The following is a 143561-nucleotide window of genomic DNA, read 5'->3' as shown; positions in this document are numbered from 1 at the left end:
GAGCCATTTGGATATAACCTTCAAGAATATTGATGCTTTCTATTTTCAACATTTTAATTTCTATCCTTAAAAGGAGATGTCAACAGGCAAAAAGTGCACTTTAATGCCTTATTATGCAGCTCAGCTCCATCTCTAATACTAAGAATATTTGTCATTTATTCAAAATTAAAGAATTCATGCCATAAATATACCTCATGGTATTTTTTTGTGACAAATGATACAAACAATAAATTTTTCACTCTCGAAGATGTAAATACAGTTTAGTTTGGATCAGCACATAGCTAGTATAGGTATATAATTTTTTTCAATGCTTCCACTTTTTTCTTCACGATGTCTGGAACTGTCTTGTTCCAGTTTGCACAGGACTCAATACAAAATGACAAGTTAATAGAAAGCAACTGGTTGCCTCTAGGCAGCAAAACATCAGCTTTTCCTGACATCAAAATATTTGCTTGTCATATGAGTCGCAGAGAAAGGAACCATTTGGCTTGGCTCTTGTTTCAGCTCCCATTTCTCTGAGCTGTTCAGCAAGGCACACAGAGTTCCTCTCTGTCCCCCAGTTGCACTGCCTTATGTTCCGAGTTGCTACAAATATCATGGCATAGATCACTGCCGCACTGAGCAGTGGCCTAGCTGTGTGGCTTTGGCTTTGTTCATCTTGAAAGTGGGGCCCTGAAGAATAACTGTGGGCAGTTTTGACAGGACAGGTTTTCTACCGTTGCTCTTCAGATGTTACCTGTGCCAGTGCCAGACCACTGTGTGCCAGGAGGGGCCACCCTCGGGTCCTGCGCTGCAGCTGCGTGGCTCTGACGAACAGTAAGTCAGTACCTCCTTGCTGAGGAGAGTCAGCCAAGTAAGGCCAAGAAGTCCAAAGGAAATCGGCCAGTGCAACAGGATTAGTTGTATCTGTGAAATCAAGCACTTGTGACGGTGGTTCCTTTTGAACCCAATTCTCATCCTTAAAAGGATTCTGAGATGCAGTTGCTTGTTGACTGGTCCTATGTTCCCACTTGCAGCCCAAACCGCAAGGGCTAGCACCAGAAATGGCTCCATGGCCCATAGCCTAAAGCCCACCTGTATCCGAGTCCTGTTAAAAATACATGAATGTATGCAACTTCTCTGTAGTTGCAATCGCTTTCCTGCCTCTGGGTGACTAGCAGCGAAGAGCAGCTTCTCTTTCAGGAGTTGTGTGGTCTGCTGCTGCAGCTGACGAAAGCTGGGGGGGGTGGCAGCAAATCGTATCAGAATTCACAGCAGGCCCCCAAAGACATGGGGAGGCCCTCAAGTACACCAGGAGATCAGAAAGCCTAGAGAGGGATTAAGAGGCACAACAGCAATGTCTGTGTTGAGAGGGCAGGAGAAGCATGAGGAGAGAGTGTGCGTTTCCATCCGAGAGGGTTCAGGAAAGATGGGTGACTTTGTGGTTCTTTTCCCATCTCTTTCCATCCCCTGCTATGTGCATGTTCCCCCCACATTACACTGGAACAGCATGAACCTCAGTTGGAAGCAGGAACTTCAGACATGGCGAAAAAATGGAAATGCAAACTTATGCCATTTAGAAACATCTGCATTTCCTTCCGCCACATAGTCTGTCTCCTTTTTCTGATGGCAGCATCCCATTGACACCTCCCTGGGCTGTTTAACTTTCTAAAAGCAGTACTGAATGTGTATCCCAGTGGATTGCATGTGGAGAGTATCCTAAAAAGTCACAACTTACAGGCCTGTCGATGCAATATAGTGCTTAGGCAGGTTGTTCCATTTCTTAGAGGTGCAGGCGGTGTCTAGTGCTAGCAACTGAAAGCTGCTCTTTGATGCTTTAAATTTCAAAGGTCAACACAATAGCTGAGAATTGCACAGGACATCTGTGAGAGCCTGCAGAGTACTGTCCAGAGCTCTTCACGTACAAATGGAGGAAAAAATGTGGAGGACTCTAAACCAAGCTCAAAGCAGTGATGAAACCCTCTGCACCCCTCAGTTTGAAGTCAGAGGTTTGATCTCAGAGCATTCTCTCTGCTAGCATGTGTTCTCTGAAGTTTTCCACTGGCAACATCTATAGCTAAATTGAGATTTCTGTCTGTTTTTTACACTGGAGGGATTTCTGGGAAAATTACTGGTTTAATACCAGAGAATGACAATAGAGCTACATTAGAGTTTTTAACTAAGGGTTATGGATTACCCAAATTGCTATTTCCCTCGGAAGTGATGGTGTCTACAAGAGACAGCAGTCTGCCACAGCTTTTAGATGACTGACTTCCGTGTTTAATGGAAGCCAACAATAAGACTCATCTTGTTGCAGAAGTGTTCACCTGTAATTATTATGGATAAGTCATAAGAAAGTATTTCCGGCAGCACATAAATCTTAGTCAGATGGGAATAAATTGTAGTTACCTGGAAGCCAGACTCAATTTCCAGTTTCAGTGAAACTGGAAAATTTTCAACTAAACTTCTCAGCTGAGAGATTTTCATGCCCCTAAAATGTTTCCCTTTGGGGTTTGTGGGGTTTTCATTGTTTTTCTTTTTCCTCTTTTCTGTCAGCCACCTCTTAGGCATAGTCCGTTATTCTTCTAGAGATTTTTTTTTCTAAGACAATGCACTGAGGAATTAGTTCATGCAAGTCATCCCTTAGTAAAACCAAAAAGCCTTGAAAGTGATGAAATGGGTTTGTGTCATCTGTGAATGCATTGATATTTATCCCTATTATCCTTCACATTTTCAATTCAAGCAGCACATAATTTATCAGCTCTGTTGTCAAATGCTGCATGTAACTGTGTTTAGTAAAAAGCTTGGTGGGAGGGAGAGGAGAAGAACGGAAGGGGAGATAACCATTCACTTCCTCCCAGGAGAAGTGCAGAGCAGCACTTGCTTTGAATTTGGTGGCTGTCTACTGTTTTCAAGTACTCCCACAGCACCACATTGTAAAAGTGGAGCAGCATATCAAATCTAACAATGTGGTTCAGCAGGGGCAACGCAGGTAAATGTCTTATTGGAACAATGCAGATCATGAGACTGGAAACATGTTGAGGGATTGCCAAGCTGAACAGTTGCATGGCAACCCCACTGCTCATTGCCATCGCTCTGAAAGTGAAGTCACTTGGGTATAGGATGTCAGTGCACTGCAGTGGTCTCCTTCCAGTATCAATATTACTCTACTTTTGAAATGGTTTAGTCCTTTTAGCCTCCTTCAAGAGATCATGGATGTGACACAGTTAACAGATGGCACCACCTAGACAGGGGACGTCAGCTGCAAATGATGCTGGAAAAAAGCTACTGATGTGCTTTAACTTTTCTAGGAGAACATGGATTTGTCTATGTTCCCTGGCTGTACTGCATTCAACAGCCATGGAGTCACAGCAGATGACCTGACAATCAGATCCCTTAATGTGTACTTCACACAGTTGCTAATTCAGTCACACAGTTACTACGTGTCCAGGGAACACACCTATAAAGCATGGCTATGAAGGTAAGAAAATGCAAAGGGGGCAACCTGTGGTGGGATGAGGGGCTCCATTTTATTCCCCAAGTTAAAGTTATTGCGGTCTGTGTGATAGCTTGTTCTTCTGTGGCTTCTCCCTTTCTCCTTTTCTCATCACGACCTGTGGTGTGTTGACTTCTACTGACAGAACAGTCCTTTGGAAAGTTTTCTTGCCTACATCTTTGTCAAGACACCCGGGTAGACTCTCATCTAGCTCCTCTGCATCTCTTAGGCCTGAAAAATGGCATTGAAAGCATCTAGATCTTCCTGCTAGCTGTTATCTTGCATTCTGGAGGAGCCGTAATGCAGGGACTGTGTTGTGAAGTGACAGACACCTAGGTAGGTTTCACTGCATCTGGTAAACCTGGTTAGGGGATGGCACTTCTGTAACTCTTTTTGGCCTGTTTAATTGGAACAGCACTGAAGAAGTACACTGCTGTTGGGAGGAACAAGCTCAGTGCCTGCAGTGTGGGGCAGTCTAAGTGTAATAGGGAAAGAAACCCTTATTCTTTCCCTTTCTGTTCTTGTGATCAGCAAAGGAGATCTGTGAATTGCAATAAAACTGTGTGTGTTCTCCCAAGGTGCTTAGCTCATGGGGAAAATGAACGTTGTGACCTGGAACCTCGGCACCTTATGAACTTTCATGTTAAGCCTAGACTTTCAGCGTGATGTGTTTAAAGGGAGGAGTTTTCTTTAGTTTGGTGTGGTCTCCCCATGGAAAGAATGCTGGTCCTTCTATACAGAGAAGTGCTGTGGTATCACTCCATTGGCAGAAACTTGTAGAGCTTTGCCGTTTTCCCTGCTGAATGTTGAGTCTGTGCTGTGAAGCTTTGTTGGCATTGCCTACTTGAATAGGATGAAACAAGGCAACTACCAAGTGGGTCATAGGTAGAGGAAGGCTGGACAAGAGAGCCCTGTCAAGGTAAATCTAGCAATAAGCACCAACTCCTACCAACAACATAGCTCTTCCATGCCCTTTCTCACCCAGCCTGGTAGGGAAAAGCTTCTCCTGCTGTGATGAAACCATGCCCCATGCACTGACTGACTGCAAAGGAGAAGTCTTGTGCTGTAGCTCCAACTCAAGAAAGAAAAAAGGGAAATAGGACATGCTCTGCTCTGGTGTGTCAGCCGTTTGGGAGTGGTAACAGTGAGGAGTGCCTGCCTTAGGAAGAACAGGGGATGTGAGGGATTTGAGCAAAAAGTGTTGCCAGACTGGTAGTTTGATGTGAACCCTCACTGTGCCAGAATAGCAGCTTGTCCCCTGATGATAGATTAGCAGAAATTTCTATGCCTCTCTAGCATATTAACAGCAGTTTGCCTCTGCTTTGTTACATAAATAGATTAAGCTTTAGCCGTGCTCCTATCAGACAGATTTCCTTTGTTGTTGTTTTTTTTTTAAATAATCATCAGACATTCTCATCAGTTTTGTCCTACAAGCAAGGCTTTGGGAAAAAAAAAACCCGAAGAGCTGACTGAACAGTTGCTGTTCTTTCAGCATCTGTAGCTGTTTAATATTTTGCTTGTCTGTCTCTTCAGGTGCACAGGGGAGACAGAGTTGCTCTCTCCAGTCTGTATCAAGACAAGCAGAACTTGAGCAACTGGGGAGAGAGGACGAACTGCCGCAGTAATGCCAACATTTCTGGCTCACGTTCTTAAGCTCTGCTGTTCGTGTGTCAAAAATTGAAAGTGTAACTGGGTGAATAAACCTCAGGCCATAAAATTCACAACTGTTTGGGTTTCAGCCAGCTCTTCACTGGGGATTTTGTGGATCCAGTTTTAATTCTTCCTTCCATTTGACATGGTAATCATGTAATTCACACAGTCCTGGTAGCATGGAACCAGGCAGCTTGTTTGATTATTGCTATTTTATTTATTAATTTATTTAAGTGCTATACTGACCTGTTGCCCTCCTTACAGGATCAGAATTTTAGAAATACTTAAACTGACATGTGAAGGAGCTTGCTATATATTGCTGGAGGCTTCATACTTACTATCTAAAAGCTAAATGGACTTACCTTTTGTTAAAACAAAAAAATCTTGATACTATCTGTTGCCATATGAACACCTGCTGTGGTGAGGTCAAACACAGATGACCTCACTGACAGAGCTTTCTTTAAGCAACTTTGTAAATAATGGCTGTTTCATGGACAAATTGCTTTTTCTGTTAAGTTTCTGCCTCATCTAAAGTCAGACTGCTACAGTGCCACTACAGTACTTGCCTCACAAGCTGAATCCTATGTTGGATTTAGCATCTGCTATTACTTTTAGCCTAATACTTACCTCTTGGCAAACTCTTCAGGTATAGCCACTAATGGATTCAAGAGATATTTCATGCCTGTGCCAGGAACTTATTTATCTCACTTCAGTGGATCCATAGAGTGGAAAGATGGGGAAGGAAGCTGTAGTACAGGGTACTGACAGCAAGTCTTGCTGGTATGCACTGAGAATTATATTAAAACCATATCCCTAACTATTTATACATCTGAATCCTGTGTGAGAACTTACTCTTTAATTTGCTCAAAATATGGCTGTCCTTCTGTGGTGAAACTCTATATCAGGATGAAAATGAATCTTCCTTGGGCAGTGGTGAAAGGAGTTACCTGAGCTTGGAATTTTTTATTTTTTTTTTTTTGACACAGGCTTGCATACCTGAATTGAGGTCATGGTGCCGCCATAGGCTTTTTTTGTGTGATGTTGCAGAAATATCTTAATATTCATGACCTACCAGTAGCATGTCATTAATGTAAGTTTTGCTCTCCCACATTCTGCTTACAGTGTGAACACATAGAAAACTGTCATTAATTGTTCAGGGCCAGCATCCTGGATTTAGCCTTGCAGAAGTTGCTGTGATACATGGTGATAAAGCATGAGAATGATATCTGGCTATGGTCTTCTTAAGTACAAAAGCATTACCAGCTCTTGAAGTCTGAGCTACAAGTTATTTCCCTACGAGGTGGAAAATGCTGCCTACTTTTATTTCTCTTTGTATAGAAAGGAGTAAGAAGAACAAAGGATTGAGGGTAGCAGGTGAAGTCTCTTGGAAATTTTTTTCATGTTAATCAGATGACTTCTCTGCAGCAGTCAGATGTTGCTCAGTTGCTTTTTTTTTATTATAGAAGTGTAGTGGCTTTTTTTTTTTAATTACAGCTGTCAGCCCCACTTCCACACCCCTTTCTCCCAGTAGTGGGTCAGAATTTACTGTAGTGCGTCCTGATAGCCTTAGTGCCTTTTCCTTTAAGTTCTGTGGCTAAACGGAGACTTTGAAAAAGATGGCAGACTCCAAAAAGGATGAAAAATCAGCCCAGTTTTCCCTAGGGAAGTATCTCTAATATTCTTGATATAGCGGGTGTGTTACTTAGTTTTACTCCTGTATTATTTTTGTGCTCTCTTACGTTCCCCTTCTCAAAAAGACACGAGGATCTCACCAGGCACAATATCAGCACATGAACCACAAAGGACTCTAAAATGCATCCCCCTACGTGTCAGGACAGCAGAGTAAAATATTGCAGCATTCTGTGAGAGTCCGGTTTGTACCACTGGATTACAAGAAAGTGTCACATATAAAATTTACTCCTATTTTCTGACCTAGAAAGGCAGATAAATAATGTAAGATTGCCATGAAAAAGAAAACTAGCTCAAGATTTATTCTTTAAAAGAAATAAACGCTATTAATTCCTTCCTCTCTTTCTAGTTTCTTCTTCTTGCCCAGCTCCTTAGCAATCGCTTCTAAATTTTAAATTTGCATTTCTGCCAACTTGGCACACTATATAGAAACAAAGCTTTTCAATAATTTATGTGCTGTGCCTGCTCTGAAAGCATATTTTGGCAAGGGCTTTTCTAACTCAAACCGGTATCCACTTTCAGAGATTACTTTTTTATTACTATTTAATTTCAACACAGCCTGAGAGAAGCTGCTGTCCAAGGTCCTGGAGAGCAGCGTTACGTGGGCAACTGCTTCCTGCAAGAATTTAGAGCCCATCGAGGAGCCAAAGCAGCAGTCAAATCCTGCCTGCAGTGGGCAAAGCTGCTGTCTTTACTGTGCTCCCAGTGAGGTTCAGTGCTGTTGCTCCTCAGGGACTTCTCCTGGGGATTCATGAACTTGTTACATCCCAGACCTAGCTCAGTGTTTATTGTCTCTACTGATGCAGATTACCACTAAAGGCAGGTTTTGACACTGAGGGCTGTTAGGAGCTAGACTGAGAATATTTCCTTCTGTGTGGAGGTTTTTTTAAGAGACAACAGGTTCCTACTGACTTCTGCCAAGCCAAAAACAGAGTGTGGGCCAAAACTGTTGGTAGCTGACAATTCTGTAACTACAGCATCCTTGGTTTACTTTTACAAGGGGCATATTTACAGATATAAGTCTGCGGGGGGGTGGGGGGTGGGGGGCTTAATATTTTTTCTGATCTATTGAAATATAGAAGATGGACATGATACAGTTTTCTTGGGTTTAAGTAATCTGAAATTATTATGCACTCACTAGTTCTAACTGGAACGAATACAAAATGTCCCTGAATTTAGTCCACCCTTAAAAGCTTACCATACACAACATGCTTTAGGATATTCAATTACTAGATCATATATGCTAACAACAATACACTGCAACCTTCTTAGTCATGCCAAAGCAGCACTTTTAGTATTGGTCATGGGTATAAAGCTGTAAGAACATATTTTAGAAATTTATTTTAGAAAATGTTTGTGTCACAAACATAAAATTAAGATCCTTTATGTATTGATATTTGTGCCCATGTAATTCTGTGAGTAATTTTATAGAAAGCCATGTGACAGGGTGATTACTTTTCAGGAATTTGATACTAAGAGACACAACAGACTGCATTTTTAAAAGTAAAACAGAAATGAAAGTCTGTTCTTCCTTCATTTCTCATGGTTTTGTTTAAGAAAGCCAACCAAAGTTAAGAACTGCTGATGTGTGAAAAGCTGGCAGTTTAAATGCATATTTTTCATCTATTTTGGAGAAATAAAGTAAAGAGAAACTACAAAAAGGTGGGGTTTCTTTTAGTAAAACTTACTTTAGAATTCTTTCTTATTTTTAGATTTTTTTTTTTCAGTTTTATGGATTGCTTTTTCTAGTTCATGACGCTGTGTACTAACACAAACTGATGATATGTCAAATGACGCATTTTTATTTATGAAGCATTATGGATAGATGCTAGTAAAATACTTCCCATTTTCCAAATAAATTGTTTTCTTTGTATGCTGGCAAAGCCGCTTGATATTTCATAAGATAGATTTTTCAATTTTTCAGTATTTTTATATAAAGTGATACAAGCTGCATCACAAAATCACTTCCCATAGAAAATTTAGAAAAAGTGGTGGAGAACAGTGCAATGTTTAAACTTCAGATTAAAAGCCAGCATTTTTATCATTAGGAAAACAACAATAAAAATGTATGACCACCACCAGTTCTTGGTATCAGGAATGACTGTGGGTCAGTTTTTTGATTGTATGTTTCTTGATGTCCTTTATCAAATTGTACCATTTGAATATTTAGCTCTGCTCCTTTGATTTCCTTCCTCTGCTCAGCTCACATGCCTGTCTGCACTTCCTAACATTGACACATAATGAGGAATTCTTTATAGATAGTAAGATCTCTCAGTTTTGTAGCCACTGTAAGCCTGTTATATTGCATACATTTGTCAATAAACTAGAACAATGATTTATTTCAATGCACCTAAAGCCATCTTCACAAATGGAATTTACTTACAAAACTATGTTGGTCTGTTTTGCAGAATTGTTCCTGTTGGGCACTGTTCTCATTTTCATAAGTTTGAAGAACAAAACCAAAGCTAACAAAGTAGTTGTAGCAGTCCCTCCATGTGTGACTATCCTCGGAAAATATCAGTGATTCATTTTCTCACTGCTGTGTTTTAGCTCCTCCACGGATGTTTTGTCTTGTTGTATACGTGCCTCAAAAATCCTTTGTTTTTCCATTTTCTCACCAAATTTTTGGATGGTATTCACAATATGCTTAGTGCATTTTAAGCTGCAAGAGTGTGTCTGTAATCTATGGGCAATAAAATGGGATAAGCTCACTGCACATTTGAAAGGTGCCTTGTGGAGCAACTGAGTATGGCTGGAACACATACAAAGTGCACATGGAAGAATGTGACAAGTGTACAGGAAACCAAATGCACCAAAAATTAATTTTGATATCTTGCTTATTTTCCCTAAGCGCACTGACATCTATCTTTATGATAATGTTGGCCCCACTTACAATGGATTCTGTTGTTAACTGTACCATCACACAGTGAGTCTCCTGCTTATCACAGCTGTCGCATTACTGAAGTTTTTTGGCATATGAAGCCATAACCTTGCTGTATGGAGCCAGCTGCATGTCAAGCAGCTGCCACCCCATATTCATAACCTATCTTCTATCAATCTGAAGGCTACTTGCCTAAAGGGACACTCAGAAACTCCTTAAGTAGCCAGCTCTTCTTATCTAGCAAGGAGGTTTTGTTGCTTATAGGTAGCACCTTGGTACGTGTGTTTTAGGGCCTTTTTTTAAGAGGCAAAGGTCTTCCTTTCTTTTCTAACATATCTCAAGTTTGCAGCAAAACGTGTATTTCACCAGGCGTGCATACGCAGTGCACATCCAATCTTTGTTCATCTGTGTGGATGCTGTTAACATTATACATTACCAAACATGGGCTGGAAGCAACGAGATAAAAGTTGTATTTTGTGAGTGCTCCCAGAAGCACTACCCTCAGTTGCATAATAACCTGTGGCATCTGCTTGGAGACGTGTGTTATGAAACGGTGTGAGCTATTAACATGCATACACCCATTACTCTGTTTTCCTTCTTTTGTCAACTGACCATGGCACGCTAGACAGTCTCTTCCTCATCTAGAGGAGGGTGTTACAACCCTGCTTTCTTCTGAATCAGGGCATCAAATAAATAGTATCTGTTGTGAAAGGACAGGAAGCAGATGGAGGGGTCCCAGGGGTTATAACTACGTGTTTGTATGCGTGCATGAGGATGCATATGCATAAGAGAGCCCGTACAGCAACACCTGGTATGTGTCTGTATGTGCTAGAGAGAGGGAGAAATGGGTTGGTTGTACGCTGCAGGCCTCCTGTTGGCCTCCTGCAGTATTAGGAAGAATTGTACCTATTCAATCAAGCATATAACTCTAATTAATATTGAGGAAGGGCATCCTGCCTAATTAGGGTTTCCCTGCTGACCCTGCAGGATGTTACTTATGCTCCTCATCAAATCTGCATTCATTTACTCTACAAAATATCACTCATGAAAAACCTTTTTTTTTTCTTGATGCTTCAGCTGCCTTCCCTTCTTTTCCCAACACCGCTTTTTCTTGCCTCTTACCATAAGTGCAGTGCCAGCCAACACCTCTTCCTTCCAATCTTCTAAAGAAAGCATTAGTCCAAACTGGACACACTTAGTATGTACATCCTCATTTTTACAGCAGACAGGAACGAGATTCAGATTAGAGAGGAGGAAACACCTTTTGACAGTGAGGACGCTGAGAGAGACTTCTCTCACCAGGTCTGAAGGGCATTAAGAACAGTTTGGATTAATTTTCACCAAAATACTATAAGATGTAGTTAAGCCTGTCTGGGGGCAGGAACTTAAACCTAGTGATCTTTCAAGATCCTTTGCATCATCATTATTCTTCAATTCTAGCACTATAAATACTGCAGGTTCAACTCACTGCCCGCCACTGTCTCCAGTTAGGACTTTGGGGGACATGGGGGGAGTAAATATAAAAGGAATTAAGATAGCTGGTGAATTTGTAGTGACACCTGTTGGTACCTCCAGGCAGCAGATAAGGAGCAGCTACACCTCAGCTTGAGAACCTACCTCTGCTTCTCTGAAAGCCCTTCAGTGATCAGGGTCCTCCACGTCTGAGATTTCATGACTCCTATTAAGGAGCTGTTTCACTAGTGGCTTTGCAATGGGAGTGCCAGGGAGCAGACTGAGGGCACACAGCTCTCGTACCATCTCAACTGCTCTTCAGGTAAGGGTTTGAGGCCCCTAGTGTTCCTCCCATGCCCCTCAAATAATTAAGGATTTCAAGTGTGCTAAGTTGTGTTAATTACAAACCAGCCTTCCTGCTGCAGGAATCTCTTCAGAACAGGTAGCAATTTCAGGCTCTAGCCCTTTAGACTGCTTGCTGTATATGCTGTGTGCAGAACTCCACTCAGAGCAGCTGAATGTTATCATACAATAAGAAAGTGTGATACATTCCCCATGTCAAATTGCAGCTCAGATAATTAAATTCTTTCCACCCACATACCCCTTCCCCTTTCAACTGAGAGAGGTATCCTGCAATTACTTTTCTAAAGATTTATGTAGAGTTAAAGGGGAACTATTAAATGTTTCTTGCAGTCCATTCCTCAGCTGGTTACAGCTAAGCAGTGCGAGCCATCTGTATCACTTCATTTGAATGGCAAAGTGCTTTGAGATCTTTTGGAGATGAAAAGCATTTCATACCAAATCATACCCTCAAAGCGTTTCATTAACTTCTAAAATAAAGTCTGCTCTTAATCTTAGTGAAGGAACTTGGAGATCTCTATTATATGCTATATGCAGGTAATAAAAGGTAAGCCTGGGCCATCAAGGCCAGCAACTGATCAAAACTTGTACAATGCCTGTGTCTCTCCAGGTTCACATTTTTGCTTTTGTTTGTTTCTGGATAACTTTTAATTGAATTAGGAGGGTTTTCCTGAGTTTCTTCCAACCCATTTCAAAAGCCACTGCTGTTATGAATGAGCAGAAAATCCTTTTGGCACTTACTTTTCTTTCTATTTCACCTTTTTTCTTTTTTTTTATTTAAATGGGCCCAAGTATTTACAAAGGGAGTAGCAGTCAAAATTAAACCTCACATCCAAAGGAATTACAAGAGAGGGATTACAAGCATATAGTTAAGGGAAGTATATAAGCAGATTTGATTTAGTGGAGAGCAGTCAGCTGGGATGCCAGCAGCTTTGCCCCTACAGACTGCATCGGTTGGCACCGCAGGGGACACAGCGGTGATGGCAGGGACAGGCTGCTGACCTGCCTGTGCCTGCAGTCCCTCTGTGCCACTGGCTGCTCTGTGCGTCGATGTCTGCTTAAAACTCTGCTCAACACTTCAATGTTTCCTCGGCTGGTGAGTCTCAGGGTAAGTGCTGCAGAGTTTCTAGAGTTGAATCGATAGTTGCTATTGCTGCTTTCTGCCAAGACTTTAACCTTTTTTTAAGCAGTTTTGCACAACGTTAATGGGTCTTTGCAAATAGACATCTATATTAAATTGGCACTGGAATTTGTGCCCTGGAGTTTGTTCAGACACTAAACGCAGCTGAAGGGAAACTGAGTTTTATTCTAAAATGTTAAGTATCCAGAGTTTCCTCTCTTCTTCAGCAGGTGTCACAGCAAGTCATACCTCCTAAATGACCCTGTTAGGTTGAGTTCGAGGCGTTTAGTGTTATGACTCAGCCGTTACAAGCTGTATCTTGATAATTCCTATCTCATCTTCCCTTCCATTCTGAGGCCAGCGGATGGATGCAGCGATGGGGCAGAATGAAATGCTGAAAGCAGCTCTCAGCATGCCGTGAGCTCTACAGGAACTAGCCTTTTATCTGCCAGGATTGCAAGCTAAACTAATAGGTCAGTTACATATTCACTGTAGTGTACACACACTTCACACATATAAACTTGTTATTTTCAGTATCCCAGTCTTTATGGTATTTGTGAGAATAGGCTCAAGTTACTGAACAAGGTAGCTAATATGATGCTTTCCTTTGAGCATTCTTCATACAAAAGGTTTGCTGTTTAATAAGCACTTACACCTCAAGTCTTGAATAGCATTTCAAGCCTTTCTTGCCATGTCATCTGATTATAGCTCTGTTTCCTTCACAGCCAGAATATGCAAATACCCATGACATGTCTTTACAATGAAATGGGAAATTACTAGAATTTTATTGCTGGTTTTCTCCTCTGCTCCCTCCAAGACAAAAATCCACCCTCAAATCATTTCTCTCATCTGGATGGTATCAGCTGGGCTGACAAAGTGAAACCATCGAGATCAGAAATAATTATGAAAGCTTAAGGGAAATCTGAAATGTGCATGTTCTCTGGAAGAAAGACAAAGCACGTTTTCCAGATCACTGACACAACTGAGCATATTCCATATAGGTTTTGTTAAAAGATATATTTAAGAAAAAGAACCCTTCATCTTGTCAATTTGATGGGAGGAATCGGAAGGATTCAAGTCTGAAAGTGGGGCACAAGACAGGGGTGTGGATTATTAAAATGCAGAACAATTTAAAAGACTTTGCAGGATGGAAAAAAAAAATTGTGACAGGCTTGATCCTCTCTTGCCCTCTGGCTTCTGAAGGCACTCGTGGTCGTGTGGGAAGTGTCACAACAGAGTACTGAGAGAACAGGCTCTGCTGGGCGAAGTGGAATGGGGTAAATGTTTCCGAGGGTAGAGCACAGGGAGACATGGGTCTTCCAGCCTCGGGCTGGAGGTGGAAGGACCTGCTTCTGCTTCCTGGACCTCTGAGACTTGTTCAGTACTGCCTCCTTGCACACTGGGGTCTTTCTGGTGGGAAGCTGCCAGCTCTTGGCTTCTCCCACCTTCCCTAGCAAGACAAAGGGGGAGGAACAGGATAATACTGGGAGTAGAGGTGCTGGGAAGGTAGGGACTCCATTGTCCCGCATTGTGCCAGCAGGGAGTGGAGTTGCTGAAGATGGAGCCAGCATGTTGGCCATTACCCTTGGGACTTCTTGGGCTACAGGTTTGGGACCCATCTAGCAGATAGCTTTCCTCTGTAATTGGCACACACCTTCTCTACAAGGTGTGCTGTATCAGGCTGGGAGAGGGGGCCGGAGACCCAGGGTGACTTTCAGATGCCTGATTTCTGACTGCTGAGGGGACCCCCTGAATGAGCCAGAGGTGTGGGGTCAGCTCAGGCTTCTCCTGGTTTGCCAGGCTGGGCCTGAGCTGAGTAGCACCTCTGTCCCATGTCTTTTGTGAATGTCTGCATGTGTACCTGCGTGGAGAGGGCACTAGTCTTGCAGCAGAACACTAACAGGTTTGAGTGTTTGCTCAGTGTGTCCACGTCACTGGCTGGGTGATGAGCAAGTGTTGCTTTCATTTCTTCCAAGGACACAGGAGACTTTTGAGTTTGTGAAAACACAGGATCATAAAACCATCAGTGTAAAACAGGACAGTTTAATTTTCTGAAACGCAACTAGATAGGTGGAGAAATTAAATTATGGTCCATTTATTCTCTCACCACCTAAGTCCCAGTATTTTAAAATATCTCTCGGTGACATAAAAGTGGGTCTAGACTTTCAGTAAATTATTGATACAATTTTTCACTTAGTGCTGTTTAAAGATTTCCACATCAACAGGTTGGGTTGGGTTTTTTGTAGTGTATGCAGACTAAAACTAGAGCTTGGATTTGTTATCTAAGACTTATTCCAACTGAAGAGGATTTGGCAGTAGTATGTGTTTGAACTTACTTGGGTTTCAAATATTTATTATTTTTTTACTTTGCACTTCTCTGAGGTTAAGCTGCCAAATGGCACAGTCCGGGCTCTTTCATTGGTTCTGGCAAGACAGTAAAGAGTTTCCCCTGAACACCGTTAGAGGTTTGATCTCTTCCCCCAGATTTTGATTTGCTCAATTCCACTTGTACGGAAGGCAGGAGCTTTACCACACTTGGCAGACAATGGTATTTCCCTTAACAGCTCAAAATAAGCAGTTATCTGATAACACTGATAAATGACTGCCTTCTGAGAAGGGAGTGTGTATTATTTAAGAGGCACTACCTGAACTGAATTATAAGGTGGGTGAGAACACCCCTCCTTTCATGTGAGCGGAACAGAAGGGCACGCTGCATCTCAAGTTTGCTGTATGGGATTCACCCTGCAAAGGACTTGCCTTCACTATAGTGTGTTACAATAATCACAAGAATATTTCCATGCTTCTCGCAAACTGTTGTAAGGGGTATGCATGGGAAGGGAAAAAGGATGCACATTAGTAATGTTTCTATCACGTGTTTATTATTTTGTATATTTAGAAGTATGATTTTTTTAGAAGCTCAGTAAGGAAGGCTGTTGCAAGAGAAATTGCAAGCAGAACTGCATTTTGGTAATTTCTCAAAGCAATCACCATACCAATCCCAGGCTAAGTTTAGCTTTGGTGGGATGTTGGCACAGAGTCACTTCTGAGTCCAAATACAGGTTTGGAACTTCCCCAAAGTTCAGAGACAGTTATATCTGAAATTTGCTTTTCATCACTCCTCACTATTTACATTGGAGCTATACTGCCAAGAGACCATGGCTAGTAGAGCGGCAGGATGGACCATTGGTCTGACTCCATGTGGCAGTTGCTAGATCTGAGCATAAAGAGCACTAACATTTAAAATTAACTCTGAAATTTGTCCTCTCCTGCTGATAGCAGACGTTGACTAAACCCCAAATTCTAGAGTCTGGTGAAATTCAGATCTACACCTCAATTGTGTGATGAGACAGGCTATGCAATCAGGTTTAGACTGCTCTTACATTTATGGCACATTCTAGATAAGTATTTTTTATGGAATCACAACTTGGCAACCAGTGCTATCTGACAGTCTGTATAAGAATGGGATTCAAAGCTTTTTCATTATTTATATGTTTACAAGAGCAGTTATTCTTCTTTACTAAGATAAAAGGTTCTATATTGCTTCTGGCTTCACCTCTACAGACATTGTGACCCAGCAGGTTAGTAAAACAGTCTGGGGGAAGGTGGGGTTATTTAATTTCATGGTGGCATATTACATAGTTTTCTGTTTCTGAGGTCACTGGGGATGATGTATAAAAATGGCATCTGTCAGAACATCAGGCACTCTTTCTCCCACTCTAATGCCTCATTTGTATTGTAGGGGTTTTTTCTGGCTTTGCTAAGAATTAGTCATCCAGTTGAGAAAGTTCATTTAAAAGCTCAGACCTTTCCAGCAGAGTATTCAGCCTCTCAGATGCACAAAATCCTGCTTCTCTTTTGTCATTAAATAACTTGTAGTATTATCAGCCAGAGTAGGATGATGGTCCTTGTGGTCTGGACAAAACCCAGATCAGACATCCGGAACTCCTCAAGGAATTCAAACAGTTAATGGGCTTTCTTTTTGTATTTCACCCTACAGAGAGTTTTGTTATCAGCAGAGACAAGCATAATTCTTGTGCAGTACTCGTCCCTGATTCTGAGAGGGCTTACGCATATGATTAGATTTCAGTGGAGCAGCTTATGTATAAATTTAAGCAAGAATATGTTACAGGACTGGAACTATTGTGAATAAGATGCATAGTACCCCTGGGATCTTTCAATGAAAGGTGGTGTTATCTGTATCACTCATATCAGATACATTGCTTTTACATGAATCCTGTGGTTGCAGTCAATTCATTTTCTAATGTTTAAGAAAAAAAGATACAAACCCTGGATGGCCTGAAAACAGGATCAACATATCACAGGCACTGCATGTAGATTCTTCCCTAGCACAGCTGGCTGACAGGTATTTCATGGAGTTAAAGGTTATACGTTTTTTGTGTGTCAGGCTACAGTTTGCATGTAGATCAGATATCTTTGACGTTCATATTCACACACACCACTTAAAAGTTCTTCCCGCTGACTGTTGCAGAGCTCAGAATTAGCTGGCTAGGTAAAATCACACGACCTGATTTTTCTTTTGTGCTGCCCACCACTGCTGGCTATTATTAGATTCCGACAGAATTGTCCAAATGTTGATAAGCAGTGACTGATTTCTCGCCAAAGCAGGAACACTGTGAAGTGGATAGTCTTGAACAATGTAGTCTAAATAAAAAAGCATCTACTGCTTTCCTTGGGAGGTAGTACAAAAATAACTATTTGTTTTCTCTCTGTGCATTACAGAGATAGAAGGGGGAGCTGTTTGCTGCTCTTTTCTCACTGGAACATTCAAACTCATCATCCTTCTGAGAGCCCAAGACTGAGTCCAGTCCTGGGATAGCTCATTTGCCTCAACACGTGATCCCTGTTATATTTTGAATCAAGCTCATCAAGGTAGGCTTAAGCTTCTTAACATTCCTTGAAAAGCATCCCAGAGTTTTTTCTTTTATGGTAGTTGTATTAGAAATGTGCCATTTCTTCAGACAAAGGCTGAAGTCCTGAGTCTGCTCAGGATTGCATGTTTTGCATTTGATTTCAGTTGAATCAAGATTTCACTCAAATTGGTCTACACATGTGGTCTCTTTGTACACCATTTTCCCTGCAAATTAACTGAAGTACCCACTACCTGGATGATGTAAAGTGTGTCATCTTTCTGGAGCATGTGTTGCATTTTGTATAGATTTGTCTGGTTTCCTCCTCATTTGTACTCAGATACCACCTAGCTGCTTTCATACTCAGTAGTTTTATATAGGGCTAAAGAGAAGCTGCATTTAGCATGAGCTAGAAAGAGCAGTGGCTGGGTGCCACCAATTTCTAGGTGATGAAGAACTCAGCTAGAGACTGAGGGCTGGATGCATCTCTCAGAGCTAGTGGTCTATGCTCTCGCATAGTCAAGGGATAAATGTAGCTATTTCTACAGTGTAACCCATCTGTGCTTGTTCAATTTCTACCTTAGGAGGAGATAAATCTAGAAATGTTTATTTCTCTCCTTGACTGAAAAGGGAGCCCAGCCAGAGTTCAGGTGCAGGTATTTGTTTTGTAGACCTGTAATTTGGATAGACAAATCCCAGCTCGTGTGCTGGGCAGGAATAAAGCCCCTTCTATCAGTCAGTGTCAGCTTTGAAAATGCTCTTCAATTTTTCCCCTCTTGCATTCATGCTAGTGTATCATGATGTCTCAATATTGGGCTGTAGTGGCAAATAGGATAAGCAGTGCAAAATCTCATAACCCTACAAACTTGAACAATTTTATGGACAGAACATCTGTATAAATGTATTAAAATAGTTACTACTATACATGTTAATGACCTAGTTTTTCTTAATTTACCCTCTAGTGTAACTGTATATATAACTGAAACAGTAAACGCTAGGAATTTTATCTGTAGTTTTAGTACAGGATATGTCAGAGTTTGGTGCTATGAACTCAGACCACTTATTATACAGCTCAATAAAAGCCAATAAAATATCTTTCAGATCTAAGTTACAAAAAAAAAAAGTGTATCTTTGTAGTGCAATGTGCTCTGTCTGTAAAAGTGTGTCAGGATAGTTTTGACTGCAACAATGAGATTTTAAAAAAAATTCTGAAGTAAAAATCAACTTCTTACCCGCACACACTGTATTTTAAGGGTCAAAAGTGAACTCCGAGAGCAACAGAAGTCTGCCTTTGTGCTGCACTGCAATCAGTACGTGTCCTCATTAGAAGGAAAAGTGATCCACCTGAAGTAGGATGTCAACTTAACAGCTTTCCTCTTTCCCACATGCTCTTCTTTGAACAGAGTAGGTTTTTTTTTATTGTCAAAGTCCCTTGGGATCATAGTTTATGAGAAACTTCATGCAAGTTTAAAACCTATTTGAGTCTTTTCTTGCTGCTGATACTTACACAAGGCAGGTTTCTTCAATTATTTAATCTCTACTCTCTACCAGAAATGACTGGCTTCATTTTTTCTTCAGCTGTTTGGTTTTGTTGCCCCACTAAAACCCTGGTAATGCAGTGCTTTGGGTTTTTTTCCTGAGGGTCACACTAAGGATAGCTCAGCAATTTGAAAAAACAACATACTTAACAGCTCACCTTCCCCCTCAGATACTGAATAAATAAAAGCATGAATATAAAGACATTTAATTCATGCCAGACACACACTACATACCTCATAAAGCTAACAGCCATGATAGGGTGAAGGGGAAGGGTCTCAAGAAATGAAGGTTCTTTTAATATTCTTGTTGCAGAACATCACAAAATAATAATAGGGACCAATAAAGAAACTGTCTCATTTTTATCAGGAAAATGAAAATTGAGTTCATTGTACAGTCACATGACTCCCATTGAGGGCTTAATAAAGACTCCCTTTACTGTTGGATCTTGGAATAGATAAGCAGATGGTGGTGATTTGGGGACCAAATTGTTGGGTTTTACATGCAAAATGTCTTTGGATAGCAGGAGGAAAGGTTGAACAGCTTTAAATTAAACAATAAAAGCATGCTGTATTTAAAAAAGGAAAAAAAAAAGACGGAGGCAAGAGCAACAACACTATCAGTATGAAAAGCCTCGAAGCCTGAAGTTCTGGCAATGTTTTAAAACTAAGTAAGATAATACATAGTTAAGATTACTCAAATACAGTAAATTGGAAAATTGGTGGAGTCTTCCTGATTTATAGCAATAGAGTTTTGCTCCTATGATTTTATTTTCAAGTTAAGACTTCAAATACATGAATTTTTTAAAAAATATACTAAGGTCTAGCCATAAGCCTAGTTTTATAGTTTTAATATTTACTTTTAGCCTACTTTTCAATCAAGCTGATGAAGCCTACCTTGATTTACACCTGCCCTGGTTTCAGCTGGGATAGAGTTAATTTTCTTTCCAGTAGCTGTTATAGTGTTACGTTTTGGATTCAGTATGAGAAGAATGTTGGTAACAACTGAAAACACCAGCATGTTGCTAAGTAGCGTTTATACTAAGTCAACGATTTTTTAGCTTCTCATGCCCAGCCAGCAAGAAGGCTGGAGGGGCACAAGAAGTTGGGAGGGGACACAGCCAGGGCAGCTGATCCAAACTGGCCAAAGGAATATTCCATACCATGTCACATCATGCCCAGTATATAAACTGGGGGGAGTTGGGCTGGGGGGGGGCGGATCACAGCTCAGGAACTAACTGGGCATCGGTCGGTGAGTGGTGAGCAATTGCTTTGTTCATCACTTGTTTTGTATATTCCAATTCTTTTATTATTATGTCATTTTTTAATTATTATTATCATTATGATTCTCTTCCTTTCTGTCCTATTAAACTGTCTTTATCTAAACTTATGAGTTTTACTTTCCTCCCCGCCCTGATTCTCTCCCCCATCCCACTGCGGGGAGGGGGCAGGAGTGAGTGAGTGGGTGGCTGCGTGGTGCTTAGTTACCGGCTGGGGTTAAACCATGACAACACCCTCAGAAGGATTTGTGCCATAAGATCACTAGTGCTTTGTGTTGTAATACGATCCCTTTTTAACCCCCTCTCCCTTATAACACCTAAAAGCATGCATGTACAATTGGAAAAGCTCACGACAATGATGCTCAACTGATTGACTTCAGTCCTGAGCAGCAGTGACTGCACAAGAAGGGCTTCGTGCCAATGAAAAATCATGTTATATTTAAGCCTTTTGCTTCTCTGGATTAATAGTATCTAGCGTAGATGCCTCCTAGATGTTTTTACTTCCAGATACTGCGTTTTCTAGAAGCATTCAATATGCAGTATTTGAGAGAAGCGTAGCCAATAGCACATGGAGCATTTGCCCTGGAGCTCCAGCTAGTCTCCTTGTCACAAGTGTAAACCCAACAGCTGTACCATGACCCCTGTCAGTGCCTCTGTCAAACCATTCCAAGAAGGAGTTGGACTTTCCCCTCTCCGTGTGATGCCAAAGGCAGACTTGTTCTCCTGGTTCCAGGAGGCTCCGATCCGGAGCCTTTCCTGGGCAACTGCCAGGCTTTCTTACAGGCTCTGCAGTCAACAAAACTATTATATATAAATGGTCCTGGTGGGAACCAGCCACAGCAACGCACACCGGTGTCTGGCCCCTGCTGCTCTGGGGTCACTCAGCCCAGCCTACCTGTTATATCCTAATAGCAGCTACTCATCTCAGCGCTGCTCTTGTATCTTCTCAGACTCACAATACTAAACTTCAATGTGCTGAGTTTAGGTACAATTAAGACCATCAACAAGGTCACTTTGTAAACTAAATCCAGAAATGTGCCCAAGTTAGCTTCATTTCTAGCCTCATGTACAGCCTGTTTGAATTTGTCTGTTGGAGGGGTAGCTCTGTGCATATTCCATGAATACTGAAGGCTGAGCAGGACTGAGCTCACGGCCCCGATCAGTTGCCCTGGGAGGACAAACTGACCCTCCAAGAGGGACGAGATAGGGGGAAGACAGCTGCCTGACTGGGACAGGGTAACTCTGCCCCAACATCCGTCTGCAGTCTGTGGCTAAATACCACATGTTGTAGAGGAAGGCTGCTTGTATCCTCGGACAGAGGATAAAACTACTTTGCTTGACAAAAAAGTCCTCCCAAGCGTGAGCCTTGTGACCTCTTGAGAAGGGACAGTGTTCCCCACAGCTGTTGTTTTCATTTGGGTAGTTAAAATTCCAAATGAAAGTAAACTACCGGAGGGGAGCAGAAAAGCTGGAGTTTGTCCAGGTAAATATTGGCATGTAATAATTGCAAGTGAGCTTGTGTTTCCGTCTCTGGGAACGGTTCACAAATTTCATGTGCAGGCTTTGCCTTACCCACAGCTTAAGTGCAGCTGTCTCCAGGGAAATATGGAGGTTATTTAATAGTGCCCAGCAATGACACAAAACAACTTAGGGCAGGAAGAGAAGAGCACCATATTAAATTAAAACTGCACAAAGCAAAATTTAGGGAGACAGAATGTAATTACCTAACCTGGATCGTGGCCAAGGCACTTTATTATTTTAAAAAAAAAAAAAAAAGGAAAAAATGCTGTAAGAGCCATCAAAATCACAAAGAGACGAGACCTTGTTTTCAGCCTCTCTTCTGAAAGATGGCACCTCAAGTAGCACAGTGCCCATTAGCACTATGCCAGGGTATTGATTCAGTACCTACTAAGAAGGAAGAAGGCCACCTACTGAAGAATATGCATAATTAAAGCTAAAAAATGAGCTGCTTTCATTGTGAAATATAGAGTTCTCATAGCAGTCTTTCCCAAGGAATACACAATTGAAAAAATATAGTTTGCACTTCACCTCCAAGGAATTTTGCAAAGGTCAACTACTAGAGCCAGTTGAATCCATTATTTAGTAAATTGACCATTTTATAACTGAATATTTCATTGGGTTTGTTTTTACAATCAACTATTTCTGTTCATGCTGAAAGGAAGTATCACTAAATCCTCATTTTTACTGTGGTAGACAGTGAGACAGAGGCAGCCAAAGGAAGCAGATATAGCCAGTTGTCCTTGATTTTTAGCAGCTTCTAATTCCTTTGGGTTCCTTTGGTAATTCCCACCCTTGAGTGAGTTTCTCAGTGTTACTCTATAAGACTGTAATAGAAATCAAGATCCTTGTTGCTGCCCCAAAAATTTCAGCAGCTTTCTGCAGAACTACTCTATGTTACACCATGAGGTCCTGAAGATACAGCATCAAGTACTTAGAAGGTTCCTTGGGCAAACGGGAATAGGGAAAGAGAGTCGAAGGCAGAGGTGCTCTGGTGGGAGCATGGCTTTTGCATCCCCTGTGCAAACTAGAGACATGCAGACTGGAAATGACCCATACATTTTTCATCGTTATGATTTTAGCCACAGAACCAGATTCAACCTTCATGTAGTCTCCTGCCCTTTACAGAATGGGTGTCTTCCTAAAGGAAAATCCTGAGATTTCACCTCGATCACAAGTTCCATAGTTGATGCAGAAATCATTTGAGACCTTAGGGCCTGTGCTGTGCACAAGTTCTTTCCGGGCTAAAATTCAGTAAACCTGTATAACATGGTTACCCAAATATGCTTTTGACCTTTGCCTTTTGTCGAGGTTTAAGCCCAGCCAGTAACAAAGCACCATGAAGCCACTCGCTCACTCCTCCCGCCAGCCATCGTGGGATGAGGAGAAAATACAACGAAAGGCTCATGGGTCGAGACAAGGACAGGGAGGGATCACTCACCACTTATGGTCAGGAGCAGGAGACGGACTCAACTTGGGGGAAAAAACTACCTCCTCGCCCCCAGCAGTGCAGCAGGACAAGGAATAGGGGTTGGGGTCAATGCGTCACGCGTTGTCTCTGCCGCTCCTTCCTCCTCAGGGGAAGAACTCCTTGCTTGTCCCCTGCTCCAGCGTGGGTCCCTCCCACAGGCTGCAGTCCTTCAGGCACAGCCTGCTCCAGCGCGGGCTTTCCCATGGAGTCACGGCCATCTTGGGGGGCATCCATCCCCCCGCTCCGGCATGGGCTCCTCTCTCCCCGGGCTGCAGGTGTCGTCTGGTCCCCCGCTCCCCTCCGTGGGCTGGGGGGACAGCCTGCCGTCTGGTCTCCCCACGGGCTGCAGGGGCAGCCCCTCCTGCGGCGCACCTCCTCCCCCTCCTGCACTGACCTCGGTATCTGCACAGGGGTTCCTTTCGCGTTCTGATCCACTACTCACTGCAGGCTCCCTTCTTACAGACGTTATCCCGGAGGTGATACCACCGTCACCGACGGGCTCGGCATTGGCCAGCGGCGGGTCTGACTTGGAGCTGGGGAAGCTTCTAGCAGCTTCTCACAGGAGCCACCCCTGCAGCCCTTCCCCTGCTACCAAAAAAACCCGCCTCACAAACCCATAACACCAGTCTATTGTGGCGTTTTGCTGAAAGGGTAGATCAAGGGTTTAGGAAAACAGATTTGTTTTATAGAACAAATGCAGAAGGTATAGATAGCTTATGTAGAAGTTGTGTGTTGGCATTTACTTCATGTTCGAAAATATGGGCACTGTATCTCAATTTTTTGTGTGTTTATTTTTTACTAGGACATCTCAGCTATCCTGGGTGCATGCTGAATGATTTGTAAGATCTAAATTGCAGAGCAGAGTTTGCCTTTTACAAATAAATACTATTAAGCACTTGTAAAATTATCTAGTTACATTACATCTTCGTGGGCAGCAGCTTCTACTGCTTTTCTATATAATATGCCCTTCAGACCCTGTGCATTCACCAATATGATTTTACGGGTATCTGTAGTAAGTTGGAACATTTTAGATTAATAAATTACATAGCAGCATTATTATGTGGAGGTTTTGTTTGCTCCACAGTTACGGCTGAGACTTACTTTCCATCATAAACCCAATAAATATAGGCCCCTCTATAGAATCAAAAAAGCTCTTTCCGCTTCAAGTTATGTGTAAGTGGTCTCTGACCAGTTAAAACTTTTTTGCCAAATTGTAATGATTTCTGGCAAAGTGCTTTTCAACAGGTAGGACTCAAAAATCATTTATGTTTTCAAATGCTCTTCCCATGGTTTTTTCCTTGTATCTTAATCTAAAACGGAGTTCTAAAAACTTCTGTGGGGCTAACTTAGAGGTTTATTTTGGAACAACTCTGAAAGAAGATAAGGCCATCAAATGACTGTGAGAACTCTGCACTGTTGTTGCTGAAGGAAGGCTGGCATTCCAGCCTGTCCTTTGAGGAGTGCTAGGAAAGATGTAAATAATGACTACAGCTGAAAATACACAGAAGACATTTTCCAGACTCCTCTTTCTGAGGGTGTGCATCTGCCAGGCTGTGCTATTAAACACTGTCTCTTCCTTATCACTCCTCACCACCAAGGCAAAATTTTTATACCCAGTAGACTTGAAGAAGGGTAAAAAGTCATAGGACTTGGGACAGGAGAATAAGGGTCTCTGTCTCCCCTGGGCCTTATTTTATACGCAGAAGTTTGCAGTGAGTTGAAAGAACTTCAGAATATAACAAGTACAGCCAGCATATACCTACAATGTCTGAGGAGAAAATTCTGCAATTAAAAGCGTTTTCCTTCACACACAGATTTGCATGGGTCCTGCATAAGCAGACACCATTAAGAACTCTTCTTTGAACAACTAGTGCAAGTTTTCAATATTTATGATTTATCATGGATTAAAGGTTTTTCTCTCTGCAAGACAATGATTTCTTGACTTTCAGTAGCTCTCATTTTGATCAGTGCTGAGTACTTTTTGGAGTCCTTACCTATGGTCTCTCTATGAAAAGAAACATAAACTTTTAATCGATCTTGCTCGACATACAGATAGTCTTCCATTATTAATGAGTAAAAAATGCTAAAATGCCTTTCTCTTAATCATATAGTAATTTCACTAATTCCAGCCTTCTTAGTGATCATACTACAAACCACAACAAGATGTACTTTAAATTTCTTATTAGACAAACAGCATACTGCATGTAGTCTTCATTAAGATCCCATATGCCACCAATTATGCAAGCATCATTAAAAAATGAGCGAATACATCTACATTTGTAACTGTCCTTGGCCAATATCACGCAATTACAGCATGTGTATAAAAAGAAAAATAACAATCTGATGCTGTAGCATCACCGTCAGTACTGGAGACATGCATATGCAAAGTGAGTCAAGATCTATTTTGCATGTTGTCATTGCTCCATTTGGAGCTTGGATGTGCAGGGAGGGGTTTTCTGACAGCCAAAGACAAAAAGGAAGCATTGGTTCATGGCTCTGAGTTGGGATAACTTAGCTGGCTTGTCATCCACAGTGGGGACCCATCCCAGTCCTCCACGGTGCCTCTACTATGGAGCCATTCTGCCATGCCTTAAGAGGATGTGGTAAGCTCCACAGCTATCAGCCTTTTTCATCCTGCATTAGCACATGAAAGGTTGCTAGGCCCAAATGATCCTTGTCATTGTTTTAGCAGAAAGCTGTTGTACAGCAGGTTCTATCAAAGACATCCAGAAGGGACCAAGCTTTGAACCATTGCTATCCCTTCATGCTGGTATGCAGGGTGGCCGCAACATGGCCCCTGAACTACTGAGGCAATACTTTTATAAAGCTCCTATATGAAAAGATGGTGACAAAAAATGATCTAAAATTGGTATATTGGGATTGCTGTAGAGGATTTTTCACATTTAAGATTTTATTTTTTTTAATCAAGTTCTTTCACAAAAGTACTTAATGCAAAAATGCCACATTTTATCAAACAGCTACATCATGGAAAAGAGAAATGAGGGTACAGCTATTTTCATACTTATTAATGATTGGGTTGGTTTTAAATGTAACTTTAGCAATTAATTTTGTGATTCATCTCAAAACTAAAAGAATTTTTCCAATATATCTAACTATGCCACAGAAATACTTTGAAATTTTTAACTCTTAAATTAGAGATCATCTAGCCTCAATATCCTTTTTTCTTAGTATGTCTGGGTCTGAAATATCTTTGAACAAAAGTGAAAAAAACAGGTTGAAGCATGAGAATGAAGGCAAGAAGTGTTTTCTATTGACCACCTTTCAGAAGAGATCAGACAGATCACCTCCCAGCTTCTTGATGAAACATGCCAAAGCCTAACCCTTGGAGAACACCTTTCCATCAGAAAGGGTGTTACAGTACCATGTCTTCACTATTTACTTATCCTCACCATTCTCATCACTACCGCAGGATTACCAACATTACTCCCTACTCAAAAAATAACCCTGAATCATCTAAAATCCTCACTCCCATAAAGAGGAAAACACTAGCTGTTATCTGAGGCTTGGGATTTCGCTATTACTATTGATTTAATACATCACATTTTCAGATACTGTGGTGACAAGAAAAAAACAACAAAGAAGCTAGATACTAGGTAGTATCCAGACCAGTATTTTATCTGTTTTTTTCAGTCTGTTGTGGGAGTGATACAGCAAGATAACAGTACTGACTTCAGCTCAACCTGCTGTAATGGGGTAGAGAATTAGAGCCAGTAGCCTTCTCAAGAAAGTCCTATCAGCTGTAGTAAGTACTCCAATATTCACCATGAGAAGAAATCCCTCCTAATCTACTTTCTGATATTTTGTTTCTTTTTATAATCAGCAAAAATGTAAAGGGCTTCAGTCGTCTTATTTTCCCAAAATGAATGATTCTAAAGAAAACACCCATTTACTGCTTACTCTTTAACTGGATGCTATTCCCAAGTGCTGTGTAATCATTAAGTGAGCTTTAATTTAACAAGTGTGCTGCTCTTAGCACATTTTTACTTATGTAGTAGTAAATTAACTATAACAGATTATAACTGTTCTCCATCATTTAGCAATAAGTGAGACTTCCCATAAATATCTTTAAAACTAAACCAAAGTGTTTTTATGGCACTTGCTCACCACTCATTCTCATTTATGATCACAGGTGAAACAGTATCCATTTCAAAGAAAAGAAGATTATTTTTCATGCTGAGATTCAAAATTGCAGTTCATTTGCTTTTTGGCTACTGGGAAGGAAACTGCACCACCTGAGGTATGTCTCACCTGGCCACCTCTGGTATATGAGCAATGCTTCGATAACGGGGATAGGAACACTTCAGTGGCCTAAGTGAATTTGCTGGATCAATGAAGCATCGCGGCATTTTCAAAGTGATTTCTTTCAGTGTTTCATAGTTTCACGCATTTATGTCACAGATTTTGCTTTGGTAGTAATCAGCAGCTGGTTTCTGAATTACTACAATGCGAAGGGCTAAATCCCAGACATACAGTAACCAAACCTGGTATTTAGAGGAGCTCCCACCTTTTTTATCTGCGGCCTGATGAGTTCTTGTATTAACCCAGGCCTCTATGCTTGCGTCTAAAGGAGAGAAACTCCTTCTGAAAGACTGTCCTTACATGACACTTCTTTTCTCCATCTGCTGTCTATATAGAAAGGGAATGACCATGATTAATTAGAATAGCTGCTAAAGTAATTTCTCAAGAACAATGATGATATTTAACTTGAATATTGTTTTCTCCAGGGCTTTACCATGATCCTTTAAGATTGTGCACTTCAAAGGAAAAAAAATGGATCTGGCACTTACATTTATGCTAGGCTGACATTGTTGGTTTGCTGCCAAAGAGGCATATCACAGAGGCAACAGCTGAGGCATCTCAGCCATTGAACCTTGGTGCTAGCCTTACAAGAAATCACTTCAATGGTGACATGGAATATTTCTGTCCATTTTGTCCTTAAAGTTGGAGAAATGCCATTCCAAGTTAAGTTAAATCAGAGCTTTCTCATATAAGCATATAACCCTTCAGAATCAAATTGATGCCATCAGCTTGTTTCACATTTAACAGCCTGAATTTAGCAGTCTTACAGAATGAAAATTGTTGGTATAAAAAGCCTGATCTGGCCTCACCCTCTTATTGCCCACAGCATATCACAGACCTCTTCATATAGCTTATTCTTCCTCTGAAGTTTTCTATAGTGTTGGTTTGGGCTTTTTTTTTAAGGGCAAAAATAAATGTGACATGAAAAATAACGGTTATTCTCCTGTACTCAGCAAAAAGAACTTGTGCTTGCGTTTTCATAGTTAAATTTGCATTTGAAAACTGTTTAACCATAATGGCCTCTTGTCAGTATTCTCACTCATAAATGTTCTGATTTCTTGGCTTCTCCTTCCCTCCCAGTTCATGGGGATTTTGTAAACCAGCAGAGAACAAACTAGCTAAAAGAGGTAAGAGCTAAAAGAGCCAAGAGTAGTTACAGGTATCCTGGTGATAGCCTGTGTTATGACTCTGATTGTAAAAATATTTGAAATTTTCATCAGATATGTAACATTAAAAGCCGGATAAATTATGATAAGAAAAATGGAAAGTGGCTGACTTGTTTAACACCTTAACTAAAAGGAGAAAAAAGTCAGTGCCTCAAAAAAGCCTAAAAAGCAAATCTGTTTGTTGTTTTTTCATCAAATATTAACTGGATCCTAAGGGGTTTTCATTCTCCAGATGAGAATATTGGGCTTGCTTATCAGACTGCAGAGGCTTACATTGAAGTGATAGTCTTGTATGCAATCATCATGGAATGGTATACATCAGAGACACTGAAACTGGTGAACTGATTGAAGCCTTACATTTGGCTGTGATCCTAGAAGCCCTGGTAGCACGTGTTCAACCCTTCATACTGTGTTTCTGCAGCACTTTGTTGAGAACAGGGCCTTTAACTGTAAACTCATTTTGCCAGGGTCTTTGATTCCTTGTCTGCACCATGTGGCTGCTATCAGTTTACAAATAAAGAAAAATTAAAAGTGTTTTATGAACTGTTATTATTATAACTGAGTTCTGCTATAAGCTAGGTCTAAATGTTTTCATATATTCCACACCCCTGTTGCCCTCTGAGATTTTTAACTGTTGTTTTCTTGTACATTAATAATTTCCTTGTGTAATTGTTCCCAAGAGAATGAGCTGAAAGAATTATGAATTAATTTGCATCTTTTAATGTACTAATAAACTTCCCAAGAAGAAAATTTCACTCCATCCAGGTGGAAACCAATCACTTTAAATCAAAGCTTACTGAATTTCAAAGAGGTGGGGTTTTTTTTTCCAAGATGCTGCAGAAAAACAGTGCCCAGCATGTTAAGAGTAATTAGAGAGCATAAACAGCAATTTTAGAAAAAGCCCCAGGTCATTTTTTGCTGCAGTAGAGTTCACAGGCATTTAGGAAAATTAGTATTTGTTGTATTTAAACAAAATGAATAGCAATTTCTTGGAGGTTGAGAGGTCTCATGCTGTAAATGTAGATTTCACCCTTTAATCGAAAAATACTTCTAAACCGTTTTACTTTTTTTTTTATCAGCTGATATAAATAAGTAATTCATGTTATAGACCCTAAAACATTGATCAGGAAAAAGAAATATCCTTTTATGTACAATTTATTCAAACAGAATCTTCAGTGAACAAAATGTTCTACCTTATGTATTCATTTATAACCGCACAATGTCAGGTCCTTGTTCACCAAAGAACTCATTTTCATGTATCTCTGAGCACTTGAGTAACAAAAGCACTACTCCTGAGTAACTAACGCAACGGTTCTGAGCATGTGCGTTCAGTTAAATACATTTGAGCGCTGTTCCAAGTAGTATCAGTGTTACTTACAAGCTTAAGCAATTTACTGAGCTGGGAATTTGACATCTGAATTTATATACCTTCATGTATTTTAACCTTGGTTAAATTTAGGAATAGAAATGAATGCTTTAGCCCTCATTTTCCAAACGACATGTAAAATACATAATTAACAGAAAATATAAGACTTGATATAAAACTTCTGATTTTTGAAGTTTATTTTAGTAGTTGATAAAGTTTAGCATTAACATTAGGCAGGGCAAAAAGATTTGTTTAAATGGCTACAGCCTGTCTAGGCCAGAATGAATCCCACAATATGTTTTGAAAGAAAATGCTCTTTAGTATCAAAATCCCTGTTTAGTGTCCTAAAAAAGTAAGCGGACTTGTTGTTAAGAAAATAAAGGGAGGGATTGCAACTGCCCTTAACCAAGAGTTGATTACATTGCGCAGCTGGTATGGGAGAGGGAAGAGAAGGGGGAAGGGACTGATGAAGGTCAGGGAGAAAGCAAGGATAAAACATAGCAGGCTTGGAAGCAGACTGAAAAGTGTTAGAATTGTGAGCAAGGGGGAAGCCTGGGTGAATGTCAGGAGCAGCGAGAAAAGGCCCAGGCACTTGCAGTGACCAGGGAAAGACCCAGAGTAAGAAAGAGGAAACAGCTGTGCTAGGTCAAACAAGGGGGTACTGCTAAGAATGTTGTAGCGAAGGTAGCTGTGCCTCTTCCCTAAGCAAACAGATGCAGATTAGAGATAGGAGTTCATCAGGATTATTGGTATGGCCATAGGGAATATAACCTACAAAAAAAGTTGAATACATTCTGGGTGACGTTTCCTCTCAGATAATATAAAATACAAAAGTCATTTCTACAAAATAGAGCCTAAACTGAATGATCAAAAAAATGGATGCAGGAATTTCTCAGTAGAAGATCTGGCCATTTAGAGGGGGTTTTTCCCCCCTTAGGGCTTCGAAAAGCAAAAGCTTCTTTATCTCTACAGCTTGATACAACACTCCTTTCTTCAGTATGCCCAAGAAGGAAAACACTGTATTGACTGAAAAAAAAACCAACAAGAACCTGTTCCCCCCATAAAACTACTCTATGACATGCACGTTTCCATAAATTCTACCGGAAAGACTTTTTTCTTAGCAAGTTTGAAGTTTGCAGGGTACTCACAGAGCAAACTTGTATGTGTACTCACAGCATTGTTTTTCACGAAAAGTACTGACGACAGGCAGAGCACATCTAGCAGTATGAAAATACACGTTTAAAACAAAGCTGCTATTTTTGTTCTTTTAGATGTATTGTTTTGTTTTCCAGGCTGTTTCAGAGGTTGCAAACAGATATACTGTTTGTTTTCTATTCTTAAATTATTTTTTTACACAATGTATATATAAATTCATTTTTAAAATGTCTACAGTAACTATAGAAGGCTGACTATTTTTGCTGTTCTCAAAACACCATTTTTTACACACACAAAAATCCAGCCATCTCTTAAACAACCCAGAAGACATTACTTTACACCAGAAGTGCCTGCCACAATGCATTCATTTTATTTTAGCAATATAGATAAAACGTGAAATTCCTTATAGATGATGCTTGTTATGACAGTGCGTAGGGAATTTCCTCACAAACACACACAAGCTTTTTCTCCAATCCAGATACAGTATTACTACATTGAAGTTACTTTTGCTTAATGTAAATATACATGCAAGTCCTGAAAATACACAAGCTGCAGTCCACATTTCAGTACAATGCTTTTTAAAACTAATGAGGTGCAAACTTTTTAACAGGAATAAGAGAAGACACTAATCTCAGTGTCAGTGCAGTTCAGTACCACTGTAATGATGCAACTGTCTGAAATGTTTTGACATCTGGCTGAATAAATCAAGACCCCAAAAATCCTCACAGCTGTAGAAAATATTGACACTGCTTCACTTTTGGCACATCCCAGCTTGCTCTTGCCGCTCAGATTCCTGCATGGAAGGAGCTATATCCAAATACTTTATTCATCCATGGTAAAGTAATATGCTGTTTAATGGCATTTTTTTCTTGCCAGGCTTTGAGAAACACATCAGTACTGTCTCCCCAAATTCCCTCCACACTGCACTGTTTTATGATAGCTAATCTAAAATAAGAACATGATGCTTAATGAGTATGCGTTTGTCACATGAATAGCAGGAACAGTCCAAAAGTCCCCTGTAATCTGCTGGGAGAGATATGTGGAGTGTTAGAGAGTCAGCACAGCCAGAAAACCTTCAAAATATTTTTCTTCAGCTCTAATTTGAAAAACTTCAATAGCAAAGTTTACCCTAAGGAGAAATTGTGCTAACCACAGATTTATTTATTTTCTGCCGATGAACACAGCCATGTGAACAACTGACAGAGATGTCTTTTTCTGTAGGAGGATGCCAGTGTTGCAGAGTTAAAAGCTTAAGCTTCAAAATTGACACTCACCCTATTTATTAACACAATAATGGGCTTGTTGTGGCTCATGCGGCTTTCCAGGATCGCACTGGGCTAAACATAAAGTGTTTTTTACTGTCCCATTTCAGGTGGCTGGCAAGGCAGAACACACGGCTGAAAATATGTCACGTGGTATCTCCTGGAAAATGACTGCATTGCTTGTGATCCTCACTTTCACAGCAAGACAACAAAATCTCTTAAGAAACCATTTATCTGTAAGAACAGACTTTATTGTTTGAAAGTACATGATGTTTCTCATATGAGACTTGAGGGAAGCTTGGGGTAGTCTCTCTGGGAGTCAGGCAGTCAGATCAGCTTTCCCCCTTGGGCACGGCAGCCAGAGACCACCATACTTTATGCCCTGGCGGCAGCCGTTTATGGGAATTTTCACTCCTGGGAACTAGCAAGGCTGGAAAGCTGGCAAAGGGCTGCTCTCTCACTGGGCTTCTGCCTGGAAGAGAAGCAGGGCTTGGAGCCTGCCCCACTGTCTGCCATGCCATCCCTTCGCGATACTCAAGTTGCTTCACAGTGGTGTTTTCTGATATTGCAAAATTTCTAATTAGACATTAACCCTTTAATATTAAACTGCACTTGATCCTGCCTAGAGAACTGTAAGATTTCCAGCAAATGCAAAACATGTTATGGGTGAAAACATGGCCTATTGAAATCAAAATTGTAGGAAATGTTGATGTCAGTACAAGTTTTCCGGTTTACACTTTTGATTTCTGAGGGATTGTTCACCTATTTTCAAAAAACAGTATCTTCTTCTTCTTTTTTAGTATTTTTGTTTCTTTGGAAATACCATCTTTTTTTACATACCACCTGGATAAAATGTTCACTGTTTTCCAAACACCTCTTATTGGTGTGTATCAGTCCTGAAAAACCAAAAGTGCTTCAGATCCTTCAGGAATCATTATGTTAGTACTTCACAGACTCATAGAATAGCTGAGGTTGGCAGGGACCTCTGGAGATCACCTAGGCCAATCCCCCTTCGTAAGCAGGTGGCTCAGGACTGTGTCCAGTCAGCTTTTGAAAATCTCCACAGATGGAGACTCCACAATGCTTGGAGCAAACTGTTCCACTGTTCTTATGTTTAAACAAAATGTCTCGTACTTCAATTTGTGTCCATTTCCTCTTGTCCTTTCACTGGAAATCACTGAGAAGAGTCTGGTTCCTTCTCCTTTACTCCCCATCATCAGGTATTCATACACATTGATAAGATCCCCTAAGCCCTCTCTTCTCCAAATTGAACAGTCCCACCTCTGTCTCAGCCTGTCCTCATGTGAAAGATGCTCCAGTCTCTTAATCACCTCTGTGACCCTTTGCTGGACTCTCTCCAGTATGCCTGTATCATTCTTGTACTGGAGAGTACTGGACACAGTACTCCAGGTGTGGCCTCACCAGCGCCGAGCAGAGGGAAAGGATCACCTCCCTTGACTTAGTAGCAATGCTCTGCCTAACGCAACCTGTGATACTGCTGGCTGCAAGGGCACATTGGAGGTTCACGTTCAACTTGTGTTCACGAGGATGCCCAGGGCCTTTTCTGCCAATCCACTTTCCAGCTGGGTGGCCCCAGCCTGTGCTGGTGGATGGGGTTGTTCCTCCCCAGGTGCAGGGCTTTGCACTCCCTTTGGTTGAATTGCATGACGTTCCTGTTTGCTCAATTCTCCAGCCAATCGACGTCCCTCTGTGTGGCAGCACAACCGTCTGGTGTACCACCACCCCCTCCCAGTTTTGCAAACCTGAGGGTGCTCTCTGTCCCATCATCCAGGTCATTAATGAAGATGCTAAACAGCACTGGACCCAGATCCAGGTGTTGGTCACACAGTGCATTTGAACACAATCCCATGAAGGAAGAGTGCATCAGAGTTAAAAAGCAAATTTTTATGTGTGCATTTGGCTGCTATCTCACCAATGAGCCTCGCTGCCATGCTGTTATCCATGCTTTTGTCAGCATGAGCTTGAACTACTGCAAAAGCACAGCCAGCTGCTTTGAAGCTCTGCAGTAATACCAGGTGGCACAGTGACTGAAGCTATCGCCTTCCTGTCTGAGAGAAACGGTCATGTTACAGCAGTGCCAACAGAGAGGATCCAACCTGCTGGTTTTAACTCAAAACTCTTAGATGCTTTGGGACTTGCTTACATAAGAGGCTACTGTTTTCCCACTCATGCACCAATTTCACTAGCTAGAGAATTTACATGTGTTGACCATCTAGTAGAAAAGGAGTATCTGCTAGCAGGCAAGTTTCTGTGAAAAAGCCTCAACAGCTGAATTTGCTTCAGTGTGGGCGCTGTGTGGATTTGGGTTGCTTCTGGCAAAACTATCTATTTAAGAAACAATTTGGGACAGAGCTGGATTGAGGATCTTACTTGAAAGTCCCAGGAGATTTTTTTACATGATTACATGCTGTAGTAAAAAGAGATAAGTTTGATTCCTTGCATAAATTATGACTATTAATAACTGAATTATAAATTTAAATATTATTATAATGAATTCTTTAGTACCTAACAATTATAGAGTGTTACAAACTCTGAAATAAACACTAGAAGTCTCTAAATAAACAACATATTTGTGGCCTGAAACTGGCATTTTTTTCTTCCGTTGTAGGAGACCTCAGGGCAATAGACTTCAAAGCTCTGGATTTCCATTTACTCCAAAGGAAAGCAAACAAGCGCCAGAGTAAGAATCAGACCTTGAATCCCATTAAATTTGGCCCCCTCTGATGGAATTTCCACCCTTCTGTCATGCGTTCTTCTGCTTCATTCTTCTAATGCAAATTCTTCAAGATCCTATGTGCTGGCGCACTTTTAGACCTCTCCTACATCTGATCTCTCTCATCTGACTTTCATTTTGCGAACTAGCAGTTCACTATATTTCCTTTCTTATAGTTGAAACAAGGAGGCTCCAAGATGTAGAAAGGCTAATCTCACAGTCCTCAAAAGTATATCTGTAACTCTCATTCTATTTCTGTACTTAATTCTATATTCAACACCTTTTTTTTTTTTGTTGTTATATTTGTCTTTGATCCTGCTCAAGGCTCTTAGTCTGTTTTAGTTGGCTGTGAAGAGCCATGCCCATATGTAGCGTTAAGGCTGAAAGAAACTGCAGAGCTGTAGCTAGAGTGGGGCTGGAAAGGGGCTGCCAAAGCAAACACAGGGCTGCCAAAAGAGTTCTCCTCTGAAGAATACTGTGTTTCTCAGCAGTGCCTGGCTCATAGCTCAAACCTAGGGTTAGGATTACCACTAGCACTGAGAAAACAAGAAAGCCTGATGTGCAGCTGGGATGGGGCTGGCAGAGAAGAAATAGGCCACCAAAAGAATTCTTCTCCCAGTAATATTAGGGCTCTGGACTAAGCCATGTCACGAGCCTTTGGCTCAGCCTAGGCTTAGGGTTAGGGTCGGTGGAAAGGAAAAGCCCGAGTTCCAGTTGGAGTTGAACTGCCAAAGGAAACAAAAGGGCTGCAAAAAGGATGTCCCCCTGAGGAATTGATAGTCCCTGGAAGTGCTGCTGTGTCTTTCCTAGGGCTCAGTTTAGGGTTAGGGTTAAACTTGGAAAAAAGCTCAGAGCTCCACTTGGAGTGAGGCTGGAAAGAAGCTGCCAATAGAGAATTAGTTTAGCCAAAAGGGGAATGTTTAGCCCCTGGAAGGGCTGGAGTGCCTTCTCAGGGCAAGGCTAGGATTAGGACTGGAAGCACCAACTCCTGTCATTTACGTACACAATACTGTATTTTGTGCTTACCTGGCACGTCAGTACCTGTGTTAAAGGAGGTAATATCCACATGGAAGAGAGGTATAACCCCAAGGAGAAGTTATCGAAGGGGGAGATTAACCTCCCAGTTCAGACTAGACGGCTCTGCCACAAAGGGAAGGAAAGGGAAAGGTCTTGAACTTTCTAACACCCCGAGAAGGGCAAGGCTTAAATTCACGTGCAATAAATGGCAAGGGTGACAAAAAGGCCACAAGCAGGGCCAAGGCACGGAGACACAGGCTACAGACACTGTCAGCAGTCCGGCACGCCTTCGACCACTGCAGTCGAGCCACTGTCACTGCAGCCACCGCAGCCCGCTTGGGTGCAGGCTGCCAAACCTCTCCTCCCTGCCATTTTGAACCCCGCGTCAGCAAGTGGAGCGGCTGACAAAATGGAGGGGGAGAGCGCCGAGAACAAGATGGATTGTTATACTCCACGGAGGCGAAGTTAACTTCGGGAGGCCACGCTCGGGCATTTTCACACAGCTCATGCCACCTGCTGGCAAGCGGGAGCAGCCGCCTCACAGGCCGGGAGGCACGCAGGCCCCGCGGCCCGGGCCGGCCACGCCGCCTCCGGGCAGGCGAGGCAGCGCTCCCTGACCGGCAGGGGCGGTCCAGGAGCCGGGCACCCGGCTCCCTACGTGGGTGCACCGCGGTTAAAATCGCCAGGGGAGCTGCGACGCGGCGACGGCCATCCGCAGAGGCCGGGCCGGCCGGCTGCAGGTCGCCCCGCGGGGGGGCCGGCCCCCGCCGCCCCGCAGAGGGCCCGGGCCGCGCGACCCGGCCGGCCCCCGCGCCCGGCGGCGCCCTCGCTCGAAATGGCGCCGCGGGGGCTGCGCGGCGGCGGGTGAAATGGCTGCTGGGCAGCGCCGGCCGCCCTGCGGCGAGGAGGGCGGCTCACCTCCGCCTCGCGGCGGGAGCAGCAGCTGCACCGCCTGCAGCGCCTGAGTTACGGTCTGCGGCGTGCAGACCCGCGGAAGGCAGAGCCCGGCTTCAGCGGGTTTCCAGAAGCTTCCCCGCCCTTATTAAAGATGGCTGCCGCGCCCATCCCGGACAGCGCGGAGCGTCGCTTCACCCGGCCTCCTCGAGCCAATGGCGCTTGCGCGCCCCGGAGTCACGTGGGGTGAGCGAGCCAGTCACCGGGAGCGCCCGGAGCAGCCTGACGTCACTTCTGCGCCTGCGGCGTTGTTCCGTAGCTGCGCGTGCGGTGCTGGAGCGGGGCTGGGCGGGCAGGAGGAGGCCACGCAGGTGACCGGGGGGGGCGGTGGGGGCGGCGGCCGTGCTGGAGGGGGGGTGCCCCGACCGGCAACAGGGCCCGGGCCCCGACCGGCAACAGGGCCCGGGCCCCGACCGGCAACAGGGCCCGGGCCCCGACCGGCAACAGGGCCCGGGCCCCGACCGGCAACAGGGCCCGGGCCCCGACCGGCAACAGGGCCCGGGCCGAAAGCGAGTGAGGGCCCGCGGCCCGGCCCGGCCCAGGCTAGGCCGGAGCTGGGCGCCTCCCTGCCCCCTCAGGGCCCCTGGCCGCCCTGCCTAGACTGGAATGGGTTTTCTCATGCTTCGGTGCAGCAGGGACTTCGTAGTGTTTCCGTGCTGCTGGGTTTGCCAGTTAATATGCTGGAATGTTGATGGTGGCTTCTTTTCTTTTTAACGCTCTGCTGGTGTTCATCCTTCTTCTTAGTCTAATGCTTGAAGTTGTCTTGCTTCAAATACCAGTTTGAAAAAAAAAAATTAAACTCGCTGTAAATTTCTGCAAATTGCGTCATCCCAGTGGAAGAGTGGGGTTTAGTGGCGGAAACAGGATGTGTCTCTGAAAGTACTTCCACTTAAAAAAAAGCGAGATTTAATAACAGCTTCACAGCAAAGTGATTTTTTCCTAGCAGCAGGATTATTTTCTCACTTTCACCTCCTTGTGGTTAATGCTAGCTGTCCGATGCTCTGGGTGCTTGTTTCTCATGCGTGTTTAAAGTTACCTTTATTTAGAATGCTCTCAAATTTTATTGGACACTGTGCATGTAAGCTATGAACAGTTGTTTGAAAAAACGTATTGATAGCTGGGGTGTCTTGTGATATCAGAGGTTGTATATTGTCATAATTAAAGTATGTGTAACTACAAGGACTTGGGGGTTTTTATGTGTAACACATGCACTATTTGTGGAAGTAAGCTAGCAGTTTTAATACTACCTGTAGAATACAGAGGCTCGTGCCTGCTTATCCTGTCGATTTGCCCATGAGTGGCATCATTGTTCTCTGGTCAAAGCTGCATAAGATGACCTGAACTTGTGTTCTGGGCTGTGACCTTGACTGAATGCCATGTCTATAAAGCTAATTAATTCTTCAAAGGATAGCTTAAAATGTCTCTAATACTTTTTCCACCATGTATGTTATGTTATTTACTCATTTGGCTTTATACTTAGCTGACATTTATGGAAATTTGGAGCATCTTTTTGAACACCTATTTGGAGGGTAGAGTACTCGTGTAGTGTTATGTCTCAAAATGAAAGTTAGTTGCCAGAGCAGCTCAAACCTGAGTACATAAAGGGTCTTGATGTAATTTATATGTATGAAAAGTGCTATGTCCTGTTTTCCGGTAAGTTGGGAGAGGGAAGTCTCTGATGGAGGTGGGAGACAAATATAGATAGAACAGAGTTAAACTGCGTATTCAAGAAGGTTCTGGCTCTTACTACAGTACTCTAGTGATAACACCATTTCTATTACAGGTTGTAGTATAATTGAGAGTAAGTAGTAAGGGTACCTTGTTGTCTGAAAACCACCTAACAAAATAGTAAAGCATATTTTCTCGTGCACTTGCAGGAACACAGTGTATTAAACTATCTAAGCAACCATGCTGGCTGCAAGGCTAGTATGCCTGCGGGCATTATCATGCCAGGCTATCCGCCCCACCATTACTCAGGCTTCCCCGGCTGTGAGGAACTCCAATATAAAAGCATACAGGCTGTGGCAGCCTAATCAGGTAAGATAATTCTCTTTCTAATGGTTCTGACTGCTGATATTTTTTAAGGGTTGAGTGTTTTGCCAAAAGAATCGCTTTGCATGGAGTATCTGTTTTGAATTATCGCAAGCCTTCTGCTTGTTTGAGGTACCTGCTCTAATTTACTGAAGGAAGAGTGTTTACTCAATCAAAAAACCAGGGTTTTTTAAGAGCAATTGAAATAATATCTTCTGTTCCAATGACTATTTCCTCATTGAAATTACTGGAAAAAAGAACTTAGAGGGAGCTGGTGATGGATAGGCCTTACTATGTAAGGTGGGAGGAGCAGAAATTCTCGTCTGACCTCCTCCTAGCTCCCTGTTTCCGAGCACGAGTCTTAAATATGATAAGCTAAAAATTTTCTTTTCAAAGGCTTTAGTCCCAAAATGTGTTTAGAGCTGTAGCCCAGGTTATCATGGGTCTTACTAGCAAGCGTAAAAACTGGACTGTCATTGTTCTAAGACACTGTTTATTCTTTATTGAGAGAAGATGTTTCACTTTTGCTTTCTGCCCAGGTAACTCACAACTGTTAGGAGGCATTGCTCTTTTGTCATCATCTTGGTGAAAGTGCCAATGGCAAATTCTTCACCTCCTTTGTGTTTTCCTCTTAAGCATAGAAAACTGTTTTAAGCATCCTAACTTTGTAGGTGTGTTGGGGGTTTTTTTTGTGTGTGTGTGTTTTCTTGTTTTGTGTGGTTTGTTGGGGTTTTTTTTGTGGTGGTTTTATATCTGTGAGGAGACATACATAATTACAGTGTTGGGCCTAGATTTTGTTAGATGCAAAACACAACAAAACTGAAGCACTATAGTAAACTTACTGAATTTTATTGCTCTAATGGCTGATGATAGCAGTGCTTGTAGATTTCAGCTTTTAGTGTTAAACAAACAGCTTTGAGTGAGCCCTTGGTTGCTCAGGTGCCTGTATAATAATTTAGAAATTCCTGGAAAAAATGGTAAGGAAACTTCAAAAGTTGTTTCTGAACTTGTATATAAGTTTATTCTGTGTTGCTCTTGCAGCTTACTAAGACTTTGAGCAGCATGCTATATTTATTTGGAGCTTGACAGCCTTAAAATTCTTAAGTTTATAAGCCTTCATTCAAGGTTTGTTCTCTAAATCAAGGCTAGAGTTGAAAGCAAAGAACTTGTGCTGCTTTTCCAAATTTAGTGTCTGTAAAGTATAAGTATTGTGCAAGAATATTTTTTTACATAGAAGTGTTTACATAAAGAGTATTTTCACATGGAAAGCAAAATAATTTTTTTACAAAATAAAAAAGTAAAGAGTGTGTTTTTACATTTAAAAACAAAAAGTCTTACGGCCTTGTTTAGTACAGTGGGACTAGAGTAGAAGAAATGCAAACTGAAAACTTCAGCTTCTGAAATCCACTGAATTGGTTCTATACTTCTAGAACATGTGGATGTTGCTCACAAAGCTTTCTAAACTTTAATGTTCAGTTGTTTTCCTTAAGCACAGCTGCTTCATGTGTTTGGGAGGTGAGCACAGATAAAGAAGAGACTATGTAGCAATTTTGTGTGTAGCAAGTAAATTGTTGAGAAATGTCTTCTATTTTATTTCATTGAATCTTTACGTTATTTCTGAATCTAACAGTGTTATGCCACCAGAGTAAGAACGGGTGTAAGGCGTGGAAAAATTGGCCAGGAAATTAAAGAAGCCGCATTTGAGCCATCTGCAGAAACGGCACTTAAAGGTAGAGTAGCTCTGCTTTAAATAGTGAGAATCTTTGAAGCTTGACTTAAGACTTCCTTGAATGAATTGGTTTCCTTCAAACCATTAAAGAGACTGAGAATGTTGTTTCATGTGTAAGTTTGCCTAGTGATCTCCCTCAAACAACTGGAGACAGTTTCTGTGCTTGTCTTTCCTTGTAAAGTTTAAAGCTGCAAATATGTTACAGTATAGAGAAATCTCTCTTTGTCTCTACTTCAAGCTGCTGTTGAGCACTATTGAGTCAAAAATGGTTGTCTCTTAATGGAGACTTGGTTGTAGATATTAAAAAATATACTAACACTTGCATTGCTATATCTACTTTGCTTACTGTTTAAAGGAAGGATTTTTCTACAGCATGTACAGTTTGCAAAAATAAGTTTCTGGTGGTACAGTTAGGTAAGGCATTCGCTTACTGTGCCTGCTAGTACATCTAATGTGACTCGTAATTTCAGTGGATTACAAAGGGATTTTTTAGATAGCAGTGTTCAGTAGAGCAGACTTGTAAATGTGCTATAATAGCATTGAATTGACAGATGGAATACATGTAGATTGGCTAGATAGTGTCTTGGCTATAACACGTTAGGAAAAAGTATAGCCATAAAGAGACTTATACAACTGAAGGTATTTGACCTCAGCTGCTCTTACTTCAGTTATAACAATATTTTATGATTGATATTTATATTAGTAGCAGTAATCTGATATGTAGCACACAGGCAGTATGTCTAAAAATCAGACACTAGTAACGTAGTAAATCATAAGTTGTTGCCCATGACCTTTGGAAATGCCTTTTTGAACTGATTTGGATCTAATTGCTACCAAAGAGCTCTTGAAGGAGCAAGCATTAAGGGCAGATGAATGAGACAAAAGGACACAGTGGCTAGTTTTTCTCCTGGTTTATAGCAGGTTGGATGGTGAAATGGTACACTAAACCAGCTGACAGGTAAACTCTTCTGTTGGAGAACCTGTTAACTAGTTTTGTGTTGGAATTACTGTCACTGTAATGAAGGTCAGTAAACGTGGCATGTTACTAGCTGGTCTCTTATTTCTTAACTCTGTTTTATGAAGCTATATTGTGTTGGTAGGCTGAATCTAGAGTTTTTCACATGTAGCTTATTGAGAACTGGTAACGCAGTGACTCAAAGTTAAGTGGAGCTTTAAGAAAGAAGCCTAACATGGATCAGCTAGTGCAAATACAACAACACTCATGTGAGGATGTTATTAACTATCTAAGAAAAAGCATTCATGAGAGTGTGGATTGTTTTTTTTTTTTTCTTTATATAGCTGATCGCCTGGGGAAATTTATTGTTGCTGGAGGGGCTGCTGTTGGCCTGGGGGCCCTCTGTTACTATGGAATGGGCATGTCCAGTGAGATTGGAGCTATAGAAAGAGCTGTGTAAGTAAGATAGCTTACTGTTTTAAGTAAAGAGTACATTAAGCGAATCTCCCTCCTCTTTATAGCCAACTCTTCTTTAGCGGGTATCACCCAGTGTACACACAGTTGTGGGGTTTTTAAGCTTTGACTAGAAAGCTCTCGCCTCAGTGCAGGAGGTTAAAGTGTATAACTGAAAGCAAAATTTAAATTACCCAAGCTTAAATGAATATTGACTTAAGTGAGTTCCTTTGTTTTGAAAATTTGAAGTTCTTTTGTGAAGAGTATATAAGTCTTACAAGGTGTAGCACAGATAATTTATGAAGCGTAGTCTTCTGTAAAACGTATTGTTAAGGGTACTTTGCCTGGTGTTCCTGTGAGACTGTTCATTAAACTTTAACACAGCGTGTTGGAAAGAGAGTCTGCTTTGAACATGCTACTTATCTGGGCATAAGTCCTGCTCTAATAAATGTTTTGCTTAAATGTTTGCTGTATTGCTTTTTGGCCAACAAAAACCTGGCTGTGTTGGCAGAACCATATAGTTACTTAGACTTAAAAGGGGGTTAGTGATAAGCATGGGTTTGGGAGAAGAAGTGAGTGCTGGAGGTGTTTTGCTTTACTTACTCTGCATTTATATTTGGAAATGACAATCCACATTCATATTGGATGCTTGCTAGTTGTATCTATGAGAAGCTTTTCATTAGTACAGCTATCTGTAATTTTTTTTTTCTCCACAAGCCTTGAAGTAATGGGTCAAAATTGTAAAATGGGAGAAAATGTGTGCACTATGTTTAAGTTTGGTGTTAGCTGGGAAAGCTTCCTGTCCATAGTATGACCAAATCATACTGCAGAAACTCTCATTCACATCCAGGTCTGTTGCTGTTGTTAGAGCTCTCAAAATGACATTCGTGTCTTGTGATGTCAGATAATCATGTGCACTGTGACTCAGCAATTTGTGAGCTGCTCAGCAGGCTACTTGCTGCCCAGTACACATTCTGTAGACATTTTTCCTTAAACCAGTTTTAGATATACACCATTCTCTGTTTTTTCCATAGTTGAAAAGCATTCATTATTCTGTTTCCCATGTATACTTCCTCCTTAGAATTGAACTATAATTAGCATTATTTTAATTTGCAGTGTTTCTAGAGAGTTATGTTATGTTAGACCAGCAAGGTTTGAAAGAAGTTAGTAGACCTTCATGGCAGAAGTTGCTAGACCATACCATTGTTATGAAACCTCCCTTATATCCATAGCTATGAATATATTTAACAGCTTGATTGTGTTTTTAGTTGGTCTTCATTCTGATACTGGTAATTGCACAGCTATGTATGACTGCTTATTTTTCAGTATTTGGCCACAATATGTGAAAGACAGAATTCACTCTACTTACATGTACTTTGCGGGAAGCATTGGCTTGACGGCACTGTCTGCTGTAGCAGTAAGCAGATCTCCGGCACTCATGAGCCTTATGACAAAAGGCTCCTGGCTGGTAAGCTTCTGTTAAAAAAAAAAAAAAAACAACAAACATTTACTGAGAAGACCCCAGATGAGATGGTTGATATAAAAATGTGAAATGTAGACTACTTGGTGAAAAGTAAGGCAAAACTTCACTTACACTAGTGTCCTTATCCATACAGACTACGTAAGTATCCTGATGATGTTTCGCGATTTAAGATTTGGTGATTCTAATTACATACTGACATGTATGTTCTATACTTCTTTGGTAGTTTGTCAAAGATAAACTACATGAGCAAAAAAATGCTATGCTATCCTTACCAGCTATATGCAGGTAAGAACCTGATACAAATAACCATCTGAGGCTAATGACACTATTTGTCATGCTTTCTAAAAATGGAAACTGAGGTCCCCATGTGTTCTTAGTCCTCCCTGTGCTCTTCTGTATAGCTCTTTGAGAGCAGTTTCCTGTTTGCCAAGGCTGAAATGATATTGATAGGCAAAACATCCAGGCAAACTGCTAACAAAAGGTGTCTGCTTAGTATATATTCAGTATGTTAAGTGGAGTGGAATGACAATAGTTAAATGCCAACACCTACATAATTTTAGGGAGATTAATTTAATAATGCATCCTTGGTGATAAACCAGAGTTGTACATTTCTGACCAGTTTGCTAGCTGCTGGGTGATTCTGCTTGGAATCATCAGTAAGAAGAGGCAATTAGATTTTTAAAAAACGTTGGTAGCAAAAGCCAGTGAACGGAGTATTGGCTTTGGGTGGAGAAATGTCAGCCTTACTTTTTTCCTGTACATTTCAGGTACCTTAGTGAGGATTAGAGTAAGGGGTGGAACCATGTGTTTTCCTTCTCTTGCCTTACACAGCTAAGAGATTGTTGCCATCTTACCGCTAAACTTTGATTCCTAGAAGACTGAGTGAAAGTAAAATGATCTCAATTTGCAAGCTAGGATCTGCAAAGATTTGACTGTAACCTTACAAGAGTAAAATTGACAAATGCTCCAGTTAGGGATTAGGTTGCTCTTTTCAGAATTACACTGTTGACTTTTAGGGTAGGGGGTTAGAACAGAGACCGTATGTCCTAATGCTAACTTGAGCTCTCTAATGCTGTTTTTACAGGCAATAGGTGCAACTTTTGCAGCTATGATTGGTGCTGGCATGTTGGTCAGATCCATATCCTATGAAAATAGTCCAGCAGCTAAACATTTGGCTTGGATGATGCATTCAGGTACGTGGTTTTAGTGTTCATTATAGAGATGTCGTCGGTGCTTTGGTGTGACCAGATTCTTACCTTAACAAAACTTTCACTTTAAGGTAAATTTTTACGTACTCCTGTAGGAGAGCTTGTATTTTTCAGAGACCAATGAGAACTCCTGAATGTCAAGAATATTTCTCAAGTATTCTTAACATAACTCTTAATATTTCTCATAATCTTCTGAAAGTCATGCTCAAGATAAACTTGAGATATGTATATGCCACATTGGATAAAACTAATTGGTTTCATAGCTGCTTTGGATTCGTGACTGCTTTCTGCCACTATAACTTGTGTAAGTACTATTGTCTATGCTTAATCCTTCCGCAGCTGTACAGGGTAGGAAAGTATTTGAAAACTTGACTAGAAAAAATGAGATTTTAGTATTAAACTGCAGCTTCTTGGATACATGTGCCCATCAGGTATGTAAGCTGTGGGTACAGATCAGTTTCTCACTCATACCTACTTCAAATAACAATGGCTATGACTTTTCAAAACTGTTTTGGCAGAAACAATTTATGGTTCAGGAAAAACATGTAGATGTTAGGCATGGAAGTCGTATTTGCCTCTCAAGAGCTAACATTTCCACCAAGAAGAAATTGTGCTTATTTTAGTGATTGTTATTAAGTTAAACAACCTAATGTGATATTAATGGGCTAGATAGAGGTTTCATACAAGACTCTACCAAAAAGTTTTAACTTACTTGCCTAACTAGTTATGTAGCAGAAATCTGTCCTGCTTTTCATTGTTGAGTGCTCCTATGGGTATTATGTAGTTGATTAGTCCATGCTAAGTATCTCTTACCAGCTCTGTTTTGAATAGATCAATGTGTTGACTTTTGTTAGTCTTCCAAAGACCAGCTCCCTGAAGTACTCTCCAGAGCTAGATAAAGTAGGTCATGGAATTTAAGGTTGCCAATTTATTGTGCTCTGTGCTGGTTTTGGCTGGGATAGAGTTAATTTTCATCATAGTAGCTAGTTGCCAGCTGGGGTTAAACCACTACAGCTCCCTTCTAGATAGATGCACAGTCAAGTGTATTGGTATTTTGTCACATAAGTAGATCAGTTTGAGCCATGTTATTTGACGGGAGGCAAAAAAAAGTTGTTTTGGCAGGTGGTGTTTTTACCAGAACTGTTCCAAATCTTACAGGTGGTGTTTTGTTTTCCTTTGGCTAGGTGTCATGGGTGCAGTGGTGGCTCCTCTAGCCTTCTTGGGTGGTCCTTTGCTGATCAGAGCTGCTTGGTATACCGCTGGAATCGTTGGAGGGCTCTCAACTGTGGCCATGTGTGCTCCAAGTGAAAAATTTCTGAACATGGGAGGACCACTTGGAATAGGCTTAGGCTTTGTTCTCGCCTCTTCAATTGGTAAAATACTGTTTTAATACTGTCAGATAAAGTAGGTTATAAACTTAAGCTGCTAAGATGCAGCTTGCGTTTAATTGCAGGCTTGTCTGTCCAGTTAAGATTTGCCTTAAAAAGCCCTTGCAACTCTAGCACAGCAGAAAATACTCTTAAACTTGTTCTTGAAAACAAACATGAATTTACAGTTCTGGCAAGTGTTAATTGGACAAATGGCCAATAGTGGTGGCTTGTATTTTTAGTTAGTGACTAGGGAAAACAATAAACATTATTTTAGTTCTCGATCCGCTTGTTCTTCTCCCTTACGTGTTTCTAGGCATTGTTGTAGTCCTAGGGACAGAAGTACTTTCACATGAGAAAAGTAGACATGATTCCCTAGAATGTTCAAAACTACTGGATCAGATTGTATATGTGACATCTTCAGCTCGTGTATTAAAGGTCTTGGTATCAAAAATGCACCACAAGCTGAGAATTGAATACTCACTGAAAAACATGTGCTACAGTAATTGAAATTTGATCCAACTCAGAGTAGGAGATGCACATAGTAGCTTTCTTTAACACTATTGTACATTCCTCTCCAGGATCCATGTTCTTGCCTCCTACTTCTGCTTTTGGTGCTGGCTTGTATTCAGTAGCCGTTTATGGTGGATTGGTACTCTTTGGCATGTTCCTTCTCTATGATACGCAGCATGTTATCAAGCGTGCAGAAACTATTCCATATTATGGAGTAACAAAATATGATCCAATCAATGCGTAAGTATTCTGTGTTAGCACAGCTGATCTCGGTGTCTGTGTAATAATTTACTTCAAGCTATATTGAAGTATGCTTTAAAAACAGCCAGACCTTTGGTTTACTGTTCAAAAGTGTATTGCTGTTAAATGTGAAGAATCACAGGGTTTAAAAATACAATGTGAAAATAGCTAGTGGAGCTAAAACTGAAAGTATCTGCCTGAAATGAGAGAAACAGGATTGTACGTGTGGTGTCACATGCTTCCAGCAGTACTTTCTAAAAAGTACTTTTGTTTTCTAAAGCATTGCTGGGAGAATTTATAGCTGCTTTCTGAAAATACCTGTCAATATCAGCTGAGACAAAAAATGTTAACTCTTTCATAGTCACTTAATATTCACTAGTCTTTATCACTAAATAAAAAAGCTTCAACAGTGTGATAGATAGGGAAAGAAGGATTAATTGACTCTCAGTAAAGACCAAGTCTGATTAACAAGTAACTTGCTTGTAAATGTTGTCTGTGATCTTAAGTGAATTGTTTACCTTCTTGATTCTGGTTTCTTACAGTTAAAATAGAATAATACTGACCACCTCTAAAATTCTTGGAGATAAACAGACAAAAGTACAGCGTAAAAGCAGCGGGCTACTGTATGAGAATAGCGTACTGTCTGTTATGACTTCGGTAAATAGTTCCTGCTGGCAGAGATGGTGTCACAAAAATACAGGGGGTTTTTGACATACCAAGCACTGAGGACAGTCATAGTTGGGTTTTGTTACAAGTGCTTCATGTTAATACTCTTTCTGTTCAACAGTACTAACTTTGATTTCCTGTTTCCTAGGTGCTTGGGTATCTACACAGATACACTGAACATCTTCATTCGGGTGGCCACTATGCTGGCTGGTGGTGGAGGTGGCAGGAGAAAGTAAACCTAGACTCCTGTTTGCAGCTGTCTGACAGTCTAACTAGTGCACATTTGAAGTAAAAATTCATGATTACAAGAAGTTTTGCTGCAAGTCAGAAGTTTAAAGGATATCAGCATATTGTTTCAGTGCAATGTGATTCAGATTTCATAGTTTTTCTTCAAACGCTTTCCAGCTCTGTGTTTAAAATAGCGTAAACTGCTTCTGATTGTATATTATTTGAGGAAAGTAAATTATTTTTAATATATGGGTAAAATAGTCTATCTGCCTTTGAATGGGTCTGACAGCATTTCAGCTCTTCCTTTTTTTACTGTTACTTCATAGTAAAGGAAGTAATTTCTAAACTGGTATCCCACATGCAGATAGGGACACAAGCTACTTCATGAAATGCTGTTGAGATGCATCAGTTTTCAGTTAAGGTTACATAAATGATATTTTTAGTGACACATTAAGAAGAACTGAACAAATCAGATATGGCACTAAATGCAGTAATGACTTCTACCTGGGCAGAAATTTCAGAAAGATTTAAGCAATTGTCAGAAATGCATTGGATTTGACAGGTGAGGTGACCAAAAAGTATAAAGGGGACAAGATGAGGAAACTATGCAGCATTTGTCCCATATGAACTTCAGTCTCTTTCTGGAGTGCACATGAAAACTCCTTGCTTCAATGTTGACTGGATGTAATAGCTAGGTTCTTTCGATACTAGGTTTATCAAACTGTTGAATAGCTATAGACATGTGTCTGTCTTCCAGTGACTAAGTTTCAGTATTGCAGATGAAGCCCTGTTCTTCAGAAGAGCTCCTAGTGCTCACCTCTTAGAAGCTTGTACAGTTGGCACAGAAAGAAGGAATTGAGGAGGCCTGCTGTAAACCTAAGTATCATAAATTTACCATACTGTTGTATGCTTTAGTCTGTTTCTAACTGTTCTCCAAATTGGTATGTTTTAGCTTGGTCTAAAAGAAATGTTCACTATCAGTGAAATTGATTTAACATTAAGAAATTTGTACTTGCCAAACTCTATTGTTATATGTTGGAATAAAAGGTGAGTTCTTGGGCACAAGGAAGTTTTAAGCTAATGTCAACAACTGAAACTTTCAATTTCTGGTAAATATGCTATGTTTATGTATTGACTTATGGAACAATAAAATTCTAGCCTCACAATTTGACTACACTCATTTTCCCTGAGTTAACAGAAATATTTTAGTACCCCTGCACTAATAACTTGATGAAGAGTACTACAGATATTTTTTTGGCTACAGTTTCCTTTGTAAGAGAGTGCGTATTCCTCTGTAAAAAAAACTGCAAAGATGCTAGCCAGTGAAACTGGAAATAATCTTTTTGGGGATGTTTCCCAGATGGAAGATCCTTGTCTACACTTGCTTCAAGTGGTTCTGTTAGTGTAACATGTTGGCTACTGACTACAGCCAGTGCTGCTTTTATGTCTGTCATGCTGTGGTATTTTTAGCCTCTTCAGTCATAGGGAAGAAACTGGATTGTGAAGAGCCTTGTTGCAACTCCTTTGTGCCTAATGATTATACAGCACAGTCAGTTCCTGGCACTATTACAGCTGAAGGAAGATGTAGTACATAGATGGAAGATGTCTCTGGGTCATGTCAAGTGTAAGTAGCCTGTTTAGAGGGTTTTAACATTCTAAGCAATTTCATATACTTAATCAATTTCTGCATACTGCTGTAGCTGAACACAGCAGTGTGCTTGTCCTCAAATTCTGAAATCTACAGGGAGCTGTCTTGCAACAAAATTCTAGTATTTGTGCCTGTAATAAAGGAATTTTGCCCAACTTTTCTTTTTGTCTGGATTCTGAGGACAAAGTTTTAGAGGTTGGCTATGAACCAAGAGAGGGATCCTGGATTGCTTGCAACAGTAAGGTGTAGAACACAACACCCTGCAGGAAGCTTTAATAACCTTTTAAGAAAAAACAGGCAAAATAGTGCCTGAGGAAGCACAAGCATTCATTTGTGCTCAGTCTTCTGAAAAGATGTGGCTTGACTCCTGTGGATGAGATTGTATCAGTAGGAAAATAATCTGTTAGTGCTATCCAGTGTGTGTCTCCAAAAAGAGGAAAACAAGATTAAGAATTGTTTCTTTACATTTGAAGTCCTAAGTGAAGCATTAAGATTTATCTTAATTAAGATGGCTTTAATTTGGGGAGGGTTGAAAATCTAAAATGTGGTAGTTTGATAGGCATAAGAGCAGGTGCCCCTTTTTTTCAGGGAGAGCATTGCCTGAGAGCTTGTGCTGGCTTACTGTCAGGCTACTCTTGGAATGTAAACAGACAACTTGAAAACTTTCTAGAACTAAAAAAATGTTTAGATTTATCAATAGAACTTATTAAGGTCATGTTACTCTAAGTAATTTATTTTGGGGGTTTATTTCCTCAATTGAAGAGGCCTAATTGTAAAACTTGAGAGATTCTTTTAAGTAGCTACTAGGGTCTATTACATGCGTCTTGCTCAGCAGCTTTGAGACCAAATACAGCTGAGGAAGAACATTTTTGGTTTGTGTCCTCCTAAACACTGAATACCTTCAGAAGGAAATTAGGTGCTTTATATCCTAAATTTCAGATCTGTAAAAGCTGATCAACCCTGTGGTTAGACCCTCTAATTCTTAATGCCCTGTTTCATGGATTTCTGTAAACTAGGAAGGGAAAATGGTTGTTATTAGGAGGGTATAAACTCATAGAAATCCAAAACTAGCTGAGGAGTAAAGCTTTTTTTTTTTCCTTGAATAAGGAATGTTACTTTAATTTATTTTGCTGACTGTATTTTGCCCTCTCCTTAGGGGCCTCTTGTTCACCATGTTTTTGACAATTGGTTACAAGAGGCTCTTTTTTTCCTCTTTTGATTCATTATTGGGTCAGGCTGAAGAGGGTTATACATAACTCAGTTCCCTTACTGACTTTTAGTAAAGACACTTACTACAGAATTTTGCTGGGTATTTTTAAATAACTACTTTTAAAGGAGGGAAGTGAGAGAAATCAGTCACAAAATCAAGATCAGATTTTTCATGGTTTCTTCTTTCAAGTAAATAAACTTGTAGTTAAGGAAAACACAATTTTCATGTGTTCAAGTGAGATTTAAGAAGTTTAGTATTGTTTAGTGTGAAGAAGCTTAAGCAGTCACTTAACTGAGAAGAAATACAAGGAGAAATATGTATTTCTATGTAAGCATAGCTGGGGAAAAAAAAGGGTATAAGTTTCATTAGCCAGAAACAGGATCCTATTAGAATAATGATAAAACAGGGTAGAACCCAGGAACACAGTTCCAGGGGGAAAATTTCAAAATTTGCCACAGGTGTTAATGGGGCTTGTGGTTAGTTCTCTTGAAGTCCTCAAGTCAGTTTTGGATCTCGTGCTATAGTGCAGTGGTTACTGGGAGCAATATTTTGGTAGAAATTATGCAGGAGATTGGGCTGGACAGTCAAGTTCTGGCCTTTTCTAGGCTTGAGATATCAAAGTCTGTTTAGTAATTACACAGTAGTGGAACTTGCGAGTCTTATTTCCTCAGTCAACTGAAGCAAGTCTGTCACTTGGACTATAGTTGCATCCATGAATTACAAGGGAAAAAAGTGGGGGTGAGGTGGAAAAGGTTTTCTTGGTTTTGTTTTGTTTGTTGTACAGTAAAATTGAGAATCTACAGTTTGGTGGCTGCAGTGAATTCAAGCACATTGGTCACTCATACTGATAAAGGTGGACAGAGGTGTGTGCCATGTTTCCATTTTGGCTAGGTAGTCCAAGGCAGCAAGAATTGCTTCAAGAGCAACATGGTTGATATTTTGCCTGTGTACCCTTTCATATTGGCGTGTGTGTTTTGGTGGCATCTAACTGGGGCAGTGGGGCAGATGTGTGTGTTGGGTGGGAGGAGTACTTTCCTTGGCAGAGAGTGTGTAAGTACAATAGAGACAAAGAGCTCCACCAAAAAAGTGCCAGCTGAAAGTGTAGTATTTCTAGGACACACAGGGATTAAAAAGCTAAGAGCTACTTCCTCCTCAGGTTCCACCTGTGGTTCAGGGAATTAGCTAAAATTCAGTATAAATGCTACCTAAGATAGTGGGAGAGGTGGGAAGGCAGAAAGTGTTCTTAAGCAAACTGGAAATGGAGGACTAGAAGCAACGAACTAGGGTCATCTTCAGACTCGCCCTGAAGAAGGAAAAGTTTAACAAATGAATATACAAAATTGCAAGACAGAAGTGTGTCAGGTGAACACTTGGAGACAGGAGATGAATGAAAACACAGATTACTATGTAGCCTGCTAACCTGTGACTTTTAGAGTCTGTCAGCTGGAAGTTTGAGTCATTTGTACAATAGTCTCCTTTAAGGCATTAATTTTATGAAAGGAGCAGCAAATGTTGTACTATGTCTTTGCGGTTGAAAAAAAGCAGTTGCTGTTTGCCAGGCTGAGTTGGGGCCTGGGAAGGAATTGGAGTGCAGGGTATTTCTGAATCATCCGGGAGAATAAGGGAATGCATCATTAGATTTGCATTACTAATACTTAAGTTCAAAAGCCACAAAGGAGGTCTTTCAAAATCTTGAAAAAAGTAGTTTGAGTTCTTTTTGTTAAATTAAGGTATGCTCCAGAGTGTCTTTTTGCACTTGCCAGAAAGAAACTCGATAAAATCTTAAAATTGCAGTCTTCATAGAGTCATTATTTCTGGAGATGGTATGCTAACATAAGATTCATTAATATTTAGTTAAAAGCTCATGCAATTCTAAGAAGAATCTACATTTGGTATATGAGAATTTTTTCTAACCAGGTTGAAGCAGCTGCTTGTGGTATAAGGAAAATAAAACAGTTGGAGTAAATCATCTTGTTAAATTTAGAGATAAATGAAATTAACTTTTGAGCTGTGAGAAGACAAGGACCATTAAGAACTTTCAGGATACAAAGTTAATTTAATTCAACCTAGACTAGTTAATGGTGAACCAACGTAGTTCTCTGGGAGTATGTGCTGCTGTCATGGTTTAACCCCAGCCAGCAACTAAGCACCATGCAGCCACTCCCCCAGTGGGATGGGGGAGAAAATCGGGAAAAGAAGTAAAACTCATGGGTTGAGAGAAGAATGGTTTAATAGAACAGAAAAGAAGAAACTAATAATGGTAATGATAACACTAATAAAATGACAACAGTAATAATAAAAGGATTGGAATATACAAATGATGCACAGTGCAATTGCTCACCACCTGGTGATAAACACCCAGTTAGTCCCCAAGTGGTGATTGCCCCACCCCCACTCCCCCCAGTTTATATACTGGGCATGACGTCCCATGGTATGGAATATCCCTTTGGCCACTTTGGGTCAGCTGCCCTGGCTGTGTCCCCTCCCAACTTCTTGTGCCCCTCCAGCTTTCTCGCTGGCTGGGCATGAGAAGCTGAAAAATCCTTGACTTTAGTCTAAACACTACTTAGGGACAACTGAAAACATCAGTGTGTTACCAACATTCTTTGCATACCGAACTCAAAACATAGCACTGTACCAGCTACTAGGAAGAAAGTTAACTCTATCCCAGCTGAAATCAGGACAACTGGCCTCTGTTTTCAAAGAGGAAGGTTATGTAGTGTAGAAACTGCAGGCTGTAGTTGTGCTCACAATATTAGAGGCAGTAATGACAGCGTCTGGGATATAGTAACTAGCAAAGACCAAAATGAAGAGCAAGACTGAGATTGTAATTTCTCCTAGCAGTTTATGGTGAGTTTATAATCACTTAGGAGACAGTCCTGGTGCAGGGTTTAAAACATCTTTCACAGCTTTTTCAACAAGTGTCCTGACTCTCCTCAGTTTGTGCCCTGCAGAGCTGGCGGCTGTGCCCCTGAGTCTCGTGTGTGGTCTTTGTGGTCTCTAAGCTCTGCGTTGTTCACTCTGCTCTCTCTTCACAGGTCACTCTTCTGGATAGCCTTGGTCTACTAAGGTGGGGCTTGTAGCTGTATCTATTTTGCTTGTTTTTAACTTTCCTCCTGCAGGCAATGCGGTGAAGGCAGAATAACAGATGTGTCCCCTTTCCCCCGGTTTCTTATGTGATTTCTCTTCTCCCTCTGGCCTTTCAAGGCCTTAGATGTGATGAGGGCCGGTTTATCTGATAGCTGTAGACATCTAAACAGAGAGTGTACTGAAACAAGGCAAGGCTTCAGTCCAACAATATTTACATTGGATGCAGTGCTAAGTGTGCTATGCATGAGGGAAATGTTTTCTTCTTTTGGTAGTCTGGTCCTCTGTTTCAAGCAAGATGTGATTTAGGAAACTTGTTTTTGACAGCTGATCTGCCAGAGCTTACATGTCTGTGATGGAGTAATGAGAGGAGCTGTGTAACCTCATTACAGAAGGAGATCTGTTCCTGCTGCATGTCACCTTTTCCCCCAGAGTGGGGAAAAACACAGGTGCCTAAACAGGGAGGGTTATCCCTCTTGCCATTTACCATGGCTCTAAAAGATTTGTCCTTTCACTCTCAGCTGCTGCTTCTTGAGAAAGCTCTTTTGCTTTCTTTTTCCTTCTTTCAGAAAGGTGATAGAAGAATACAAGACACTATTGGGTCTTTCCTACAAAATAACTAGTCTGGTTGCCCAATGCTTAGTTCCAGAAAACTTAGTATGAGGAAGTGGGTACAATGACAGATGTCTGGGCAGGCATCTCACTCTTCTTTTTACTGAATAGATAAGGCATTTAATTCAGCTGGCAAGCCTCCAAAGCAGAAAATACTGTGCAGCTGTCAGCCTCTAGGCCATCTGGAAAGATTTTGTGATTGATCTGTTTCTTAGAAACGTAGATAAACCCTGTCTATACTTACCTGACAGGAGGTGGTTTCAGGGATAACAGAGGGAGTTTGTTCTTCTGAGTGGGTATAAATGCTGTTACTTGGCCGCTGTGGCCTCTTCCTTGTTCTTCTGTACATTGTGGATATGCTGATCATTTAACACAACCAAAATAAGTTGGTAATATGAAGTCTAGAACTTGAACTAAGATTTTTAGAGGCTAAGGCTGTCTGCATTTCTATAATGGTATGAGTTTCAACTTTTCTTCCTGCCAGCTCCGACAGAGATATTTGTCTGAGGAGAATGTTCCATCATTTGATTTAGTGTTGACTACTTGTGTCAGCTTGCGTGAGCCAAAATCCCACGATCCAGTTCACTGAGCACCATTTCAAAGCAATGAACACAGTCAGTCCCCTAAAGCATTTATTGTCACCTCAGTTGTATTTATGTGACTAGAAAGGAGTGGAAGAACAAACATGTACTTCATCAACAATGGTTTTACTTTTAGCTAGAAATTTGATGGGATAGGAGAACTCTGCTGAAGCTTTTATTAAGAGCCCAAGTTTGTCTGAATCTGTCTCTGTAAGAGACAAATGATAGGAGAGTGAGCTTTTTGCATTTCAGCTCAGCTTGTATTTCTTCTCACTCCCTTGGGGCTCAAATAGAATTTGCAAACATATCTGGAATTTTGTTTCCTTACGTCGTCTTGTGCGGGGGAGGAATCTGATAAGTTACTCTTGCTTTGTAAGTTCTTCAGAAATCCTGAAGAGATGTATTGCTTTAAGAAATGCAGTACTTCTTGTTTGGTTTTGCAGTTTGGGTTTTTTTGTGGCATCATTTTTCTTAGAAAAGATGGTGACGGATGAAGATGTATTGTGCTGCTTAGGAGGAAAAAATGGTCTTCATCTCTGGACAGATCATCACTGCAGTCAGGAATAAGGTGAATTGGTAGTGATGGTAGATGCGTAACATCCTGTGTCCAGTCTAGATAGGGTGGTGCAGTGATTTTAGGCTTGCACTCAGTAAATGAAGATGTATAAGTCAAAAGCCACTACCTTGATACAAGTGAATTATTGTGCCTTTGCTATCTCACCGGCACAGTGATGGTGAGTTAATGTCTAGGAAGAAGTCTGGTACTTCCGTAGATACCTAGACCATTGTACAACTTAGAAAAATGTATAACTAGTATTTTTCATGGAAGTTACACTTAATCTTGGATTTTCCAGTTAAATATTTAATTCTATTTTTTTCCCTGATAGTGGTCAGAAGCTTCCCCTCCCCTGTCCCAGGCAATTTCCTTGTTGGCTAACTCAGTTTCCAAGAAGATGATGTTTTTGTGCTATTTCTCTAAATAAAATTGTGGTAATTAAAAGACAGATTTCCAGTAATTCTTTTTGGTGTTAGGACCGCTAGCAAGAAGTGGGAATACATAATATGTTACAAGACTGTTCATTCATACAAAAAAAACCACGAAACGCTATCTTTTAGTTAAAGCTTAGCTCCTGTGTACAAGTTGGTAAAAAGAAGTGCATTACAGTAGCGCTAAAGATTTGTTCAGAAGCTTAATGATGATGTCTGCAAGAGCAGACCAAATGGCATCAAAACTGAGTGAAGGAATTAACAAAGGTAGCCTGTCTTTCTGAACCTATTCCCATTTATCATTGGCAAAGGAGAGGTGGTTAGATCTAGAAGTTGTCATGCTGAGACATGCTAGGTATGTATGAATGAGATGTTTGTGTTTCTAGAGTTTGTCAGTTCTGTGTTATACTCGTGTTCAGAGTCTGTTCTTGCTTGGTAAAATGTGAACGGGTGAATGCTGTGTTAGTGACTGATCTCAGAGCCTTGTGCCAGCCGGTTACTTGCCTTTGTAGCAACTGGCCTTCCAGTGCCAGATTACAGGTCCGAACAGCCATCCTTACTGAGGGTTGCCATAGATTGATGTACTCTATTTCCTGTGTTGTAAGAACCTGTCTCCACTTTATTACAATTACTAAAGGTTACTAAGGTGGTTGAATGTTGAAAGAAAAATCCAGTTCTTAATTACTACATGGAAGGGTTATTTAAATGCATTTTTCTTTTTTTTTCAGAATGAGTCCATTTCAAAATTCGAAGTGAATTTATGGCAACCATTTCTAAATTCTAAGTTTGCTATAAACTGAAGATCATTTATCAAAGACAAAATAAACTGCCTTACCAAATTATTTTCAAATATTGAAGAGTTAAAAAAAATTGTCCTGCTGTTTAATGTCAGCAGAAATAAGGAGGAATTGTCTTTGTCTTTTGGAGAGCAAGTCAAGTTGTATAAAGACACCAGGCATGCCCAGTGTTACTGTTTTATGGGTGTACTATTATATAGGTTTTGTGAAGGCCAGTACATATTACCTCACAGCTTTCAGCAATGTTAGAGGTGGGGCAAGTTGGATGAAAATTACAAAGCTGGTTATATTAAATGTTTTCATAAGGTGAGATCTAAATTTCATCTTGTATTCTGCTGTGCAAACTCAAATAATGTACCTGAGTCAGGTCTGACCTTCTTGCTTATACCAGCTGACTGTGAAGAACACTTTTTAATAAGTGTTCTTCACTTTATTAAAAATTATGCAGCTGCTTATTTAGATCATGATTTAAAGTAGAATTACTTGAAACATCATGGAAATCCTTAGAAACATCAGCTGTAGCCAATATTTAGGATCAGATTTTAATTTAATTGCAGGATAAACATATGCCCTGTATTTAATCTTCTTTGGCACACATAACAAAATAAGGAATTCCTGTAAAAGGTGGGGAATTTTTAGCCAAATCCTGTTTACATATCATTGAATCATGCCTGGACCTGCAAAAAATCCCACAGCATTTTATGGTCATAATCACATGTGACAGTTGTCCTTTTTATATACATGTAGGTAACAAGTCAGAAGCACTGGCTGTAGTGCTGAAAAGGAAGGAAATAGAAAATTAGCAGGCCTGAGAAATGAACCAAACCTGCTTTCCGGAACAGTGGTTACAGGACTAGGTACAGCGTGTTTGATAGCCAACTGAGTGTGTGCCCTTTGGGAAAGAAAGCAGCACAGTCAAGGGCATAAGGCAGAGTAAAGAGCTCTGACAAAGATGGAGTCAAGAACCCCCCTGCTACACTATTCTGTGACTTAAGAAGGAGCAGCAAGGATAAATATTGGAAGGAAGAAAAATCAGCCCTTGTGGTAAAGGCAGGCGTTTATCTTAGCCTAGGTAATGGGTAGCCAACACCTGCATAGGATCTTAGCAGTGGAGGGAGGAAGGAAGGGTAGAGCCAGTGACATCAAAGAATAACTCATCCTACCACAACAGCAAGGAATTTGTGAATGCCAGGGAAATGGGGAGACAGTCAGCTATATAGGCAGGAGTTAAGTGAGCCTTGCAAAAATCACAAATTAAAAACTTACTCACCTAATTCTCTAGTAGGTGAACCTAGTGTATTAAAATTACAAATATTGAAAGCAGAATAAGCATGTGCTGAGCTCTGTGAATGTGAAAAGAAGTATTTGTACCTCCTTCAGGTATGCAAAAAGTAGTAGTGCCTTATAGGCAAAGGCCATATTTTGTAAAAATTGACGTGACAATTATGGTTATATCAACCAACTTTGAACCTTTCCTTAGGGAAATAATAAACATGTACAAATGTAAAACAAGATTAAAAGCTGATATTAAAATCTGCTTTTTAAGATCATAATTTAAAATTGATTATTTGAAGCACTTTAAGTCGATGTCTCCCATAGTGCATGGGGGCATACTGCAGTCCATTTATTGTACTCCCAGTCTATGAGATGCTAATTTAATTACAGGCTCAGTTTTTGCTATAGCTGTAGTGTTTCTTAGTGTGTTTGTCATACTAAAAGGCCCCTTTGAAAAGCAAGGGATTTTAACAAACACTTCAGTAGATAGCAACAAAAAAGTAAACCAAAACCTACATTAACTTGAGCCTTCCAGCCGTAATTAGACATGTCACTCTGAAGTTTGTGGATGTATTTGTTGGTATATACAGAACGCAAGGCTTGCTTAAACAAAAAAGAAAGGGAATAGAAAACTGCAGTCAAGAGGAGTGACGGGGAAGTAGTCTGGGAATACGTGGGTTTCGGGAAGGCAGTTGATGAGACTTGGCATGGCTACAGCAAGGTGAATGTTGTGATGAATAGGCCAGGTAGCACGGGTGTACTGTGAAACCGAAACGGGGCTGCCACTGCGGCCAGGGAGGGTGTGGGCTTCCCAGCAGTGGGCGAGGGTGACTTCAGCTCAGTGGGGAGACTGTGATGGTGAGACAAACCCTTCTGTCTCCCAATGGAGAGCTCCAATTTAGAAGATTTCAAAAGCTAACTTGTTTCAGCTTGGTGTATGCATCAGCAGGTTTCTAGCTGCAACGTATTATGTGAGATTATCCTGAATGGACAATTTAGCCCATGTGACGAGTGAGAAATTTTATGCTTAATCTCTCTCCCATGAGGAATGACGGTAGACTCCAAACATGTATATGATTTGAGACTGGTTCAAAAAAAAAAGAACACTTAGGTTTTCATGCACTTGTATTTCATTGAAAAGTCAAAATATTTCTGCCAAAAAGCAGACTCATGCCTTGGAAAAAAATAGCTTAAATGGAAAAAAAAAACCCACCAAAACAGTTAAACAGTTGAAACAAAAAAATATTGTTCACCTATTACCCAGTTGTAATAAAGGGAAAAGGAGATTGGGGCAGAACTGGATGACAGAGAAAAAAGCATGGGAGTGGCAGAAGGGAAAAAAACAGTATGAAAAGAGAACAGACTCAAGGGCAGAAACTGGAGGTGACTATGAACACCAAGTGAGGAGATATTTAAAAAGCTAACCTAAATTACTGGCACAGACATGCTGAGTAGGGCACACAGGCAGCCAGCAATGGCAAAGGTTACAGGCAGATTATGTGAAATTAAGAATCAACATAAGACTAAGGATAGTTTCTCTTACAGAAGGTGATGTGTGTTCAGCAGAATGGATGAGAGTATCTAGGCTGCAGATGCTGTGCACACTGGAGAAGAGAAAATAGAGAAGTGACTGTTTTGCCACGCTCTAGAATAGTGATCACTGATCTTTTCTCATCTGAGGGCCAAAACCACTCTGCAGGTAACATCTTCCTGTTTGCTCAACCAAAGCAGTGGAGGTAGTGGCAGCCTCCGTTGGTAGCAAGCAGACTTTGAGGTTTGTGGGCAATACGTCAGACTCATCTGGTGAACTCCTTTATGCTTTTTGGCACAATAGCTTTTAAGCAAGTGGTTGGTTTGGCTTGTCCACACTCAGAATGAGAAATACGAGAGCAGGCTGAAAGGCAGAAGTGTAAACCATTTAAAACTGTTCCCCTGGGCAGACAGCAGAGCTTCCCACCACCTGCTCTATTTCCCCTCTGTGGAGTATTTGGGTGTGTGGTGAGAAGTATACAGGTTTGCCTTATTTCCCATCACAGTAGCTGGAAGGCTTGGGTTGTTGTAACAGAGGAGACCAAGTAGCAGCCTGCCTCTTCCAAGAAGAAAACAAATGGGGTGTCCAAGTAGGACATGCTGCTTTCTTCCTCGGGGTGGATAGCAAAGTTACAATGCAGTTATCTATATTTAGGAAAGTAAGTCTTTGTAAACACTCCTGTTGCCAGTATTCTGTTATGAATGTTTCTGGAGAAAAATGTTTCTTTTTTGAGGTAGGTGTTGACAGCAGCTGTAGTGCCTTTAACATTCCAACACTTTTCCAGTTTAAATGAATGTAGCTGGAAATGGTTCTCTTGTGCGACTCATTTCCCACCTTACCTGGTTACCTTCCTCTTTTTCTGTATTCATTTTTTATTTCTTATTGTGCACACAGGAAGAGAAGGTGCGGTTCTATTCAATGCTAAAAAGACATGAAAAATTCTGTGGGTATAAAGTCTTAGTAGGTTTGAGTTCATATGTGCCTTTTATGAGATTTTTTTCATTTCTAGTTCACCTTTATGTTTAAGGAAGAAAGCCAGCTGGGTGAGGCAGCTGCCATTTTAGGAGGCAGAGTTGAGATGCACTCAGTCATGTGATTTTCCTTTTTTATTCTTCTGTTATCAACAAACATATCCTAATGTCAACAGAGTCATTCTTGGGGGGAGGGAGATGGTAGTTCCTTGTTAACAGAGAGCATGAGAAGACCTTGAGTGTAAGTTTCAGAAATAACCACCTTAAAATCAGTGAAATTAAAATTGTTTGGGGGAGTAAAAAGCTTCAAAATGGTCATGTTGTCCCACAAGCAGAGTTCGGTACCCGGTGTGCAATAAGCCAACCTTAAACGCAGAGCGGAGACACTTGTTTATTTCAGCACTGTGCAGAGATGGGGGCCAGGTGCTGCCTCCGCAGGGCTGGCACACCACACCAAAGAACTACAACGTTTTTATCCTGTTACATGATTAGTAGAAACCTGCCCAAATTTACATTCGTTCGTTAGTAGTCACCCTCTCATCTACTATTGGCCAGTTACATTTAAATTAGCCTTGCTTGCTGTGTCCATTGGCACGCATGCTCCTTGGTGCTGGATGGAGTGGGAGGCTGTGATCTCTCCCTGCCGCCGCCTTTACCTTTCCCCCAGGTCGTGCTGCTTTGGTGATCGTCCAGCCTTCGGCACCTTCTGGGGTAGGATGTTTCCTTTTATCAGCCTTTAGTTCCTCTTCAAGGGCGCAGTCCTTAGTAAGGTATGCATGGTTTATACACAGTAATGAGGCTTGCCTAGTAAAGCTGTCCAGTAATGGTCCTCCTTAAAGGACAATGTATCATGTTTAACCCCAAATTGAGCAGTATCACCACTGGCTGGGCTGCAACTCACAGGTAAGACTACAGTCAGAATAAGTAACAAGATTTTTTGTCATGAGAGCTTTAACCATTTATCATTAGATAGACAGTGTTTTTTGATTACAAACCAGGGGTTTTTTTTCTGGGTTACCATTAAAACATTCTGTTCACGTGGTTGCCACCTATATATGGTTATGCCAAGTCACAAAATTGACTTCTCAGTAAAGCAAGACCTTTCCTTTTTTTTTCATTCAGGAAAACCAAAGCAATGCAGCTTTTGGGAAAAAAAATCTTTCAATCATGTTCAGTGTACAATTTTTGTCTGTAAAAAAGCTGAATTAATTCAACTAGAAGCATATGTAGTGATACATCTTAAAACACATTATGGGGAAAGTAACGTGTTTTTTCATTTCTTGCTTTCAGACTCCACACATGCATCTCATGTTTCCCCATCTTTCCCAGACCTTTCAGTAGGACCTGGGATTCAAAAAAAACCACCCACCCACCCCCCCAAAAAAGCAAACCCACCACCAAAAACATAATGGAGAATTTGGCTTGGAGTCAACTTGGTAGAAAAAACCTCACTGACTTTATTGAGACCAAAATTTAGGATATTTTCATTTCTGGGTTCTCACAGGCTTAAATACATAGAACAATTAAAGACTTCAAGAGTTGAGTGTTATTTGGTCCAAGATTTAAAAGTGCAGTGGGTTGAGTTCTGTGGAATTAGGCATATATCGCTTTTTACTTTCTTATTATCAGAGCCATACAGAGAATCTCTATTAACTGCTTATATCTAGACTCCCTTTGCAATGATAATTATTTCCTATATTTTGCAATGTCATCATGTATACATGAGCTTGCCTAGAACTTTCTCAGAAAGTGTAATGGAGATAAAATACTGTGGTCACTAAGTGAGATAGGTACTTGCTTCACTGCAACCACTATTGAGACAGCCTGATTGAATGGCGCAGAAAAATGACTCTCCTACCTATCCTAGTGTCTTATTGACTAGGCTAACTAGCCCATTAAATTTCCCAGCTCTGTTTTACATGCTCAGTTTAGGTTGGTTTTTGTTTGTTTGTTTGTTTTCCTTGAAAAACATCATGTCTACTTGTTCTATGCTATCTGTGCAGGTATTTGGTATATGCAGCGAGATTGTCACTGCTCAAACTCTCTCACTGGATATTTTGAAGGAAAAGATGTAACAAAATCAGCAGGAAACTCTTTTGTTTCTGTTGGTTTTAGTCACCAGTAAGGAGATAATTGCAAGGACTGTAGGCACAGTCCTAAGACCTTCAGCACAACTTCCCTGCCTGTACCTTTCCTTCTTATGTTTTGGAGTAGCTTTACTGACAGTGAATTACCATCTATCCTGCTTTTCTTCTATTTAATTAATAAAATTTGCCTTAATATGTGGAAGAATGAAAATAGTTTGTAAAGTCTTATGTCCTATACAAAAATCTAATTTTCTTCCCCATGTCCCCTCTCATCTTCAGCTTTGCTGTCAGGTAGCACAGGAGTTAAGGGATAACTACCACATCTTTACAAGAGTATCACTTAGCCTAGAAAAGTGAGAATTTTCATCTTGAGATCTTGGTGCAGGTTAACAGCCTATACAGGGAGGTCACTTGCCATGTTAAAATGAAGTGAGTGCTTTCCTGAGCAAGACTGGACAGAAATACAGTCAAAGGTTTTCCAGAATTGGAGTAGGATGGGCTGTGCTATGTAACTGACACAAATGCAAGTTTGAAATTCTTTGGTAGAAAAATCAACATTGGTCTGCTAAAATGGAAAGTTGCTAGTGGAATGGAAAGGATTATTTCAGGAAAGCCAGGCTGAAGAGATTCCACTGTTAGCAGTTTAGATTTCATTCTGTGCTCAAAGCTATGTGAGCCACACTTTTCTCTCCAGTTAGAGTTCATCCAAAGGAATGTAATACTTTTGTTGGTACACTGAAGCTGTAAATTTGATTCAGTTAATAAAATGGACTGCAGAGACATTTCTGTGTTAAAAAGTCCTTCCTATAATGCTTCAACTTTACATAAGTAGTTCTAGTTTATATATTTTATGTAACTAGTTCTTTTTATAAAACACTTAACTGACAAAATCTACTTTGGTAATAGTAATGACTGTTCCCCTTTTAGAGAGGAGTATAGAACTTCCCTACATATTAAAGGATTGATTCTGTGTTAACGGGCAAAAATGTTGATTTTAAAAGTAAAAGATGAGGGCTTACATCCATACGTTTCAACTATTCAAAAGAACCCCAAGATCATAAAAGTAACATCAATGCTCTGTTGTCCCATTCATTTTTCTCTGCATCAACTGAACTGTAAAAGTAGCTTCTGAGAAGCTTAGCAGTGGTGTGAACTAAAAACCTTACTACAGTCTGAATGATTGAGGTGTGCCAATGATGAGGCAGGGCTATTCATAAAGCACTTTGAAGATAATACTATCTGTAGCAGGTGTTGTTAGTGATTTGATTCTAGAGCCTTGCTAATGTCAGCCTTGGCAAGAAAAGTCTGTCAGGCACTAGCAATCTTCTCAATATTTGGATATTGCTAGGTAGGAACGTAGAAATAAGTTTTTGGGGCTAAAATTAGTAGATGAAGGGGTGACCTGATTCGGAAGGCTGCTGATCCAGTGCAAGAAACAAGCCAAATCCAAACCCTGAAATATGACACATTTGAAATTTGGGGGTGGGAGGGGGAGGGCAATGTATGTGCACTGGAGTGAAGCTGCTTGTCCTGCTGCCAATTCCAAGCCCCAGCAGCTTCCAGGTACTGCTCCCAACTCTTAAGGCTACATAGTTCACAGCATATGTTGGTATTTGACACCCAAATCTTATCAGAATAAGCTGTGAGAATTAGATGCTGCCAAACTTAAACTTTTGCCTTATTCAAGAGACTCGGCTCCTTCCTGCTTGAAGGACTTTCTTTTTTTTTTTTTTAATGCATGCTCTCTGAACCTTGATACTGTGTTGAATTTGATGGACTTCTTAATCTTGATTGTTAACTGGAATCTCTGTAACAGGCTTAATTATCTAGATATAATAGATACTGAGAAGTTTATTATTAACTCAGAAATCTGCTGCTTAACCAGCTGTCTTGTTAATTATGTTAACAATACATTGGCAATTGCTTTGATTTAAATGCTCTGGGTTTGGTTTGCCTTTTCAGTTCACTGTCCACACAGGTTCATTTCAGCTGTGCTCTGCCTTTCCAAGCAGCCAAAGGAGCACACAACGTCACCTAAGGAGGCTGCTGTGAACCACAGGACAAACCCTGCATCGGAGCATCCCTGTATGTTCTAATACTCAAAGCCAGGTGCTCCTTTTTAGCTGGTGGGACACTCTCTAATGCAGCTAACTGCTGCCTGATTTTGATTAAACTGCTTCTTGTAATAGGAAGGGCGGGTTTTTTTCATCCCTTGAAGTGCAATACAAAGGCCAAATCTCCACCCATTCTGAACACCGCATTCCTTTCTGGCTACCTTATAAAAAGGTAAGGTTGTACTGGAGGCAGATGAGAATGCTGCTTCAGCCTCCTTGAAGTCTTCTCGTGACTAGTTGGAAGGATGAAGCTCCTGGCACTATGTGGCTTTTTCTTTGTCTTTCTTTTGTGTCTCAGTGCATTTACTGCAGAAGGTACAGTATATTCTTCTAATGTGATTGTCTCCTTTCTTCTCCTATTATTCTTATTCTCTATGTTGATTTTAATTAAAGAAAACAAACAGAGCTTGACAACTGGAAAGGAGAGAATGAATTTAGGAAAGGACTTAGACTGCAGAATGTGGTTGCATGTCAATACTTTGGTTTGATCAGTAGTGTTTCCTCTCTGTTATTGCCTGTTACATGTAGTACAGCATGATTAATTTTTACCTTAATCTGTGTTCTGAAACCTGCTCCTCTGAAAAAAATTCCTATTATATTTTTCCAGTAGATAACCATCTGCCAATATAAAAATACCATATTTTCTGAATAGCAAGAAACATGTTAATTGAAAAGTTTCTACCCTTATGGAGAAAGGAAATATGAAAGTCAGGTCACCAGAACTGGAATAAATGAGAAGTTGTTTATAGAATAGTGAAACAGGTGAAAGTAACTCTTCTGACCTTCAATCAGTCTTGACTTTTTTTTTTTACCACCGATATTCCACAGTTTAATTACTGTATTACCTTGTGGCACCCAGTTACCATTTTGCAGTATTCCAAAGCGCACAAATTCACAGAGCAGTTTTTAAATTTTAAAAATAGAGGTTTTAGAGTTACCTCTTCAGATTTGATGTTTGATATTGTAAACCTTGGAGACCCACCGTGATTGTTCCATGGTGTTTATTTTACACAAGATGCAGAGAATGAATATGAGATAAGGAAAAACAAATAAGCTACATGTCCAAAGGTCAGGAGCAGCAGATTTGCCATGCTTCATATTTTCTAGAAACCTTGTAAGAATCACTTTATGTGTAAATATGAGTGTGGAGAAACATGTGGAAGCTGTCTTTCAAACTGGTCATGTCAGCTTCCCAGTTTTCTCATTTACCAGAGTCTGTTCTGAGTAGTAGAATTGTTTGCCAGAGCTGTGGTGAGGGGGAGTGAACACTAGAGTAATGTCATCATGAATGTACCTGAATTTCTTCTGCTCCCTTTGCATTTTCTAATTCTATTTATTCAGGCTTCCCAGGCCCCTTGAGGGTAACTTAAGGAACAGCGCAAAGGGAGTTGGAGAATATCAAGATGTGTCTTCAGGAGCATAGCAGAAGCCTGTCCAGGAAGGACAGGAGAGAGCAACACCAGACAAAACCCAAGTGAATACACATGGGATCCTATAATAATGTTTCCTTTTGTTAATGTGCATCCTAAGGCTTTGCTGCTTCAGTGGGTCATAAGATGGGGAAGAACTGTGCAAAAGACGCTGTCCCTTATCCATAAACACACTGATAGGAAAGTAGAAGTGCCTGGGTGTGCAAGATGAATGTACTTTTTATGTAAAACCTCTTACATCAGAATGAAATGATGATGGCAAGATACCTCAATCCTCTTAGATGCTAGAGCAGCCACCATCAATAGCCCTGGCTGTAGAACTGTGCCACAGGGATTTCCAGAAATATTGAGCCTATGTGAGATTTTGTTGATGAGAAATCGCCTACCTCTGTCCTTTCTGCTCCACTTATGCTCCAGAGTCAACGTTTCTTCTCCCTTTAATGTGTCCAGCCCATAATGTGCCAAGTGCAATCAACAGCTCACTTATTTAGGTCTAGTAGGGAGGGAATAATTAAATGGCTTTGCCTGTCCAAAGTGATTTATTCTACACTCCTGTGCATATGGACACAGATACTCTTTTTTCCTTGTGATAATCTTTTATATTTTCATTAAGTGATGTAACTATAAAAAGAGTGCACAGTCTCTTTCTTAGGTTAAGACAGCTGGAATTTGCTGCTTGCATTGCCTGCCAACATGCAACATTTCAAAGGGTAAAAATCTTCACAATGTATCTGGCATATCTACTAGTAATGATGGAAAAGAACAAATGAATTCCTGTTCTATGCTAGTGACAAAGCTATGCACAGATGTAAAAATCAGTCACGATGATCTTTGGTTTGACAGATCTCTGTTCAAGGATTTCAATGGTAAATACGGTAATCAAAATGCCTGTGGACTCTAACCCATTTGGTGTGTACATACAGCTATTTGCATTATCTGTCTCCAGTGGTAATGTATTATTTTTCACCCTTAGGTCAGGCCATTAAAGTCTGCTGCTCAATACCACCTAAACTCAACAAAAAAGCGCATAAAGGTAATAAGATTTACCATTTCATTACATAAATTAGGTAATCATTATAGATAAATCACAGCACTTAGAGGTTTTTCCATGTGCAGACTTAACAGAATTTTCCATGCAGGAGAGTATAATCTTCATTGCACCACTGAGAAATTGTTCTCTTTTCTCAATCACCTTATTGAGTGTTTGGATTGGGAAGAAATAAGAGTAGAAGAGAATCCATTTAATGCTCACAGTGTAAAACCGTCAAAAGAAATATCATCTAGTCTAATGAAAGTATAAAGTATTCATATCAGATCTTGCTTTGTAGAAGGTCTTACTTTTGTTTTGAGGTCAGGAAGAATAGTATCATAGCATAGTTCCCCTCTGATAAGAACAGAGGCTGCAAAAGTGAAGTTTTATGTTGGCTTTGCCTTGCTGTATTCCGTCACCATCTCTCTGTGGCTGCATCCATCTCCATGTTTTGAGAGATCAACCAAAGTGTGATTCTGTAAATTCAAAAAACTCAAATTTTGAACCCACAGCCCTACCAGGAACAAGAATTACCCAAGATGAAATTTGTCCTAAATATGGGTGTCTACAGACTGCACATGTAAAAGTGTACTTGGTGTTGAGGTACTTGGAAGCCTTTTCTAGCCAAATGCGTTCCCTGCCTAGAGCGAGTGGAAGGGGAGGGCTGCACTGCAGCCTTTTGAGACCATCTGTTCTAAGGAGTAATACAGGAAAGCCATAGCCTTCAAAGTGAGGGCAAATCATTTTATTGCTTTTTAAAGTAGCCACATTCTGGATGGGAGTTTCAAATAGTACAATTGTCCTTTCAGAAAACCAGTCTTCACTGGTTTTTTCTTTCCTTGTTTTCTGACTGGCTGGTGCCTAACTGAACTGTTAGTCAGATGCAAATACTTCCAGCTACAAGCGCAGTAATCCCTGCCTGTGTACCTTTTTGTTTACTTAAAACGCCCTGTGTACCTGCATAAGGCTGCAACCACTTTCGTTTGCTTGGCTCTGGGACAAGATAATGCAAGGAGAGAGTAAGTCAGGTGGGAGTTAACGTAGCTTCTTGTTCAGATGTGCAATGGAAGAATTAAATTTTCCAGTTCTAGTTAGAGCTACTTTTGATAGTAAAAGGAAAGTTTCCTGCAGAAAGAATCAGTGCTTTTCAAAGCAGTTATTGGAATTTCTGCCATCAGTGCTTTCACTGTATAAATATGATAGTTTTAGCAATCTTGTCCACTTTCATATATCCTTACTATGGTGACTCAGCACCATCACTAGTCTGAAAACACTCAGTTTGTTTCTTTCTGTATGTCCATAATATCCCCAGTTTCAGTGAGACCCCAGTAAAAAAAGCTAAACCATGGACAAGGCTAGGATAAAAGGGTTAGGTATGCTCTTTAGAATAACAGTATTTTACATCTTAGTTTCTGAATTCTCTGAAATAGCTAGCTTAAAACTTTCATTAAACTTTAAAGGTACAGAGTTTGATCTAAAATAGTCTATGTCCTATTTACTTATTTAGCCTCTTCTAATCTATTCCTCATAAAATTACTAATTTAAAATTCCCAGCAAATTGATTCCAGCTGATAAAGTACCTTAAATGCTTTATTCCTTTCTGTATTTTGGTAACCTCGATGGAAATCCTTGTGTTTCTCTGCAGTTTTCCTTTAGCTGGTGCCTTTCCTTCCTTTCCAGTCTCCCAGTGCTGAATCATGGGCTTTGTTGTATAGGCAGAGTCCCATTGGTATCAGGGGCAGTGAGCACATTGCAGATTTATGCCTTTGGGTCAGGGGTTTATAGCTATTTGGTGCACCTTATTTAATTGGCAGGTGTTGTAGCAACTGAGGACTTCAGCTATAAGTGATCCACAGCAACAATAGCGGGTTCCCAGCCCATCCAGAAGGATTGGAGAATGCAATGCTGAATGCACAGAGGTGGCTTGTGTCTCTCTTGGCCTGAGGCAGTTCACGTGTCCTACCTGGCTGGACCTATAACCTTTCCAAAGTACTGAGATTTCATGTGATGAGCATAGCTGTTACTTTTCAATCTGAGGTACCTTCTGCTACCTGACAAAATAGCAGGTGTTTTCAGGCTTTTTTCATGCAACAGACATGAAATCCCTCCGATTAAAAAGTGCTTCCAAAGAGAATGTTCCTTTGAAAGCAGGCTGCTTTCTCCCATGGGTAAAATACAGTGATGCTGGTCTTGCAGAGCAATGGAAAGTACTATGCTGAGAGGGAGGAAGAAGTACAAAGGAAGCACTCCTTTGTGGTGAATTTACAGGTTTTAATGATCTCCTACAAAGGGAATCTGAAGTGCCCTTCCTCTGTTGCAGACCCAATAATAGTTGATGATCGTTGCTTGTCCCCTGTTAGACTTTTCCCTGGTTCTCTGAGCACTCCAGCCTGCTTACTGTAACCATCTCCTGTCCCCAGCTGCAGCCAAACCTTTTTTAGGTCAGGACTGCTGTTTATTTGCTTTCATATACGGTGCACCTGTCTGCTGCACATGACTGCTTGTCTCTGTTACAGATCTGCTTATGAAAATACTTGATCTGAATCTGTTTCGACTTTTACTGCAGATGTAAAAGCTTAGGCCTAATGCAGCAACTTCCCAAAGCTAAGCAGAGTTTTGTTTCAGATGCAGTTCTGGACTGGAATTGTACAATGTTGGCTGGTTTTATATTGTTGTTATGAGATTTCTGTGTGATTTGTGCTTCCATGGTGCTGTCTTTTCTAGGGGAATGTTACTCGCTTTATACAGTCTGCAGGCAACGCACACTGACTGTTTTTCGGTGTTACTCCGTGCTGTTCTTGGTACTAGGCATGTGCCTAGGGGAAGCTGCAAAGCCACTCGGAGGCTAACTCGGTGTATCTTAAGGAGGGACATAATTTAATCATACTGGAAGCAAAACCACTGATTTCCTAGAACTGTGTTCCTCCATCAGAAATGATTACTGCACCAGAAAGCAAATGTTTCTAGCCAGTGTCAGTTGGTGGCTTCCTTCCAGGAAAGATGTTGAATGTGATGATAGTAAGGGGAATATATTGTGTAATGTGTTGATTGTGGGACTTGAGCTCTAGCTCCGGAGAGAAAGAATACTGCCCCTGTGTTTGTGAAGACCTTCACCTGACTATGGAAACTTCCAGCAGCAGCAATCATACTTTCAGTGATTGTCCACCCTCGGTACAGGGGAAAAAAGGCTGCTGGGAATGGGTGATCTCCAGGAATCTGATAAAGAGAAAAAAAAAATTGCCATCACATTCCTTCTAATTTTCAGATCACTGGTAATCTAAGGCTGCCCATACAAACACGGCTCAGCTTTGTTCTTCACACTCCAATTAAACATATCTCTCCATTTTCTCTCCTTTCCATCTTTGTTTTACAGGTATAAATTTCAAAATTACTCGGTTGGAAATAAGGAAATACTGCAAGCCTTGCTCTCGGCGAGCCCCTCTCGTGGTTCCTGGACCCCTTCCACAGTTAAAATGAGCAGACTGAGAGCAGTGTGAAAAGCATCTGCCTGCCAGCGCTTTACTCGGTTGAGGGCTCTCCTTTCACAGATAGGACATGAGTGTATATTCCTTTATTTTTTGTTTGGGAAAGGCTTCAGTCAGTACTGTTTATTCATTCACTCAGGCTCCTGCATCTTTTTAACATTAGTCTGGCAGCTAAAGAGTCAGGCAAAGCTGTCTGCCTGCTGCTGGACTTTGTGTCACTTGCATATTCATCTGCACCAAACAGGGATTTAGCTCCTCAAATAAGAGAAAGAGGACAGCTAGCCAAATCACTTTGTTTTGCATTTTTGGATTGCCTAAAAGGTGGGAAAGGGCTGATGTTATTCTTTCTACTTATCAGTATATATGCATATTTAACCTTTTCTAGGAATGATTTATTTTATATTGACAAAAGGATTTTGTTTGTAGCTAGGCACGTGATGATTTTTGCTGCAGTCATTGCTTGAAATCCACTTGGAAGTGAATTTCTAGCAAGTGAGAGAGTTCATCATTTAGAAGGGGCTGAGAAACTAGATAAGCAGGTTGTTAAAATAGTGGTAGAGGACCAGATTCAAGTACAGTGGTAAGCTTTTCAATATGTCCTCTAGGGGTTTAAATCTGGCTTGAAAAGCGAAGGGCCCTGTTCTTTAATTTCCTAAAACAATGTCATCAGGTGGTTATTAAACAGCATACTGAAAAGGTGTTAAAGCTAATCAGATTAAATCTCTTCCTCTTGAAGCCAGAAGGCAGCTTCTCTTTTAAGGGACCCGAGTTGTGTGATCACCTTAATAAATAAAACTTACTGGAGCTTGAAATAAATGCTAAGAATAATACCAAAGGGCTGAGTAACAAAGAAACTGATGCACGCTCTGCTGCCATCATTAACAGTGATTGGGGTCTGCACTCATGTATCTTCTGTCCTTTCCTAGCTGTGCCTTGCATGTGCTGCTATTTCTCTGCCTGGGGTGAGTCCTTAAACCAGAATCACTTGGATGCTCATAAATTGCATTTTCCTTCTAGTGAATATGAGGAGTAGAAAGCTTTTCTGCTGTTGCATAAATTGCAGATTGCAAATAGTAATTTTTCCCTCAGTACTCATAGCACTGCAGTTTCTCTTAAAAATAATTTTCTGTATGATAGAAATGGTCTCAGTGCCCTTCAGAATTTGGGGGTGTTGAATGGGGACAGCCAGGGGCCTGTTGTAACCCACAGAGGCAAATGCAATTCCCAAGGGTCAAGTTTATGGACACTTGCATGTGGCCGTGCTCTCTTATTGGCAATGTTTTTATTGTACTGAGCAATTGAATCTATTTCTGTGTCTTCTGTGTGCTTGTTATTACTTTATTTTCTTACTGGTTTTGAGATTAGATAGATCTGACTCTCAGCTTCCTATTTTTGAAGAGCTGACCGTGCATAGCATTTATATCAAGGATAAAGGAGCTGCTAGTCCTTTTCACAAGATCTGAGTCAGGAGGTTGGTGAAGGAGCTGTGTTTGATTGTTTTGCTGCTGATCACTGGGTAAACATATTTTATTTCTATTTTGTCTTTCGTAGCTCACAGAAGGAATCTGTAGAATACAAATGACAAGTAAATATAAAAAGTATTTTTGGTATTAAATGTGTTTGCAGCAGGGTTTTACACTGTAAAATACAGCCATGTGTTTACAGGTCTGTATAAAGTGTTGCTAACAGGTATGAAGATTCTGTTCTCTAATGTGAGCTTAAGCCCATTTCTTTTATATCTGAAAAATGCTGTATGATTTTTCTCTTTGCCCCACACCCTCCAGCCAGTGTGTTCCACACTCTCTGATCGTCCTCCAGGCAAAATGTTCTCTCTGATAGCAAGAAGCTAAGCCCCAAAGACCATTAGCACAATTAGAGAAGTACTCTGGGTCTCTGAAGGGATGCAGGGACGTCATCCAATGCACTTGAATATTTTACTCACTTAGGTTCCCAGACTGGCCTCAACCTAAGGTTGAGAGCTATTCAAGTTAAAAATGTTACTTCTGTGAGGTCCTGGTCTTGACTGAACAAACTAAAGCAGGAATCCTCAAATTATTTCAGCATGGATTGTGACTGCTGTCCAAAACATGGTTTTTGCCTTGTCTAGAGGTATCGGGATGTCATGTGTCAGCCTCTGAAGGTGATTCCTCAACAGGAGTTTGACTCTTATGTACCAGACCATTTTCCCCATGTGGTAGAACAGAGCTACCACCTGATTATGGCTTCACTTACAGGCATCTGTTCTTCCTTTTGTTTTCCTTTCATGTCTATGTATATTTGTTTCGCATTACCTGAGGAGAAACATTTGTTCAGTGGCTTTTCTAAGCACACGAGCTGTATGCTTATATAATGTAGTAAATTTAGCTTGTCCAAGCTGACAAATGCATTTGTTTGTATCTTGTGCTTTTGTGTGCATTCGGCTGTCAAGCATGAAAATTGCACAGCCTTCAAGTTCCAATAAAGATGTTTCTGAAGTATCTCTATGCCTGCCAGAACAGATGTTGGATCCTGGTCTGACCTTCTCAGCTAAGTGAGCCAGGTGGCCCCTCACTTTGTATAGAGCTTAGTACCACCAGTTAACACCAAATCAGTCTGTCTTATTTGGCACTATGACTGTGAATTGCCAGGAACACGGGATAAATGATATCTGCTGACACGGAGTGTTGGGGCAGAAGCAGGTTTGGGGATCTCTTCTGTCAAAGTGGGTAGTAGAATAAATAAAATTATGTATTCTTTACATAAAATATGATCCCAAAAGGTGTAATGGTGGCTTTTGAGCCCTCTAGACTGTGTCACACAGCTGATGCAAGGGCCTGAGTATAGTTCAAGAGCTCAGGATTTTAACTCTGGAGAGGTTCTGTTTATCCAAAGTATGGACTACAATGACAACTTCTTGCGATTGCATTTGCCAAGGAAAACTAAAATCCTGCATGGACAGTATCGTCTCAAATAATAAACTCAGGTGAAACATAAAAACAGAGGAATAAATACTTCCTGTTGTAGATTTATATATTCTTGTAAGATAACTCTCGTGCCAAAACTGAGTGGAAAACTCCTGGTGACTTCAGTGTTCATTGGATGAAGTCTAGACATCTGTTCCCTGATTCTATTTTGTCTGATGTTGTTGCTAACTACCCCCCATGAATAGCTTTAGCAAAGTATTGTTGGATGGTGAACACAGATTGGGTTCATATACACTTTTTACTGAAGTTTGTTCTGAGAAGAATTTGTCCAAAGCTTAGCAATGACTTTCTCCTCTTGTAGGTTGAAGATGAGGGGAAATCCCCCCTACAAATCAATCTTTTTTTTGCCTCAGATCAACCAGTTCTTACTAGATGTGTGTAGTTGTCTTCATCACAGCTAATTTCTCTGCAGGACTCATCAAGTATTTTTTTAATTGCTGGTGGGGAGCAAAGAGAGCTCCCTAGTCCTACATTAAATGATATGAGCAAGGGTGTTGATTCCAACCCATGGATGTCTGTGGTTCCCAGTAGCCCTTCGGTATTATAAGACTTATAGTAGCCATTGGATGACCTACATTGTTTTTGAACACACAACTGTCTCATCATGCTTTGTCTTTTGATCTTAGAGCAGCGCTATCAGCACAGAAGGAATTCCCCCAAATTACTTCTGTTTTCAATGTCTCAATGGTGGGAGGTTCTGCTAGGAAAGTTCAGTGTCTGGATATGGATTTGTCCAAGTCCTCATTCAGCATCTGTGCCAACATTTGTTTGTGTGTTTCAAATGCACCGAATGTGAAAATCTTCAGGTGTGGGGGATTTAATTCCACATTTTCAAGCTGATGCTCCAGAAGGGAGTGGCTAAGGCCAGAGATTTGCTGTAGGATAAGCACCTTATGTTCACAATGACATCTGGTCAGCCTCTGAAAGCATTATCAGAGAAATCAGGTCACTATGTGCCTATGAGAGATCCTAAACTGAACATGACTTGTCTGTCTTCTGCAGCCTGACACAATCACAAAAATCTCTGTAGTCACAAGAAGCTGTCATACCAAGCCCAGTTTCTGTCAGAGACTCAAACTGCATCCAGGGTATTAGTTCAAGAGCTGGTTAGTCCCAGCTGGCAGTACAGCATAGGTGCTCACAGGTGATGAGTTAAACCTTATATAGGAGGCATTCAAGCCCAAGCATTTAAAAGTTTAGTGCACACAAAAATGCCTGTTCAATGGATGGTTGTGATTAACTGCCCGCTAGGCACTTGTACAAGCTCTTAAATGTATTAATGTGCACATGGATTTGTGATAAGTGTAGTGCAGTCAAAGCAACTAATGTATGCTGGCTAATAGGATCTCCAAGTCAAAAGAGCAGCAGGGTTTCCCTCACCTGACAGGCAAGATGGCACTTAGAGCTTAGGTCAGTGAAGAAGAGTGGTTTTCTGCTCGGTTCTGCAATGTTGTTTGGTCACCACCACTGATCCAAGCCTTGGGGAAAGAAAAAGACAAATTCCTGAGGCACTATTCAGTTAGTCTGTACCAAATACAGCTTGCCTGGTCTCTGAAAATCAAACCTCTGTAGCATTCTCTTAAAATTGGCTCCCCAAACTGAAGTGCCCTGGAAAATGCTATCTTTCCTAAGTGGGTTCTCACGACAAAACTTCCCATTTGCATTGTTGCAGAGACCTGTGTCACAGTCAGTGCCAGCTGTGTGGCATGTTCACTGAGCAATGCTAAAACCTATTTTGAGGTGGCAGTGAAAGGAGCATGTTTAATTTTCATATATCCCCTGGTTCAACAAGTCATATTGCTGCCTTGCAAGCAGGGCATCTACACAGTGATGTCCATTGCATGCACGCCAGCCAGAAGATGTATGGGGAGAACACAAGCATTTCCTTGCTCTGCCTTGACAAGTCTTGTTATTTTTCTCAGCGACACCAAGTAAACTATAAAATCTTGATTCATTCATTGTTCACACCCCAACTCTGACTTATATGTACAATTTTTACAGGCAAAACAATGAACAATACTAGTTCTTCCATAAATAACTTGGACTGCATGTCTGCTACTAAATGTCATCTTTCACATGGATCTGTGTCGTGCTCCATGGCACCACATCCATCAGAGATCATGCTGCAGAAGTGAATGTAGGCTATCTAAATATACCTGGATATTCTAGGGACTATTTCTTCTTTTTCTATCCCTGTCAAAACAAAACAAGGAGAGTGATATGTAGCTTCCAAAGAAGCAAGGTTACTGAATTGTAAATGGATTTTGCAGCGGTCTTTAAAAGCCTCTAAGCTAGTAAAATGGCTTAGCAGGAACTTTAATTACTTAGCAGCTGTGGCAAATATTCCCCTTTCCCCAGTTACCTGCAGTGCCTTTTTTGCAAACACTGTAAAACACTCTTTAGCAGACTACAACCAGGAGGAGCCATATCTGAGATGAAGCACTGGGAGAGTTACTGCTTTATCCCAGGAATTCCCCAAACCTTCTCTGCTGCCACCCACAGTGAATGACAATAACTCATGATAAATCATGCAGGCAAGTGCTCTGAGATTTTTCTTTTGCAGACTAGCAATTTTTTTCTGAGGGCATAATAGCACTGTCTCTTTACCTGTCTGAAAAAAAAAAAACCAAAACCAAACCAAAACCAGCATAGTTTGTTGGGAAGCACTTTGACATCTTTTTGAAAGTCACTGTGGAAATGCTAAAATTGCTATATGTTTGGTGTCTGGTCTCCCTCTGTTTTCCTCCCATTGTAATTTCTTAATTCCTTTGGAGCTAAGGACATCACGTCTGTGATTCCCTCATGACAGCATTGTATAAAACTGTAGCATGGCATTAAGTATATTGTGGTATGTGAAATAAGAGGGCTGTCTGACCTCACGGAATGGTGTTATTCAGTTTTTCAGACTACTTTGTCCTAAGGAGCCTTGGGTACTTCCTCTTCCTACACCATCCTTGGCAAATTTGCTCAGCAACCTGGGTAACTTTTATTGGTTCCTGGTGCAGTACAGTGAGTCATTTCTCACAGTTTGTGCCTAGCAGAAATGCTATCAGAAGTCCAGTAAACTGGGGCCCACAGAGAATGAAAATTGGTTTTATTTAGATATATCTGTGGAGTTTAGCATTTAAAATACTCCCCCAGCAAAAGAAGATTCTGGTCTGACTTAACTATATCAGGCCATTTAAGGAGTTAGGGACAGGAAAATCTGACATTATTTTGTGCTTTATGAAATACTGACCATACATACCTCCATAATTTGGTCTTGGTCTGTGCACACTTGAACAATAAAGTGAGTATTTCCTCCTTCAAGGTCTGTCTTGTAACCTCATGACAACACTTCACTTGCAGTTACTGGAACAAGAATTCTGACTTCCTTCTAGCTTTTCATGGCAGTGGGAGTGAACACAGGTAAATGTTTTTATTACAGGTAGACTTCCAGTTTTGGTTCGTTTTTTTAAAAAAACTCTTACCCTCAGATTTGGTCATCATTATAAAGTGCATTTTCACAAGTATGAGATTGTGTATGGATATGATTGTGTATCTGCTCTCTTAGAAAGCGTTGCTATCCATTTGGAAAATATGAGAAGTTTCTTGCTATATTTATTGCTTTGTATGTCAAGGGTATATGGGATACAAGAAAATAACCTGAAAGAAATGTAAAACCTAGCGTGAAGATGTTACATATATCTGGAGATGTGAGTACATATCCCATGTTTGGCAATGGGACTACTCCAAAACAGGTGGGGGCAGAAGAATTATGATTATTCAGGGATGTTTTTTCTTTCTGTTGATTTATTCAGTAATCCTTCATTATGTCTCACAGTATGAAGCTTTCTTGGCTTATGGAGAGCTGGGTACGGTGCTGATAAGTGAGCCGCGGGTGCCTGGGCTGGGGCCGGCGTGCCTGTGGAAGGGAAGCTGGTGTGACACCTCTGCAGCTTCTCATGCTACCCTCCCTGCCAGTGGCTTCTGCATAATCATCTTTGATCAGGTGCATCCAGGCTGTGACAGTACTTCATCAGAGGAGCAGTGGGGGAGGTGCTCGCCAGGAGAAAAATAAGGTGCATCCCGAAGGATGGCAGAGACTAGCTTTGCTCTGAATCAAACGTGAGATCAGGCTGTGAGGTGGGAGGGTATGTGCAGAGTGAAACATGCACGATACAAACTGCAGAGCACAGAGAAGGTTTGTGATCTGGATTTCTCTGGCTTTCCTGCTTATTCCCAACAAAGTTACCCCCTTCTCTCTTTCCTCCTCTGCTTCCATTGCAACAAAGAGCATACCCACTCCTCGCAAATGGCTGGAGCAGGGGATTCTGCCCGTAAGAGTCAGTACAGCAGGATGGAAAACAGTTTCTCTCCCTGAGAAGGGCTGGAGGAAATCCACATTTGCTTCCCCCTGAAATTTTCAGTCTCTCTGTGGAATAATGTTAAGAACAAAATTTATGTAAAAAATGAAAATATTTCAAATCAGAGTACGGTTTCACTGCAATATGAGCATTTTCCAAAGAAAGAAGATGAAAGTGTTTAAGGTCAAAAACTGATTTCTGTATTAGAAAAACTGATGATGAATGGAAACTTTTTACTGATCCTAATAATTAAGATACCTTGTCAAACCCCAAGGCAAAACTTGCTCACTTTAACATGAGTCTTAATTTATAAGCTCTCCAATTTATTTATAGATGCAAAGGAGCAAAAGTAGATCACATACAGTCTAAAAGTGTATGCAATTCTTAAAAATGATGAATAAGTCAAACAAAAAAAATTGTCTTCTGACACTGAGAAGTAACCAAGTACCAGAAAACCTACCTCTTGAAAGGAAGTTAAGCCTTCTTGTTACATGGCTTTTGCTAAGATTTTCTGCATCAAGGACAAAGATAATGTGCCACAACTTTCCTGAAGAAACTGCAGTTTGTGTGCTTTAGTTATTTGTTTGCCCAAACTTTGTCCCAGAATTTCAAAAGCAGACAGCTATGTTGGGTGCTTCCATTCTTGTTATCCAATTTAGGATACTCCAAGGAGGTTCAGGTTGGCATGCTGCTTGTGGTCAGATGCTTGTAGTCACCTCTCTAAATCTTGGTTTTCCTTTCCACGAATGAGGAATGTTTTTCTTCTGTTTTGTGGGCAGTATCTTCCTGAAGCAGTTGAGTTACCAGTTTTCTTCATGGTATGTGTTTTATCAGACTAGATATAAGGAAGAAATTTTTTACAATGAGTGTGGTGAAACACTGGAACAGGTTTCCCAGAGAGGTGGTAGATGCCCCATCCCTGGAAACATTCCAGGTCAGGTTGGACGGGGCTCTGAGCAACCTGATCTAGTTGAAGATGTCCTTGCTCACTGCAGGGGGGTTGGACTAGATGAGCTTTAAAGGTCCCTTCCAACCCAAATCATTCTATGATTCTATCCAGGGTTTTACTGTTCTCCTGTAAACTGCTGAGGTTTAGCATAGCTGCTCAGTGGAGCTGCAATATAAAAAAGGGTGTGTAGAGTTACAACTCATGTTCTTTAAACTCCTCAAACCAAGCAGTACAATATCACTTTCAGCTATTACTGAGCTGGGAGAGGTTTATAAATTTGACCAAGATCATTAATGATCACATCACTATCTTTTGATGATGGTAATGTGAATTTAATGATCTTGGGCTCATTATTTATAGACTGTCTGTGGCAGAGATGAAAACTGAACTTAGACCCCTGTGAGTCAGAACTGTAACAATGAGATCATTTTCCTTTCAAATGTAAAAGTGTTAAATTCATTCAATTAATAACAAGAGAATAACACAGTGAGAGGGAGAAAGAGGTGTTTATTGGCTTGCATTTGAATCTTGCAGGACTATAAAGAATTCCAGGTCATTTTAACAAATTTGCATATCCCAAGTAATGGGAGTGGGCTGTGGAGAGATGCATAAACTCTTATATAGGAGGTAGCATACTCGTTCTGGCAACCGGGAGGATCAGAGTTTGGTGGTCATAGCCAAGGGCTCAAGCATGTGTCTCTGATTAGATTTAACCACCAAAAACACAGGACTGTTTCTCTTTTGCTGTTCCTACTGTGCAATGTTATTGTGAGTCTGCTTCCTTCTTATAGCTGGTAATTCAAAACATAGAGATAGTGATGGACAGTGAAGTCATCTGAGGGATTTCAGGCTCTTCTCTCCTGCCATCAGACCAGCTCAGGTTCCTGCAGATCCCCCAGCACTTTCCATAGTTTCTCTGAGCAGCCAGACAGAAGGTATGGTGCTGTGCTAGGAAAATGCAAAGGATAGCTCATGTAAAATTCTTCACCACCAAAAACAGTCATCTGAAATGGTCATCAACAGTTGCTTCTGGATTTTGACCATCATTTGTACTCTGTAGTAATGGAATTTGGTGGAGAGTGATGATGTGCCCCAGTATAAATCATCTCTCAGCACTTTGGGGGGGGTGATTTTGCGGGGAAGGAATGATGTAGTTTGGACAGGCAAGAGTGGTTTGCTTTGGTTTGGTTTGGTTGTGGTGGAACCTGTGCGTCTAACTTTGTCTCAACTCTCTGCCTATGCTGACTCAGCTCTGCTGAAACAAAGAGCACTATGACCCCCCCCAGGTCCCAGCCAGAGAGCAAACATCCAAGCCACAAGTGCGTTTGTTACATTTACTGTACTTTAGCACATCCTGCTGCTGTTAAGATGTTTGGAGAACAGCTTGGACAGCTCTTGCTTGTGTTGTGCTGTGGGACTTGCTTGTGAACTGACCCTTCGGTGTGCAAGGAACAGCCCAGCTGTGGTTTACTGCTGTGTCAAACTCAAGGTTGTTAGCATGTCTGTCTTACCTGTGGTGTATGTCACAGGCCCACCCTGCTCCCCTCCTTTGCTTTCAAAGCTAAATAAGAACTTCCTTGTCACATTCAAAGCTGAGAAAATAGGGAGAGTTTTGAGAAGGGTCTTGAAAATGGCTGAGGCTCGACTTCCCTCCTTCATGGCTATTGCATCGAGCAATTCTCAGTGAATGGCTCTGTGCAGAATGCCTCCAGGTTCCAGGTATCGATGGTAACTCCCACAGCCCTTCTTAGCAGATGATTTAGAGAGGGAAGGCCAGAGTGTAATTTGGACTCTTTCTGCACATGCTGAAGTTCATATAAAGTGTGCGGCGCTTTTTATGTTGAATTTATTTAGACACACAAGCGCACACACAAAAAATGCTGAATATTCCTCTCCAAGGTAATGCTTAATGTCTTATGCACCCAGAATTGGAGGATGAGCATAGGAAAAAGCCTAGCCTGAGCTGTTATTATATGACTGTGAACTTCATTACTTATCAATACTGTCCAGAATCTAGAACGGAGGGGTTTTTAACTCAGATAGAAGCAGGCATACAATCTGAAGACTATACGTAGTTAATATGAAGCAAAGCGGGACAGTGGAAGATAATTTAATCTCTGTTATTGCTTTAATTTTATTTTTCTCTCTATTTTTAAATTGCAAATGCGTGCAAGCGTCCAAAACTGATTGAAATACAACTCACGAAAACCTCACATTTATATGCCAAGCAGGCATTCCCCAGGTAGGCAGCTCTAGTGTGATTGCCGTGAGGTGGAAGGGCCACCCACAATGTGGAAAGAGTAATTTATCTCTGTGCCAGCTCCGTCTTTGCCCTCTCTGCTGAGACTGCCAGCACAGGTGGCAGCGAGTGCCAGCTGGGATGCTGGGGACCGAATTGGAGCACTTGCTCTTTGCGGGCTGTAAACAGGCCTCCTCCCTCACCCCAACAGAGGAAACACTGGCTTATACTGGTATTGCTGCGTAGTGTGAGGGACTGCGGTCTTGTGGCGTTTTATGTGCTGTTTGCCAGTTCTAGTCTGGCCTACGTTTTAGGTTGGGCTTTGGGATTGGGCTCAAGAACAGCTGTCTTGAGGGGGCCCTTGATTCCTGTATTCAGGGATGTAGAAACAGAAAAAGGGCAGCCGTCAGTACTGGTGGAAGCCCATTTCTTGTCAGCCATACCTGGTTAAGGAAGACTGCTGGTCTTAGACTTAAACTGGGGTTTGGGGCTGAGAAAAGTAAACATGTTGGGGCCCAGGTTTTTCCAAGGTTCTTGAAGGCTCAGAGAGATAAGAGGGCAGGAGCTGGCAGGGGCTTGTGTGTGGTGAGGTTTGTGTCTGGCCCCTGTGCCCTGGAAGGTTCTGGTCTCAGATTGGGGTATGGGTTTGTGCTAGGGCAAGAGGAGCCTCCGTGGCTCAGGGGATCCCAAGGGGCTTCACAATGCACAAAACAGCTGTTACAACCAGTACGCCCACGCTGCAGTCAGAAGGGGTGAAGACTGCAAAAATATTCGTTGCATTATTGTAGCATCCTTCAACACTTCAACCTTTATTTTATAAAAATTCAGGTTGTCTAACAAACTTTAGTAGATATTGTTCATCAGTGACCCAAATCCAGAACTTTTGTTCTGAAAATATTATTTCTAGATTTGTTTTCATACTGAATAGTAAACAAGCAGAACACCCTGGGAAACGAATTGGTTCAGATCAGATGGGTGTATTTCATTCTTGTTTTATTTTTTTTCTACTTGATATGCTAAAAATGTATGAAATAGAAAGTTTCTTCTACATAAAGAGAGGGATCCTTCTATTCCTAAAACTGTTGGGACAGAATATATTGCTCTCCTGAAACCCCCTCCTGCCCCTTTTCTTCCCAAGGAGAAAATTCATCAAAATCAGCCTGGCTCCATGAGCTGTATTAGCTTTGATCAAAGCATATTTTCTGACAGAAAAAAAAATACTCTGTCAGAGCATTGCTGTGTTAGGTATGTATCTGAGTGTGCATAGATGCATATTAGCTAGGTTTTCAAACTCTAAGGGGATTAAGAGCTCAAACTCATTGAAATTCAGGAGGAGTGAGACATTTTGCTTCCTTGGAGATGCAGGCCCTGGAGATTTAGATCCCCAGGGGATGCAACCAGAGGAACAGACAGCTATTAACTTTGGCAAGAGCTCTCCATCACTTTTTCTAGGAAAATATTCTGCAGACAAAAAGTAGGTTGTTAGTTCCGGATTGAGGAGGCAAGTGAGGACATTTAGGTGCTATTTATGTTTCCTTTTGGGCACCATGCAGGTGCATTTCTGTGATTTTATCAGCAGTTTAATATCACTGTTGACAGTGGCGGCATGGTTAAATCTGTAACAGGGATTACATCTATATCCGTCTTCTATATGTGTATTCTCTCCCACACAAATTTCAGCTTCAGATCCCTTTTATCGTGAATTTAAATGCACTAAAAATACATTTGTTTTCCTTAGTTGCCTGCTGCAGGTTCCCCTGAGTTTTACAGGCCACTGCTGCAGTCACACGTTGGTTTGACATGGAGCCTTTGCAAACACTGCTCTACCTGAATTAGTCATATGGAGTCACACCAAAGGTCTGGTCTTGTAGGAGATGGTTAGAAAAAGATCGAGATGACAGAGGCCTTCCCCTCTGGTTTAACTTTCGAGCTTCTGCCAGGTGGTAATTTAGTGCCTTACTGAGCCACGGTTTGCATCTGTATCATTAGATCTGCTAGTCACTGATGAACCTAACCTTCATTAATTTGTCTAATCCGTTTTGGAGCTTTTTTAGGCTTTTGGCCTCTGTACCGTTCTCTGGCAAGTTCCACGATGGAAGGTGAGTTTTGTTAATACTGTGCCCAGGAGTTTTACTTCTACCCTTCTGGGAGCCCTAAAGTTGATTTGTTCTGCAGGCAGAGGTGTCCTCCCAGCAGCACCGTAGGTCCAGGGGAATGTGGAGGTGCAGAAATGCCTTCTCCGCAGCACGGGAGCTTCACAGCGCTGCGTCTGCAGCAAAGATTTCTCTCTCATGGCTTCCTCCATCATTTGTTCACCCTGCAGTTTCAGCAGCTGGTGGGTAACGTATGCTATGAATACGTGGCAGGACGTAACTGCCAGCTCCCTTTGTAGGAAAAACACATGGAAACTGCCTAGGCTGTCCCTGCCCTACTTTGTGTGGGATGAAAGCTAGCCCAGGAGCGCTGCCCACCTTTAGCTCTGCACCCCACAGCCAGGTGCTGGGAAGGGAGACGCTGTCTGTAGGGTTACGGCTAGGGAACGCTTGCCTCCTCTCTTCCCAAAACTTTGCAGATAACGATAAAACGCATGGGTGAAATAGGGAGCCAGGAATCTCCGCTGTTGCCCCGTCTGAAGCTGCTTCCTGGCTCTGCCCTTGTCTCGGCCCGTTCTCAAGGGGGCAGCAGCTGCCTGCCTGCGTCCAGCCGGCCGCTGCGGGACGTGCAGCACCCCACGGAGTTACAGGGCACCCACGCGCTCCGCTCGGCCCACAGGCACTGCAGCAGGAACGGCCGCTGGCCCGGAGAAGGCCCCGAGGGGCTGGCAGCACCCCCGGCTCCTCCTACGGCAGCTCTGCCGGAGGCCTGTCCGCCGAGGCGAGGTGGGCTGAGGGGCACTGGTGGCGGCACCCATCCCACCACCAGCACCCGTCCCACCACCAGCACCCGTCCCACCACCAGCACCCGTCCCACCACCAGCAGCTGTCCCACCACCAGTACCCGTCCCACCACCAGCAGCCATCCCACCACCAGCACCCATCCCACCACCAGCCATCCCACCACCAGCAGCCATCCCACCAGCACCTGTCCCACCACCAGCAGCCGTCCCACCAGCAGCCCTGCTGCGTGCGGCCAGCGCCAGCCTCAAGGGCCTCCACAGGCAGGAGAGCCTAGCTTCTGTCACGTCAGAAAGCATTGCCGTGGAGAACTCTGATTAATTTCTTAGACCTTTCCTTCAGGAAGGCTGTTAATTAAGAAACAGAAAACTCTGTTAATGCACCCTTAAAGGGCAAGCGCTTTGCCTCAGGTCAAGTTTAAACAGCTAAGCCACTGTGTAAACATCTCCTTGATTGGAAGCAAGGTGTTACCACTGATGAAGTTCCTTTTAAGCAGCCACAAGCCTTGACTGTGAAAAACTTCCCAGAGTGACTGATTTTCTATAATTTATTGGATGTCATATATTTTAAATTAGTGCAAACACCTTTCATGTGCAGAAAGCCAAAACAAGCAATGAAAAAAAGCTACTTTGTTAACTTTTTTCTATGTGTTGGTGGTTAAACACACTTTTTAGTATGTTGGTTAGAAATTATCTGCTGAACGTAAAAGATGCTTTCAGAAATTCATGCAGTTTAAGAATTAAACAATCAGGCCAGCTCATGAAAAGAACACTTTGACTTCTGCATTTTTAGTATGCAATTTTGTGTACTTTTTGCTGTCATAAATGTGATTGTTTCCTTTAAAACAGTAATGACCACATCCACTGTTTGTTGCTCACGTTAGATTTTCTTCCTTTGTAGTTTCTCAAGATTACTAAAGCTAAAATGAAGAGAAACCTCTTATAGCTCTCAAAAATAGAGGACTGGCTTATAGAATTAAAGACAGAGTTCAGAAAAAAAACAACTTTCTACTTCATCTTTTCTCTGACTTGTGTGTTTGGGCAGCACAAATACAGTACTAACAGCAGAACCTATGACAGTTACACTGATTCCTCCAAATCTTGTCTCAGAAATTAGTCCCACAGCTCCCTGCAAAGTAATTGGTCTAATTAGGTGGTAGGAAGGAGCTTCTTTAAATTCTTCAGAAATTAAGACGTGTCATCCGCTTAACATCTTAGCATCTGTTACTGCCTCTTGCACATTTCTGAACTACATCAGTCTGAAGGACACTTTCCTGGACCTTTCAGAGAGAAAAAAAACCAACAAGCCTTTGAAACAGAGAAGAAATTGACCCTTTCTTCAGTGGGATGAAGCATGTAAGGCATTCCACCCCCTCCTTATTTCTCAGTTTGGTGCACGTTTGCCTGGGTGAGTACAATAATCACTTTGTTAAGTAAAAATACAGGAGGATACAAGCATAACCTTAAATCCTGTAGTAATCCTTACTGATGTGGTAATGTTCTCCTGAAATATTTTCCTTGGCAACTGATCCCTGTGCAAATGTTACCCTCTGTGTTTATATATTTGGAGTTTTGTTTCAGATGGGCTATTTTGAATCTCTAACAGTCAGTCAGTAGAATGACAACTAATTTGTTGTTTCTTGTTTTTTTTTTAACTTTGTTTGCTGTTGTCTGGCAGCAAGTAAGTAACTATTTAATTATGGCTAGTTGCTCATGCAGTAGGCATAGTTTTAAGACAGAATGTGCTTAGAATACTGGGTAAGGTACCGAGACACTGGGAAAGTTTCAGACATGCATGTGTAGAATAGGGGAGTACAGTCATTGCAAGCTGAAAAGGTTAATTTTGCAATGAAGCTGTCTGGAACTGATTGAGATTTTTTAGAGAGATCCTGCTACTTGCTTTGTTTCTGTTGGTTTGGGTTTTTTTCCATATACCCTCTTTCTCTATTTGCTGCTGTGTGAATACTGGCACAGTGTCACTTAGAAGTAATTTTATTAAAAATACCTGTACAGACATATAGATACAGGTATAGTTCTGAAAGTCCATTGCAGCAACTGGGTATGTTACGCACTCATAGTATTCCCAAAACAGCTCATGTTTACTGGAGTCAGGTAACAAAGCCAAATAACTGCCACCTACAAAATGCTTTTCTGTGGCTTCTGTTTTGTTTTAATTGCAGTTCAGGCAAATTATGCCCCCTATTTCTTTGATAATGGAGCCAGAAGCACAGACGGGAACATGGCACTCCTCAGCCTTTCGGAGGACACACCTGTTGGTCAGTATTAAAATTAACATGTCTAAATTGTGAAACTGGAGCTGCTTGCTCTTTTGATTAACAACATACATTTTGTTGTAAGTTGCTGTTATATACTGTGGTCTTGCATGTTTTTCTCTCAAGCTTTTAATTGGCCTCAATTTAAAATGACATGTTTGAATTGTAGCTGTAATTTAAAACATGAATTTTAGCTCCCCTTTCCTTGGTCCACCAATCTATTCACAGCATCAGAGCACAGACTTTTGGGATCAGAAATAAATTCATGGTGGTAAGGGACTTCTTACCAATTCTGTAAATGCTTATGAGAAGAAAGTCTAGTTGCTGGTAATTTTAACAGTCTTGGTAAAAGCAAGCTGTACATTGAAAAGTAACAGAGGCATGATTTTCTTTAAACAGTTATTACATTTTTCACATTTACGGTACAAATGGTAGAAAATGTTTCTACTTGGAGTCAAAATTGCTTTGTCTAAATAACTGATGTTTTTTAAAAAGGTTTAGTTTTGGTTTATTGAAAATTCAAAAATTGATACATTTTTCAGCTTTCATCATTTTAAGGCGTGTTTATTTACGCTTCTTTTAACTGTAGTTGCATTAAGAAAAATTAAATGAGAACAAAAAGGTGATTTAGAATCAGTATTTTTCACGGGGGGAGAATAATTTCCTAACATTTAAAAAATTTTATGTAAAGTATATTACAGTGATGAACACCACCTTTTCTTCAAACATTGTGGTGAGGTTTTGTTTAGGATTTGCTCCTGTTTGTCTGTAGCTTTTACAGGCTAAATCAGAGCAGTATTTAGCTCTTGCAAATCGGGTACCAGAGCACCAGCACTTATTAGCTGCCTCGTGCAAAGAGGAGAGCCTCATGGCTGCGCGGAGGGGTGCTCCCCAAACCCTCCCCTCCCAGGGCTTAGGCAGCTGGGGGAGGCAAGGGTGAGGGAAGATCCAGAGGGGACAGCCTCCCCTGGAAGACTGACGCTGCCACCTTTGCCTTCCTAAAGATGACCAGGGTCACCCACTGCTTTGGAAAACAGCTGCCTGGGGTTTGCTCAAAGTCTCCATTCATGGCCCAGTGGTGTTAATGCCAGCCAAGATCCACACCAGGCCTGCTAGAGGGTGGGGAGAGGGTGACTGGGAAGCAGTGACTTCTCCTTTGCCTGCTCAACCAGAGAAGAGGAGGGGGAGAAGGTGGCACATAGCGTAGAAGTGACGCATCCAGCTGATGAACTTAAAAAGAGCTTGCTTATGATGCACCAGGGATTTCCTATAAGCTTGGTCAAGCTTATGTGAAAACCTCAGCTGAAGGCCAACAGTAATGTAGTGGCACTTGCAAAAGCCAGAGGCAGACCAAGGAGCTGCAGGTTTTGCTGTACTTCTGCCCAGATTCACATGGAAACCACACTTGCTCAGCCTTGGCGATCCACATGGCTCTGCTGATTACTGGAGTAAGGTTAGCCAGTGGAATCACTTGTCTAATGGTGTAGATAAGGCTTGTAATGCCAGATAGCCACAAAACAGGACCCCAGCTCAGTTTGTTCGGGGTGGTGTTTGCCAACTCCACCAGTCAAACCACAGGCAGTACAACTCCCATCCCCTGGTGTGGTGCCAGCTCACGGACATTTACCGAGCATCAGCCTCTCCCTGTCACTGCTGGGAGCCTCCAGCCACCTGCGTGGGCATGGGGAACTAAAGATGGCACAGAGCCACAACACCGTCAAAAATGTCCTTCCTATCAGGACCGCAGCACCACACGATCTCACAGATGACAGCACTCCCTGCAGCAGCAAAGTACAGCAGTAATTTTTCAGGGCTGGGTCCCAGTGCATCTGATCTGGGGCTCCAGGCAGGCAAAAAAGGAGAGTATGCGTGCCTCGACAGCAAAACAGCAGTGTGAGGGATCAGACCCTGTGTTAGCGTTCTTGTAACTAGCCTGAGTAAGAATAATGACAAATATGTGATGGTCTTTTGCATGTGCTTTTGTAACATTAGCAACCAGACTACATAGAGGTCCCTGGAGAGTTTATGCTTTGGTTGCAGCAGTGATAAAGCTCAAGCTGCTCTGTCTTCAGTGCTGCTGTGCCTCATGCTTGCTGGCTTCATCCAGAATGGGTTTACATTGGCTGGCATGTACTTCTAATTTGCTGTATAAATGTGCTTTAAAAGACAAGAGTGAAGCAGCTTCTGTCTTAAAGCTCCAAAGGTGCCACCAAAAGCATTTATCTGAGGTGACAGGTTAGGAAGTGTTGAGTTTAGGCTTTTGCAAAGGGCCTAGAGAAACCCTTGAGAAAGAGAGATAAAACCTTACTTTTGAGAAGTCCAAATGTGATAGCTTTGCCACGCAGCTGCCAGTGCTTCTTTGGACTAATTCCCAGAGCACTTTGACTAAAAGCTGTGAGTACTGCAGGGTCCTCTCTTCTGAAACCACTTTCGGAAGTTCCCTTGGGACGTGGCTGCTTGGGGTTTACTCAATGGGAACTGCTGCTGCTACCCACTGCCCACATCAGCACAGCCACTCCTCGGGGAGGACTCCCCTTGGGGGGCACAAGTGACATTGGTGCTTTGGTGCTGCAGTGCTGGGTGTGCATTCAGCTTTGTGCAGGGTGGGAGGACCAGTGTTCACATCAGCCCACAGTCAGAGCTTCATGCCAGAGCTCAGTGAGGGCTCACGCTGCCCACGCTAAATGACTACCAGGCTGGCCCTTTTCTGTGGCCCCAGTGGCAGGTCTTGCACTGCAGAAGAGGTTATTACTCTTCATCCCTCTGCTGTGATCTCCTCCAGAAGAAGGAAAAGGAATCTGGTCTCCCATGTCCATGTGCAGTCCCAAGCATCCACACTGCAGCAGTCATCTTTCAGTTTGAGCAGGATCATCAGTCACAAAACAGAGGAATTAAAACTTCCATATGTTTGATTCTGGATGGCTTCACTCAGGCATAGGTGCTGCAAAATGGGCAGGTAGCCCTTGGGTCTTCCCTGTGCTTACATAAAATTTGGAGTCATAGACAGGATGCTTTTCTTGGCAGCAGCCAGTGTCTGATCTGAGGAACGCCGTGGACAGCAGCTTTAATAAACCTCCAGGAATTTTACAGCCTTTGGCCCTGCTGAGATTACAAGCAGTTGGCAAAGTGGTGTGTGTTAGTTATATTCCCAGGCATCCGTAGGCAAGGGACATGCAACATTTTTGAGCACTGAAAGGAGGCAATGGATTCTCTATGTGACTGTAGAAAGAGAAACTGCAGTGCCACAGCTGCATGAATGCATCAAATTCAAGAAAATCACATTATCGTGCTCATATCATCCTTAACTTGACCTTCATTTCCCCTGTGCAATTTTGCTTACATACAGATAGTTGTGTTCTACCAAGTTACATACATTGCAACATAAGTTATCATAAAACCAGCAAATACTATTGCTGTGCGAAAGCTTGAAAGTCTGCAGATTCCCAGATCCCATTTATTGCTGCAGAGACACCTTTAGGTAAGAAGGGCCAGAGCAGCAGCCCCCTCCAGTGCCAGATTTAAGAAGAATGGGGAAGGTTATGAACTGAAATAACAGTTGCAGTTTGCGTGGCTGTTTGGCAGGGCAGGTGGGTGATTAGCTCTTTGCAATGAGTTGCTTGTGTACATACAAAATGTACGTGTGCTCCTAATCAAGGTCTTAAGGCATGTGTGGGATGCTATTTCAGGTTGTTTGTTTCATCTTACCTCATTAATCCCTGTAAGCCCTCATAGTGGGGACACGGTGGGACTGAGAACAGCTGCAGAGCAAGGGATTGAAGCCTATACTCAGAAGGCCTAAGTTCATTACTCTCTCAAAGCCCAAGCATTGTCGGTGCTCTGGAGATCTTTGCACGCCTCTCATCCTTGCATTTTTCCTTTCTGTTTGTCCCCATGCCCCCAAGTATGCACTCCACCCCATTAAAAGCCAGTTTGCAGTGGCAATTCTTTGATCCAAGCTACAGCTGCCAGCTACCTACCACTGGCTGACTGACCACTCCAGGTCCCTCCATCCTTAAAGCTTCCCCTGTTGTTCCCACACGTTCCTGGTCACATTTCTTCCCATCATTCCCAGCTGGCTGGGGAGAGCCCTCTTGTCCCCTCTGGTACCCATCACTCCTTCCCTGTTTCTGTCACCCCGATCCAACTGATGGTCCCCAAACTGGTGAGAGTCCCTGCTAATGCGTTTCCTGGTCCTTCCTTCAGCGCCCAGTGATCCCACCACGGCACTTGGCCATCTCTCTGTGTGTGTTTCTGTATTTCATCCTTCACAGACATAGTAGCTGAACCTACAAGGAATTTTTTTCGGCCCACAGTTTATTTCCAGCCCTCCTTGTCACAAAAAAATATCTGAGTGAAAGACTAAACACCCTTCTTTTTTAAATGATAATTCCTTTCTGACTAGAAAGGACAGAGACGAGGACAATTTAGCCCAAGCTGTGTCTTGAAATGTAGAGACCCACCAAGACCTCACGTTTGGATGACTCCAGAAAGCCTAAGTTTTTGAAGGTGCAAAAATATTCAACTTTTTGCAGAAACTAAAACCTCCCCCTTTGGAAAGCTAGGAGCTACCAGCACAAAACTGTTAAACACAGCCTGCCTTCCGCATCACTGCGGCAGAGCTAACACCGCACAAAACGGAGCCCCCTGGAGAGCAGAGCACTGCTCAGAGGTGCACTGAGGACTCGCAGGTGTTCCACCCTTGGCTTTTTCGTTCTTCTAACAGAAACTGCAGGTACATCAGAAGATTGCTCTCAGGCGGCTTCTCCTTGAAGGTGGTTGCTGTGGGTGCCGCAGGGACGCATAGCTGCTGTCTGTGGGGTGGTGTTTTGGGGCCCGTGCTGAGCGCTGGCCGCCGTGCCCCCCTGTCCCCGCCGCGGGGGCTTGCGGCTGCGGGGCCTGTTTCGGCTGCTGCTGTGGCAGCCGTGGCTTTTGGGCTGCCGATCCTGGCCGTGCCTCCGCTTTGTCAGCCAGCGCAGCCTGCCAGGGTGCAGGGAGGAGCCGGAGTCTCCTGGGAGTGCTCTGGAAGGAGCGGTAGCTGAGCTGGGAGCGAACGGGAAAGGAGCCGGTTTTGAGGTAGTCTTGGTGTGCGGTCCATGCGAGTCTGAGCTCCCCTTTGCTCAGGGTGAGCTCGGAGTGTAAACCAGCTGCCTGTAGGCTTTGTGTTAACTGTCCGTCACCTCTCCTGGTGGGGGAACGGGCCTTTGGCTGAGACCGGTGCAGAGCAGGCGCGTAACCCCGGGTGGGATGGTGTCTGCTGTGACATTGGGGAGAGAGGTGTCCTGTCCTGGGAGCATGGCCGTGGGTGTCCCGCTCAGCATCCTGTGAACAGATGTTAGCTGTGGTGGCAAAGGGCAACAGGGGGACTGAGCACGAGTCCAAAACGTGCTTGGCTTGTTTAACTTGGCAGGGAGGATTTGACTGCCGGGTGTCACGCAGCAGAGAGGGAGAGCGTGTCTTCAGTGAGAGGGCAAAATGCACAGAGGCTGGCCGTGAATAAATTTAAGTCAGAAATGAAGTAAAATGGAGCAATGGCATCATGGGACAGCCATTCAGCCTCAGTGGCAGGAGTGAAGAGGAAATGACTTTTAACACAGCGAAAGCCTGGCATGGCTCCTGGGGCGGAGCTGTGGCAGACAGCAGCGTGCGTGTCCCCGGGACTTGCCCATCCCAGCCTGCTGTGCCATCCCCTGGGTACTCAGAGCATCCAGCTCTTCCGACTGGGGCTCTTCCATGGCATTTGCCATATCCCTGGGTAAAGACTCTTCTATTCTCTTATCTTTCTGACAGGGAGAGGCTGTTTACTTGGTACTCGCTGATAAGATTTTAGCTGGTTTTTTAATTTATTTCCTTTTCAGCAAGTGGAAGAAGCAGACTGAGAGGAGATTTTTAATTGGCATTAACACTGTGCTGAGAAGTGTTCCCAGGGGTGTTAATGATATGGAAAGTACTGTGCAGTGAAATTACAATTCAGAAAAAATTAGGAATTATAATGAACTAGAAAAGGAATTTTGATCCACAATCCAATTTAAAAGGCACACAAGTGTCCTGTATCATGAAAAATGAAGAAGTATCAGCTTTAGCTAGGAAGCAAACAGTCCAGTGTAAAGATCAATGATGTCCTTCATTACTTGCTCAGAAACCTCAGTAGTCTCAGTCTGTACCAATAACAATGTTTCTTCTCACATTTAGCAGCAAGAAAATTCCTGTTTTCCTTATAAGGAAATTCCTAGAAAAGGTAGGAGAGTAAATTGTGAGATTGGAAGAACAAGCCCAGGTTCAAATGTATTCACCTAAGCTTTCACAGTGTATTCTTCCCTAGCACATGCCCTGCGATCCCAGAGGAGTGGTTTGCAGTTCGGGTACTACCAGCGTTGGTAGTTCAGGGCGGCCCCAGTCACAGCACTAGACCTTGTGCCGGGTTGTTGCCTGCAGGCTCCGGGAGACCCCAGACATGGGTTGTGGTGTCCGTCCTGTTCTGCCACTGCACAGGCAGCGCTGCTCAGCAACTGCTGCAGACTTCGGCATGAGCTAGATACAGGGGGGACAGCCAGCGGTATATCAAGTGGAAGGGACAGGAAAAGTGAAGAAGAAGGGCAGAAAAGCAACTAAGAAGTAAAAACTTCTAATGACCGAAGAAGGCTGAAGAAAAGCACTGTATTGATAATGATGTCAGTGAAGTGCTGACAACTGACACTTGAATTCTCCATTTGGCCCCAGCTGTGATATTAAGACAAAGCTTTTGAAAAACAAGAATAAATGCAGTCAGTGCTGGTGCTGCAGAGCCTTCAACAGTCTTGAAATTTTGGTCTCCCATGTAGACAACTATATCAGGAGGCAGGTGTCCTTTCAGGACACTATTTTATATCGGCCCCAGTTTATTCCTCTCCTTGCATTTCGTTGTACTTATGCAGTTCAGTTGTTCAATCAGAGAAGCATCTTATCATACTGCTCGTTGTCTTTCCCTAATAATTTGGGGGGATCTCAGTTACAGATGTGTTGTTATTTTCTACTCTGTTTTGTGGAAAAGTCCAAGAAAAATGTGGAAAGTTTTTTGTAGTTTTGTGAACCTGTTTTGTAAATCTTGACTATTTGCTGGCTGGCTGAGCCAGCTCATAACAGGGTCTGTTGTTTGTGCTCCTGTGGGCCTATGGTTTTAGCAATGTGAACATTTTTCTGTACAAAGTTGCCCAAATATTGCCCTGGTAATTATCATAAAAGAGTTTACTCATAAGTGAGCACAGATCCCACATCGTTTGGCATAATCTCTTGTTATGCAAAGAAGACAGCCATGTTTTCTGAATATCACTGCTGATGCCTGGAAGTTGCATGTCCATTAAGCCCACTAATTTGTTTGCTTCACATTTTGCATGAGGCGTGAAAGGTTGCGTTGCAGAAGTGAGGAAACTTTCGAGAAGCTGACCTGTCAGTGCTGTGACCTCAATCAAAGCTCTGGAGTTAAACAGAAGCTTATGGATCTGGTCAGTGAAAAACTGGAATGCCACTGCAGAGAGGATATGAGAGAAAGATTACAACTTTTGAGTAAAGAATTAAAAACCTCTCAATCTCAGGGCCACAGGAGTTTAAAACTGGAGTCTTCTGAGTTCCCTTTAACAGTGCTCTTCCTTCACTCCATGCTAACTTTCTTAGCAGGGATCCTTCCATCATATCTTTGTATCCATGCACAAGCAAAACTCCCTACTAACAAGTCAGTCGCTTGGCTACAGGATTTCCAGTGCAGAGAACTTTGTTAGATGTAAAGCAGAGTTTATGTTCCAAACCTCTGCAACTTGAATATCTCGGGTAACTTACACAAGGCACAGTGGATTGGAAGGAAGCAACAGCAGTGTTATATATTTCAGGCTCAGTTAACTGATATTTGTAAGTGCTTGAAGTTATTTGGATTAAGATATTAATGCACAGTAGAATGACAGACATGTAAGTTAAAAAAATAACGCTGATAAACCATCACCTTGTTTTGAAAACGTGGGTGTTGTAACTCCCCCAGGAAGTATCGCTTCTGATAAACAAAGTCAGTTTACTGGAAAAACTGGCACCAACTTCTCCAATGCTTAAAAATAGAAATAACAATCTCTCTTTCCCCAGCTTGTGAAAGAAATATGTTGATGAGTTGGAGAATTTATTCATTGGTATGAGCATGAGTGGGTGTGTCAAGTAAAGAATTTAACGAGAGGGAGCTAATGAGGGGGAGTGAAGTAGGAAAGATGACTTGCATCTATTAGTTCCAAAAGTGGAAAAGTCTGCAAATGTCCCTGCATCTCATGAGCTTCAGAGCCTGGGTCCTGTCCTGTGGGAGCGCTGCCTTTGGTTGCCAGATCCTCTGCCTGCTAGTTTGCAGTTTCGTTGTTCCCATAGACCGGAGGTGTGCGAGGGCCTTTTGTACTGCTGAGATTGTCACCCCGTCGTACAACAGCATCGCTTCTGACTCGCCTGGGCTGAGAGTTAGTCAAGAGCTTGTCATCTATGTGAACACTATGATGTGAACAGTATCAATCTAGGTGCAGTTGCACAGGAAAAGACCTGAAGTGAGAGAAACCAGGACTGACAAACTCGGTTTAACAAGTAGGCTAAAAAGTGGCAGTCAGGACTATTGAACTGTCTGCTTATCCACATTTCCCAGTAAGTGGGTTTGATTCACAAAAGCTTTGCCTGCTGCAGGGTAGCTAAGGTCCTAAGGAACAGACCAGTGAAATGATCACTGATTGAAGTAACCACAGGGAAATGTTATTGAATGCCAATTTTTCAGGTACCCATGTGTACACTCTGAATGGAACTGATCCAGAAGGAGATCCCGTGTCGTACGGCCTGGCCTATGAAGCTGGATCAAGACGCTACTTTTCTGTTGACAAGAACCTTGGAAATGTTACGTTGATCGAGGAGCTTGACAGAGAGGTACAGTGAAATGGCACCACTCTGTGTGTTCATGGAATTTCCTTCAGTTTAATTTGATCTGTGGCTTTGCACCACAATATCAACTTATTTGCCCCTGAAATGTGTAATTGCAATTCTGAGACATCATACTTCACCCATCACGTTGTTTTCCAGTTGACTTGTGCCACCGACACTGCTATAAAATTTTTCAGCAGCTGTCTGTCCAGCTTTTGCCAAAAGAGAAGTTTACTCTTTATTCCTACCTTCCCCTACCCACACCCCATTCAAGAGCGAAGGGGCAGTTACAGTCCTCAAATCCTGAGACAGGGGACTCTCCTGTCATTAGGAGGAAGTAGAGATTTGTGTAAGCAATGTTCCAGGACACTTCTTTATTTATGTCATAGGTCTTTAGCCCATGTAACCATGTGGGTTGAAGATGTTCCCAGCAATAGTGGCCTGAAGGCGTCCTTACTCTGGGAACACAGGCATTGAACCCTCCTTCGCGGGGAAGGGTGCGCAGTACTTATAAAACCCTTCAAAATACTGTATACTGAAACAGAAGAATTGTGAACCAATTGTGCCTTTTTAGGGAGTGTTTCTTGAAAAAGATGACTGATTTTCACTAGCACTTTACAGGACAACAGGGATTCCCAGACCAACCATCTCTTGACAGTAGCCACAGAAACTCCAAGGAGACCCACAGCTGCGGGGGGCTTCCTAGCCTCTGCTCTGGTTGCTTTGTGGTATTAGTTGTTACTTTCATCTGCCTGCTGAGACATGTTTAAATCTGCAGTCCCTTTTCCAATCAAGGCAAACACCATCTCTCAAAAAAGGAATTTTCTTGGTTTACAGAAGGAAGATGAGATTGAAGTTATTGTCAGTATTTCAGATGGCCTGAGTACAGTAAGTATTCAATTGTCATGTAGCTTGTCAAGCTGTCTGTCCCCACATACCTCCTCCTATTAAACTACCTTACAGGGACTATCTCATTATATCAGAAAACATAACCTCATTAGAATCTCACCTCCTGTTTCAAGAGCCACTGAAGTCCCAGTAACTCAAGTCTCACTCCAGCTCTTTGCTCAGTTATTTGAGGATAATTACAATGTAGAGTGAGCTGAAAGATTGGCTTAGTGGCCTGCAGAATTACAGCAGCTTCCTATGAAGTTTCACCGTCAGCTCAGTAGGATTCATACCTAAGAAAGATCTGGAGGCTTTTTGGAGAAATGCCTGACATTATAGGAACTAGTGTTGGACACCCAAGAGCTGACTGTCCCTCCACCCCCACAATGTTTCTCTAGCATGATGTTAAGAAGATTTGCTTAGGCTAAGGTGGTGGGGGTTTTCTCATCTGCTGCTGAATAAAGCTTTGATCACATCTAATCATTAAGGACTTATCTGAGGCATTGCACAAGCATCCAATCCTAGTTCTACAAATTCCCTTGGCATTTTCAGTTTACGGACAGATGCTGTCACAGCCAGGATATTACTCTGCCAATAAGAGGACATGGGCTTCATCACTAGAGATGCCACAAAAGTGGGACCCTCTTACTGTGCACAAGACTGGATAACTCTAGAGCTCTTCCTCATCTCAAACAAATTAATTGAGATTACTACAACAAAAATTTGGGAGGTGCCAGCCTCCTACAGGCACAACTGCCTTGGCAACCTCTGTAAATAGGAAATAATAGGATCACATCCACACGTCCACTTGCAAACAGCCGGGAGGTTTCGTTGGTCAAATATGTTTGCTTCTGTATTTTTAGAAAGAGAACACACAATTTGTTCAAGATGGATTGTTACATATTAGTAGCATGTATTTGTACATCCAAATTATGCACGCTGTTAACCTAGTATCATGATATCAAATGCGGCATTAATGAATGCTCTTGGCTGTCAGGTACCAGCTTATATATTCTCGTAAAATACATCATGGTATCTTGAATGCCATAAAGAAGAAGAAAGACTTTTGAAAATCAGCCCAAATCTGTAATTTATAAAGTACTCTGAGACTCCTTGTTTAGTTTGGAGATATCTAGGTGTTCTCCACAGAACAAATGCTTCTGTATTATGGGATTTTCTGTATTTTCTTTTATGTGCTCAGTTTTGGTAGTGCAAAGATATTCTATTACAACATAATTTTTCATTGCCTTTAACTGCACCATAGTTGGCAAATTAACAGGTACATGTTGAAAATCAGCTTGAGTCATAATATATTCTTCATATTCTACTCCAGGTTTCTGAAAAAGTCAGGATCCTTGTAACGGATGCTAATGATGAGAGCCCGGAGTTTATCAATACACCTTACATAGTCCAAGTCCCAGAGGTTGGTGAAGTTCCTTTGCATACTGGAAGTATATTTCAAAAGGATGTAAAGAGAAGCTAGTATGTTTTCAGTAAAATAACAGGATGTGCAGGACTAACTTCCATTCTTTTGTTTTAGGGTTTGGGTAGATATTTAATATTCACTGCAAACTTAGGGAATAAGTCTGTAGGTAGTTAAGGTGTGCTATTTTGTGGGTAAGCTCCAAGATGCGAGTCATCAGGAGTTTTTAGAATTGACTTCAGTGGGAATAGGATGCACTCTGTCTTAGCTGAGATTTTCTGTCATTTTTATTCCAAAAAGTTTTTTTTCCTTCTTGTTCTTCTCCAGTTTCCTTCATTTTTAATCTCTTCCCTCTTTTCTTTTGCTCTTTGGTTCCCTCAGTGCTTTTATATTCTTTCTACTATCATTCTCTTTTTCTGCCTCCTTGCATGCTCATTTTTCATTTCTTCTAACTCACCTGGTTTTCCACTTTGTGTGACTCGTAACTCTTTCTGGTCACAGAACGCTCCCTCTGGCAGCAGTATCTTTAAGATTGAGGCAGTGGACAAAGATACAGGTTCTGGAGGAAGTATCACCTACTTCTTGCAGGTAAGGTATTACCCGTACCTTCAAAAATCATCTTTCATTTACTGAGATCTCAGAAATCAGGTTAAAAAAAAGATTTTGAGGAGTGAGCCTGCTACTAGTGTCTATAGGACCAATTTCGTACCATGCACAAGAAAACAAGCATTGACAAAATGGATATTGTCAAGTTGCAAGCAGCCAAGTGCAGTCCAGCAGGCAGGAGGAGGAGATGGAGTTGCCACTATCACTCCTATGTTTGCCAGCAGGACTCCTCGCAGCAGGGCTCTTATTAGCCTCTTCTTTGGAGTGACAGGGAGAGCAAATCTCACTTGTAATCTTGTATGCATGTGGGATTTCTAAAGCATGAAATAGATTTCTTTAGAAAGCAAAATGCGCTGGAAACCTGAATGTGCACTTTGGTGTAGCAGGCTGGTGCATAACTGAGACCTGGATCACGGCGTGAAATATGAGGTACTAAGTCTTCTCACTGACAAAGCTGTGCCTGCTTGAAACCAGCCTTTCAGTTATTTCCCGCTGGTGAAGAACAGAAAGAGCTCCGTATTTAAAGCTGAATTTCTGTATTACAGACCTTCTGCATGCCAAAATGGCAACTTTTTGCATTATATCCTTCAAATTCCTTCTTCCCACAAGCAGCTTTGTCCAGATTAGTTGCAGTTCCCCTTATTCAAGAGGCAACAGAAAAAAAAAAAACCAAAGCCAATTTGTTGCAATATTTACTTTGGATACAAATATGGATATGGAAACAAGTTGGAAGGTATTTACACAGCACTAAATCTAATCCTGTTAAGAGTTTGGGCATACTCTGAAAGAACACCTTGAGTGCCTTGTTGGAATTTAGTTTTCATTTCATGAATTATGATCCTTTTAAAATATAATATGTGCAGGATGCAATTTTGCACAGGGTTTTTCCACTAAGCTGGTAGCCTGTGAAGCCAAGGAACAGCAATTTCAGACTTCTATGTCTAGTTGATATATCTGTGTGGCAAAAATCTGTGTATTTGTTGAAAAAATGTTGCCATGTCTTTTGGCACAGTCTCTGGGAATTCTCAAGTTGCATGAAAAAAACCTCTCCGAAAGTCTGAGTAGTCAGGTGGTGATGTCTAGTGAAAAGGCCAAGATTATCCGACAGTGGTTATTGTATATGGATGCCCAAATGGAAGTGTGTTTATAGATCCCTCCAGTCCAGAAGAATGGAGGGAGACATTTTTAGGCCTTTTTGGAAATCAGATGTCTTTTAGCTATTATTTGTATATCACAAAATTCACCAAAACACCACTCTGTTGACAACAATCTATGCATGCAAACTTCCTGCTTTTTTTTAAGCCAGTAGAACTTTGAAATACTAAGGGATAACACCTTTTTTCTTCTTCCTTTTGCCCTCATCTTTTTTTCTGCTAAGCCTCCCTACCTCCTTCCATGCAATGAATTGTGTTAACCAAAGATTTCACAATGAAATACTAAAAGATTAAAAAAATCTACATTGCAGGTAACTGATTTATTCTGAATAATGAGAGTCTTGTGGTTGGTTCATGAATTGTTCATAAACACACAGAGGTGAAATTCATCAAATACATTATTCACCCAAACTGTATCATTATTCTAGTCTTTTCCCTTAGCAGATGAAATAAAAGATGAATCCCTACGGCAATTTTATTTCCATACCTGTAATCTCTCACTGTTTCTTCTTTTCTTCTAGAACATCCATGCTAATAAGTTTACAATAGACCGGCACAGTGGTGTCCTGCGCATCAAAACAGGGGTCACCCTGGACTATGAGAAATCAAGAACACATTTTGTCATCGTCGTAGCCAAAGTATAAAGCTTTTATCTGAAACTAGAGGAGGTGGGGGGTTGCATTTGGGTAGGACTGATCAGTTCAAATACAAGTGTGACTTAAAGGATTGCTGAAACATGAAGCATAACATTGAGGCGGCAGAGTCACTCCCTCTGTAACATCTGGAGGTGTGGGGGGGAACACGGAAAAGTGGGGGAGGAAAGGTGACCGGTGTCTGCTGCCGAACAACATCTGGAGGCATTGGGGAGTGGGTTTCCCACCTTTCGCTCGGGCCCCAGTGCCAGGATAGCGAGGCCCACCGCAGAAAGTCACCTGTGCATTTTGAGAGTCCCCTAGAAGGGAAGGGCTGGCGTTTGCAGCCCCAGCTTCCAGAAGCATCAGCCCTCAGGCCCGTGCAGGTGCTCAGGGCTCCCTCGTGCTGCCCAGGGCATGGCCCCACCGCAACAAGGGCAAACCCCGGGCAGGCAGGCGGTGCGGGTTGCAGTCGTTAGCCACAGAACGGCACAGGGCACAGCTGGAGCCGGTGCAGCACAAGTGACCGACTTCTTGTCTGGAAATATCTGTGCACGTTTCGTTCTTTCGGTTCTCTGCTGCCTTGTGGCAGGAACTTATTCAAATCCTGCAAATATTGCTGCACATCCCTTCTTGCCACTGTCATTCTCAGCAGTGCTGCGCCTGTGGCACGGCTGGGGATTCATTAGGCATTAAAAGTTTATGGATTCTGAAGTAAAGTCGCTCAGGATCCTGTGGGGACCTGTCACACAGACTCGCATGGGTGGAAAGGGGATGATTTTGCTGTTACTTATGGGGACTTTGAGTTTCTCATGTTTTATGAAAAACATACAGATCTTTTTATGTATTTATTTAGCCGGGGTTCATTTGAGGAGAAGTAACAAATTTGGCTTAAATGCTGCCTTTGGGGCAGTAAGGAGGAAAAAGATGAGCATATCTTTTCCAAAAAATGGAATTTTTAGAATTGGTACAGCAGACGTGCTGAACAATTCACACTCTTATACACCAGCATGACTACTGACCTCCAGCCGGTACTCTGAGACTGAGGGTGTTAAAAGCTTCTAAAATTGCGAGTCATCTTTCTGATTGGCTCTGCTGTACCTGTAGCACAGAGTTGATGGTAGACAAGTCCCCAGAGACTGTTTATACACTGTGGCTATCTAACAGTTCTTGGCTGCACAGCTCCTCCGTGCTTTCACTTTATCACGTAAGAGTCCCTAGGAGATTTCGATCATGTGCACTCTTTAATTTCCCCCTAGAAATGCGCTCCCTTGCTACTGTGCGTTGTCTTGTGTTTTTGACAAGACTGTGTGTGGGATGAAAAGCTGTAGACCTTAGTCGCTAAATTTTTGCATCAGTTTCAAGCATTCTTTTTTCCTTGAAAAAACCCTGAATTCCCTGTCCCCCGTGTTGTTGATAAAAGGTCATGTATGACTACATATATCGGCACAACCACTTTTAATATAAGAAATTACTTCTGAGATACTGCAAGCTGTCTTCCTAATCCGAGAGGGAGCAGGACAAATGGAAAAGAGAAGGGAATAGGGCAGCAGAGATTAATCTGTGTGTTGAGAGAGAGAAGGGATTTCTGGGACTGTGCTTCTGAAGGCTCATGAGGTGCATGCAATGCCATAAGCTGATTTGCAGACATGTTTTAGCAGAGGGCTCTGACGATGACTTCTCTTCTAGGATGGTGGTGGGAAGCTCAGGGGAGACAACAAAGTGTTTTCAGCCACAACAACAGTTACTGTCAATGTGGAGGATGTTCAGGACACTCCTCCCATGTTCATCGGGACTCCCTACTATGGATATGTCTATGAGGATACACTCGCAGTAAGTGCTGGGGTTTACCTGTAGGAGAACAAGTGCAACCTTTCACATCTCAGTCAAGATAGCCCTATGGTTTCTAGCACAGGCTTTATTGGAAACTGGGACCTAAACTCTGATTTGACCCCTAGGTGAAATGAGCTGACCAAATCTCAGACTTGTTCTTATTTACATCCATTGCAAATTTGCCATGCAAGGCTTCCTGTTGCTGTCGTTAAAGTCAGAAAGGATTCTTCCCATCTACATTGGTCTAAGCCCAGACAGTGACTAAGAGTTCGTCTGTAGCTGAGACCTGCAGAGGCACGTGGCTAAAGGCTTAAGCGGGTTGCCACTTACCTCACCTGAACACATCATGCTAGAAGCCTTCGTGTGCTGTGTGGTCTCACGGTGCTTTTATTTTCTAGCTGAACAGTCCGGTATCAGCAGCTGGTTGTGCAAGGTGTGGGGAGAATTTATGCCCAAATGCTCTACACTCTTTGTGCTGTCCCATGGACATCACCTAGGGCGAAGCAATCCTGATATCCCCAAAATGCAGGGTACTTTCTGCTCAATGATGGCTAGATAGGCAGAGTGGGCCAGGAAGTCCTCCAGGCCTAAAACCCACCAGATTATCAAGCAAGCTGGGGCATACACCACGTACACGTGGGGACACTGCATCTGTCAGCATGTGTCTGCTGCTGAATATACCACTTTGTATGTATCACAGACACACACAGAGTCCAAGGAGTAACACCGAGCTTCTGGCTGTGCCATCACCTCAGAAATGCCTGATGGCAGATTCGCTTAAAAGGGAGCACACAGCTTAGCAAATTAGTTTATTATATCCACCGTGATGCTTTCAACCACGTATTATTCTTGAAGCTGCAAACTAATGAATTTTCTCTATATCTAAGCAGTGGCATGATACTGTGTATAGATCCGCTTTCCCCCGATACACAAGATTTAATTAACATTTTCTTCATACATAGGACAAGAAATGGTGTCTACTCATGACATTGCCCAACCCTAGAATATTGATCTCTTTGGCAGTGTGATTGCACACTGTTCACCTGATCTTCCCTTGACTTTCAGGAAAGATTGTGTCTTTACTTTCTGTCCAGAACTCCAACGTATGCTGCAGCCCTTGCATGACTGTATATTACAATTCAGTGCTTAGGCTGTTACATTTCAGCAGGGCAGAGAAGTAATGCTTGTGTACTTTGCAGATGTTTGAAATGAATGCTATTATGTATATTGATTTATTCTGCATAGTTACATATAGATCTTGAAATAACTATCAGGTGCACGCAGGAGTTAGTGTTTACTATGGAAATGGGAGGCAATAAATGTTAATTACATCCAGCCTGAGCTCATAACTTACACCATTATGATATTGTAATGATGGAAGCACGAATTCGTCCTTCCCACTGTGGGTTTTGCTATTAGAATGAACTCCCCAGAGAGAGATGCACTAGCTGATTTTAGTGTTGCTTACACGTTTGGTGTTAATTTTGTAAACTTGCTTCTTTTCTCCTTGGTGGAGTTGTCAGGATTTACAAGTACTCTGTCACCTTCAAAGGGACTGCACTGTGTTTTGCCCAGTAGGCAGAATTTATTGCAGCTTCCAGCATAAATGATAATAAATACAGTTCTGTATTTCCAGTTGCTCTTACAGAGCCTCGCTCCTGTTTGAAAAATTCACTCAAGGGTTGTCATGAAAATGTTTGTTGTTGCCATTTGTGATTAACTGACAGTTACTTCAACATTCTTTGTTTTTGCAGCCCCAAACAGCACCACTTTAGTTCAGAGGCCTAAATCGCACAGCTCATTGCCACTTGGGTGCACATTTTAATGCTGACAGTCATCATCCCTCTGAGTTGATAGGAGTGGTCACACAAGCAAATGGTCTCCAGTACACAAGTTCTATACGTATGGCCCACGGCCACATTACTTGCACAGAAAGACAGTGAAGGTTTAAGGGCAGTTAAATCACCATAATTTTCATCACAATTTCATGCCCTAAATGTTCCGTGGGCCAAGTTGCTTTGTGATCTCTGCTTTCTTTTGCTGCCTGTCTGAACTTAATTAGGCAGGACCAAAATGAACTGATGACTCCTCAGCAGCTGCCTGTGTCTCGGCACACTGTGTAGCCACGGGGCACGCAGCAACGCCGGGACCCTACGCAGCAGCTACCAGAGGGTATCTTGGTACTGACCCATACTGACCCTCGGGTCTCAGTTTGGTTACTCCAAATCCCCTGTCGAAGTCTGTGGCTCAAGGTAGGCGTCCCTGGCCACGGCTTCCCACTGCCTCTGTGGCAGAGGCACCCGTGGCCACGTGGGGTGTGCAGCCATTTCACACCCACGCCGTCATCACTGCCACGTGGGGAGCAGCGCAGTGCTCCTGCTGGTCCTCTGGTCCTCACCCAAAGCTGAGTTGGAAAAAGGAGGAGGGGGCCGAGCACTGGGAGCACCGGCACCGGTCCCTTGGCAGGCGCACGGCATGCCCTGAGGCTGCGCCAAGCCCTGGCCCCCCTGGGGCAGCGGAGGCCCAGGCACGGCAGCAGGTTGCTCTGCCCTCGGTGCAGGCAGCGGCACGGCACTGGCAGCAGGCTGGCGAGGGCAGGGGGCACAGCGGGGTCCGCAGGGAGTGAGCAGCAGCAGGGGTGTCCCCACCTTGCGTGGAGGTACAACGGGAACAACTTGCGTGGAGGTAGTGCGGGAACAACTAAAACTATCGATGGAGGACCAACACAGAGTTGGTCCGAGGAGGAGCATTCAGCTCCTGCTCTGCAAAGCCAAGCACTGATTTTTTTCCGGGTGGGAGTCAATGGCCCTTGCTGTGTTCCCCATAGAGCACAAGCAAAATTACCCACTCTCCCTCCTACACCTCACTGCAGAAAGACTTACAGAAGTTCGGTTTATTAATACACAGTTGCAATTTCACCACTCTTTGATCTGAGCCCACAGACTGTGATTTCCCATTTCTCCCCAGGGCTCTGAGGTCCTTACTGTTGTTGCTCTTGACGGAGACAGAGGAAAGCCTAACAGTATTCATTACTGCATCGTGAACGGTGAGTAGACTTGTCTCGTCTGAAATCTGAAGGGCAGTCGAAACTAGATCTGACATTGAATTAGAATGGGATATGCTAGAGCTCAATAAAGCTGAGACAAAATCTCATGAAATAATGTCAGGTACCTCGAACAACTCCAGGGCCCTGTCTACCAGAGAACAGCCAAGATACGATTCACTGAGTTTTAATATCTGCTTCACAGAACTACGCTTGGAATTGTTAATGTTGCTGATTTGTTAGGCATCAGTAGCCTGCTTGTCATTTCACGAAGTGTAAACGGAGATGCATTCGCTGCTACTGAGCATCTCTATCATTTAATCTGGGAGGCGAGAGAATGCATTGGGAAACCTAGACATGGTATTTAGAGGGATATTTTCATTAATACTGTGATTAAAGTGGCTAAACGGTCAAAGCTCTGATTTCTTGGAAGAAATTTTATTTACCAGTGAAGAGACACTAGCTGTACACTGCACTGGAAGAAAGTAGATGTTATCAGAAGATTAATGCTTTTCATCAGCTATTCTGAGTCTGTTGCACATCTTTCAATAGCATAAATGTGAGACTTAGCTGAATTGATGATTCATTAGCTGGTGAAGTCAGCATCTTAGCTGAACTAAACCCCAAGCTACAAATTTAGTTTCGTTTGGTTCTCTCTTCCTCCAAAACAAGACCTCATGGCAACTGGGAACCCCAACTCCCAGGTGTGAGAGATCCCAAAATTTCATAAGAGAAATCTGAGGTATAGTTGCAGAGCTATGCAGTAATTTCTTCATTGTGTTATGTGATCTAAATAGCAAGGTCTAGAGAGGACAGAAAGGATTGCATTTGAGGTTTTGCCTTGATGTGGCATGGGATCCATGCTGAGGTTCCTTCTCCTCAATGCAAGGGAATAGATAGAAGTGGGTAAAAGGAAGGTAGGAACATTGAGGAAAAAAAAGGTTGCAGAAGAGAATAGATGGAAAATTAGAAAAAATAAAAAGAAAGGTGGAGAATGAAGAGTAAAAACAAAGTAATTGGGATGAAAATATACTAGACAAGGGAGAAATTGAGTAAGGAGAATAAGCGAAGGCAGGTGAACCAGGGAAAATGTCAAAGGGAAATAGGATTAATGAGGAAAGATACTAGATTTCCGAAGAAAATAGAGGAGGACCAAAAAGGTGCTATGGGATAAAAAAGGTAAGTGATTAGGAAAAAGTGGAAAAGATGGAAGATGGAAGGAGATAACAGACAAGTAGCACAAAATATGACTTAATGGAGAGCAGGCTTTCCTCATGCACATTAACACAGGATTTTTTTAGCATGAAATGGAAAAGAGGGGAAGGGAATATGCTTTTAGTGCATAGAAAGTTGAAGAAATGTATCGAGAACAAAAGATTACAATAGGTTTCTGCCCCTGCACTTCAAACCCTGGCATTAGTCATGAGAAGCCATTATTCCAGTACCTGCAGGCTAGGTTGTCAAAGGGCAAGAAAATACTAACAGCAAATGGGAAATTATTTATTCTTCATAAGCATTTTTTATCCAGGGAGTGTAGGATAATTTTAGAAAATACTCCAGTTCTCTGAACACGCTGTACGAAGGAACACACATAAAGCTACATACTCTGAGTTACCAATTTCCCTGTGATAACTAGACAATAACATGAAGTATGGTGGCTTGAAACCACTATTGACTTAAGCTTCTTCTCAGTCAGGATGTACTTTCCAGGCCAATGTATCTTAATAATTGACCATTGTATGAGTCAATATCTGTTCAATGTTGTGTCTAGTGTACTTTAATGAAGTTGCAGTTATTGCAGGTATTAGCAAAACGGGATTCTATCAAATGGTTTAAAAGTCAGCATTGGAATTGAGTTACAGAAAAAGAAAAATGACTGGGCTTTCAGGTCATCATCCTTTATTTCTGAAGGCTTGATCTCCTTCGTTGTAAGGGTTTTCCTCTCTTCTCCTTTCAATGGTAGGCTCTGCCACGAAGCGTAGGCTGTGGCCAATACTGAACGTGAGCTAGCAGCCAGGGGTGCCCATAGCCCCCTGGCAGAGCAGGGCAGGGCCCCTGAGCTTTGGCCCTGATGGCGAGGTGGCTGCAGACACCGTGGTGAGACACCGCTGCCTCTCTGCGAGCTGGCGTTTGCTACAGCACAAATCGACCAGGTCTCAAGGATCTGCAGCCCTGTAACCGATCTGCTGTTCAGAACAATGGAAGTGAGGTCGGCGGTAGCAAAGTCAGCCTGCAGCCCTGCCCTGCCTGTGTCAGACTCTGCCTCAGGGCAAAATGCCTGGGTTTCACCCCAGATCCTCCAAAATCCCTTTTTGCTCAGGACAGCCTTGCAAGAGGCTGAGAGTTTTTTAACAACTGAATTTCTAAGGCCAGAAGATGCTTCTCCAGAGATGCTCTCTGCAGAAGGAGTGACTACGTTTTTCAGACAGATTGTCAGGCTTCTCACCTTAGCTGATATTAGTCAGAGAAATGTTCTTGTTTCTCAGAGACTTAATTATGCATTTGCTAATTAAAATGAGGAATGTCTATTTTTGTCTAAACCAGCATATAAAGAAGACAGCATAATAGAAATGAATACCAAATTTGCATGTCTGCTTGCTGAGACTTGAAGGGAACCTGACCAGGGTAGGAAGAGGAAAGTGAGGGCAGCTGCCCATAGGGGCAGAGCTCTACTGAGCCGTTCCTAGGGGAGGAAACCCTTTTGGCCCTCATCTGTGTTTTCATCTCACTGTGACCAGGCATAGGAATTCTTCATTTTTGAAATTTGGCTTCAGATCTACTAATAGATACGGATCCACATATGGACAAAGATATGCTTAATGAAGTGTATGGTTGATTGCTCATGCTTGTTCAGAAAAAGGAAGTGTGGCATGTAACTAGAGCATCTTGGTTTTATTGCAGGAAGTGAAGGTTCATTCGAAATCGGCAACACAACTGGAGCTATTTCTGTTATTAAAAGCCCAAATCAGCTCAAGAAAGAAGTGTACGAACTAAAAGTTCAGGTATGTTCTGTGGCTTCTTGGAGACCATTGGTCTTAAATGCCATGACTAGGCATGATTTTCTAAAATAGCTCAATTTATAGCTGACTTTACCTGTTTTAGAAGCTACCTCCTATATTTGAGCAGAGTGCCAGATAGTATAAAACAGAACAAACTGCTTTTGTTGCTTGGGATATTTAGTGTCTCAAATTACTTCTTTCAAGTGAAGTCATCTTGTCCTAATTTCATCTCTGAGTCTAGCGAAGTCAACATCCTTTACAGTATGTAGATGACTGTTCTCTGTGTTTTCAGATTTTATTGCTAAACTGGGAATTAATGTCATGCAATCTCTATGTGATGAGATAGGTAACTGTCCAATCTATGATTAGTAATAGGACTGGGGTAGATCATGCAATGTCAAATCAGTATCCACTCCTGAAGCGTTGATCAGCCACATACAAATTCATGCTAACACCTCAATGAGCTAGTATCAGTGTGACAGGCTGCATTATTTGAAGCATTTTCCAAAGACCAAGAGTTTAAAACTGTAGAGTTAAATTGTGAAGACTATATCAGTTTTCTTCAGCAAATACATATTATAAAGACAAGAGTTTGTCATGGTAAGGACAATATTGTCTCAAGGCAGCTCTGATGCCTTGCACACTGCCAGAACCAGTGTAGCATCCCCAAGGGCACTTGCTTGCTAGTGGGCTCAAGCAGCTTGCTGAACATGGGAGATCATAGAGTTCCCGTTGTCTGTCCATTGTCTGTCCGTTTCTTCCCCTAACTCTCTGATTTGCTGCCGTCTGCTAGTGCTTCCCAGATACAGGATTAGTTAAGCCCTTGCAAGCTTTTCTGGTCTAGTTATATCTGTGGCGACCCCAGAGCTCGTGCAGGCTACAAAATCTGTCTGAGAAACCAAAAGGGTGTTGTATTACCCAGCATAGGTAGTGACAGGCACTTCATTTACCAGACTAGCATCTTCAGAGAAATTTAGCAGTCTGGTGCCTTTGGTTTTGAGCCCTTTGAGCAAAAAAGCATGTTAGAGATAGCTGTTTTGTTACCAAAACCCCAGCTGGAGTTTCTGTCCTGACAGAAGAAACGTCTTAGGTTCAATCCAGTGAATCAGGCTGCATGTTGGAATTGTTGAAACCCAGAGAGATTTGATCTTTCAGTTCAGAAAAATGACAGCTAGGTTTGCTTGTCTCTCCAAACTATATCCAGTTTAAATTAAGCTCGTCTAGACAGCAAAGCAGAATTGTAAATCAGGAACTAAATCTCAAAAAAAAAAAAAAAAAGGCGTGTCATTTTTCTTGTTCAAATATTTGCCTGAATACCGCAAGTACAGTTTTTCTCACGGAGTTTTCAAGGCTGCAGTCCTTGCAGCAATGTGAAAATCAACTACATGTGGTACCACAGCAAATTTAAAGATTGTCTTCCTTTTCTATTCTGTCAAAACTTTAGGCAAGCAATTATCTTGCCTCTATTAGATTATCTGTCTTTAGAGAACTGTTTTCACCTGGGGTGAGTTACTAAGCTCACAAAATGAGGAGGAGAATTCTTTCACTGGGGCTTTATTGGGACTGCTTTATTACCATAATCTTCTAATCATCATAAACTTCAGTGTGAAATGGACTGAGATTTCTAGACAAATATAAAGCTGTGAATCTTCATACAAGCTAGTGTCTTAGGGTGATTTGTACATGCAGAACAATACCTGAACATGGAACTGAGGAAAGAGTATACCCTCATCATTCTTCTCTCTCTCCTGTCTGCTGCAGGCATCTGAAGTCAGTCAGGAAGGTGACATCTCAGTGTACGCTTTTGCCATGGTGACTATACGGGTGGTCGACCTCAACAACCATCCACCAACCTTCTATGGAGAAAATGGCCCCCAGAACAGGTTTGAACTGACCATGTATGAGCATCCCCCAGAGGGTGAAATCTTGAGGGGATTGAAGATTACAGTCAATGATTCAGATCAGGTAAATGGAAACTATGTGGACTTTGAGTTTTCCTGCCCTACTTTCCCAAAGACTAGGAAGAGCTGTCAGATGGGGAAATGTCATTTTAGGAACACAACTATTTCACCTGCATTCCCCAAAAGCCTAGGGCAGACAAAGTAGTTGTAGGGTCCGTTACCACAGAGAGTTTGGATCCAGAAGTATACTTAGTCTGTCATATGCTGTTACGTCAATGAGAAGGGTGGTCCTAAAGCTGCAGCCCAGTTCTTGTGGTGACTAAAGTTGAATAGTCCTTACGAACTTCCCCTAACTACTGGTTACATTCAGCTGTTGTCAGTGTAATGTCCAAGAATGTACTCCCTTTGGAGATTTACTTAGAGTTTCCAATCACTTTAGTAGTAAATTTCAAGTGCAATTGCTGTCTGTATCTTCTCAGCCACTGCTGGAAACAATAGTCTATACCCTTACATTGGTTTTATTACAATATATTATCCTTCTGGCCCTTATGTTACAGCCAGAGTCTGCAGTGCATGTTTTGATAAATCATTCCCACTGGAGTGACATTTTTAGGTAATCTTAAAAATTATGCCAGAGCCAAACTAACTCTAACCAGATAAAGAAAGAAAGAAGACTCCATCCATCTCAGCCTGCTATCTCACTGACCTGTGATGCCCGTAGATACTATGGTGATGGTTGCTATAGGGATCCCTAAGCTAAATACTGTATGAATGGCATCCATCTGAGTTAGCCTGAGGTTAGGTAGTGACAAGAGAAAAGCTTAATGCATCTGAGAACTATTGGAAAGAGCGCTCTTATATAACTGTGCTCAGTATTGTGCTGTTTTGACTGTATTGTACTCTATCAAACCCACCAGCTTCTTCCCCCTCCCTCCTGCTGCTCTGGAGCAAGCAGATAAATGACTGCTTTCAAAGCAGTGCTACGTCTATCCTGCTATTGTCACGGGGGATGTTGCTGCAGAAGGAAAGAAACAAAACCCATCTCTTCTATTTAGAGACAAAATATATATGTATCATATGTAGGCTGACAGAATTTTCAGGCTGCAAGTTAGGCTATAAAATAAGCAGAAAACATTGCCAAATACACTGTATAGATTTCTCAAGAAGCTTCCTAGTACAGCATAAGACATCACTCGGCGGAAGGGGGGGGGTGGGTTGCTTTTCTTTTAAGGCATAGAATGCAATGGTTTCCCTTCCACACAAAAGGACTATATAGAAGAAAAATAAACATACGTCTGTTTCTGTCACAGCCATTAGTGACTCTTTGTTTTGGGGGGGTGAATGGTACAGGTGAGGAGGAGGAAGCTGTGGGCAAGGTCTTTTTCCGGCCTACAGTTTGATGGAAATGCCACCTTTACTTGCAAGAACATTACACAGAAATTTCTCCCCCAGTCCTCTTCATCTGACAGACACATCTAAGGGCTCAGTGCTGTTGTTCCTTCAGTCACACCTGTGTCCCATGGCTGTCTGCTTGGAGACATGCAGCAGCATGGCTTGCTCGGAGTAGATCTGGGTTCAGTGGACATCACTGTCAGAAATTACTCAGCTGTCAGAGGGAGGCAGTTCTCTCCCCACCAGTCATGTACAGTCCCAAGAGCAGAGCACTTTGTATGGTCAGATGGTCCGCTTTCCCCATCAGCGCTATTTTCCTTAGTCCAGCAGCTCTGGCTTTGTGTGTTTGGCTTTACTACCCAGCAAAAGAGAGCCTGTTGCCACCTCTGTAGCTGTGGGGGTTTGTATGACCAAAAATGCAGACCACAGAATTTGGATCCAAGATTATTCTGTTTCCCTTGGGGAACTACTGCTGAATACTTTTCTTCACTGTGAGGGTGGTGAGGCACTGGAAGAGCCTGCCCAGAGAGGTTGTGGATGCCCCATCCCTGGAAGTGTTCAAGGCCAGGTTGGATGGGGCTTTGAGCAACCTGGTCTAGTGGAAGGTGTCCCTGCCCATGGCGGGGGTGGGGGGGGTGGGGGGGAACTAGGTGATCTTTAAGGTCCCTTCCAACCCAATCCATTCTATGATTCTATGATTCCTCCTGACATGAGCTAGGGTTGCAGCAAGAACTGCTCATAACAAGCCTTCCAGGGATACAGCTGAAAGTAGTTATCCTGTTTGAAAGTTATTATTAGAAATTCTTCATCTCAAGATTCATGCTAGGGGGAGAACATGGCACCAGGCAGTGAATCTGGCTGGTTTGTCACAGTGTAAACATGACATTTTTTGAGAAATTGGTGAACTCAAACTTGGTGAAGTGGACTCAGCTCATTTTCCCACCTCCCCTGTAAGGCAGAAATATGAGAATCCCCATTTCATCTTTTCTCTTCTGTGCTCCAGGTTGGTTTAAAAGAATTAGTCTGGCCAACTGGCTCTGGCTGACTCTTCCCAACTCGCACACAAGTGGTGGTAACCTTTTAGATACCGCTGCTTCCCATGTCCTCTCTGGCTAGAAGGTTTATCTATATAATGGGATTTGGCTTCTTACTTCACCTGGAGCTGTCAAATGTGTGTCAGATTTTATTCTGCACAAGTGGAGCTCCTCTCTCCCCCCAGGTGCATCAACTTTCAAAAGGTTTAGTGGCTGTAACTCTGGACTAGCTTAATGTGCTCAGTGCAAATTGTGGAGTACTACCTCTGTTTGAAAATTGCACGTCTTTGTGGCTCTCCATCATCATCCCAGGCTGTGAGCTGTACGACACAGGCTGGGTTATTGAGGGTTCTGTTGTTCTGACTCGGGCCGTTCAGTTGTCTTTCCCTGGCAAGAAGCAGGAGGAGGCAGGACTTGCCTGCCAATGTGCACGTGGTGTCGTCTCTGTCACCTGCACTAGCTCACAGAGCGTGGCACGAAGCCCAAGGCTGCTTGCCACAAGAATCCATCTCTTAGCCTGTCCTGCTGCAGGGTTTTTCCATTATGACTGAAAGAATAACCAAGCTTGTCAATCTATTTAAGAAAAGCTGTGTCCGTCTTGTGACCAGGGCTGGAGGGATTATAGAACTAAGCTTCTTAGCAGTCTCTTGCCTAAGGGATGGAGAGCAGAGGGCTCTAAGCAGTAAGACTCGTTCTAATTTTATACAGTGTGAAGAAATAGAGCTAATCTAGGCTGTAAGAAATGCATCGGTCACTGAAAACAATGCTGTATCTGCTTTTATTGACAGGGAGCCAATGCTAAATTCAACCTCCGTCTTGTTGGACCTGGTGGCATCTTCCGAGTGGTTCCCCAAACTGTCCTGAATGAGGCTCAGGTTACAATAATAGTGGAAAATTCTGCTGCTATTGACTATGAAAAATTCAAGGTGTTAACCTTCAAGGTACTTCTGCTTTCTGGGTCCTCTCTGCTTGTGTATATGATATGTGTATGATGGCTTATGTATCTGATGGGATTTAGCTTCTTAATCCACCTGGAGCTGTCTGATGCATTCATTGTCAGTGACATTATATTCCATGTAAGGGAAACTAATTTCTGCCTCTGGTTCATCAACTTCCAAAAGTTTAATGGATGCATCTGTGGACTAATTTAGTCCAGTCAGTGCAAAATGTTGAGCATTATCTCTCTGTGGAAACTGCACATGTTGGTGTCTCTGAGTCATTCTAGACTGAACCCTAAGGGTGTTGTTTCTGGTCTTACAATGATAAATTCACAGGATGAAATCCTAATTTCTCTGGAGCCAGAACTTTACCTGCTTAGTCCTAAGTAATTTGGTTCATGATCATGCTTTTGAATGTTGGCAGGCTGAAAGCCCCAGCTGACTGGAAGATAATTTCTGAAAATTGCTCACTGCCTTTGTCAGAGTGTATCTATTTACATGGCCTTTTGCAGACTGACCTGAGGCTGTCTCACCATGCTCTAAGCCAGCCATACAAGAACCAGCTTTCACCCAAAAGCTGGACCCTCACATTATCACCTTCCCTGATGGATTCATTGGCTCATCAACAAGATAATTAAGTAGTCCAGTTTTGTGTCAGCTGCCTCTGAACATGAGTATAGATGGTTCAGTTCTGACGGCAAAGAATGGCATAGACAATCCCTGTAATTATTAAAAAAAAAAAAAAATTGCCAAAACTATCTGGCTGAGTATTAACATATGCTAGTTTTAATTTTGTACAGAAAGTAGCATTTTTTGCACAGTCCAGAAGCCAACTTCCTGGATTTTGTTCTCACCCTTGCTACATGTTTTGCTTTGTGTCCTTAGCAAGTTTCACTGCAGTATGCTTCATGTCTTCTCTTGTAATGTTCCTTAGTCATTTTGAGCTTCATAGGTTATAGATGCTACAAAAATGAGGCATCATTACTGTATTAAAATGGAAGATTCTGAAAGGGCTATAAAGTGCTACCGAAACTAATTATAATAAGCACACATTTATTCAGGTTAAACTACCAAAAGACCAGTAAAGAAGTTACACATGGTCTCCTCATGAATACTAATAGAAATCAAAGTAGTTAGTGTGATTGTCATGAACACTGAAAGAATTAATTACCAGGAAAAAGGATATATATTTTTTTAGCTTAAGCAGTTATTCTTTTTTTTTTTTTTTTTAATGAAATTATTTCTACTGGAGAAAGACCATAAGGCTTTGCTAAAAATGCAGAGCTTTTGTCTAGATTCCAAATGAAGAAGGTGCAGCTGGATGATATGTTAGTAATATATGGTAGCAAATACTTTATAAAGACCTCATTGCCATCTCCATTTCCCTGAAAAGTTCAAATCGCTTCCTACCCAGTTTTAGTTGCCAATGTAGTCATTCTGGTTAGAATTTTGGATGAAATATATTCTTATTTCTATTCAACATGTATGCCACAGAAGCTTTGAGAAGCTATTTTCAGGGTTTTTTCTGTCAGCAATGATCCCTCTCCTCTGGTTTGTTATTGAACAGTAAAATGCCAGAGAGGAATTAAAGCTAATTTGACTGGGAGAGGCACTGAAAAACTACCCGAAGCAAAGGCTGCTAGAGAAAATCTATCTTCCATTTAGGGCTGGCTCTTCAATGTAGTTGGTAGTCAGGACCTCCTTAATTTTCAGCTGTCCAAGAGCTGGAGTGGGTTTCCCAAGGCGTGGCAGCTGTGGTAACTCATACCCCTCCAGCCTGGCCTCTTACATCTCAAGTGCCTCTGCCACAGGGGCCAGATAGTGCTGTCCCACCTTGTCATGGGCTGACATGCTTTGGGGGCCAAACCTCCTGCCTCCACCTCCTTCAGCTTAGAGAACATCCTGCCTCGACAGGAGCCTGGACCTACCCCTCACATTCTGTAGACGCTCACATCTCCCGCAGACAGGGACCAGGTGAGGCTGCAATTATGTTCAGTTGCCAAAATCAAACTCTGTTTTAAAAATCTACCTGCCACTTCTAAGATGACATCTCAGTTTGCTCTGCTGGCACTTGTATTAATTGTTGATACGTGGTTCTGTGAACTAATAGTTTTATGCTGGTTTTTTCTCTCTCTGCATAAAACAAACAATACAGCTCTGTATAAGACATTGCAGGCAAGTAAGCTGACAAAAATCCCTCCCTGAAGGAAGATGTTGTCAGCATGTTGACATAGCTGGACTATGGCTGCTAAAAGGAGAGGGAATAAAAAATGAATGTAGAAAACAAAGTAAAAATACTAAGCTCTCATAGTGTATTCTAAGATGGACTGATTCCAGCTGCAAAGATTATTTCACTGTAGATGTTATAATTTAGTTATAGCTCCATGTGCTTGATAAGCAGTAAGATTTTATCTCTGTGCTGCTTTAGGAGATGAGATTTCTCACAAGCAGGTTTTTACTGATGTCTGTATGACTGTCCCTTCAAAAATTTCTTTTGCTGTAACATCATCCGAGACTCCCAAACACAAAAGCTAGCACAGAGGCGGAGTGACCAAACTCCCCTTTTAGAGCAGATGTGTTCTATAGCAATTACAAGCAATCCTTCAAGATCAATTTCTTCGAAAACCCTTTCACTGTTTATTTCCAACCATTATAAATGTTCACACAATAGGAACAGCTCCAGGAGATGATACTGAGATAGCCTTTTCCCTGTCTACTTAACCCGCTCCCTGCCCTCCCCAAACCCTGTCACCTCTAGGCAATCCAAACTTCTCCAAACCTAGCAGAGCAGGGACTTACCCCATCACAGCACGTGCCACTGCTGGTGTGCGTCACCTGCCCCAAGGGGAGCTGTGACATGTCGGGAGAGAGGCTGAGCCCCTGTCGAGCGGCACGGGAAGGATGAGCTCCCACAGCCCTCGTCTCAGAGAAGAGCTGCACCAGTGGAGCAGGAGACGCTGCGGCAGCCCTGCTCCACCTTCCAAAGCTCAAAGCTCACTTAGGTGTTCACCCTCTTTGAGGGAGCTCCTAGGACATATGTCTACTAGGAATTAAAACCCACGCAGCTGGATTTTTCAGCTGAGCCTCTCATATCTCAGTTAAATGTCCTGCTCGCTAGTCTATTAGTGGTGCGCTGTCCCCAGTAGGTTTCTAGAGTCCTCCCGCTTTGTGTTAACTAGGTCTTTGCCCAAGCATGAAAACCAAAGGGTTGACCATTGGTCATTGTGTTAGTCATTTGGGTTCAGCCCCTACAGAGCCCAAGACTGATGTCCTAGTGCTGATTCTGTGTGATGCAGCCACCCGTCAGGGACCAGACGCCGGGCTGGATGCTGTGACGGGCTCGCTGTATCTCCATACCTGTTGCTGAAACTGCTCTTTCTTGCTCAGTTGCACCCCACCTGAACAATAGGCTTGCTGCGCTACCAGCTCAGGCTTCCTACTGACATTCCCCTCATCTGCTGAGGAGCAAACAGAGACACAGGAGAAACGCTGCTGCTATTTCGTGTTAGGCTAAGAATAAGAGAGAAAACATTGGGCGCTAAGTAGCTGAAGTCCTGTGGAAAAGTGCTTGTCTGAGGCTTTAGAGGTGACTCACCAAACACTTGCTCAGGTCTGTTCCCAGGCAGGGATCCCAGAGCTCCCTGCTACCTACTGAGAACTGCCACATGCCGGACTCCTGGGTTATCCTCTTCCTTCTCCGTGGTGGCTGCCCTTCCCTGCATCAATTAGCTGTGCATTAAGGGGCAATGTAAAAAACCAACTTGCTAACCCAGCAGTGCCATCCCTCAGCTGAGGCACGAGATAGGCATGGGCTAGTGTTAAGCTCTGCTGACAGCCAGCCAGAACATCCATGCTCCTGGCTTCTCTGCATCCCTGGTCTTGCTGTGTGCGATCACCTGCCCTTTCAGATGAGCAGAGTTATGAGAACATGTTATGCCAGAGCTCTCTGTTCCTCCTCAGAGACAGTGAGGCAATTCAAAAGTCCCGGTGGGTATCATCAGATAAAGTCCTAATGAGCATGAGGCAGCGAGGGTAGAGTCCCAAGAAGCCTGGCGGTAGGAGTTCTCACAAACTTTGTGCAGTGGGATTCTGCTGTACACGCCCAATCCCTGACCATCCTGCATTTGGGTGGGGGTATTGCTGCTTCCAAACATCCCAGGGCACTGGTTCTCTCATCTCTTTATCCTGTTTGATGCAGTTTATTGCCTTGACTTCTTTCCTGATGAAGAATTTATGCTTCCTCTGCAAAGGATCATGATTCAATTTACGTGATTATTCAAAATTATTCAGTGCTTATGATTCCCTAAGTTCTAGGAGCTGCCCAGGGATGGGTGTTTGCTTGCTTCTACTATGGCTTTTCGACCTGTGTTGGTTAGTTATGACCAGCCGCATCTGTCATGTGAAGTCTAATATGTATACACAGGTTTGAAGTCCTCTTTCCACAGTTTGATTGCCCATTGCAAGCATGCAGAAACAAGCCTAGGCTGCATACTGACCTAGCTCATCATCTCCCTGTTTTTGCGCTGTCTGGTCCAACCAGGCTAAAATGCACCAGTGTGCCATGGGTAGTGGAAGGAAGCTCCTTTAAGAAGTATTAATAGCTGCTTTGTAGTAATTTCCTGCTTTTCTCAGCTTCTTGCAATAGAGGTGAACACACCGGAGAAATTCAGCTCGACAGCTGACGTAATTATACGCTTGCTGGATACCAATGACAATGTCCCGAAGTTCTCCTCGGACTACTACATTGCCAGGATCCCCGAGAACTCTCCAGGGGGCTCAAACGTAGTTGCTGTTACAGTAAGTTTCATTCATCTCTTAAGAAATGCTCTCTTTTCTAGGTGTCTGTGGAGACAGTTCAAGTACCTTAAAAATAGTGGACAAGAAGCATGCAGCAAATCTTACTCACCATTCAGCTTCTGGACTGAACTCCATTTCCTTTCCAGAATCAACAAAAAACCGTCACTTCTGAAAAAATAAAGTTTTAGGCAAACATTTTTTAGAACAACAAAATTCCTTTGGTTTTTAATTAAAGGCCATCTTCTTTTAAGACAAATCACATGGTGTGGAAGTACTAAGAAAGCCCCAGTCTAATCAGTGTCCAACAGGAAGATTCAGTTATGACTAAGTGGAATTGGATTTACTGGATTTGCTTGCTTAAGAACGATTAAAAAGAAAACAAGATGGCTGCTTAGTAGGTATTAGTCTCCTCCTCCTGGGAGGACTCTGGCCACTAAATGCATAATTAGGCAGTTAATGAAGGCAAGAATATCAAATTAAAATGCTTAGAGCTGAGAAAGAAAGATCCCTATGTAAGTATCCTCTCACAGTGGGAAAAATATGCCCATAGATTTTCCAGTATCTCACATTTTCTTAGAAAGAAAGTCTGGGTATTACATGGGCCCTGTGTGCTGGAGAAGCATTTCCAGCCATTGGTGTGAGCTGTACCTCTTTAATGCAGCTGCTAGGACTGGAAACAGATCTCATGTCACAAAGCCAAGAAAGCTCCTGGCCATGTGGGGCTCAGTGGGTGATGCAAGTCACCTTGCAGAGGCCTCACGGGTAAGGATGATAGAGGCAGATTGCCAGACATCTCCAGCACAGGCTGGCTGCAAGTAAAAATATATTAAATAATCAGCATAATAAAGTGCTGAAGGCAAATTTTAGGGATGGAAGAATGAAAGAAGTGGAACATAAACAATACAGAAAAGGTTACTACAGCAAACTAATAGGAAAGCTGTAGAAAACAGAGATTCCCAAACATCACCATCTTTGCAGCAAGAGGAATAAAAAATTCTAGGAGGGGGACAGCAAAAAAAAGAAATTTTTAAAAAGTTTGCAAAAGCAACAAAACTAGCCATTCTGAGCCAAGGTGCACAGGACAGCGTAGCTGAGGAGTCCATGTAAAATTTGCTGTCATGTGCTGTCAACTCAGTACTTGACCCAGATTCACAAATACGTTTGACAAACTGAGATACTCCAAGTACCCAGGATGGCAACTCTGGCAGAAGTCCCAGGCGTGCAAATGTTTTAGGAAAAGTTAGGCAATCCTAAAGTAGACTGTGGTCAAACTTATGGGGTGAGAGAATCTGACGAGCTCATGTCAGAGAACTAAAAACCACCTATCAATAGGGCTGCAGGTGTGTTACGTCAACTGTGCAGGAATTGAAGATGTTGTTCCAGTTTTCAAACATTTAAATGGGAAGATGAATGAATCAACCACTGCCACCATGAATTTTGATGGCCAGATACAACAGTATAATGTAACACCTGCTCAGAGCTATCGGAGAAGCAGGAGCTTGTGGGAATAGCTGTTACTAAATCAATAGCTTTCCTAATCCTGAGCTAAGAAAGGAAGCCAACAAGAGTCCGGAACAAAGATATCATCTGGTGTGGTATCTGCATTACTAAAAGTCATACAGGCACAAGAGTGATTAAAATATAAACAAAGCTGAAAGATTGCGTATAGATCTAAACATTTGCTATGCATTACTTTAAATTGAATCAATTAAACAAGCAGAGGCTTAAAAAATACTCTATATAAAGTAAATAATTTTGTCTAGGGAATATACATTAATATTTAACTGATAATTAGGAAAGCTTGAGAGTGGGCAGTTTGTTCGTGTCATTGAGATTAGCTTCATCTCTATTAAAGGAAGGATATGTTAAATATCAATAGATGGAGCCATCTAGTGGCTTTCTCCCTGCTGGAGCCTCTGGGCGCCAGCCTGGCCGGGAGACAGGCGGCACCTTACCACCTTCCCTGGGACAGCCAGTGACATTTCCTTGTGTTACATTTTGCAGTTTTGTGGGTGCACATTTGTTATGTGATTTCCTCCTAAAAATGTGATAGCAAAAAGAGGGGAAAGCATTTGGGTTTTTACATGGCCTGCTGTTACAAGAAAAATGAAGCATTTATTTTTGCAATTCAGTAAAGGATTACTCTCTTATTTTCTTTTCTTAAGGCTACAGATCCAGATTCAGGGCTTTGGGGAGAAGTCAAGTACTCTATCTATGGAACAGGAGCAGATCTGTAAGTAAAAAAAAAAAAAAAGAAAAAAAGAAAAAGAAAACTACATAACCTCTAAGCAGAGTTTTTAAAGAATTTAAAAAGAAAAAGAACAGGCTCGTGCTTGATCTGCTCATTTCCAAGGACATTTATGCCATGTTCTTTATGAATTCTATGAAAACAACAACAGAAAAACTAGTGTGATCATTAAGCATCTGCTTCATGAACCCATGGAATTTTACCCACAAGCCCCCAAAGAGACATAAGGCAGCTGAAGTACCAACACACAGGATCTGTTCGATCACCATTTGAAAAACACTTGTAAGAGAAAGAGGAGGTTTTGGTCTAGTTGTTGTGAAAAGTCAGTTCTGGGGGAAAAAAAAAAAAGTCCCTTGCTCTTTCCCCTTCCCTTTCCATATACCTGTACAAATAGTTCAGTTTCAACTCTTGTCAAAATAAATCAAAGAAGACAAGACTTTCAAGAATATAAACTTTAACTTGGGAGGCCAGCTGCATTAGGTGTTCAAAGCATTTTATATATTTAAACCTAATAGTCCTGCATCAGGGAAGAAGGGAATCTGATGCTTACTTGATTTTGTAGGCCCAGCTCCTTCTCCATGCCTTTGGGGACAGTGCTGGGGTAAGAACATCCTGAAACACTGGGTTCTCCCGCACTGCTTCCATCCCAGCAGTTGCCCTGGCCTGTTGGTTGGGGCTCCCAGCCATGGCTAGCATCACTGGCCATCACAGATATTGCTGCTGGAACCTGCAGCTCCTCGACATGGTGCGGCTGCAGGGCAGAATACTGGAAATAAATGAGCTTTTCAGGCACTCATCCCCAGAATCCGTTTTTCTCCGTACATTATCCACCTGGAGTTAAAGCTGAACTCTTCTTGTTAAGGTGAAAGCCGTTTAGAGGCACAATCAAAGTCCAAAATCCAAGATGTTAAGGGTGAACCTCTTCTGTAGCCAGAAGGATACACATATGGAAGCATTTCCACGATGGATTATTTTGAGCTCTTCACTAAGTCCTTAAGCTAGCTGCTAACTGCATAGAGGCAAGCAGGCAAAGGTCATGTCATGCAAGCAGACCTCTTACGTTTAAAATATAGCAGCTGGTGCAAAGAAGCTTGTGAAGGTTGTTGACGAAGGATTTAGAAAAAAATGAGTGCAACTTTATTCTGACTCGAGTTATGGCAATGCCCGGACTCACAGTTTTTATGCTGTTGAATGAGGAAATTAAGATGAGAAGAATTTTTTTTTTCTTCTTAAGTATGATTTTTTTTTTCTTTTCCTTGTGCCAGAATGGCACAGCTCTGCAAGGCTGGATTGACTTCCTAGCCCTGGGATCTCCAGATTTGTGGAACACAAAGTTTGATGCAGATTTGAGAGTTGCAGTTAGACACATGATTTTTTTCATCAGTGAATATGCAGTTGTGTTGGCAGAAAGATGAATTGTACTGGGGTAAGAGGAATGGTGTTAACTGTTGAAGATAAAACCATTATGCTGGTAATCCTACATCCAAACTGCCATTGGGAGTGGGGTATACTGCTGTGATGTCTTCACATTTCAGTGCTTCTATTCTTCCACTAAAATGGGAGTGCTGAGAGTCCTCTCAGCATGGTTAGGCTGGGTTGAGTGCTAAGGAGGCACTCAGCACAGGCACTGTCTCCTACCAAGAGTTTGCAGTGTTCTTTCCACCTCCAGGTCTTGGCTATCATCAAAACTATTTGTATTTAACAGGGTAATGAAAACAGTTGAGGATTCTGGATTATTAAGTGCCCCTTTTATAATTGCTCTCAATTGCACTCACAGTTGGAATACAGAAAATATTTTGGTATCCTGTACATTAACTAAAGGGTATATAAAACCTTTCATCTGTTAAAAACCCAACTGCTTGGAGCCTGCACTGGCAGTCCATTTTAAAGAGACACTGTGTTGGTATCATCTTCTCTATAAATCCAAGCTTTTGGGTGACACTTTTGACATTGTCTCAGTAATTACAAATGTGTAGAATTGAACTTGCTACAGATAAATCTGAACACCCACTCCATCCCGGTGCCAGTCTATGGAAAAGTGATTATTTTTGGAGGAGATAATTTGCCCTGCACTTTGGGGGATTTGAGAGCAGCCATTTTTCCTACCCATTCTGAGAAGTGAAGAGCTTAAATATGATACACAGCATGCTTCCCTTAGCTATTGAGGTGACATTAATCAATCTTAATTTATGCAGGACATGATCTGATACATGGTACTTATAAACTGAAAAAAAAAAAAAAGGCAGTTCCTTAATGTTTTAACACAAAGAAATCACTCTGGGAGAAGGCCATCACACTGAGCATTTAACTGAGGACAAAGACTTTAACAGAAAATGCAGCTAAAATGGCTAATGCACAATAGATAGAAACACACCAGACACTAATAGTTCTCTGGTGTTCAAGCCTAAAGGAACAAGCCAAAAATAGGTGGAGTGAATGATTTGGAAACATCGGCCAGACAGGAGTTAGGTGAAAAGTACTAACCTTTGGACATAGCATTTCAATGTTTAGAGCCCACCTTTGCCCCAGGCTGTAAACACACATTAAGTGACCAAAAACCACAAAAGTCTTTTCATGCTTCTTTTCCAGGTTTCTAATCCACCCATCAACAGGTATAATTTACACCCAGCCCTGGGCTGTATTAGATGCTGAAGTGAACTCGAAGTATAATTTCTACGTGAAGGCAGAGGACACCGATGGGAAATACAGCTTGGCCGAAGTGTTTATCACTGTGCTAGATGTCAATGACCACTCTCCAGAGTTCAATGAAAACATCCAGGAGAAGACGATGATCATCGGGTCACCGGTGAAGATAGAGGTGAGAGACAACACAGTGTGTCACAAAGCAGAGTGCTTTGGAAAAGCCCCAGCTCTGCTGTTTATTGCTCAGGGATCATGATGAATGTCTAAAAGTTGGCTTTTCCTGGGGCTTTATTTTGCACATCCATTTGTATGTAACAAATGGATTAAAGTGTGGAATGATAGTATTTACAGACTGCTGAGAAGGAGAAATAAATTCTATAGGCAAAAGATAAAGTTCTGTTACAGTATTGGAACCATCAGCTGGTGGAGGATCCTGGATTATACAGTGATCATAAACCCAAATAAGATGAGTGAATGAAAGTACAGGGTTTTGAATACTTAACCTTCCTGCCGCACCTTTGTGCTCAACCACACAACTTCTTTCCTTTGTCTTTGCAGAATTGTATTCATTGATCCAGTGTGGAACAGGAGGTAAAAAAAAAACAGCAATAACAATTCACAGGCAAAGGAGCAGAGCATCCTACGTTACACATATTTGAATGCATATAGTGAAGCCTGATTACACAACACCTATTGTTAGGAGAATAAATTCCACAGCACAAAAATTAAGGCAGCTAGATTTTATAGTGTGGAGTTAATCCCACTGTTCTCTATCACTTCACATTTGTCCCCCATGCTGTGTGAGAGGTCCCCAGCAGTGGACCATTTGCATCTACAGATAGGTTATGGTTCAGTTTTTCCTCTGATTTTATTTAAGCTCAAATAGAAATCACTTACACAAAAAACCTCTAGTCCTGCTGTTTTTCACTAGAAAAAGTAGCATAGCTGTTACCAGAAAAGAGGAAATTGTTTCCAAGATGAAACAAAAACAGCCCAGTCATCTCACAGCATGGATATTATCAGAAGTGAACACTCGAAAACTTTTAGAGTTTCGTCTTCAGGCAAAGATACAAACAACAACATCTTTGTTCTTTACGCTTCCCCTACCAGGCTATAGATCAAGATGCAGAAGAACCCAACAACATTGTGGATTATTCCATCATGCAAGCAGATCCAGCCAATGTGTTTGATATAGACCAAAGCACAGGGGAAATCAAGCTGAAATCCTATATCCGTTCCCTGGACATCATCCACAACATCACAAAGAACAAAGACTGCATATGGTCAGTGGTGGTGCAGGCCAAAGACCGAGGCTCCCCGTCCTTCAGTACCACGGCAGTTCTGAAGATTGATATCACAGAAGAGGTAAGCAAATGTTTTAGAAAAATTCTTATGTGAGATGATCCTTGAGAGGCACCAAAGTAGTCACTGCTTGCTCCATTTCTGAGACTACTTTAAAAATGCTTCAGGAGTTGAAATCAACAGCCAAAAAGTTGCCAGTCATTGCTTCTCCTTTCTTGCTAGCTCCGTTTTGTAGAGTGTTTCTAGAGCCTTGTGGTGAAGCTGGATTCTACAGCCACAAATGTCAAAGACATTTTGATCAGAGAAACTGAAAGGTACAAAGGTGGGAGCATAATGTGGTTGGGACATGAATTTCTTGCATCTGGTTGTTAGAGAGAGATGCAAATTAAGGACTGCAGACTCCCGAGAGTAAAGGTAAATCCTGACTGCTAAATTTCTGCTTTTTTATTTTCATTCAGGAGACGAAAATGATCTTTTTCCCCTACAAAAAGTGAGAGGAAAGTAGCTGGGGCCAGAGTGAAATATATCAGGCCAGTTTTGCAAGTCAACATAAGTGACACAGGAAAAATGAGAAAACCTTATAGAAGTGCTTTGAAGTATGTAGAATTTTGGATGTGAGTTTCATAATTGCAGTATTATTAGCAGACAGAACAAGAAGACTCTAAAAAATAGCACGTGTAGGTTGAGAGTTTCCTGCTAGTCCAACTTTTACATCAACCAAAGAATAAGCAGTGATTTATGGTGAGCAGCCCATGCTCGCATGATTCTTGTTTATTGTAACTGCCTTGACATGCCTTTAAGTAGGTACCAGCAGGGAGGAAATGGCCTTTCAAGTAGATGAGAAACACATCATTAGCCTTACGGTCTCTGGACCACAAACATACCGGGCAAAGATGCAAATCTCTTCCTACAGACAGCAGTTGGCCTTCTCTTCGCTTGGTCAAAATGTACCCACTGCTCCTTTATCTGCTACAATCTTTCTCTGTTTTCTCCATCTCCTCTTATTCCACTGATACCCCTTATCAGGTGCATTTCTATGATACTTTTTGTATAGGGCTCAGAGCCTGCTGGAGGTTAACAAGTGTCTGCAGCGAACACTTGCGCTCGTCAGCGAGATAAACTCAGCCACCAGCAGTGCAGGAGTAATTCCCGGTCTCTGTGGTCAGCGCCTGTCCGACCAGGACTGCCCTAGCAGAGGGATGCCTGGCGTGGGGCTGCGGGCTGGGGCTGTCCAGCCCTGCTGCAGGCTCCGTGGGAGCCGCCGTGCAGCGGCCCTGGGGCTCAGCATGGCCGGAGCACGCCGCTTCAAGGCTCTGCCGTGCGGAGCTGGGGGACGGGGCATGCTGGGTCTAGAGATTTAGCCATTCTTACTGATATATAGGAAATAAACTGCCTAACGCTTTGATTTCCCATGGAAACCGTAAGATTGGGTAGTTTTCATACAGCAAATAGGAACTGCTACCCGCAGCCAACAGCGGGAGCGCCCGCCCTCCCTGCCTTGCTTCCCGGCTTCTCGCAGGGCGTACGTTTCAGGAGCGCGTGGCCCCGGCTGGCCTCAGGCCCTGTCCCCACCGTTGTCCCCCAGCATCTGCCCTCCAGCTTTCCCTGCCCTCCCGGATGAGCCGTAACCTCTCTGTCAGCGGGGGCTCAGGCTGAGGCGTGTCGAGGGGAGGGAGGGTGCCCCACACCTCCTCTGCCGGGGCAGGAGATGTGTCCCTGAACCGGCTGGTGAAGGACGTCTGGAAGGAAAACAAGAGCAGCTGATGCTTTGGGATAAGGAGTTTCCTGGATTTCCTTCTCGTGCTTGAAGCAACATCAGCACCTGATGAAGAAGGTGTCTCATACAAAGTCCCCTCTCTGCTTCCTTTTCTCCCCCTCCAGGGATACAGATCTGGCACAAAGAGAGGGATCACCCCTCCTGATAAAGTCAAAAAGGGAAGCAGCGGGGGCTGTAAAGACATGGATTCCTCTCAGACACAGTTTTTTCCTTCTTCCCATACTCTTTGTGATGCCAAGTCCCGACACAGAGTCTGAGATAGCAATAGCATCTTCTTTCTTCACTTGAGTAGGTCTCTTCAGCAGGATCTACACTACTAATCTGATGTTGCATCCTCCATAAGCCTTTGCACATTTCTCCATTATTTCTTCCGTTGCTTGCAATGATTTGGGTTGGGGTTTTTTTTATCCAAGAGCATCATCTCTCCTAGCAAAAACCACTCTCAATTTCAGCTTGCATGTGAGCGAGATGCAGTGCCACTGTACAAAACTTGTGGTCACTTCCTATGTCCCAGAGACAGCACAGTCACTGCTAACACTTTGTGAAAAAAACAGTCTCTTGGTATAGGGACATTGCACACACACACATTCACACTCTCGCTGTTACAAATGTACATTTCAGCCCTCTGTGCTCCAGCTGTACAAAGTCTCTTTTAGTTAGCTGTTTGGTGGGCATTTATGTATTACTGATTTTGGATAAGGAGGATATTTTGAATACATCCTCAAGAGGCTTCCTGCAGTGTTAATCACACTAAGTAATTAAACAGGCATATTTTCTGATTAACATTTACCATTGCAATTAGCACAAGGCTGTGCTCTTCGAGATAGATGCCTTGTGGCTAAGTTCAGCAGTATTGCACATCAAAAGGACCTTTTGCTCTTGGAAAAATACAGTGATAAAAAATTCCAGAGACCTTTTAATTTAACTGAGTCTTGTTTTATGGAAGTTGGTATGGAGTGACATCTGTTAATTTCCTATCCTTTCTCAACAGAATAAGAAGCATATGCTGAAAAAGCCACTCTTTTTTCACCCTTATGTCTCACTCAAAAATCTATTCCTGCTGCCCAAGATTTTCATGGAAAGCATCTTCCCACTCCTGATCCTGAATGTTGGCCTGATGGAGCGACCCCTCTGCTTCTTCATGACTCCACTGAGGTTCTGCAAATATATGGGGGCGGGTTTTTAGCCCTCTTCATGGACTGAGGCTTAAGTCCACATTTAGACAGCATAATCTGTGGTTCTTAATAGCTTTGGCCACTCATTTAGACTTCTAAATATAGCTGGTGAGTCTCAGTTTTAGATTCGCCTAATTGAAAGGTTCAACAAATACCTTCCGTGAGTTAATGTGGATATCTCCTCCTCTCTCACACTAACTCTGCAACCCATGGGAAGTGTGGTTGCTGATGGCACCAAACATCCTTTGCCACATTTGCAGAGCAGTTAGCCTCTTCTTTCCACAGTTACACAGACCTCGAAAAAAATTGTTCAGAGAAGGTTGGTTTGATTTGAGAAGTCTTGCCCCATGCTCGTGTTTGCATTGCAAAGTGGTGTAAATGCAGGCTTCGTATATGGTGATAGCACTGCTCTTTGGGATAAGCACTGGAGGGGGCAGCTTGTGTTCTACCTCGGATCAGGAGTTACTTCTGAAGCAAATCTCCTGATCATCCCCACATACTGTGGGATGGCTCATGTCTCAGATAGCTCCAAGCACACAAAGCGGACTTCTTTCAGATGAAAATGTGTTTGGGGAGCACACCTAGTGTGCTTTGGCACTAGCAGGCAGTCCGTCCCTGCAACCAGGCTAGAGCAATCTGAAGCAAAATCCCAGAAATGCTGAATATGTGGAAGCGGGCTCCTCAGAACCAGCTGGTTTGTTGTACAGATCCACTTGCTCAAGTCAACACAGCCTGAGTCGTCTATAATCTGCAATAGCTTGGGCTCTTAACAGCTTCACCTACTTACTTAGACTTCTAAATATAGCTGGTGAGCCTTAGCTGGTCTCGTGGTTGAACAGCTCAGCCACACACTCCTGTTGGGTCCAACTTCTGGATATGTTGCCCATTTGTTCTGCTCACTGCAACCCATGCCTTATGAAAGGCTCTTGAGAAGCTGCCAGGAGGTGTGGATGCCTGCACACTGTTGTGGCAGGAGAGAGAAAAACAAAGGAAATAAGTCACCATTTCAGTAGAAAAGAGAGACATGGGCATCCCTTTGGAAAACTCAGGGTTTTGAGGAGGAAGCCACTGTGGAGGAAGGGTGGCAAGAATAAGCCCCACGTGCTGCAGAGGGGTGTTTTCCACAGCCTGTCTTTCAGGTACACAGCCTGAAAGCATCTATCTACACTTAAACTGCACAGTGCCGGGTCTTACGAAACTGGCTTGAAAGGCATGTGTCAGTGTTAGAGCCCCTCAAAAGCTGACGAGTCCCAGTGACTGCTGGACACTTCAGCACCCCACGGGACTTGGGCCGAGGAGCTTCTCTGCAGGGGAAAGACAGTCACAAGGGTTCTGCAAAGGACCATACGTGCCTGTTGAATAAGCAGGTGACGACATCTTTTAATCCAAACAGTTGCTTTAATGTTTTTAATTGTATTCTTGTCCCAGGATTGGAGTGCTCCTTTCTCGAAGCCGATACGAACAGCTTAGCTACTTCCAAATGTCTGCCACGGTTCTGTAACCCTCTAATTGTCCCCGACCCTTCTCTGGGCCAGTGCTCATTATAACTGTGAAGTCACAGCAAAAAAACAGCACAGCATTATCTTTTGTGAGCAGTGGTATTTTAACTCCTTTGATGGCTATTAAGAAAGAGAGTGCTTCTTCCAGGTTTTGGCCCACAGAGACAGTGGTTCCCATACCAGCTTTCATTTCATTGTGTATCTGCTTTTGTTTTATGTTTACAAGAAAAATCAGTACTCTTCAAAATGCAGCGTGCCTCTTAGGAAAAACCAACAGCTAAATATATTACAAAGTGGCACTATTTGTTGACCCAGTTCTGAGGCACTGTTGGTAATCAATACAAGGACTTGATGGTGGTTTGTATGTATGTGCTGGGTAGTGCTCAGGGCCAAACTGCTAAAACTTAGGTGTCCAAATGCTCCCAGACTTTCACTGTCAGAGGGTGCTCAGACCTCTCTCAGACCTGTTCTGTGTATTAACTGACTGGGACACAGTGATGACACAGACAAGACTGCAAAGCTTTTTGGTGACAAATGCACTTACCATAAGCCATTCTGCAGGCTGGCAAGGGTGATGACATTCCAGGCTGGGTTTGCAAGTTTTTCCTCCTATTTATCCTGTGAGTGTCATGGCCATGACAAACAGAAATTCTCCCACTATATGCTTACAAAATGCCTTATGTTTTTATGCAGACATTACAGAAGAGTTGTTATCAAAGGCTGATTCTAGGCAAAGCTTTGTATAATACAGGCCCAGCAACTAGAGTATGGGCTGAACCAGCTATTAATGGTCTTAGTTTTGGTATTAATCACCTCTTCATAACTGGAAGCTCTGAACAGGTGCCAAACTTGGTGAGACAAGGGGCAGTTGAAGGAAGCCAAATTCTGAAACTCGCCATAGGATTCCCATCAGTTCTTACTGCTGCAGCTGTTGTACTCTGGCAACATAGACATATACTTCTGTCTAATCCCATTTATTCAAGGTTTTCAAATAGCTAGTCAAATAATTATTACTGAGACATAGCATCTTCTTAAGTATATGCCATCTTTCTCCTTGTGTTGGTCCTATACTATTTAGCCATCAGGGCCTTGCTACAAAATAGATCTTGACAACACTCATAATAAGTGGACTCATTTGAGGTCATGTACTAAGCAGGGTTTATCTGACACTTGATTCATCAGACTTTCACATGAAGTTAAGTAAGCCAGGGTAGAATTTCTGTCATCTGATGGGATTTAAGTACACAAAATCCATGTCATGCAGAACAGCAAAGCTGATGTGAACCCAAGCTCCATCAAAGTCATGGGCTGCTCTGCCTTTGGTTTCTAGCTCAGGTCCATTCCTAATTAAATAATGGAAAAACTCTTTGCACAGCAAAATGATGAAAATTCGTTACTACCTGTAAGGTAACATGGTCCATGAGTTTCAATAGCACTTCTTCACCCATTTCTCTTTGGCAACAAGAAACATTCAGGGTAGGGGAAGAGAGGGCTTGGATAATGTGTTTGAGGTAGGCTGTGAAAATACAGAAGTGAGGTGAAAAAGGATGTTTATTAATGAATTTACATTCCCTAAGTTTAGGGTCTTGATTTAAAAATAAATAGTATTGCTGTATAATACATGACAAGAGGCACTCTGAAGCATCCTTTGGGGACACTCTTAGTCATCTCCCTCCACAGACTGGGGAGTGTAAAGAGATGAGCGTCCAATTTAGAGTCATACAGGGAAATCCATCTGATCTCACTTCAAATGTCTAAAAATCAGAGGTTCAAGTCCAAGCTAGTCACAAGGCTCTCCTTATACTCACTGTCTTTGATACCTATTTTAGCATGTGGTGACTACTACTCTGGAGGTGTCCTTTTCTCCCCATTGACTAAAAGCTGGGAGCTTAAGACCGCTAACTAAAATGCAGATAACCTGTTACTAGACATGCAAAGTTTGGGTGATGATTGCCTCCTGGGGTCGAGGCCAGAGGAGTGGGGCATGGTGGGTAGCCCTGTCTCTCCGCAGTTGCACATAGCTTTATGACCAGCTCTTGGTAAAGAAACTTGCTTGTGAGTATGCCATTTCTGAAGGATCTCCTGGCCTTGCACAACACTACTGTCTGTCCAGATACCTTTGCAGGAGCTTGTATTCATTATGAACTTCTCTTGGAAATGTAGTCCATGCCATGAATAACGGTGATCTATGTGCCAAGCTGCTACCCTTTATTTCCTGATCAGCCAGGTGTTTATATGTGCTTCCTAACTTCTTTTAGTGTTTCTGGATTCAGTTCAATGTCACTGCGTCTCCTCTTCTGTGCCTAGTTCAACACTTAGCTCCCTTTATTGTATACGCTCTCTATCCTGTACACATTTCACCCTAGTTCCCTAGCTGTATTTATAATAGATCCTGGCCTCTTTCAAATATAACCATGTGAGGGTTGATCATTTCTCTTATTTTTGATATTTCCAGATCAAGTCCAGGGTAAAATCCTATATTTTAGGCCTCAAGAAGCGTCCATGGACAATATTTGGAATATGCATGAGTGGCGTCCTTTCCACCATTTCTGTAACAATGGTGATCTCCACCATCATGTACTGGAAAAGTGTGAAAAGATCCAGGCTCCACCCGCAGGGCAAAATCCGCAAAATCATACGGGGACCTCCGAGACGCACAGTGTGCTAAGCTACAAAGTGAACTGGCCATTCATTTGTCCTTAATATGCCATATGTAGCTCATGTTATTGCTTTTTTCTTTTCTTTCTAAAAGCAAAGCTCTTTAGCTCTACTCATCTTCCCTACCTCAAAGAGTTTTGTTATGTCTGTAAAAGAGTACTTGAAAACAGAATGCAGCACATACCTGCTAACTACTCATTTGTATACTGTAATTTTATAAAGTGAAGTTTTCTCATAATATTTTCAATGCTCAGTAATAGTCCTATAAACTGCATCACCATATCACCTGCAACTGTCTTTGAAAGATCATTTTCTACTCATAAACTTCTGTTTGTGTTCAACACTATTATTCCCAGGAAATTAACTCTGAAGTGTAGTACAACAATACAGCTGCAGATCCTGGAGCCAATTGCTCGGTTCTTGCAAGTTAAACAAACACTATGGTGACATGCAGGAATCTGTCCTAATTTGGTGGTAATACTCCTGTAAGCTTTTGTGTTCGACAGTCATCCATCTCACAGTACAGTAATGCTTGCCCAGTCTCCTGCTCCATCTAAATTCTCCAAACTTGGACTGGCTCTTTGACTCTCATTTTTTTTTTTTAGAGACAACTCCCATTAGTCAGCCCCTGCTTGTTACATATTTTGGACAAATGAAATTTCTGGGTCACTGTCTGTCCCATAGAGTAAGTCACGTGTTTTCTTTGTACTCTTTTACAGACTCTTCACAAAGGGCCTATGGCCGCCTTTTTGATGCAAACTAAAGATAACCCCATGAAAGCCTTAGGAGTGCTAGCTGGTGTCATGGGCATAATGGTGCTGATAACTATCATGATCTCTACTGCCATGTTCTGGCGCAATAAGCGGTCCAACAAAATCATGCCGGTAAGAAGGATCATAAAAAAGAGACAGACCCCACAGTCCCGGACAGTCAGGATGGAGTGGCTGAAGTTCAAGAGGCCCAGCAATGCTGCGGAGAAGTTTGTTGTTGAGGATGATGCCAAGAGCCTCCACAACGAGAACAGCAACAACAACATCCAGGTTGCCCCCGTGCCACCGACCGCCCCCCTGCCCCCGCCGCCCCCCGCCCTGGCTCCCAGGGGGGACGCCCCAGGGTGGCGGGTGCCAACCGTGTCCGGCTCCCTCACTCCCAAGTTTATAAACAAGCAGCTGAAGAAGAGAGGTCATGGCAGCGCCCACAATGCCCTCGTGTCAGAGCTCAAAATGAAGTTTGAGGAGAGGAACGCAGCTGTCAGTGAGCCCCACATCTAGGTGCTCTTGGCAGCCCCCAGAGACTGCGGATCATGGCTGTGCATGGATATATTTATGTGCCGTGGTCTTCCCCGTGTCCACCAGCACCCTGTGAACTGACAGCAGCTTCTTGCTGTGATAGCCACCCCTCACCTTCTGCAAGTATTACACGCTACGGAGTCACCCCACCCATAGCAAACTCTGCGGCCCGTGTCCAGTCGCGACTGCAGTCCCTTCGGCTCGTGTCCCGGTGCTGCTCCCTCCCTGCAGCTCTCTGACCGGGCTGCTGAGTACCCTCACACCAGCCACCATCTCCCCAGGCGAACGGGGATTCAGGTTGCCCTGGTTTTGGAGGTCCCTACCCAGAGTCCTGGTTTTCAACCAAGACGCTCTGCAGCCAAGGCACTGGACGATGCCACTTCTGACCTGGTCTGGCAGGTGGATTTGAGGTGTCCAAAAACACGTCACTTCAAATCCCAGACCCGCTTTTGAAGATGTTGGCCTGGCTGTGGCACCAGCACCGACATGCGGGTCTCCTACATCAGTGACACTGCAGGAGGGTAGCACGTAGCTGGTACTCGCTGTCCTCAGGGCGCCACGTGCTTTGCAACCGCTGGCGGAGCGATGTGCTCATGGCCCAAGTACCTTCATTTCCAAAAGGTAAGAGGGCAGGCTTGGAGAAGTTCTTCATTTTCCTGCAGCTTATGCCGGATTTTGCCAGAGTACGTTGACATGATGCTGCGCTTTGCTTCTGCCCTGGACTTGCTTGCTCATCAGGGGGCGGGAGGGCCACCTCAGCCTTCCCTAGACCAGCTGGGGGAAGATTTGAGCGCAGTTCAATAGCAGCGCTTACGCCTTCTGACACCGCGTCCCCTCATGAGGGAGAGGCCAGCGGAGAAGGACATGATTAAAGCAGCAGGGAAGACAAGGTAAAACCGAGAGAAAAATGATAAGTGAAAAATGCAGACAAGTGCTGTAAAGTCGCATATGTCCATCAGAGAGGTGTCTGGAAAGATCATTTGGTTTTGTGCACTGCTAGCAGGAGGTGTCGGGGAATGTATTTCATCACCTCTCCTGGCTTACTCCAGGGACTGGTGAGTGCAAAAGGAGGTTTCCATAAAATATTCTTGTTTGTCCTATCAGTATTTTTGAGTGAATTATGCAACAGTTAAGGGGGCGGGGGTGGGGGGTGGGGGCGGCATCTGACACCTTTTTTTCCTGTTACATGATAGTAAAAAGGCACCAAAGGCAGAGCACTTTTTTCACTGGCTCTACCCCACAGTTTCTCCCTCATGTTTGTTTCTGAGGAGATGTTTTTCAGCTGGGCCTGGCTGTTTCCCATCCCTTGGGGAGAAGGCAGCGTGCACCGGGCTGGCTGGGGAGCAGAACCCTGCACCCTCTGCCTGAGCCCTGGCCCCGCAGGGCAGCTGGGCTCCCATGGCTCAGCACCGTGAACATCAAGATGGGGAGCAAACCCTACAGGACAGGACACTGTGTTAATTCATGAGACTCTTGTCCAGCTGTCATTTCAGCTGGATCAGCAGACCTGGCCCTCAGGGGCTCCTCTTCTCTCACCCCATTAGCTGGTCTAATTCCCTTTGTTTGCACCAGGACTTCATCAGCGTAGGGGATAGCTGGTTGAATAAGAAGTTACCCACTTACAGGGAAAATCCTGTAATTTTGAACTTCAGTTCAAGCCACCTAGAAGCCAGAGGGTGACCATGGCTCATGTCACCCATGGGCTGAGCCAGGGGCTGTAGCCAAAAGGTGTGGCAGGGTCCCAGCTGGGGGCCGTGGCAGCAGCACTGCTCCCAGAGCCTCTCCGCCTCTCTCATTTCCTCCACTGTTTTCTTGCTTATTCCTCCTCCTGGGGCCGCATGGTGTGAGGCCCAGGCTCTTGCGTTGTGTGCGGTCACGTCATCCTTGTCGTTCAGCTGTGAGCCGGTGGGAGGGAGGGGACATGCAGCCCCTGGCCCTGATCCTGCTGCCCTGCACAAGCACGCATCTTCTGCTGGTTGCATCTCCACCAAGTTCTGCGACGTTTCCCAAGGTACCAAGAGTTTGTGATTTATTTCCTGTACTACTGTTTTCCTGCTGTTGTGTTGAAGCCAGTATTCAATGTTCATTCTCCAATGAGGAAAGCCTTTAAAGACCATTCAATTAAGTGAGATTTAACAGGAGTTATAGGCTTATAGTCTTAGAGATTATATTTAAGAGGGAATAAAGATGTTTTATTACTATGCTGTGAGACTTTTTTCCAGTTACTCTGTGTTTCAACTTCAGGGGTGTTTTTTTAATAAATAAAAAAAAAAACTGTAAAAGATGCTTCTGTGCATGATGTTGTTCTGCTGGCAATGATGCCTTGTCATTGCTTGTTATGTGACCGCACGGGCACAGGCAGCCAGACAGCTTCCTAGGATGACCAAATGGCTCCTTTTTCAGACCGCGAGTCAGGAGAGGGACCATGTCAGTTTGGGGCAACACCAGGCTGGAAGGAGAGGAGGCAAGAAGCGGGATGCTGTGGAGCACGGCGGACGGGCAGGATCACAGACGAGCCCCTGGCCGAGTGCCCGTTGTGCTCTGCAGCCCGCTGCAGCATGGCCCCGGGGACAGGAAGGCTCCTTGTGGGACAGCAGGTTTAGTTTGATGCCAGTGCTCACTGTGTACGCGATTTATTATGAACTTCCTACATGTGGTGATGGGATGTGTTGTCTGTCCCTGGCTGTTTCCTTGCTATGATTCAGCATCTCTCTCTACAGTCTCTACAGTTTGCCATTGTTCCTCCGTGTTGACTGGGGTGAGAGGCGGCCAGTCGCTACAGGCAGCGGTTCGTTTGTCACTCCCCCTCGTACGTGGCCCCGTGCTGGCCCTCAACCAGCATCAGCTCATGCCTGACCCCGTATGCACCGTCTCCCCAGGGGTTTCTCCAGGACAAGGTTGTGTCCCCACTTGGCTGGCTGCTTCTGCCCCTTCTTCACCACTCCAGACCCCCGTCACACATGCTGCAACCGCCCAGCCTCCTCTGTCCCTGCAGCCGAACCCCGGAGCTCCTTGACATTCAGGTTTCTTTGCAATTTGTAACTGTAAAAGAATAGAAATGAAGCAGAGGACGTCTGGTATTCTGAAAATCCATCGTGTTTATTACTTTGACACTAAACGACTGACAAGACTAGGAAGTCCCTTGAAGTCTAACACCGAGAGTCAGTGTTGACCAAACAGGTCTCTGTTCAAAAGCTGTGCAGTAAGTTACAGCAGAAGGAGGTGCTGGGGGAGGAAATGTGGGGCTTGAGGAGAGGCAGCGTGGAAAACACACCACAAAAACCAAAATACAACTAGAAAGCCGAACTACCACATAGTGAAGCTCACATTAAACTTTATCTCTCCTTACAGCTGAGGTTTCTTTTCTAGTTTTTAACTTCTTGAGGCGGTCTATAACAACACATATGACAAGGGCTGCAGGTCTATTGGCCATGTGCTTTGGTTGTGCTGGAAAGCACGAGGCCAAAAATGAAAAAAATAAGTCACGTGTCCTCAGACCCCCGAGAAACACAGCGTGAGCTGCTCCGCAAGCAGGGACCGGTTCCTTTCACATGCATATTTGGGGTACGTTGCCTCTAGAAAGGAGGCAAGCTTTGGTTTCAAAGCAGCAGGATGGGCAGGCGGCCCATCTGCATTTGGGGAAGGTGCCCAGTTCACACCTTCGGTTCCCAAACCCCAGCTCCACCACCCTCTCTGCCACCGGCCACTTGTCCTGCCAGCCCGGCTCAGGCTGAGCATCCCTGTCACCCGCCGCATCAGCCCGCAGCCACAGTGCTGTCCTGGGGAAAAGGAGGCAAGCGGTGGGGAAGGTGGAAGAGGAAACAGCAGTTGAGTGTTTGCCTGCAAAACACAAACTGTTCATTTTTCTTCTTAACTTTAAAAAGAATATATCAACACTCCACTTGTGTAGCAAGAGGCGTTAGGTATATATGTGTCTGTGTGTGCGTGCGTGCTAAAATGGACCTCTAAGATATGTTTGGACACAAGTAAAAGGCTCTCCCCTTCTCCCTAGTGCAAAAAAACAAAGACCGAAAACAACTCAAAAAAACCCCAAACCCTGTGCTGCGGCTATCTTATGCTGGTGTTCAGTAAGCCCTCACAGTTTTCCTGGTTGTGGTACAATAGAAGCTGTAAACCTCTTAGGGCTGTGTAAACCTTATGGAGGGGTAAGGAAAAAAAAAATAACAGAACAAAGCAAACCAAACAAACCAAACACCCCCCCCCAACCAACACCCAACACCCCTGATCAAAAAAAAAAGGGTTTCTCCAAGTGGAACACAAGAGCTCCATCACGTTGACCCATTCCTTCCCTACTTTTTGTTGCTGGTTATGAGCACAGCCCTGCCCTGGCTCCCCCGTCCTGTTTCTGTGAGGCAGCACACAGGAGAAGCCGGCACCAGCACAGGGCAGAGCCGCACACAACCCTCCCACCCACCCCCGGCTAGGAAAAAGGCAGAAAGACTCGCCCGCGCAAGTGAGCAAGGGGAGACCTTTGGCCTTTTGCCATGCACGTCGCTATTGGTGTTGGGGTGGGTTTTTTGTTAATGCTTGTTTTCTTGCGTGTCCGCGTGCGTTGCTCCGCCACAGTGCTGCGGCGGCGGCCCGGAGCTGCGGGGGCACAGCCGCGCACCCTGGGTACCCCCGTTCCCGGGGCTCCCCAAGCCTGCTGTGAGCCCCAGTCGCGCGCCAAGTCCTTGCAGCGCAGAGCCTTCCTCGCGTGGTCACCCAAGAAGACCACCGTGCGCTGCGGCTCGAGGTGGTCCATAAAACGTGCCGCTGCGGCCGCCTTCGCGGGGCGGGCGGGGGGCCGGGCTAGTAGAGGTCGGCGCTGTTCCTGTGGGGCGGCCGGGTCTTGCCAGGCTCCTCGCGGGCCGGGGGCCGCCGGGCGCCGCGGCCGCCCTCGGGGCGGCAAAGGCCATCCTCGCTGCCTGCGGGCAGGCTGTCCAGCGTGCTCTCCTTGCTGCCGGCAGCCTGCGCCTGGCCCCCGTGGCGGCGGCGGGGGCAAGCTCCGGGGCAGCGGGCCAGGCAGCCGGGGCGGGCCTCGGCGGTGCAGGCGTACATGCCGGCGGGCACGGCCAGCACCATGGCGCAGACGATGACCACGATGTGGATGAGCTTCTCGCGCTGCTCCAGCTGGCTGACATCGCTGCCCGTGACGAAGACGACGCACTGGCCCTTGCGGGGCGCCTGGTTGCGCACGGCCACGCAGACCTCGTACTTGGTGGCGGGCAGCAGGTCGGTCACCGAGTAGGTGTTGACGCCGGGACCGATGTAGATGGCGTCTTTCTGGGCGGCATCGTAGCGGCCCACCAGGAGGGTGTACCAGGTCTCCCCCGGGTCCGCCGCCGCCGCCGCCGCCGCAAACCACTCCAGGGTGATGCCGTAGACGGTCTGCTTGGCGATGCGCACTTCTACGTGGGCGCCCGGCTCGGCAGGGGCGACGGCGGCCCAGCCCGGGGGCGTGGTGGACGCCCACGGGGACCCCACACGGAGGGTGATGGCCACCGAGGCGTTGCCCAAGAAGTTGGCCGCCGTGCAGGTGTAGTTGCCGGCGTCCGCTGGCCGTGCGGCCGGGATCAGCAGCTCTGAGCGGATGGTCTCCTCGCCGACAGGCTCGGTGGACACTGCGGAGAGAGGGGAGTTGTGTCAGCAGGCGGCGGCCCCCTCCTGCCCCTGCAGGTGGGGAGCCACCATGGCCTTGGGGCAGCCCCAAGACCACTCTGGTGTGGGATGGAGGCCAGGCAGGACCTGCCCTGCCCAGGGAAAGCAGAAGAGGGACGCAGGAACGCACCGAACCCCACAGAGCTCGTCAGCAAAGCGTTATCCGGGCCAAAAGGCGATAAACACACGGGGACACCCGAGCATGGGAGAGAGGGAGTGCGTCCAACCCCCAGCCCAGTGCAAGTGGCTGGGGAGGCTGCTGTGGGCAAAGGCCAAGCCGCCCATGTGCCGTCAGCACGCTCAGGTCAGGGCAAGCCAGGGAGAGCCAGCCACTGAGGCGCAGGAGGCACAGCTGCATTTTGGACACGCTCTCCGTCCTCCATTAGGATTGAGTGCAGAAAAATGTCAGTCTCAAGAGGCTCGGGCCAAAAAGAGGTGTGTAGAGCCAGGAGGTGTTGGGCTGGAAGTGAGATGCAGCTTTAAGAACAGTATGAAACACCCTGTCGTCTATCCAAATAGGGCCGCATAGCTGTGGTCGGGAAAAGCCTGTGTGTAATTAATTCAGTATGTGCTTGTGGAAAGATGCACAAGTGCTGCTACAACGTTGCAATTAAAGCAAATATCAGTCCAGGATTAAGGGCTAATGCTATCTTATTTAGCTAGCTGCCTTATTAGGAACACACGTAACCTGTGTGGTACCTGCATGCATTATTAGCTTACCTGATGAAAATAGCAATTTGTGCTATGGAAGGCTCTCAGTAAAAATAAATGTGAGGGAGACCATGTAAGAGCCAAGCTGGATGGGGAGGGAAAGGCCTCATATTAGAAGACCCTCAATAAAGAACGTAAATAAGGAAGGCTTATGGAGAATGACAAGCTCTGTTTTGGTTGTAGAACATGAATGGGCACAGACAGGCAACAGGGCTGTAGGGCTTTCTGGTTTGTGTGCGTATTTCTTGAAAAAACATATGGGAATAGTATAGAAACATACAATTCTCTGTGTGTGTGCGCGCGCGCGCACTCCTACAAACACACATGTACGTACAAATATAATTATATAGACTGTGTGTGCATATATGTGTGTATTATATAATATATAGTGTAAATATGCACACATGTCTAGATGACTACATATTTATTATAGATGTATAACTGATGTATTATTACTAGTTCTTGCACATCATGTGTTATAATGAAAGAGCTAAAAATCCACACATAAAATAACGTGTAAAAATGGGGCCATCATCTTTGACTGATATCCTGCTTGAAGCAGCTCTTCTCATACGGGTCAGGCATGCTTAGACACATAGAGTGATTAAGAGTATTTGGATTATTGCCACCACAATAACTGTGATGCTCTAAAGGGGCTGAGAGATGGTGTGGTGACTGTGATGGCCTGAAGGCCTATGTAAGTAGAATAGCAGAACATAAATTTTTAATGAAAAAAAAAAAAAGAAGAAAAAGCTTTTCTTACCATTAAATGCCCTTAAAAGTTTGAGCGCATAGGTCCACCAGACAGCCGGGGAAGGGCTGGCTTGCACAAAGCAGGTCAGAGTGACGTTCAGCCCCACTGGGACTGTCAGGTTGGTGTCAAGGGCTGAGGTCAGGGGCTTCATGCAGCTGTTGAGCTCCACTTCATGAAAAAACTTCCCTGCCCTGAATTTTGGGCTTGAGCAAGTTAAATAGGAATTCATCAGAATAATAGGTGGGCCAACTGACTTGATAAACTGGACAAATCCCCGCAGGCGACAGTCACAAATCCAGGGGTTGTCATGAAGGGCCAGGACGGCATTGGAAATAGCTTCTATCTGCCCCTCCACCCTCTGGCTTCTCTGGTAGACAGGCCAGTTGTAGAAGACATCCCTGGATATGACAGTAAGCTGATTTGAGGATAGATCTAAATAGGTCAGGTTGGGCAGATAGCGGAGCGCGTGTTCTGGAAGGACATCCAGCCGGTTGTGCTTCAGATCCAGGATTTTCAGAGCCGGGGTGTCTTGAAATGCTGTCCATGGCACTGAACTTAATTTGTTCCCTTGCAAGCGCAGCTCCTTCAGAGCTGGCAGATATTCCAGGCTCTTGATGTGCATCACCGTGATGTTGTTAAAATTGAGCCAGAGATACTCCAAGGCACTAACATTCTCAAAAGACCCACGAGGCAATTCTGTTAGGTGAGAATTTTCTATTCTAATTTTCCGGATGTCCTGAGGGATGTTTGCTGGGATCTGTCTCAGCAGTGCAGACATGCAGAGCAAACTCCTAAGGACGAAACCAGAAAATTCTCCAGGTCACACACTATGTTCATGGCTAACAAACCAGTTCCCTATATAGATCTACAAGCACTTGAATAATTATAAGGTATAGTATGCAGGGCATGCATAAGCCATACAGCTATCCTTCCCTGTGTTTTACACCCATTTTCCCACAAAGAATACAATTAAGATGTCATAAAAATTGCTACGTATGCAACTACATATCTCAGGGAAATAAGAGAAATGGCATTCTATGCTCAAGCTAGTACTATTCAAGTATTAGAGGAGGCATCTCATGGAGCCATCTGCTTGGTTTTGGTGCTCACATCATCAGCAAATATGTACTGGGACTCTGTGAGCTGCTTTGCTGGTGCTACGACTAGGGTAACGAGCATTCTTACCTTCCAAAGCTGTCTTGAGAACAAGAGCATCCTGTGACACAAGATGAAACAGATGGGTTTATCTTGTGGAAGGCCAGAAGAAGAAGCAAAATATGACAAATAGGGTCCATATTCTCCTTTAAGAAAGCACTGTGCAGGGTTTGCACCAAACATGCCAACAGCCTCCAAGAAGCAAATCCTATTAGCTGTAATCTTCCTTGACGCAGAAATAAATCCTGCTGGGGACCCGACCCTAAAGAAGACATGTAGTGTGGTTCATAGGCTGTGTCAAAGTGCTAAAAATCACCCCTGGGACCACCCCCAGGCATTTATTCTTTAGCTGTGGGGATTCTGATTGATAGACGTGTTTGTTTGGTTGGTACGATGGAGCCAAAATCACTTCTGTTCCCAAGCCCTTACAAGTAATTAACCAGGCCTATCTCTATTGTATAAATATAAAATTTCAGTGCTATTCTCCAGCTTCCCCGTAACACATGTGCCAATTGCCTTTTGGTCACCTTGACAAACTCAGTCTAAAAAATTCTATGAGATGGGACTTGGAGTAACCAAATTTATTTATCATCTTTTTTTAATCCAAAATAGCCGGGTTTGGTTGCAATTTCCAAGCAGCGCTGTGTTCTCCTGGGGCCATCTAGTGTGTATGGGCTTCATTACAGCCCGCAGAAGGCAGCGTGCCACCGGGAAAGGGCTTAACCTCCCTGCCAGTACATGTGAAGCTGGGTCACAAATCAAGATTAGCCTGGACCTACTTAACCTCTAACCTACGGGACCAGGATAGAAAAATATTTATGGTGTGACAGCTTAGATCTATACATGGCTGTCGGGGTGTGTGCAGTAGTGTAGCCGCTGTGAGCCTACAGAAGACAAGATTGATTCTGCAGCTTTTAAATCGACAGGTGCTTTGATTTCAAGGCAAATCAGCAAAATGCACTGGTGGTAACCTGCTGGGGACTGTTGCAGTGCTTTCTGATTGCCTCCCGTGTACAAGCAGCAGGCTGTGAGTAGTGGACCTGTTGGGCTGCTGTTGCTCACTGTGCCCAGCATCTAACTACAAGCTTATGGGATTTTTTTTTTTTTTTTTAAACTAAAATGGTCCTTATTTGTCCATGGTGCGGTACTTGATATTTCAACAGCTGCCCTACATTTGAGCGTGTCAGTAAGCCATGAGTGAAGGAGAAAGAAAGGCTGCTGCTCTGTAGCACAGCAGATGCAGCAGCTATCAGTCCCCCACCTGACCGTGGTGGCTGCTGGGGACATGTCTTGGTGAAGCTGTTGCTGTTGCAGTGACAGGGGCACCAGCACAGCCCCCATGAGCCGAGGCGAACGCTCCTTATGCGCTTTCAGTGTAGCTGAAGCAGCAAGGGGACACCCATCAGCGGGGCTGGCTGAACTGGGAGTGCTGCAGGAGTGATGCTGGCAGCTGCGATGGCAGGATGTGTCCTTCCCAGTCATCCATCAGCTGCCGAAGTAGAGGGCCTCAGGGACCCCATGCCCACTCTGCGTGGGCATGGGCCTCTGGGAGACAAGCGCCACACTCACCGGTGCCTTTGGTCCTCTTCTGTAGTCTGCCATGGAAATATTCCCTAATAAAAGAACGATATTATTATTATTTTATAATAATAATTTTATAATTTTACACTGGGTTGGACAGTTTGGTTGTCTCCAGCACCAGGCAGGCCAGCAGGAGGGATTCACTGCTTTTAAGGCCCAACGTTGCAAAAACCTCCTTTGTTCACAGGGAAGGCCTCCTCTGCTACCTTCACATCCCTCCTCCATGGCCCGCAGGGAGGGTCTTAAAGTATGTGGCAGCTAAGTCACATCTTCAGAAACATCTTCCATGAAAAGTGTTGTTTATTAAAACAGGTTTATATACAGAGTAAAAAATACTGGTGGGTTTCCCCCCCCTTGTACATCTTTGGGCACAGTATGGGTGCATAATGCCCAACGTCCTGGGATGCAGCAAGTAAAATTTCATCCAGGCTTCTCTGTTAGAAATACATTAATTTAAATATATAAGTTGATTAACAGAGAGAAAAAAAAAAAAAGCATTACAGTTGTTTGCTTTCCCCAACATGAGCTTTCCTCCCAGTCCCACCTATCATCTTCTACAAGGCTGGAAAATGGCCTTTCCAAGAGTGCTGTCAGTCAGTACCATGGGCCAATGCTCCAGCTGTTTTCAGGCTGATACTTACTTGCTGCTTGAGAGGCCATTTTTCTAAATATTCCCAAACCCCGAGTGTACTCAGAAGGTTCAGTATTAACCTGAGAAACTAGTGTGAATTACTTATCAAAATCAGATGAATTAGTTAGTAGAGAGTCTACCCACTCTCTTGGATAGAGAGAAGGGGGAAAAGAAAGGAAAAAAAAGTAGAGGGAAAAAAATCCCCCAGTGTTAGCCACAGACATTATATTTATGTTTCCTACTGGAGTGGGATTTTGTTGCCTTTTTATTCAGCCCTGC

At 42.8% G+C, this 143561-nt stretch overlaps 3 protein-coding genes across 4 annotated transcripts; 2 read left to right on the top strand and 1 right to left on the bottom strand.

Annotated features, from left to right (window-relative positions):
- The first annotated feature begins 37452 nt into the window (after positions 1–37452).
- On the top strand, positions 37453–49312 carry GHITM (growth hormone inducible transmembrane protein). The gene is made up of 9 exons (XM_075025599.1): positions 37453–37584; positions 39151–39310; positions 40935–41034; positions 42333–42444; positions 43768–43909; positions 45009–45117; positions 46317–46505; positions 47081–47252; positions 48067–49312. The coding sequence occupies exons 2-9, from the start codon at positions 39182–39184 to the stop codon at positions 48152–48154; spliced, it is 1041 nt and encodes a 346-aa protein (XP_074881700.1). The 5' UTR covers positions 37453–37584; positions 39151–39181; the 3' UTR covers positions 48155–49312.
- A 36416-nt stretch (positions 49313–85728) lies between these two features.
- CDHR1 (cadherin related family member 1) lies at positions 85729–132771 on the top strand. Of its 2 annotated transcripts, XM_075025598.1 has the most exons (18): positions 85729–85789; positions 86060–86062; positions 86562–86657; positions 95419–95564; positions 96396–96446; positions 97780–97869; positions 98371–98457; positions 100151–100267; positions 101951–102094; positions 105062–105140; positions 108039–108139; positions 109898–110101; positions 113252–113404; positions 118034–118198; positions 120364–120431; positions 123036–123264; positions 124200–124454; positions 132220–132771. In XM_075025598.1, exons 1-18 carry the CDS (start codon positions 85729–85731, stop codon positions 132769–132771), a joined length of 2601 nt encoding a protein of 866 aa, XP_074881699.1. The 2 variants fall into 2 exon arrangements, with proteins under 2 accessions (XP_074881699.1, XP_074881698.1); XM_075025597.1 differs by lacking the exon at positions 86060–86062.
- A 4830-nt stretch (positions 132772–137601) lies between these two features.
- On the bottom strand, positions 137602–141210 carry LRIT2 (leucine rich repeat, Ig-like and transmembrane domains 2). Its single transcript, XM_075026896.1, has 3 exons — positions 141101–141210; positions 139925–140706; positions 137602–138413 (listed from the first exon to the last, which is right to left on the bottom strand). The coding sequence occupies exons 1-3, from the start codon at positions 141208–141210 to the stop codon at positions 137602–137604; spliced, it is 1704 nt and encodes a 567-aa protein (XP_074882997.1).
- Positions 141211–143561: the final 2351 nt, after the last annotated feature.

The sequence above is a fragment of the Buteo buteo genome, chromosome 4, assembly GCF_964188355.1.
Source record: "Buteo buteo chromosome 4, bButBut1.hap1.1, whole genome shotgun sequence".
In the NCBI taxonomy this organism is placed as follows: domain Eukaryota; kingdom Metazoa; phylum Chordata; class Aves; order Accipitriformes; family Accipitridae; genus Buteo; species Buteo buteo.
This window is presented reverse-complemented; position numbering and strand designations above follow the sequence as displayed.

What these genes read in the sequence shown, in the direction of transcription:
- GHITM (XM_075025599.1), top strand. Translation starts at nt 39,182, where the DNA reads ATGCTGGCTGCAAGGCTAGTATGCCTGCGGGCATTATCATGCCAGGCT. An exon ending in TGCAGAAACGGCACTTAAAG is followed by an intron (nt 41,035 to 42,332) that starts GTAGAGTAGCTC and finishes TTCTTTATATAG; the next exon opens with CTGATCGCCTGGGGAAATTT. An exon ending in GGCTTGGATGATGCATTCAG is followed by an intron (nt 45,118 to 46,316) that starts GTACGTGGTTTT and finishes TCCTTTGGCTAG; the next exon opens with GTGTCATGGGTGCAGTGGTG.
- CDHR1 (XM_075025598.1), top strand. Translation starts at nt 85,729, where the DNA reads ATGAAGCATGTAAGGCATTCCACCCCCTCCTTATTTCTCAGTTTGGTG. An exon ending in TTTCAGATGGCCTGAGTACA is followed by an intron (nt 96,447 to 97,779) that starts GTAAGTATTCAA and finishes ATTCTACTCCAG; the next exon opens with GTTTCTGAAAAAGTCAGGAT. An exon ending in ACATAGTCCAAGTCCCAGAG is followed by an intron (nt 97,870 to 98,370) that starts GTTGGTGAAGTT and finishes TTCTGGTCACAG; the next exon opens with AACGCTCCCTCTGGCAGCAG.
- LRIT2 (XM_075026896.1), bottom strand. Translation starts at nt 141,210, where the DNA reads ATGGACCCTATTTGTCATATTTTGCTTCTTCTTCTGGCCTTCCACAAG. An exon ending in TCTCAAGACAGCTTTGGAAG is followed by an intron (nt 140,707 to 141,100) that starts GTAAGAATGCTC and finishes TTTCGTCCTTAG; the next exon opens with GAGTTTGCTCTGCATGTCTG. An exon ending in ACTTTTAAGGGCATTTAATG is followed by an intron (nt 138,414 to 139,924) that starts GTAAGAAAAGCT and finishes CTCTCTCCGCAG; the next exon opens with TGTCCACCGAGCCTGTCGGC.